The following is a 132,741-nucleotide window of genomic DNA, read 5'->3' on the forward strand; positions in this document are numbered from 1 at the left end:
GGAAACAATGGAAACAGTGAGAGACTTTATCTTGTTGTTGTTCAGTCACTCAGTCATGTCCAACTCTTTGTGACCCCATGGACTGCAGCTCGCCAGGCTTCCCTGTCCTTCACCAACTCCCAGAGCTTGTTCAAACTCAGGTCCATTGAGTCAGTGATGCCATCCAACCATCTCATCATCTACTGTCCCCTTCTCCTGCCTTCTATCTTTTGCAGCATCACGGTCTTTTCCAATGAATCGGCTTTTCACATCAGGTGGCCAAAGTACTGGAGCTTCAACTTCAGCATCAGTCCTTCCAATGAATATTCAGGACTGATTTCCTTTAGGATGGACTGGTTTGACCTTGCTGTCCAAGGGACTCTCTAGAGTCTTCTCCAACATCACATTTTGAAAGCATCAATTCTTCAGTGCTCAGCCTTCTTTATGGTCCAACTCTCACATCCATATATGACCACTGGAAAAACCATAGCCTGGACTAGATGGACCTTTGTTGGCAAAGTAATGTCTCTGCTTTTTAATATTCTGTCTAGTTTGCTCATAACTTTTCTTCCGAGGAGTAAGCATCTTTCTATATCATGGCTGCAGTCACCATCTGCAGTGATTTTGGAGCCCCCCAAAATAGTCTGCCTCTGTTTCCACTGTTTCCCCATCTATTTGCCATGAAGTGGTAGGACTGGATGCCATGATCTTTTTTTTTTTTTCTGAATGTTGAACTTTAAGCCAACTGTTATACTCTCCTGTTTCACTTTCATCAAGAGGCTCTTTAGTTCTTCTTCACTTTCTGCCATAAGGGTGGTGTTATCTGCATATTTGAGATTATTGATATTTCTCCCGGCAATCTTGATTCCAGCGTGTGTTTCTTCCAGTCCAGCATTTCTCATGATGTACTCTGCATATAAGTTAAATAAGCAGGGTGACAATATACAGCCTTGATGTACTCCTTTTCCTGTTTGGAACCAGTCTGTTGTTCCATGTCCAGTTCTAACTGTTGCTTCCTGACCTGCATATAGGTTTCTCAAGAGGCAGGTCAGGTGGTCTGGTATTCCCATCTCTTTCAGAATTTTCCACATTTATTGTGATCTACAGTCAAAGGCTTTGGCATAGTCAATAAAGCAGAAATAAATGTTTTTCTGGAACTCTCTAGCTTTTTTGATGATCCAGCAGATGTTGGCAATTTGATCTCTGGTTCCTCTGCCTTTTCTAAAACCAGCTTGAACATCTGGAAGTTCATGGTTCATGTATTGCTGAAGCCTGGCTTGGAGAATTTTGAGCATTACTGTCCTAGCGTGTGAGATGGCTGCAATTGTGTGGTAGTTTGAGCATTCTTTTGCATTGTCTTTCTTAGGGATTGGAATGAAAACTATATCTTGGGGAGCTCCAAAATCAGTGCAGATGGTGTCTGTAGCCATGAAATTAAAAGATGCTTACTCCTTGGAAGAAAAGTTATGACCAACCTAGTCTGCATATTAAAAAGCAGAGACATTGCTTTGCCAACAAAGACCTGTCTATCAAAGCTATGGTTTTTACAGTAATCATGTATAGGTGTTAGATTTGGACTATAAAGTATTCTGAGCACCAAAGAATTGATGCTTTTGAACTGTGGTATTGGAGAAGATTCTTGACAGTCCCGTGGACTGCAAGGAGATCCAAGCAGTCAATCCTGAAGGAAATCAGTGTCAGACAAGACTGAGAGACTGAACTTAACTGAACTGGACATGGCCCTACCCATTAGAGCAAGACCCAGTATCCCCCTCAGTTAGTCTCTCCCATCAGGACATTTCCATAAGCCTCTTATTCTCCATCAGAGGAAAGAGAGAATGAAAACCACAGTCACAGAAAACTAACCAATCTGATCACATGAATCACAGCCTTGTCAAACTCAATGAAACTATGAGCCATGCCATGTAGGGCCACTCAAGGCAGATATATCATGGTGGAGAGTTCTAAAAAACGTGGTCCACTGGAGAAGGGAATGGCAAACCACTTCAATATTCTTGCCTTGAGAACCCCATGAACAGTATGACAAGGCAAAAAGATAGGACACTGAAAGATGAACTTCCCAGGTTGGTAGGTGCCCAATATGATACTGGAAATCAGTTGAGAAATAACTCCAGAAAGAATGAAGAGACAGAGCCAAGGCAAAAACAGCACCCAGCTGCAGATGTGACTGGTGATAGAAGCAATGTCCAATTCTGTAAATAGCAGTATTGCATAGGAATCTGGAATGTTAGGTCCATGAATCAAGGCAAATTGGAAGTGGTCAAACAGGAGATGGCAAGAGTGAACGTGGACATTTTAGGAATCACCAAACTAAAATGGACTGGAATGGGGGATATTAAGTCAAATGACCATTATACTGTGGGCAAGAATCCCTTAGAAGAATTGGAGTAGCCATCATAATCAACAAATTGGCCTTGGATTACAAAATGAAGCAGGTCAAAGGGTAATCAGTGTTTTGCCAAGAGAATGCACTGGTCATAGCAAACACCCTCTTCCAACAACAAAAGAGAAGACTCTACACACGGACATCACCAGATGGTCAATACTGAAATCAGATTGATTATATTCTTTGCAGTCAAGCGGAAAGAGCGAGGATGAGAAAGAGAACTGATGACTTCTGATTTCTTAGGTCCAGGCACTGAGATCTTTGGATCTGCTCTGGTTCCTATGTCCCAGATCCCCAGAATCCTTCCAAATAGTCTCCCCTTTCTTTGAAGCCAGTTGGAGTTGGGCTCCTCTCACTTGTGTTTCAGAATTGGTTCCAGATCCTTCCCGAACATTATGCACCTCCCAGACCCAAACAAAGGCACCCATTTGTTTCAGGACCATTAAGAGTGAAACCTTTTATTCTTTACTGAGAATAGGGTTTGCAGAGCACCAAATGCAGTTCACCAGCATCCTGGGCAGGAGTGTCCTAAGTGTAAGCCAGTGTGTGTTAGGAGTGGCCTGATTGATTCCTGAACCAGTCCAAGATTTACACTGCCTGTGCCAGGCCAATCCTGTCATTTCCTCGATCAAAAACTGAGAAATACAGCCTCAGGAAGACTTCACCAAGGACCCAGGTCTCTGAGATGTTATCTTGCTCTGTGCCTCCTCTAAAGGTGGTAAAGCAGTGGCCTTGAGAATCCTGGGGGAGTCAGAGACACACATCAGTCAGCCTGAGCCCTTTCCTGCAAATGCCTTCAATATCCAGACTCAGCACAGTTCTTGGTTTTATTTCACTCTTTTGCTTACTATCAGGTGATTTTCTCGGCATCTGGGGATTTGAGGGTTCATCCCACATGAGAAAGGGCCAAGGTATGTGGCTGCCATATGGCAGGGTGTAGAGGATGGGAAGATAGAAAATTTGGGATTATCAGAAACAAAGCAATATACAAAGAAATGATAAACAGCAAAGTCCTACTGTAGAGCGCAAAAAACCATATTCAATAAACAGTAGTGAAAAAGAATAAAAAAGAATATATATTTCTGTATGTGTACAACTGAGTCAGTTTGCTGTGCAGCAGAACTTAAGGCAACACTGAAGATCAGCCATCAGTTCAGTTCAGTTCAGTCACTTAGTCGTGTCCCACTGTTTGCGACCCCATGAACCGCCATACTTCAATACAATTTTTTTGAAAATGAGTGTCCCATAGTTCTCCTCACACTCCCTGTTTCTTTCCTTCTGACTCCTGCTCTTTGTTTTTTTCTGCAGAGAATGCTGGTTCTTCTCCTGCATCCCCAGAACCTGTTCTTTATTAAAAAAAATTTTTTTACTTTTATATTCAAGTATAGGTAATAACAATATTCTGAGTTTCAGGTGGACAGTAAAGTGACTCAGTCAAACATATACATGTATCCTTGTCCCAAAGATTCCCCTCCCATCCAGGCTGCCACATAACATTGAGCAGAATTCCCTGTGCTGTATTCAGTAGCTCACTGTTTGTTAGCCATTTTAAATACATTCATAGAGGTGCTTACAATTCATTCTTTAAGACTTAGCTCAGGCCCTCTGGGAAGCCTGCTTGGATCCACACTCACCCTCTTTGGCCACTCCAGGAATGGTTGGGTGACTTACTCTGGTGCTTCACCCCCACCTATCAGTCTGAAGCCCTCATCACTCTAATAAGTGCCCAGTGCCCCTTAGCAAAGCACCTTGGGGTGCCATTTGCATGAAATCCAGTGTAGATTTGCCTAGAACCAAGTGGGCTTCCTTGTAGCTCCATGAGGTGGGGGGTTAGAATTACTGAAATTCCGGATCTGCCTCAAAGCCTTCTGTGAGCCCTTCAGAGCCTGTTCTGAACTCCCTTGGGAGCTGTCAAGAAGCCTCCACCCTATGCTGCAACTGAGCCATCACAGGGTCCCCTTATGTGCTCTAGCATTCAAACTCTCCACCAAGGGGTCGGGTACCCATGTCATTTATCATTCAAACAAGGAGAACACGGAGAGGGAAGGGAGACTGTTAATCCCTAGGGTGGAACAGCACACTGGGACTGTCCTCAGCCATCCCCATGCCACATGGCCTATTTTCAGGGACTGCTAGAGCTGACTTTCCATGTTTATGCATCTGAGAGCTCTGAATTGAAGCTCTTTGAGGACTGAGGACCTTAGTGTTCCCATCTCCTTGTGACTCCCACCATGCTAGCATTGGGTGGTGTCTCCACATTTATTTCAGGAAGATTGATGTCCCAGACGGCCCTTTACTCTCAAGTGGTTTATTTAGTGGGAGGCTCTGGCCCAGCCACAGGGCTCAGCAGCACCTGCAATGGTGAGACTAGACCTGCAGATGGTGTCCTCCTCCCAGCAACAGCCCAAATAAAGGTTCCTACAAGTTTCAGTTTGAGAATCAACCCTCAGGACTGTCCCCTCACCTTGAAGATGTAGGCACGAGCTGGTACTGGGTAGTTGATGCCATTGATGGTGAAGATAAGAGAGGGCAGGATATTGATGGCAAAACATGAAATATAGTACTGTTAGAGAGAGAGGGAAAGAGGTTGGCCCTGGAGATCCTTGTTGTGAATGGAGACTGGGAGTGACCCTTTGGCAGGACCCTTCACCTTGAAACCATGGGGCGTGGCACGGATGAGCCTCTGGATGTTAATAACCAGACTTGTTGGACCTTGGATCAGTGATGTCCCGGTGTCCAAAACAGCATGGCATCCTCCAGAACAAGCAATAACCTTTCGTTTCATGGAAATGCTGCCAGACAGTGGGACAAAGTGGACATGAAGGTAACTCTGAGTCTCCCCAGGGCTGCCCCCTGCCCGACTGTCTCCTGAATATCCCTTCGTCTCTTTCCCCGACTCTTCCTTTTCTCTGGACATGGCAACTTTCTTGACACCCTTAAGTGCAGCACTTGAATACACCAGGCTCTTTTGTACCTTGACACAAGGTGGTCTTCCTTCTTAGAAGACCCCCCTTTCCCTTTCTAGGTAACTTCTCATCCTTTAGATTTCTGCTTAATTGTCATGATTTCAGGGAAGTCTTTCCCATGGTGTATATCAGTCTCTTATCTTGGTTCGTCTCTGTAGACCCTTCCTCATGTCTAGCATGTACCAAAGTGATAATTCAATGTGTGTGTGAGTCACTTCATGTACATTTGCCTTTTTAGGTGTGAGGGCAAGTTTATTCTCATCAGACCCCCAAAGTGCCTGGCACACAGTGGAGGCACAATGCTTGTCTGTTGAATGAGTAATGAACACTGTGAAAATAATGAATGAGGAACAATCAGAGAGCTATATCCGGTGTCAAACAAAAATGGGTCAAACACACAGTGAAGATGGAAGTTCCCAGGGGCAGCAGATTCTCATAGGGATGGGGAAGACCGGCTGCCCTGGGAGAGGGTGTCTCCCAGCACTGCTCACTCACCCAGCTCAGACACTGAGGCCTTGGCCAGGCGATACCTGAGTAGCCCATGGAAACTCCAAAGGACAGAGCCACTTTTTTTCTGAGGGTATTACACAGAATCCCATCAATTATTGCCCCTTGTTCTCAAGACATTTCTGGATCCCTCCTTCCTGATTCTCTCAGTTACAGCATCTGCTGCACTGTGTGTCCGGGGTAGGCAATAGGTAGCTATGATCATGTAGGGTGTATTTTATTATGAGTCGCTTTCAGGTGTCAAGACTGTGGCCAACCTCTCTCCACTGCTGGCTAGCTCCTCCTTAAGGAGATCAGTTTTCCCCGTTTATTCAGGACTTTCCCTGTTTTTAAACCGACATTTATACCTACTGAGACTTCCTCAGTCCTGTGTAAACATGAATAGTTGGTCATCTTATCACAGCTCTGTTCAGGCTGAGAAAATTCTCCCTGATTCTCTTTTCACCACAGCGTAGGGTCCTCTGACAGTGATCCCTATCTCACACTCAGCGGTGCAGTCCTCCCCTAGCTGCACAGGCCTCTCTGGATCCTGTTTAGGACCCTGGTCAGAGCCCTGGTCAGGAGGTGTGGGGCGATTATGAACCCATGGGTGGTTTGTGTATCTATGTGTTTGTATGTGTCACTGTGTGTTTGCTTCTGTGTCTCTGTGTGCCTATGCATGTTTAAGTGTGTCTGTGTGTTTAATTGGCTTGCTTATGTTTTTATGTGCCAGCTTGTATGTTTGTATGTGCCTGCTTGTGTGTTTGCATGTGTCTGTGTGTCTGTCTGTGTCATTGTGGGTGGTGTATATGTCTGTTGACTATGTGTCTGTGAGTGCATTTGTGTGTGTCTGCTTGTGTCTGGATACAGATGTGGGAGCATTACTTGGGGTGACCCTCAGAGGGAGAAGGCTTACCGGTCCATGTTTACACGCCAGTGACCTGCTTGGGTCAATGGTACCCACTTGAGCTCTCCCATGTAGTAGGCTTTGTCCACACCACCAAACATCACCACACTGTCCTTCCCCCTGCATCTGTAGAGAGAAGAGAGAAGGGGATCCTTGGAGGACAGTAACAACAGCCCTGTCAGGGCTGTGCTTATCCACCTATCAAGGCCCTAATAATGTCCCCATTTACAGATACAGAAATCGAGACTAGGAGCGATTGAGAATTGGACCGAGGTCAGTCATGGGCTAATGAGTGGCACAGAAGAGGTTAGGAACTGGGCCACCTGGCCGCTCTCCACCCATTCAGTCTTCTGAAGAGGCCCTGGACCTCCTGCAACATGAGTGGTCAAAGATATCCTCGGAGGACAGTGTACTGAAGGGTTTTGGCTTCTCTCTTGTGTCAGGCCAGGAAAACCAAGGCCTGAGAGTGCTAAAGGTGTGGGTTCAGGCTCACCCAAGGTTGGCTTCCCTGGCCTGTGACCTGTGCTATTCATGAGGCCCCACATCAACAGGGCCCACACCTCTGCTATTCCTGTCTTGAAATTCCCAATTCTTGTTGAAAAGGGGGTCCACACTTCTGTTTGGGTTCCACAATTTGGTTTTATACTAGCTTCTGCAAATTGCGTAGCTGGTGCTGGGCACTGAGTGAAATGTTAGAGAGGAAGGAAAGATTTCCACTGTCCCTCTCTTTCCTTCCATTTCAAATTCATCTGGAAATCCTGTTGCATTTTCTTCCAACTCATATCCTGACACCTTCCATTAGTCTTCCTCTCCCCTCCCCACCTACACCAAGCTGCCACTCTTGAGCCCAGGAGCAGAGTTGTGTTTCAATAAAATGTTATTTATAAAAGCCTGTGCTGAAGCCAGGTGGGACCCTGGGGCCATAGTTTTCTAGATTATCTCTCAGGATACTTCTGTATCAAGTGTTCGATAATTTTCTTGCCACTGAAGCATCTCAAGCTAATTTGGAGAGAGGGCTTGTCCAGCTCAGACTTACTTGCTCAAGTGGAAGGCAAAGACAGGCTCAGAAATGGCACCTTGTTTCTTCAGGTTGTCAAAGATGGGGATGGCTCCTATGGCGGACATGCGGGGGTAGTTCAAGCCCAAGATGCCATCAAAGGGTGCACTTTCAAACCCATATTCCTCCAGGCTTAAGCCAAATGGCTGGTCAGTGATAACAAGGTCCCCAATCTGTGGGAGAGAAGAGTATTCCCACTTAGAGATTTGTGAAGTGGGGCTGAGACTGGACTGGGTGCACTACCATTAGATCCTCAGGGAAGAACTGAGGCCCAGCTTTCTCTTCGGTGAACGTCAGATAGTTAGACTTAGCTGGGAGGGGAATTTGGGTTCCATTTGTGTGGGTAATAGATGTTAAAACATCTATTCCTCTGGGTGAGTCAAATTGGCCTCAAGCCTTCTACACAGGCAGGGCAAGAGTCAGGTCAGGACACAGTGGTGCCCCCTTGAGGACAAAATGAGTAGAGAGCAGGATAGCTTTCTCTTAGGCATAGCTGTGATCTGATGACAGAGGGAGACTGAATTAATTGTTATGGATTATGGATTCCACATCTGCCCAGGAAGACAGAAGTTCATTTTAGAATGTTGCTGACAGGGTTCTTATGAAACTACCACCTGGGAAATACACTTTTGGGGATATGTGTGTGTTTGTGCTACTGTGTATGAGAGAAAGACAGTAAGAGATAGAGGGGAACTACCCAGGTACTTTGGGGGAGACAGGCTATAGGTTTTATTAGACTCTCAAAGGCCCCATATATTGAGAACACACTTATCAGGCCCCCTTACATCTCTGGCCTCCTGCTTATCCACCCTGGATATCTGAAGTGCTTGTCTGCACCCAGGGTCCCCAGATTGGTTTTATCCTTTCCCCAAACAACCACCACCAGCTTTGGTTCTGACAAGCCAGCCCAGCTCTACCACTTATCACATGTGTGACCTCAGCAAGCCCTTGCTGTCTGCACCTCAGCTTCCTCATCTGTTTCGTTAGCTAATCAACACATCTGCTGTGTGGGGTTGTTGCAGGATTAAGCCAGTTATTACCTGAAAGTGTCCAGGACAGTCTGAGAATATAAACGTCAGTGCTTTTTTCCCCTCTACTTGCACCCAGCAAAATGAAACTTGTGCTGCTCATGGGCAGAGGAGCTGCAAGTCCACAGCCCAAGGCACTCTCTGAGTTAACTAATCTGGGAGTTTGTATGATGTCACCATGGGTGCTGTCTCCCCAGGGAAAGGACACTGTGGGTAGGATGACCAATCCCTAGGGCAGTTAAGGGAGGTCAGGTTCTGCCAGCTGGTCCTGTATCTGTTTTGTAAGCAGCAGTCACTCCATAGTCAGTCCTGACTCAACTTCTGTTTATACATTACCCGAATGGTGTCATAAGCAAGTAATCCCTTGATTATCCCAGATCCATAGATTATGTTGAAGGTCTCTTGGGTAGGCCGGTAGGTGGAAGACTCGTTATACTTGAAGGTATTGTGTTTATCTGCACACAGAAGAGATGATTGTTAGGCAGGTGTCAAGGGTGTAGAAGAGGGTGGCAGGGTAAGTGAAAGAAGGTAGGTTGGGGTGTGTCTGTACTCACAACAGGCTGGACTGGTGCAAAAGATGGAAGACACCCAAAAGTCAGATGAGCCTGTGTCAAAGACAACCCGGAATTCCTGAGGGGGTGTTCCAATGGTGATATTATCAACATAGATGAGCTATAGGGTCCGGGAGGAGTGTGTTAGTGTATATTTGGTTCCCTTTGATTCTCACACTGCTGCCTCCCTCTGTGTGTCACATGTCTCCCGAGATCACTTTCCAACCACCGTGGAGCTCACAGCCTTTGCTCACAGAGGTGCCTGCATTTGATATTTTTTCCTGTGCTATGCGGTATGCAGGTTATTGACTCTACAACCAGGCATTGAAGCAGCACCTCCTGCATTGGAAGCCCAGAGTCATAAGCACTGGGCCTCCAGGGAAGTCCTGGTGCCTTCATTTGAGAAGATCTCTAGTCTCCTCTTCGAACTCAACCTGAGCTCCTCCTTCTCCAGGAGGTCCCCCGTGATCAACCCCAGCCATTCCCTCTAAACTCAGACCATGTCCAATCAATACCACACAGGTAACCCTGTCATTTGACGTGTATTTACTCTTTGCCTATCTCTCAGGCTGGCATGAGCAGTCTGGAAGACAAAATGTGCCCTTTTTTCTAATCTAATAACAATAACCACAGTCTTAGATTCTTATGGCCTTACACAGATTAGGGGTTCAGTAACATTTACTGCTGTGGTTCTTGCATCTGTGGATGTTGAACTCCTGTGCCTGAGGATTCACACTTGCTCTGCAGTTGGCTTTATCTTTTGAACAGAGATGGCTCACCCTTCATCTGTAACTGAGTGGCTCACTTAGTTTAGAAGGAGCAATCTCCCTCAAACTAAAGACACATTTTTGACACAAAAATGGATGTTTACCTGCCACATGGTCATTGCTGGTCCCAGTCACCACATACGAAGAGTTGAGGATGAGAATGCCTCCTCTCATGGGTGGGGTCCCTGTTTCTCAGTGTTTCTGCCTCCTGCAGGAGCCCCAGCCCCAACATCCCACCTGCCACCTCCAGAAGAACCCCAGTGCTAAGCCACACCCCAGGGCGCATGTGGAGCACCATCCCCCCAACACACTCACATCAAGGAAGTTCCTCATGGGTAGAAAAGTTATATTTGAGTTACCAGTAGAAATCTGGGACAGTCTATAAGCGTGTTCCTTCAGGAAAATGTTCAGCAAGTTGTTTTCACTGAGAGTTTCTCCCATGGTCTTCATTTTTGTTAGAGGTATTCTTTCACCAAAATTGGGGGGAAGAACAAAGAAGCAACAATTAGCTGTCTCTGTTAAGGTATAAATATCATTGTAATGGCACTGTGTATTTTCCAATCATTTTTTCTGAGTGTCACATTATTATCAGAATTTTATGCATGTACCATGACAAAGACACACAGTTGAATACAGGTTCTGTTCCATAATCTTGGGTAAGCCATATGACCATGTGGTGTCTCAGTCTCTGCCATTCCACTCTATCCTTCTCAAGGTGCTCAGGAAGGGAGGTGGAAGGGGAATTCTTATCCTCTTTTTACAGGGGAGGAATTTGAAATGCAGGAAAATTGTGAGTTGGCTGTGGTTACACTGCTTGTCAGATGTAAAACAATGTTTAAGCAGCTCTATCCTTCACCATGTTGAAATAGAAGAGAGGGTTGAAAAAAGAATCCAGGAGATAGGGAACAAAATAAGGAAATTAAGAGGCTCAAGAAGGAAGGACAAGTCAAAAAAAAAAATTAAAAGGAAAGAAAACAACACAGAGAGATTTGCACTCACAGAGGCTTCCAAAGAGATGGAGACATAATGAGAGAGATAAAGAGATGCAGTCATAGACATATACACTGAAGCAGAGAGAGAACAGAGAGGACATGTTGAATAAAATGTTATTCCACAGGACCACATCTACATCTGCACTGGCTGTGCACTGAACAATTCCAAGGAGTTACATTTTCAACAGGTCACAACATAACTGGACCCCAAGAGTTGTGCAACCATGCAAATCTATGCCAAGACCCTGGGACCCAAAGTTCCTATAGCAAGGTACTTATCAGTCAGTAAGAATTGAACTTTAAGACTGTTAGGGAAATATTCCTTTCTTTTCTAATCCCGATGGGTGGAAGAATAATTAGACAAAAAGAAAAATCCCAGAAAGGAAAATGATGTGGCTCACAGTCCCCATACTTACATGACTATGCACTCTGAGAGGGCCACCAGCCCGAGGAGCACAAGCCACTTCATGCTTCTTTCCTGGCTCCACGTACTCAGGGAAGCTTTAGTTATTTAGCATGCAGTGGTGACTAGGAGCTTCTAGTTATATGTGCTCTAACCTGCCCTAATTGTCCCCTTTAGGGCACTAATGGATCTGATAAAAACACAAATCTCTTGATAAGATTTTTATTTTCATCATTGTCCTTAGGGAATGGTTTTAGAAAATTCTCAGAATACAGAGAATTCTACTGTGATCTCTTCTTTGTCACTTGCCTGGAAAACCAAACTGATCTGCATGGACATCTAAGAGTATGGGAAACTTGCCAACGTGAAGAAAAAACTGCTAAGAACATCAAAAAAATGAATATTAGGGGCCATGCTATCATTCATAATCTTGTGTGGTCTCTCTAGCCACTTCATGAGGTGTGGTTTGTGGTCCTCAGTTGCAGAGGAGATTGCTAGGAGGATAAGTTGTCAAATGGCAAAGTGAAGACTTCAGGGACAGCCCAGGGACAAACAGCTGGCTTTAGGTAGTGGGTCTAATGGCCGAGATCAGGGGCACCTATGATGCCAGTCTGCATCAAAGATTTAGGGCAGAGCAGTACTTCAATTGCATGGTTTCAGTATTGGAAGAAATGTTATATGCATCCACAAGATATTTTATATCATCCAACAAATGTACAAGGAAGAACTGTATGCTGGGTTCTGAGTTAGAGGCTTCAAAGTCAAAGTTGATCAAGACAAAAGTAGTGTTTATCTTATGCAAACTAGCACTCTAGTTCTCACAAACTCATGGCCCCAGGAGGCAAGAGAAATGATACTAGGATTAGGTGGCCATGTTGGACCCTGGGCAGTACAGGCCTTACCACTGGGAGCAAGCAGCCTTTCCTCCACTTCAATCATGCTGGAAAGCAGGACAGTTGGCCATGTTTTCAAGAAAAGTCAGAAGTTTGGATATTTATGTACAATCTACTGATTTTAATGTTAGCCACTGATTCCCGTGCCCTGCCCCCCCCCACCTGCTCCCTGGAAGAATACAGTGGGAATGTAACCTCCACAATGGTGTGCTGAGTTCAGCCTTCATTCTATGCAGGTTTTATTATAGGCCTAGAGGTGGGAGTGCAGTTGGGATGGAGAGGGATTTAATTCAAGTTAAGTGATTTAAAAAGAGACTGAATGCATACTAAACATGTTAGTTTTCTTTCTATTTACAAAGAAAGATCATTGGGGGCATATAAACTGATGAATGTAACTGCTGAAGATAAATAGATATATTTCTGATAAAATTTCCCAGTAGGGTCTATAAGGTGAAAAACTTTGTCTGCCAAAACAAACATCTTACCAACCAAAGAAGACAAAACTGTTGCAGCCCAGGTAAAGGTGATCATGTTTTATGACTCCTTCCAGGATTTCCAGGGCCTATTCTTGCGTGATACCTATCCAGGACTGTCCCATGGGTAAAAAAGGAACCTCTCCTTGTCACTAGGTGTGTATAGATGGGGCAGTGTGTCTTAACCCTCATTTTTTCACATTGTTTAAATTCAGTTTTGGTGGTTAAATCCCCACAGGCGGAGTATGACATCATCTGACAAATAACACACATATATGCCCTTTGAACTGTGGTGTTGGAGAAGACTCTTGAGAGTCCCTTGGACTGCATGGAGATCAAGCCAGTCAACCCTAAAGGAAACCAGTCCTGAATATATATTGGAAGGACTGATGCTGAAGCTGAAGCTTCAATACTTTGGCCACCTGTTGGGAAGAACTGACTCATTGGAAAAGACCTTGATGCTGGAAAAGACCAAAGGCAGGAGGAGAAGGGGATGACAGAGGATGAGATGGTTGGATGGCACCACCGACCACTGACCAATGGACATGAGTTTGAGTGAGCTCTGTGAGTTGATGATGGACAGGGAAGCCTGGCATGCTGCAGTCCATGGGGTCGCAAAAGTCAGACACAGCTGAGCAACTGAACTGAACTGAACTGAACTGAACTTGCCTTTTAACTCAGCAATTCTACACTGGGGATGTATCCAAATACTACACTGGTGAAAACAGAAAAAGCTGTGTGAACAAACCATCTACTGCATATTGTTCTTAAAAGTAAAATATCAGCAAGGTACCAGAAGTGACCATCCACAGGGACATGTGGAATAAGGAACAGGGCATCCCAACACCTGGGTATAATGTGGATGGAGGGAGGAGTGGGTTGGGTGACTTCTTCGGAGTGCACTGTTTATTTAGTTTTTAAAAGAAGACAGTTTAAAAAGGTTCTTATAGTTTGTTTCTTCCATATACACATATATGTCTATTTTCACTTAGAATGAGTAGGAAAATTAGCAAAAAACTACTAAAATGTAATTTATGGGTGAGGGACAGGGAAGTGAGTTTTTTTTTGTTTTATACTTTGATATCCAATGATGCAAATATGTTACCAAATCAAGAAATAGATAATCACAACCATCAAATTGAGGACAAAGCCTAATAAGTATAATGGTATCAGGTTGGTGACTAGCTGCATATAACAAAACATTACTTAAATGGCCTTAAAACTCAGAATTATGACTCTATATTCAGAGTGGAATATCTTCTAAGGACAAACAAAAATACTGCCCATTCAAAAAAAAACCAAAGAAAACCAAAAGAAAAAAAAGGAAAGGAATCTGAAACTGTATTTGACAACTTATTGTTGCTGATATTGCTTCTATTATTGTGACAGTATCATATGTATGTTACAAGTTAAAGCAAGTCAGTAATTAAAGCTAATGTTCTGAAGTAAGACTTTCAGTAGTTAGAGAAAAGAGGTTCACACATAACATAAAGAAGCTTATGTAAAACCCTGCTGTCTTAAATCTTGAACTGAAATCATAAGTTTGTACCAACTGATTATATTCCTTTTTTTTTTAAAGGAATATCTCTACTTCCTGCTCTGACCACTGTAAAGCCTAGAAACAACAACTGATAACAGTGACTATCCTGAGGTCTAACATGTAGCCTCTAAATGCATTCCCACCAGACAATCCATGGATTCTTAAAGAGATGGCTGATTTCAGGACTGGGTCAAGAAATGCACCAAATTATTTTGGGAATCTTGAAGGACCAGAAAGTTGAGGGACTTTAAAGACCAGTGGGACCTCGACAGAAAGCTTAGGAATTCATTTAGCATAAATTCCAATCGATTGAAATAAATTAAATGTATATATGTCAGAAATTTCAAATGGTAATGTTGTTGTTCAGTTGCCCAGTCATGTCGAGATCTCTCTGACCCCATGAACTGCAGCACGCCAGACTTCCCTGTCCCTCACCATCTCCTAGAGTGTGCCCAAGTTCATGCCCATTGCATTGGTGATGCCGTCCAGCCCTCTCATCCCCTGACCCCTTCTTCTCCTTCTGCCCTCAATATTTCCTAGCATCAGGGACTATTCCAATGAATCAGTCTCCAACACAGGTGACCAAAATATTGGAGATTCAACTTCAGCATCATTCCTTCCAATGAATATTCAGGGTTGATTTCCCTTAAGATTGACTGGTTTGATCCCCTTGCTGTCCAAGGGACTCTCAGGATTCTTTATCAGCATCACAGTAAAAAGTCATCAGTTGTTTGACAGTCTGCTTTCTTTATGGTCCTGCTCTCACAACTGTATGTCGCCAGTGGAAAAACCATAACCTTGACTATATGGACCTTTGTCAGCAGAGTGATGTCTCTGCTTTTCAACACACTGTTTATGTTTGTCATAGCTTTCCTGGCAAGAAGCAACCATCTTCTGATTTCATGGTTTAAGTTACTATCCACAATGCTTTTAGAGGCTAAGATGAAGAAATCTGTCACTGCTTCCACATTTTCCCTTCTATTTGCCATGAAGTAATCGGGGTAGACCCCATGACCTTAGTTTTTTAATATTTAGTTTTAAGCTGGCCAAAGGTGTCCAGATGTTAATAGACAACATCTAATTTGTCACTGTGACAGATTGCTAGGGCACCAACTCACCATTCTGAGCACTAAGAAAGGAAAATAATCATCAATATTGAAGCTGTTTTTGTATCTATGAAACATATTTCATGTAACTACAAACAGTAAAAGGAATATTATTTAGATTAAAGAATTTCAGGAATTAAATTCAAAGGAGTAATAGAAACAGGAAAGCACTATTTTGAAACGTTCTCATGAAATAATTCTAGGCAAAGGTCTACAATAGATGCTGAAACTGTAAGTGAACTATAGAAGGGGATGTTCATAATGGATTCATGAGGTTGGCAACATCTTAACCCACTGCATTCCAACATCTACCAAAGTGAGGCAGCAGGAAAATATGAGCCTCTTGAAGCAGTATCATAAGAGATATATATCTGCATATGAAATATTCCAATAAAAATTTTTGAGCTCAAGTATAGATTAGGCTGTGAAAGTGCTGCACTCAATATGCCAGCAAATTTGGAAAACTCAGCAGTGGCCACAGGACTAGAAAAGGTCACTTTTAATCCAACCCCAAAGAAAGCCAATGCCAAAGAATGCTCAAACTACTGCACAACTGCACTCATCTCACACGCTAGTAAAGTAATGCTGAAAATTCTCCAAGCCAGGCTTCAGCAATACATGAACTGTGAACTTCCAGATGTTCAAGCTGGTTTTAGAAAAGGGAGAGGAACCAGAGATCAAATTGCCAACATCTGCTGGATCATGGAAAAAGCAAGAGAGTTCCAGAAAAATATCTATTTCTGCTTTATTGACTATGCCAAAGCCTTTGACTGTGGATCACAATAAATGTGGAAAATTCTGAAAGAAATGGGAATACCAGACCACCTGACCTGCCTCTTGAGAAACCTATATGCAGGTCAGGAAGCAACAGTTAGAACTGGACATGGAACAACAGACTGGTTCCAAATAGGAAAAGGAGTACGTCAAGGCTGCATATTGTCACTCTGCTTATGTAACTTATATGCAGAGTACATCATGAGAAACACGGGGCTGGAAGCAGCACAAGCTGGAATCAAGATTGCTGGGAGAAATCTCAGTAACATCAGATATGCAGATGACAGCACCCTTATGGCAGAAAGTGAAGAGGAACTAAAGAGCCTCTTGATGAACGTGAAAGAGGAGAGTGAAAAATTAGGCTTAAACCTGAACATTCAGAAAACTAAGATCATGGCATCTGGTCCCACTTCATGTGAAATGGATGGGGAAACAGGGGAAACAGTGTCAGACTTTATTTTTGGGGCTCCAAAGTCACTGCAGATGGTGACTGCAGCCATGAAATTAAAAGACGCTTACTCCTTGGAAGCAAAGTCATGACCAGCCTAGGTAGCATATTGAAAAGCAGAGACATTACTTTGCCAACAAAGGTCCATCTAGTCAAGGCTACGGTTTTTCCAGTGGTCATGTATGAATGTAAGAGTTGGACTGTGAAGAAAGCTGAGCGCCAAAAAATTGATGCTTTGAACTGTGGTGTTGGAGAAGACTCTTGAGAGTCCCTTTGACTGGAAGGAGATCCAACCAGTCAATCCTGAAGGAAATCAGTCCTGAATATTCATTGGGAGGTCTGATGCTGAAACTGAAACTCCAATGCATTTGGCCACCTAATGCGAAAAACCAACTCATTGGAAATGACCCTGATACTGGGAAGGATTGAAGGCAGGAGGAAAAGGGGAAGACAGAGGATGAGATGGTTGGATAGCATCACTGATGCGATGGACAGGAGTTTGAGTGAAGTAGATCAGTCCTGGGTGTTTATTGGAAGGACGGATGCTGAAGCTGAAACCCCATTACTTTGGCTACCTGATGTGAACAGCTGACTCATTAGAAAAGACCCTGATGCTGGGAGGGATTGGGGGTGGGAGAAGGGGATGACAAAGGATGAGATGGCTGGATGGCATCACTGACTCGATGGACAGGAGTTTGATGAACTTCGGGAGTTGGTGATCGACAGGGAGGCCTGGAGTGCTGAGATTCATAGCGTTGCAAAGAATTGGACACAACTGAGTGACTGAACTGAATTGAACTGACTGATAGATCAGACATCCCAGAGTGTGAAGTCAAGTGGGCCTTAGGAAATATCACTATGAACAAAGATAATGGAGGTAATGGAATCCCAGCTGAGCTATTTCAAATCCTAAAAGATGATGCTGTAAAAGTGCTTCACTCAATATGCCAGCAAATTTGGAAAACTTAGCAGTGGCTACAGGACTAGAAAGGTCAGTTTTGATTCCAGTCCCAAAGAAAGGCACTGCAAAGAATCTTCAAACTATTGCACAATTGCTCATTTCACACGTTAGCAAAGTAATGCTCAAAATTCTCTAAGCTAGGCTTCAACAGCACATTAAATGAGAAATTCCAGATGTCCAAGCTGGACCTAGAAAAGGCAGAGGAACCAGATATCCAATTGCCAACATTTATTGGATCATAGAAAAAGCAAGAGAATTCTGGAAAAATACCCACTTCTTCACTGACTACACTAAACTTTTGAACATGTGTATCACAACAAACAGGAAAATTCTTAAAGAGAATGGAATAACAGACCTACTTATCTGCCCCTGAAAAACCTGTAGGCAGGTCAAGTAACAGTTACAGTTGGATGTGGAACAATGGATTGATTCCAAATAGGAAAGGAGTACATCAAAGCAGTATATTGTCACCCTGCTTATTTAACTTATATGCAGAATACAACAGAATATGCTGGGCTGGATGAAGAAAAAGGTGGCATCAAGACTTCAGGGAATAATATCAGTAAGCTCAGATATGCAGATGACATCACTCTTATGGCAGAAAGTGAAGAGGAACTAAAGAGCCGTTTGATGAAGGTGAAAGCAGAGAGTGAAAACGATGGCTTAAAACTCAGCATTCAAAAAGCTAAGAACATGGCATCTGGTCCCATCAGTTCATGGTTAATAGATGGGGAAGAGATGGAAACAGTGACAGACTTTCTTTTCTTGGGCTCCAAAATCACTGCAGATGGTGACTGCATCCATGCAATTAAAAGACACTTGCTCCTTGGAAGAAAAGTTATGATAAACCTCCTGTGGTCATGTATGGATGTGAGAGTTGGACTGTGAAGAAGGCTGAGCGCTGAAGAATTGATGCTTTTGAATTGTGGTGTTGGAGAAGACTCTTGAGAGTCCCTTGGACTGCAAGCAGATCCAACCAGTCCATTCTGAAGGAGATCAATCCTGGGATTTCTTTGGAAGGAATGATGCTAAAGCTGAAGCTCCAGTACTTTGGCCACCTCATGAGAAGAGTTGACTCATTGGAAAAGACTCTGATGCTGGGAGGGATTGGGGGCAGGAGGAGAAGGGGATGACCGAGGATGAGATGGCTGGATGGCATCACTGACTCGATGGAGGTGAGTCTGAATGAACTCCAGGAGTTGGTGATGGACAGGGAGGCCTGGCGTGCTGCGATTCTTGGGGTCGCAAAGAGTCAGACACGACTGAGAGAATGAACTGAACTGAACTGAACTGAGATAGCATATTAAAAGGCAGAGACATTACTTTGCCACAAAGGTCTGCATAGTTAAAGCTATGGTTTTTCCTGTAGTCATGTATGCACGTGAGAGTTGTACCATAAAGAAGGCTGAGCACCAATGAATTGGTGCTTTTGAACTGTGGTGTTGGAGAAGACTCTTGAGAGTCCCTTTGACTGGAAGGAGATTCAACCAGTCAATCCTGAAGGAAATCAGTCCTGAATATTCATTCATCAGTCCTGAAGGACTGACTGATGCTGAAGCTGAAGCTTCAATACTTTGGCCACCTCATGTGAAGAAATGACTCATCTGAAAAGATTCTGATGCCAGGAAAGATTGAATTTGGGAGGAGAAGGGGACAGCCGAGGATAAGATGGTTGGATGGCATCACCAACTCAATGGGCATGAGTTTGAGTAAACTCCAGGGGTTGGTGATGGACAGGGAGGCCTGGTGTGCTGCTGTCCATGGGGTAACAAAGAGTTACAAATGACTGAGTGACTGAACTCAACTGAAATGAACTGAATGTGTCCTGCTTGAGGACAGTTTCTCCTTCCTGATTCTGACTAATCTTGCTATCTTGCTGCTGCTGCTGCTGCTGCTCAGTCGCTTCAGTCGTGTCCGACTCTGTGCAACCCCATAGATGGCAGTCCACAAGGCTCCCCCATCCCTGGGATTCTCCAGGCAAGAATACTGGAGTGGGTTGCCATTTCCTTCTCCAATGCATGAAAGTGAAAAGTGAATATGAAGTCTCTCAGTCGTGTCCAACTCTTAGCGACCCCAAGGACTGCAGCCTACCAGGCTCCTCCGTACATGGGATTTTCCAGGCAAGAGGATTGGAGTGGGGTGCCATTGCCTTCTCCGCTTACTATCTTAGAATGTATATTATGGGAGTGGGTCTGGTAGGATCTTTCTATTGTTAAGTTCTAGTCCTATTATCCTAAAATGTAAATTGTGGGAGTGGGTCTGGTAAAATTTTTACAACCTTGATATATTCTTTTATCTAATCACTAAATTAAAAAAGTATATAATTCCCTTGCTGAAGACTAGTGAGGGGGGCACTCTCTGTCCCCCTTTATATGTCTGTGTCAGAAACTTTCCCTGTCTCTTACTTATTTTAAAAAACTCTTACACAAAAGCTCTTGAATGATCAAGCCTGATTCCTGGTCCTAAAGCTAAATCTTCTTCAGAGATCATGAATCTGACATCGTTCACCATAAGCTATCAATATGAGATGTTTATTTTCTTTGGAACAAAATACCGTATTTTGTACATAATAGTATTTTCCCACAAATACTCATTATGTATAATTTGTGAAATGGTCATCTCTTCCCTAAAATACTTCAGGAAAAATGAATAAAATGTAAAAACAGGAAATTAAATGAGGGTCTGTCTTGATTTAAAAGCAGATTTGCATAGCTGCAATGGATTGAATTGTGTCCACCCCCAAATTCTGATCCTTAAATCTTGACGTGATGGTATTAGGAGGTATTGCCTTTAGGAGGTACTAAGTTGACATGGGGTTTAAATGGTGGGGCCCCCATGATGGGATTAGCCTCTACCTCTTTTTCTCTCTTCTCCCTCTTCCTCCTCCCCCTCCCACATCACATGTGAGAACATAGTAAGAAGAGAACTGATGCAAATCAAGAATATCTTCACAAGGAACCCAACTGCCCACCACTTTGATCTTGCATAGTCTCCAGTCTATGACAGTCTGTGGGACTAAGAGTAGCTTTGTAGTTATTGATGCCAAATGATGAAATACAGGGTTCATGACACTATTTTTTCTTGTATTTGTTATCTTTAAAACTATTTTGTAATAAGAAATTTACAAAGTGTCCATTTTGAAGTTTCTGTCTTTAGTGATACATTGTGGGGCTCAAGGTAGCAGATTCAGGCAGGCCCCCATATGAGACAGTAGTTGGAGACACACATGCTCATTATTCCAGGTCTTCTCCTGTCATCTGAAGACTGCCCACCACACCTAACAACTCTACCCCCACCACTATCTGCATCTCTACTCCCGTGCTAAGCTGCTTAGTTATCCAGCTGGAAATCTTAATGATTCAGGACAGGGTCGGGAGAAAGAAGGAATGTGGTCATTATTAGAAAGAATTAACCGGACCACCCCCTCCCTGGTTTTCTCTTCTTTAGTGCTATCTGCAGGTGATAGACATGGAGAAAGCAATGGCAACCCACTCCAGTATTCTTTCCTGGAGAATCCCATGGGCAGAGGATCCTGGTAGGCTATAATCCATGGAGTTGCTAAGAGTCGGACACGACTGAGAGACTTCACTTTCACTTTTCACGTTCATGCATTGGAGAAGGAAATGGCAACCCACTCCAGTATTCTTGCCTGGAGAATCCCAGGGACAGAGGAGCCTGTTGGGCTGCCGTCTATGGGGTCGCACAGAGTCAGACATGACTGACTCTACTTAGCAGCAGTAGTAGCAGGTGATAGGCAGGGCCTAGGTAGGGAGGAAGTCAAAGTGGGGCTGTGGGGATAGATTGAAGAGAAGGGTGGAGGAGTTCACAACCTAGTCACCAAGAGGTGGGCAGGTTGCTCAGGACATATGAAGGAAGAAGCATTGGGAAAAGAATGGTTCCTATCAAAGGGCAAGACCTACCTGGGTCTTCTGGTTAAACTTGCTGGAGGATACTTCCTTCCTGCTTGAATTCCTGCTCCAGACATGGAGGGGATAGAGCTGTACTCACTGCTAATGAGTCACATGGAGAGGGACAGCCTCCCCAAGGGGCCCTTTGATTCCACTCTAACTGTGGGCATCATCCCCAGCCAGTCAGCAACATGGCAGGTCATCCAAAAGAAGACCTATTCAAAAAAATATTTAAAATACTATGAAATTTATCCAAGAATATTCTTGTTTCTTGTTTCCATAATTCTTTTAGGGGAGCTGATTCATCAGCCTAATGTGAGTTTCTGCTGAAATCTACAGCCTTCCCATTTGATAACTTCTGACTTATAACTGCTTGATTTCATCCCACAGAACCCAAGTGGCAGAAAATTCCAGGGGGCAAGGCCTCTAACGTTCTCCATGTCACAGCAGCTGTGTCCAAGTGGTCTTCCACTTCCTGTTCTGAGCTCAGGATCCATGGATATCACCAAGCAGTCACGGCCCCTTGCATACCAGATGCAGCCTCAGCACCCTCGGTGACATGCACCTCTCAGCCACTTGCTCACTGATTGACATTGAACTTCAGTCTGGAGCAAGTGTTCTGAAGCAAGTCCAGTCTCCCTCATTCAAGAGCTGGGAAACCAAACCCTGGGGTGTATGACTCACCCTAATGCTCTAGGTGGGATGGGGAAGTGCTGGGACCCAGGTCCTCTGGTTCTCAGGGTGGGAGAGAGAGCTCCAGGAAGGGAAATATCATCAATTGTATCCACTGCTGGGCCATTCTTAGAGGTCTGCAGGCACTAGAGTGAAAGTTCCTTTTCCCTTGACCCACAAATCTGGCTCTGATTCTATCATCAGACATGCCTTCTTGTAGAAGCAGGAAAGCAATACTTGGAGCTGGTTCTGCTGGGTTCCAGGCACAGTGGGGGCAGCCCCAGCTGGAGCGGCCTGTGGGGGCTGTCACGCAGGTGGTGCCTGACTCACTCACAGCTCAGCAGCCCCAGAGCTCTGGCTCCTCATTCACACAACACAGACCCTTGGGAAACTGGGTCAAATCAACCTGGGTTCACACCAAGTAACATTTTCTTCTCAGATTTCTGGCAGCTTAGATGCAGTGTCTTCCTCCTTCCTCAGGGAACCTTTGGCTGAGTGAGATTCAGGGCGCTGCAACTAACCTGGATTTAAGGGATGTATTCCCTCTTTGATGCTGAAAAAAGACCTTGGCGGTTTGAAGGCTTTGAGAAGGGATGAACCAGTCATGTTCTTTGAGGACTTTGATTTATAGATCTGATTGGGCAAAAAGAGACAAAACACAAGGCTGGGCTTTGCTGGGTCTGCTGATTGTGAGTTATATACCAGCCACCAGGCTTCAGGGTCAGTTGCTAATGTAAGTCATGGGCCACCTTTAGAGAAGGAGTAGAGGAAAGAGATTTTGGGCAGAGAGCAGTGTGGTCAGGGGGCCACAGGATCACACAGGGTAAGATGAGACAAGAGCGATTCCCTGTTTCTTGGCTCTATCAGTTCCCTGGAATTCCACCCCTGAGGACAAGCACACGTAGATAGTCACTGGTGGTGACCCTGGCACCTGATTCCCCTGGTGATAACCAGTTTGTGTACACAATCCTGAGTCCAGCAGCCCTGTGACAGCCTCAGTCTCCCTTCTGGGGAGGATGAGATGGTGCATTGCTGGTAACTCACAAGTGAAGTATGTAATGAGGTGCTGGTGGGTGAGCTGTGACCATCTTCTAAGTGTGGAAGGAAGATTGTAGGTGGAAGGGTAGTCATTTATTAAGCTTGGTTACCTTGGGGTTTTGCAGTGGCTATTTCCTGCATCTAGAATGTTCTTCTCCTGGCTTTCTGCATGGCTGGCTCCTTCTCAACATTTAGCATCATCTCAAATGAGTCTCTCTCACGCTTACCTTCCCTGGCCACTCCACTCTCACAAGCACAGAGCCTGATCCATTAAAGAGTCCATAGACACTGACTGCACTTCCCTCCTTCAAGAACAGAATTATAATTAGCAAAGTGTAAGGTAGGAGAGGGATAAATTGAGAGTTTGAGATTAATATAATCACACCACTACATATAAAATAGATAATCAACAAGGACGTACTATATAGCACAGAAATTCTACTCAATATTCTATAACAGGTATGGGAAAAGAATCTAAAAAAGAATGGATGCATGTGTATGTAGAATGGAATTAATTCCCCATACAATTAATACTAACACAATACAGTAAATCAACTATAGCCTTATATAAATTAAAGCCACTTAAAAAAAAAAAAGATTACATCTAGAGACCTGTGGGGCTTTTTAGACTCACAGGTTTCCAGATATGATGCTGCAAAGGGTAGAGTGGGTGTAGAAATCTTGACATTATCCGAGATTGCATTTTTCTGAGCTTTGGTATCCTTTTGCTTAGAGTGTCGTCTTTGATTTGTCTTTAGAGGATCTAATACAATGGCCTGTAGACATGAGCTAGGTGTTAGTTGAAGAATGAAAGGTAGGTGTTGGAGGGAGTATGAAATATCAGCTCCCTAGCCTTGGCTTGGGGCACAACTTACGTTTCAGAGTTCCTTTTGGGAACAGGCTGCAGCTTCCCTCTCCAAGACTAGCAAGGAATCAGACCAGGGGTGGTTTCATCCTTTCTCCTGTCCTCCTTCCCCTGTGACCTCACTGGTTTATTTTGCAGAAATTTTAAAAAAAGTTTTGGCTGCACTGGTTCTTCACTGTTCAAGTCCTCTCTATCAGCAGTGAGCAGGAGCTACCCTGTAGTTGCTGTGCTTGGGTGTTTCATTCCGGTGTTTTCTCATGTTGCACATCACAGATACTAGGGCACACAGGCTCAGTAATTGTGGCCCACTGGCTTAATTTGCCTGTGGCATCTGGAATCTTCCCCAACCAGATCTCCAATGGATATTCCAAGCACCCAGCAGATAGACTCCTAACCACTGGATTCAAAGGAAAATCCTTCTGAGAGGGACTTCGAAATAAATCACTTTTACATGAAACTTGGCACCATGCCCTATTTTTGAGGAGACTGATAGAGTGTTGTCCCCTACTGCAAGCAACCTCCTGAGATCAGGACTGATTCAGGTTCCCCTCCCAAGTGTTCCTACAGCATCTTGAAGCTGTCCCCACCACGTGGCTTTGTTCTTACTTGAGTTTCTGAAACCTACACTAGACCACAGTTTCCAGAGGGCTGGGATGTCACTTGACTCACTTGTAAGTATACGTCAATAGATCTTGTCTCATTATACCAGACTCTAATGTCAAAACAAGGCTAACACAAAGATCAGTTGTTCTATTATGAGTGCTAGGCTACAGGTTCAACTTCTGTAATCAGATCCTAAATAACATTGTTTTAAATACAATTAAATACAATTTCATCTCTTGTTCTTATAATAATAGTCCAGGTCACTCCACAGTGATGAAAACCCACTTCTTTCTTGTTGCATCTTCCACCTGTGATACTTACCTCTAGTCTAACATAGCTTCTCCAGATCCTGTCATTACATCTGTCTTCCAGCTGTGGGACAGGCAATACTTCTATTTGGATGTGACGTATCACTTCTACTCTAATTCCACTGGCCAAAGTAACTTCCATGGTCATGGCAAACCTGGGGGTGGTGGGTACACAGAAGCGCAGGGGAATGTGATCCTACTGCAAAACATTCATGATGAATAACAAGGGACACTACCCTTCATTCATGTCCTTGTGCTTTGTTCTTCTTTGGTTCTCTCTACCATGCTCTCAGCCTGTTTTAGCCTGTAGATACGCATACAGATATGACTATAAGAGAGGATATGGCCTAGACTGAACAAATACAGAGAAAACAAGAAAGAAAAGAAAAAGATAAAGATTAAAAATTCAAAATCTATAAGAAAGCATGTTTGAAATCATAAGTTTGCATTTATAAAACTTAGGTATGACTGTGGTTTATGAATCAATTTATAAAATAAAGATAAAACAAATTTAAAAAATAAATATATTCACTAAACCCAACAAAATAACAAGGCTATACCATATTAACCACATAGCAGTATCAAGATTAAGTTTGGATGCACATTCCAGAAACCTAAAACACCATAATTTTAACAAGATAAACTTGATTTTTCTTCTTCTGAAAGAAATCTGGAGGGGGGCCATCCAAAGCTTGAGTGGAATCCATCTCCAACATTATCTGGTGGTCCAATACAACTGCAGGTGTTCCAGCCATCATAAGTGAAATCCAGACAGCAATTTGGCAGATGGTGGGGAGGGGAAGAGACTCATCTCTTAGCTGAATCAGCTCCTTGAAAGCAGTCTTCCAAGAAATCCCTCTTACAGGTCCGCTATATTCCAAAGTCACCAGTCATGACCAAGGGCACAGGGGGGTAGGAAATGCAGTCTTTTAACTACTGGGAGCATTGCCACATTACAAAATACACTTGGTTTTGAAAAAGGAGTGGAGACTAGAGAATTTTGTAGGCAGATCTTAGCCCCTGGCTCAAAGAGAAAAACATTTCTGGATGGATCAGACTGAATTGCTGCACACAGTTTTGGAGCCAGGAAAAAGGAGAAGCAGTGAGAAACAGATAGATGGATATGACTTGTGTTCCAGAAAAAAAAAAATGACAGTAGAGATCTGATCAGATCAGATCAGATCAGATCAGAGTACTGATCTCTGGTCAGTAGAGGTCTTCTAAGGACTGAAGTGAGAATTATATATACAACATGACCATTTGTTTTGAAAACTGCTTTTCCAATTCTGGTTCCAAATCTCTATCAATACCCCAGCTTCTTAAATATCTCGTCTTTGTTACCTCACATTCTGATCTACCTGTCTCACCTTCCTTACTTCTGTTCACATCACTTCTCTATTCAGCCCATCATTATAACAAGATCCAGTACTGAGGAGCTTAACCAAAACTTCTTGGAGTGGGTAGAAATATGATGATTAGTATCACTTTAATATTTTTTGTTCTTGATCAAGGTCCTTTGAAGCACTAAGATGGCTAGAATAGGGAGATCTCGTGTTTGCTCTAAAATTCCAACCAAGAATGTGGCATCCTTGGACCTGGAGGTGATGTGTTCACATTTTTACCCACATGTCTTAGCAGGAGAGTAAGTTCCCTGTATATGAACAGGTTCCATTTCAAATGGCATTCAAAAATCCCAATTTCTTCATAAGTCCAGAAAACTTATTTAGGGATCCAACTAACACAACTGGCTATATAGCACTGTAGCTGAACAGCTTTATGATACTTTTCACACAAATAATAGACAAGAAACAAACACACAGCAGTGGAGAAACAGACATAGAGGATAGACTATGGACATGGGGAGATGGCAGGAGGGAGTGAGATGTATGGAAAGAGTAACATGGAAACTTGTATTACCGTATGTAAAATAGATAGCCAAGAGGTATTTGCTGTATGGCTCAGGAAACTAAAAAAGGGGCTCTGTATCAGTCTAGAGGGTGTGGGGTGGGGTAGGAGATGGAAGGGAGGTTCAAAAGGGAGAGGATATATATATAGATAGATATAGATATACATACCTATGGCTGATTCATGTTGCGGTTTGACAGAAAACAACAAAATTCTGTAAAGCAATTATCCTTCAATAAAAAAATAAATGAAAAGAAACAAAACAAGCAATGAAAGAAACATTTTTTTATCTTTCAGTACCTTGAAGAATACTGTTGTAGTATCATCTACATTACCACTGCATTTAAGCTTCCTTTCAGATATTGTTCAGTTCAGTTCAGTTCAGTTCAGACACTCAGCTATGTTCAAGTCTTTGCAAGCCCATGGACTACAGCATGCTAGGCTTCCCTGCCCATCACCAACTCCTGGAGCCTATTCAAACTCATGTTCATTGCGTCGGTGATGCCATCCAACCATCTCATCCTCTGTCTTCCCCTTTTCCTCCTGCCTTCAATTCTTCCCAGCATCAGGGTCATTTCCAATGAGATGGTTTTTTTGCATTAGGTGGCCAAATGCATTGGAGTTTCAGCTTCAGCATCAGACCTTCCAATGAATATTCAGGACTGATTTCCTTCAGGATTGACTGGTTGGATCTCCTTGCAGTCCAAGGGACTCTCAAGAGTCTTCTCCAACACCACAGTTCAAAAGCATCAATTTTTTGGCACTCAGCTTTCTTTGTAGTCCAACTCTTACATCCATATATGACTACTGGAAAAACCATAGCTTTGACTAAATGGACCTTTGTTGGTAAAGTAGTGTCTCTGCTTTATAATATGCTGTCTAGGTTTGTCATGACTTTTCTTCCAAGGAGCAAGTGTCTTCTAATTTCATGGCTGCAGTTACCATCTGCAGTGATTTTAGAGCCCCCCAGAATAAAGTCTTTCATTGTTTCCATTGTTTCCCCATCTATTTGCCATGAAATGATGGGACCAAATGCCATGATCTTAGTTTTCTGAATATTGATCTTCAAGCCAACTGTTTCACTCTCCTCTTTCACTTTCATTCAAGAGGCTCTTTAGTTTTTCTTCACTTTCTGCCACAAGAATGGTGTCATCTGCATATATGAGGTTATTGATATTTCTCCTGGTGGTCTTTATTCCAGTTTGTGCTTCATTCACCTGGCATTTCACATGATGTACTCTGCACATAAGTTAAATAAGCAGTTTGAAAATATACAGCCTTGATGTACTCCTTTTCCTATTTGCAACCAGTCTGTTCCATGTCCAGTTCTAATCTTGACCTGCAAACAGATTTTTCAGGAGGCAAGTCAGATGGTCTGGTATGCCCATCTCTTTCAGAATTTTCCACAGTTTGTTGTGATCCACACAGTCAAAGGCTTTGGGGTAGTCAATAAAGTAAAATTAGATGTTTTTCTAGAACTCTCTTGCTTTTTCAGTGATCCAATGGATGTTGGCAATTTGATCTCTGGTTCCTCTGGGTTTTCTAAATCCAACTTGAACATCTGGAATTCATGGTTCACGTACTGTTGAACCATGGCTTGGAGAGTTTTGAATATTACTTTGCTAGCATGTGAGATGAGAGCAGTTGTGTGGTAGCTTGAACATTCTTTGCCATTGCCTTTCTTTGGGATTGGAATGAAAACTGACCTTTCCAGTCCTGTGGCCACTGCTGAGTTTTCCAGATTGGCTGGCATATTGAATGCAGCACTTTCACAGAATCTTCTTTTATGACTTGAAAGAGCTCAGCTGAAACCTTATCACCTGGACTAGCTTTGTTCATAGTAATGTTTCCTAAGGCCCACTTCACTTCACATTCCAGGATGTCTGGCTCTAGGTGAGTGATCACACCATTGTGGTTATCTGGATCATGAAGATCTTTTTGTACAGTTCTTCTGTGTATTCTTGCCACCTCTTCTTAATATCTTCTGCTTTTGTTAGGTCCATACCATTTCTGTCCTTTATTGTGCCCATGTTTGCATGAAATGATCCCTTGGTAGCTCTAGTATTCTTGAAGAGATCTCTTAGTGCAGGCTTGAATTAAAGATACTGTACTACTCCATACAGTTGTGTACACTAAAGTACACAAGAACACTATCACTTGTCAGAGATGTAACCAAAATAATGTATGCCAGACCTGTGAACAAACTGATGTGATTGGGTATGCAAATGCACTTTTACATCTTTGAAAGTTTTCAGCTTGAAAGTGTATAAATAACAGACTTGCTATACAGGTATTCTGTGAATGTGTATGGAGTAAGTGAATAAAAGAAAAGAGTTAGTAGCTGCCTTCTCTTTTTGCATGTATTATGACCACTCTAAATATGAATGCCATTGGATATAATCAAGGCCTGGTGCTTGGGGACATTGCTGCAAGTGACAGAGAACCAGTGTCCCAGGAGATGGGACAAGACCCAGGATTGGCTGAAAAGACCAGAAGTACAAAATAAGAAGAAACAAGTTTTCACAGGTTTATGTGAAAGATTTAGCAAATACCATCCCGATTTGTGTGTAGTGATTGATCTATGGTTTAGAAGAGTAGCCCCTGTGGCTTAGGATGAGCCAGATAGGAAAGGAGAGAAGAGACTGAACCATGAAAATAAAACATGTATCCCAGGTCAAATATGTCTAGTATTGAATAGATTTAAGCTCTGTCGATTTATTTGCTCCCTCCTGGGCAGAATTAGAGTAGTAAAAGAGGGAAGGCCATCACTTTATTCCTCTTTTTGTCTAGTGAACACTGATTTCTAAGGTAATTTCTTTATAAACAGAGGATGTACTTTGTATGATTGAAGTTTTCTAACTTACTGTTCCATATAAACTTTGGGGCTTTTCTGTGCCCAGGCACATGGGGCCCTGGGGCCCGGCAAGCTCTGTTTCTTCTGTAGAGTGCCATGTATTGGGATCTGCTGTCATCTGGGGCCTGAGTTATATGTTCAATCTGGGTTCACATCTGAGGGGTTAACTCTAGTCAGGTTTAATTCTATCATCATGGTGTTTCTTTTCAATATGTCCTGTTTTCTTCCCATTTCTCTTTTTATCCCTGACTTCTTTGTGACTGAGTAGTTTTTACAATTCCCTTTATTAACTATAACTCTTATTTTAAACAGTAGGTTTAAGATTCATGGTATGTACCTTTAACGTCCACAGTCTATCATCAAGTGATCTTTTGTACCTTTACATGTAGAATAAGAACCTAATCATACTATACTCTCATTTCCTCTATCCTGTACTTTTTGCTATTGTTGTTAAACATTTCATTTCTACATCCAGTATAAATTACACAATACATTGTTACTATCCTTGTTGTACACAGTCAATTATTTTCTAAAGCAATTAATTAGAAAGGAAGCTATTTTATTTAAAATTCATTTATTTATCATTTCTATGACAGTTGGCCATCTCATGTGAAGAGTTGAATCATTGGAAAAGACTCTGATGCTGGGAGGGATTGGGGGGCAGGAGGAGAAGGGGACGACAGAGGATGAGATGGCTGGATGGCATCACTGACTCAAGGGACGTGAGTTTGAATGAACTCCGGGAGTTGGTGATGGACAGGGAGGCTTGGCGTGCTGCAGTTCATGGGGTCGCAAAGAGTTGGACACGACTGAGTGATTGAACTGATGACAGTGTTGGGTCTTAGTGTGGCATGCAGGATCTTCCTTGTGGTAGGGACTCTCTATTTGAGGAGGGTAAGCTTAGTACTTGCAGCATGTAAATTCTTTTTGAGACATGCAAGCTTAATTACTCAGTGGCCCATGGGACCTTAGTTCTCTGGCAAAGGAACAAACCAGCATCCCCTGCATTGCAAAGCAGATTCTTAATCACTGGACCACTGGGGAAGTCTGTTTATTTACCTTTTAATATACATTACATGTTTATCATTTGGGGTACTGTTCATTCCTCCTGTAGATCCAGATTTCCACTGCCTTTAAAATTCCTTCTGACTTGAGGCCTTTTAAAAAACACTTCTTGTTACATTGGCCTGTTGGTGGTGATGCAGTCTTATAGTTGTATGTCTGAGAAAGTATTCTATCTTGTTTTTGATATGTATTTTCCTTGGGTATAGAATTCTGAGTCAATTATATTTCTCTCAGCATTTTAAGATGTGGTACCAGCATCTTCTGGCTAACATTGTTTCATATGCTTAATCTGCTGTCATTCTTATTTTTGTTTTTGTCTCTTTTTCCTTCTGGCTACATTTCTCTGGTTGATTGTTTTAAACGATGAATTATGATGTGTCTTTTTGAAGTTGTACTTGAGTTGAGTTTCTATGTTTATGGGTCTAAGTTTTCATCATTTATGGAAAATTTTCAGCCAGTAATTTTGCAGTTCTTTTCTCTATTCTCCTGTCTTTTACTTCCTGTAACATATATTCCAGTTACATATATTTTGGTATTCTTAAAGTTGTTTCAAAGCTCTCTGATGCACAATTATTTTTTCCCCACAGTCCTTCCTTTACTATTTTACATTTATCTATTTAATATGCTCAATATTCTTTACCTAATGAATATAAGGATTACAATTGAAGTAAGATTTTAATGTCTTTCCCTGCTAATTCTGTAAACTATATTTTTAAGTGTGTTTCTACTAATTGATTTTCCCCTCATTCTTAATATTCTCTTGCTTCTTTGCACATCTGGAATTTAAAAATTTGCACATCTTTTAAAATTTACTTATTTATCTTAATAAGTAATAAATGGAATTCTAGCTGAGCTATTTCAGGGAAGCTATCCTACTTCCTTGGCACCTCAGTGGCTAAAGAATCCAGCTGCAATGCAGGACACCTGGGTTTGACTGCTGGGTTGGGAAGATCATCTGAAAAAGGGAATGGCTACCCACTCTAGTATTCTGGCCTGGAGTATTCCTTGGACAGTATAGTTCATGGGATCACAAAGAGTCAGACACAACTGAGAGACTTTCAATTCAGTTCACTTACTGTTCAATATGCCAGCAAGCCTGGAAAACTCAGTAGTGGCCACTGGACTTGAAAAGGTCAGTTTTCATTCCAAATCAAAGAAAGGTAGGGCCAAACAATGTTTAAACTGCTGCACAATTTCACTCATCTCACAAACTAGCAAAGTAATATTCAAAATTCTCCAAACTAGGGTACAAACAATACATGAACCGAGAATGTCCAGATGTTAAAGTCAGATTTAGAAAAGGCAAAGGAACCAGGCATCAAAATGCCAACATCATTGGATATAGTAAAAACAAGAAAATTCCTGAAAAACATCTACTTCTTCATTGACTACACTAAAGCCATTGATTGTGTGGATCACAACAAACTCTGCAAAATTTTTAAGGAGATGGGAATACCAGACCATCTGACCTGCCTCCTGAGAAACCTATATGCAGGTCAAGAAGCAACAATTAGAACCGGACTGGTTCCAAATTGGGAAACAGTATGTCAAAGCTGTATTTTGTCACCCTTTTTATTTAACTTATATGCAGAGTACATCAGAGGAGATGCCCAGCTGGATGAAGCACAAGCTGGAATCAAGATGACTGGGAGAAATATCAATGACTTCAGACATGCAGATGACACAAGCCTTATAGCAGAAATTGAAGAAGAGCTAAAGAGCCTCTTGAAAGTGAAAGAGGAGAGTGAAAAAGTTGCCTTAAAACTCAGCATTCAAAAACCTTAGATCACATCATCTAGTCCCACCACTTCATAGCAAATAGGTGGGGAAACAATGGAAACAGTGAAAGACTTTATTTTGGGGGGGGCACCAAAATCACTGCACATAGTGATTGCAGCCATGAAATTAAAAGACTCTTGCTCCTTGGAAGAAAAGCTATGACAAAAATAGACAGCATAAAATTAGCAGACATTACTATGCTGACAAAGGTCCATCTAGTCAAAGCTATCACTTTTCTGGTAGTCATGGATGGTTGTGAGAATTGGTCCATAATGAAAGCTCAGTGCCAAAGAAATGATGCTTTTGAACTGTGGTGCTGGAAAAGATGCTTGAGAGTCCTTTTGCCTGCAAGGAGGTCTAACCAGTCAATCTTAAAGGAAATCAGTCCCCAATATTCATTCTAAGGACTGATGATGAAGCTCCAATAATTTTGCCATCTGATGAGAAGAACTAACTCGTTTGAAAAGTCCCTGATACTTGGAAAGATTGAAGGTAGGAGGAGAAGGAGACAACAGAGGACGAGATGACTGGATATGATCACTGACTCCATGGACATGAGTCTGAGCAAACCCCAGGAGTTGGTATGAACGTGGAAGCTTGACCTGCCCCAGTCCAAGGAATTGCAAAAAGTCGGACACAATGGAGTGACTAAACTAAACTGAATTTGTCTTAATTAGAGAACAATTAATTTACAATATTATCATGGAATTAGGACAAATAATTTCACAGTTTGTATAGAAATTTTAAATTGGATGTTGAATGTTATAAATTTTACCCTGTCTGATGCTGGATATTTTAAAATTTTGATAAGTATTCTGGCACTGTTTTGGGCCACTGTTAATTTTGTGGAAACAACTGTACTTTTGAAGGCTTTCCTATTAGTTTTGTTAGCTGAGATGAGACCCGCTTTTAGACTGGGTTTAATTTTCCCCACTTGCAAGACAATACTGTTTTCAGTCCCCTACTGATGTCCTGTGAATTGAATAATTTCCATTCTGGTGGGTGGGGACACAATTAGACTTGGCTCAATTTGAAACTCAATGATTGTTCCTTCTAATTATGATCAATACTCTCAACTGAAAACTGGAGGGCTCTCTCCTTCAGACTTCCACAGTTCTCTGTGTGTAGCTGTCTCCTGTGAACTCTAGAGTTCCAGCTCTTTCTTTCCCAACTTGGGGAGACTACTTGGATCTGCCTGCATTCCCCCTCCCTGTGCCACGTGTTGCAAACTCAGTCTAGAGTTGGGACAATTGTAGAGCTCATCTTGCTTGCTCCACCCTCTCAGGAATTCATTCTCAGCTGCTTAATGTTTGATGTACAAAAAACTGCTGTTTCACTTATTTTGTCTAGTTGGGAATTGTTTGAGGCAGGAAAATAAATGTGGTCTTTGCTTCTCTCTCTCTGCCAAAATGGAGGCTGCACTCACTGAGCACCTTGTGCATGCTAGGCACTGACCTCCATGAAGGGGTGCAGACATGATGGGGAACATACGTTGGATCCTTGGGGAGCCCCAGTCTTGCTGAGGTAACATGCTGATTCCTACATAATAATTGCTATGTGGTATGTACAGAGGACCATCAGGGAGCAGGAAGAAGTCTTTGGAGAAGGAGAAAGGAACAACTCCTGGACAGTTGACAGTAATGGGTTGGCAGGCCTTTTCAAGCTAGAGAAGCTGTAGGGAAGAAATTCTAAGCCAGGTGGAGGGAATGGTAAGAGCAAAGGCAAGGCGGCAGTGCCGGGAGCTTCCAGAGAACAAGATCCCAGCTCTATTAAACTTTATCGATGCCCAATATTGTCAGGTGATAGAAACATGAGTTTTGTTTTGGAAGTGGTAGAGCAATATTCAATGCAAGGACTGATGCTGAAGATGAAGCTCCAATACTTAGGCCACCTGATATGAAGAGTCAGCTCATTGGACTTTGATGCTGGGAAATATTGTGTAAAGGAAGAGAAGGGGATGACATGATGAGATGGTGGGATGGTATCACTAACTTGATGGACATGAGTTTGAGGAAACTCTGGGAAATAGTGAAGGACAAGGAAGCCCGGCTTGCTGCAGTCCAAGTAATCACAAAGAGTCAGACTTGACTTAGCAATTGAAGAACAACAACAAGAACATAGGATCCAGAGAAGCTGGTGTCCTGGTGGGAAGGGAGAAAGATTTAGAAGCAAGTGGAGACTGCTGAGCACTGATGCAAGTCCTTCAATTGCAAGCTAAGGAGCACAAGATTTTGAATGTGTTACCAAACGTTTAAAAAAACTAAAAAGACTGTTTTCTGCAGGAGTAAGAGCTTTGACTGAGTTTGTTCTCTAGATTTTGTTGGGGGATGTGGAAAAGACCTGGAGTGGACTGAGTCTGCAGAAACCGGGTGACCAGCTGCTGGATGACTAGGCTCATGGTAGACATTCTGCACTGGGTGGAAAACAAATCCAGAGAAAAGTCTCCCTTCTGGAGTGTACATGCCAATGTATGAAGTTGTTGCGGCAGATCACTTAAATGGTATTTTGAGGCAAGTGAGAAATGCATGATGGGTGGTTTACTTTGGTCAATTCCTGTGTACAGTTAGATGACTGAAAGTCTGGTTACATCATTTCTTCATTAAACAGAAAGCGTAGGAAGATTTATAAGGCAACTGCATATGTTTTAGACATGAGGGACCAAATGGGGCAGTTCCATTTAAGAGACTGAGATTGGACTGTGCAGGTTGCCAGAGTAACAGTTCTTGTGCTACGCTAGAGATGTGGGAAACTGTCAAGAGACCAAAAGCCTTTATAACTCTCTTTGTAGTGTGATTTCAGGTTAAAAATATTTGGCAAGAAAAGGCTGACTGGTAAGGCTGAGGAAGGGAATAATCTGAGCCAGTGTTTTAGCTTCTGTTGGAGCACCAAAACAGAAACATCAGCTCAGTCAGAGTTCTGTGTCATGGCTCAGAAATAGATGTTATTTTGCTTGACTCAATATTTAGTTTTGGGGGTTTCAGCCAGAACCTCTAAACAAAAGATTGCCCCATCCCAGGAGGCAGAATAATTCATATTTAATTCAGAGTCAGGAACTCAGAAAGCCTCTCTGGACCACTTGCATGCACACATGCAGTCTAAAAGGTGAAATTATCATCATGGTGCCCATTTTCTAGATGAGGAAACTGAAGTTAAGGGACTTGATCAAGGTTACACAGCTAAGCATGTGAGAAGTCAAGCACAAACCCAGTACTCAAATTGTGTGTTTTTGCTCTGTACCCACTGCGGGTGGAGAGAGGTGATCTAGCACTAACTGTTTAGGCAGAATCAAGAAATATTCAGGTTTAAATTGAAGAAAGTAAAGAAAACCACTACAACATTCACGTATGACCTCAGTTCAGTTTAGTTCAGTCACTCAGTCATTGCTGACTTTTTGCGACCGCATGAATTGCAGCACGCCAGGCCTCCCTGTCCATCACCAACTCCCAGAGTTCACTCAGACTCATGTCCATCGAGTCAGTGATGCCATCCAGCCATTTTATCCTCTGTCGTCCCCTTCTTCTCCTGCCCCCAATCCCTACCATTATCAGAGTCTTTTCCAATGAGTCAACTCTTCGCATGAAGTGGGCAAAGTACTGGAGTTTCAGCTTTGGCATCATTCCTTCCAAAGAAATCCCAGGGCTGATCTCCTTCAGAATGGACTGGTTGGATCTCCTTGCAGTCCAAGGGACTCTCAAGAATCTCCTAACCCCTTACAATTATAGACTGGAGGTGACAAATAGATTGAAGGGATTAGATCTGGTAGGCAGAGTGCCTGAAGACCTATGGGTGGAAGTTTGTAACACTGTACAGGAGGTGGTGACCACAACCATTCCCAAGAAAAAGAAATGGGAGAAGTCAAAGTGGTTGTCTGAGGAGGGCTTAAAAACAGCTTAGAAAAGAAGAGAAGCCAAAGTCAAATGAGAAAGGGAAAGATATAACCAATGGAGTGCAGACATCCAGAGGATAGGAATGAGAGACAAGAAAATCTAGAAATAGAGCAAAGCAATGGAATTGTGAAGACTAGAGATCTCTTCAAGAAAACTGGAGATACCACGGTAACATTTCATGTAATGATGGACACAAAGGACAGAAAAGGCAAGGACCTAGAAGAAGCAGGATATATTAAGACAAGGCAGCAAAAATACACAGAAGAACTACACAAAAAGGTCTTAATGATCCAGATAGGCATGATGCTGGGGTCACTCATGTAAAGCAAGACATCCTGGAGTATGAAATCAAGTGGCCTTTAGGAAGCATTACTCAGAACAAGTTAGTGGAGGTGATAGAATTCCAGCTGAGCTGTTAAAAGTCCTAAGAGATGATGCTGTAAATGTGCTTCACTCAATATGTTAGCAAATTTGGAAAACTTAGCAGTGGCCACAGCCCTGGAAAAGGTCAGCTTTATTCCAATCCCTAAGAACAGTGACTCCATAGAGTTTTCAAACTATCGAACAATCGCGCTCATCTCACTTGCTAGGAGGTAATGCTCAAAATTCTTCAAGCTAAGCTTCAACAGTACATGAACGGAGAGATTACAGGTGCATAAGCTGGAATTAGAAAAGGTGGAGGAACCAGAGATCAAATTGCCAACATCCATTGGATCATACAGAGAGTAAGGGAATTCCAGAAAAACATCTACATCTGCTTCACTGACTATGCTAAAGCCTTTCACTGTGTGGACGACAACCAACTGTGGAATATTCTTAAGGAAGTGGGAGTCCCAGATCACTTACCTGTTTCCTGAAAAATCTGTATGCAGTTCAAAAAGTGACAGAACCAGATATGGAACAGCAGCTGAATGATTCAAAATTGGGGAAGGAGCACAACAAGGTTTTTTGTCAGTCTGTAGTTTAACCTATATGTAGGACATATCTCCAAAAATATTAGAGATACCAAGGGAACATTCATGCAATCATTGGCACAATAAAGGACAGAAATGGTATGGACTTAACAGAAGCAAAAGATATTAAGAAGAGGTGGCATGAATACACATAAAAGCTATGCAAAAAAAGATGACCCAGATAATCACAATAGTGCGATCACTCACCTAGCCCCAGACATCCTGTAATGTGAACTCAAAGGGCCTTAGGAAACATCACTACAAGCAAAGCTAGTGGAGGTGATAGAATTCCAGTTGAGCTACTTCAGATCCTAAAAGATGATGTTGTTAAAGTGCTGCACTCAATACGGCAGCAAATTTGGAAAACTCAGCAGTGGCTACAGGACTAGAAAAGGTCAGTTTCATTCCAATCCCAATGAAGGGAAATGTGAAAGAATTTCCCTCTCAATTTCACTCATTTCACACACTAGCAAAGTCATACTCAAAATTCGCCAAGGGCAGTGTGAAAGAACTATCCTATCAATTTCATTCATCTCATATGCTAGCAAAGTAATACTCAAAATTCTCCAAGCTAAGCTTCAACAGTACACAAACTATGAACTTTCAGAAGTTCAAGCTGGATTTAGAAAAGGCAGAGGAACCAGATATCAAATTGCCAACATCCATTGCATCATAGAAAAAGCAAGAGCATTCCAGAAAAACATCTTCTTCTGCTTTATTGATTGAGCCAAAGCCTTTGACTGTGTAGATCAAAAAAGAACTGGAAAATTCTTCAAGAGGTGGGAATACCAAACCACCTTACCAGCCTCCTGAGAAATCTGTATGCAGGTCAAGAAGCAACAGTTAGAACCAGACATGGAAAAACAGACTGGTTCCAAATCGGGAAAGGAGTACATCAAGGCTGTATATTGTCACCCTGCTTATTTAACTAATATGCAGAGTACATCATGTGAAATGCCAGGCTGGATGAAGCACAAGCTGGAATCAAGGTTGCCGGAGAAATATCAATAACCTCAGATACGCAGATGACACCACCCTTATGGCAGAAAGTGAAGAGGAAATAAAAAGCCTCTTGAAGAAAGTGAAAGAAGAGAGTGAAAAAGCTGACTGAATACTCTACATTCAGAAAACTGAGTTCATGGCATCTGGTCCCATCACTTCATGGCAAATAGATGGGGAAACAGTGGAAACAGTGGCAGACTTTATTTTCTTGGGTTCCAGAATTACTGCAGATGGGTACAGCACCCATGAAATTAGAAGACACTTACTCCTTGAAAGAAAAGCTATGACCAACCTAGACAGCATATTAAAAAGCAGAGACATTACATTGCTGACAAAGGTCTGTATAGTCAAAACTATGGTTTTTACAGTAATCATGTATGAATGTGAGAGATGGACTATAAAAAAGGCTGAGCACTGAAAAATTGATGCTTTTGAACTGTGGTGTTAGAGAAGACTCTTGAGAGTCCCTTGGATTGCAAAGAGACCAACTAGTCATTCCTAATGTAATCAATCCTGAATATTCATTGGAAGGACTGATGTTGATGCTGAAACTCCAATATTTTGGCCACATGATGGGAATAACCGATTCATTGGAAAAGACCCTGGTGCTGGGAAAGAGTGAAGGCAGGAGGAGAACGGGATGACAGAGGATGAGATGGTTGGATAGCATCAGCGACTTGATGGACATGAGTTTTAGTAGGTTCAGGGAGTTGGTGATGGACAGGCTGCAGTTCATGGGGTTGCAAAGAGTCAGACAGAAATGAGTCACTGAACTGAACTGAGGACACATCATTCAAAGTGCTGGGCTGGATAATCCCAAGCTGGAATCAAGATTGCTGGGGGAAATAACAACAGCAGATATGAAGATGTTACCACCCTAATGGCAGAAATGGAAGAGGAACTAAAGAGCCTCTTGATGAGGGTGAAAGAGAAAAGGAAAAAGCTGCCTTAAAAACTCAACATTCAAAAAACTAAGATCATGGCACTCAGCCCCAGCATTTAATGGCAAGTAGATGGAAGAAAAGTGGAAACAGTGGCAGATTTTATTTTCTTGGGCTCCAAAATCACAATGAGCCTTGAGCACAGCCATGAAATTAAAAGACACTTGCTCCTTCGAAGTAAAGCTATGACAAACCTGGACAATGTATTAAAAAGCAGAGATATCACTTGGCTGACAAAGATCTGTAGTGTCATAGCCATGGCTTTTTCCAGTAGTCTTGTACAGATGTGAGATTATAGAATGCGGAGCACCTAAGAATTGGTGTTTTTGAATAGTGGTGCTGGAGAAGATTCTTGAGAGTCCCTTATAGAGCAAGGAAATGAAACCAGTCAATCCTAAAGGTAATCAATCTTTGACCCCTGCTGTCCCAGATGAGGCCTCTGTCGAGGGTGTCCAGGTGGGAAGAACTGATGCTTCCACTCCAAAAGTGCCTAACCATGGCAGCTCCAACCAAATGGTTTGTAGCACCACTCCTGGAGGAAGCTCAGAAAGGCTGAAGCCTCTGTGTACCCTGGGTGCCCCAATATATGAGTTGCATTCTCCCCAGCAGAGTTGGAGGCCAAGGAAGGGGCATTTGAGCCCTGCAGGAGGAGGATGACTCAGGGATCCACAGGAGCCATCACTTGCTAAGTGGGACTGGACAGGACACAGCAAGCATGTGTGGCAGAGAGCTGGTGACTGGGGTGTGGGGACAAAAACAAATCCTTTCAGTATGATGGACTCACACAGAACCCCGGGAGCAGAATCCCACTGCCAGTGTTCACCTGAGATGGGATGATTAGAATATTTTCATTATCCCTTATAATTCCTCGGAATGAGGAGGTGGTGGAGTTGGTGGTGGAAGACTCATAAACTCTTACATAGTCTAGACCATCCTCCAGCCATTATCTTTGAGGCTACAACTACCCAGCTCCAGTCATGTGGTTCTGCAGGAAATTGACAATCATGTTTGCTGCTGAGTTAGGGCCACATGACCATGTAAAGCCACTCATAGGACTCCATGGCACTGCCAAGATGGTTGGTCTCCAGTTGGACATGTGATCTGAGGTGGGCCATTCAGAGCACTCCCTAGAATCCTGATGTCTCTGAGCTTCTTTTTTTATGGGTTAGACTTCAGGATATAAAACCCTAGTGCAGGTAGCTCTGGAGTTCCTCACTAGGTGTAGAAGCCTTAGGGAAGAAAGCTGTCAGGCTAAGACAAAGAAGAGAGAGGAGAAACAGCAAGGATGAAAAAGAGAAAACTGATGACTTCTGATTTCTTGGGTCCAGTCACTGAGATCTTTTGATCTGCTCTGGTTCCTATGTCCCAGATCCCCAGAATCCAGCCAATAAGTTCCCCCTTCCCTTGAATCCAGTTGGAGTTGGGCTCCTCTCAATTGTGCCTCAGACTTGGCACCAGATCCTTCTTGATCATTATGTACCTCCCAGACACAAACAGGCACCCATTTGTTTTAGCACCATTAAGAGTGAAACCTTTTATTCTTTACTGAGAATAGGATTTGCAGATCACCAGATGCAGTTCACTAGCATCCCTGGGCAAGAGTGCCCTAAGTTTTTGCCAGTGTGTGTTTGGAGCAGCCTGATTGATTCCTCAACCAGTCCAAGCATTTACGCTGCCTCAGCCAGGCCAATCCTGTTATTTCCTCGATCATAAACTGAGAAATACAGCCTCAGGAAGGCGTCACCCAGGACCCAGGTCTCTCTGTGTTTAAAAACTTCTGTGCCTCCTTTAAAGGTGGTAAAGCAGCCGCCGTGAGAATCCTAGGGGAGTTAGAGACACATAGCAGTCAGCCTGAGCCCTTACATGCGACTCCCCTCCGATATCCAGACTCAGCACACTTCTTTGTTTTATTTCCCTCTTTTGGTAAGTATCAGGTGATTTTCTCAGCATCTGGGGATGTGATAGTTCATCCAAAACAAAAAGGGCCAAAACATGTGATTGCCAGAAGGAAGGGTATGGGTGAGGGGAGGACAGGGAGTAGGGGATTATCAGATGCAAAGTAATATACAGAGGAATGATAAACAACAAAGTCCTACTGAGAGCACATGGAAATATATTCAATATCTAGTGATAAACTGTAATGAAAAAGAATAAGAAAAATAATATATATTTTTGTATGTGTATAACTGAGTCAGTTTGCCATGCAGCAGAACTTAAGGCAACATTGAAGATTAGTCATACTTCAATACAAATTTTTTAGAAAAAAACAAGAGTGTCCCATAGCTCTCTTCACACTCTCTTGTTTCTTTCCTACTGACTTCTGATTCTTGTTTTCCTTGCAGAGATTGCCGGATCTTCTTCATCCCCACAACCTGCTCTTTATTAAAAACCTTCATTTTTGTATTTGAGTGTAGATGTTAACAATATTTTGAGTTTCAGGTGGATGATGAAGTGACTCAGTCATACATATACGTGTATCCATGTCCCAAAGATACCCCTCCCATCCCAGCTGCCACCTAACATTGAGCAGATTTCCCTGTGCTATACAGTAGCTCATTGTTGGTTATGCATGTTAAATACATTAGTAGCAGTTCTCACTACACGTTCTTTAAGTCTTCACTCAGGCCCTCTGGGAAAACTCCTTGGAGCCACACTAACCTTCTTTGGTCACTCCAGGAATGGCTGGGTGATTCACTCTCATGCTCCACCCCCACCGGCTAGTCTATAGCCCTCATCACCCTTAGTAAATCCCCATTGCCCCTTTGCAGAGCACCTTTGGTGCCATTTGCATGAAATCTAGTGTAGATTTGCCTAGAGACAAGCAGGCCCCCTTATTGTGCTATGAGTCTGCAGGGTTAGAATTACTGAAATTCCCTCTCTTCCTCAAAGCCTTCTTTGAGCCCATCAGCCTGCTCTGAACTCCCACAGGGAGCTGACATGAAGCCTCCCCACTGTGTCAGGGCTGTACAGTCACTGTACAGACCCTTTAGTCACCTTAGCATCCAACTTACCCACAGAGGGCTTAGGTATCCCAACTCACAAAGGGGGCACATGGGCATAGCAACAGAAAGATGTAGCTGAGACTAGGGTATCCAAACAAGGAAAACTTCAAGAAGGGAAGGGAGACTGTTAATTCCTATAGTGGGACAGCACACTGGGACTGTCCCCAGCCATTCTCCTTGTCACATGACTTATTCAGGGACTGGTAGAGCTGACTTTCTGTGTTCATGCATCTGAGGGCTCTGACTGAACTGAAGTTCTCCGAGGCTGAGGTCCTTAGTGTTCCCCTCTTCTTGTGATTCATACCAGGCCAGCATGGGATGGTGTCTCCACATCTATTTCAGGAATATCAGTGCCCCAGACTGACCTTTACTCTCACGTGGTTGGTTTTGTGGGAGGCACTGGCCCAGGTACAGGGGCTCAGGAGCATCTGCCATGGTGTGACATGGCCTGCAGAGGGTGCCTTCCTCCCTGAACCAGCTCAAGAGTTTCTGCAAGTTCCTATTTGAGAACCAACCCTCAAGGCTGTCCTCTCACCTTGAGGATGTAGTCTTGAGCTGGCAGTGTGTAGTTGATGCCGTTGATGGTGAAGATAATAGAGGGCAGGGTATTGATGGTAGAACAGGAAACGTAGTGCTATTAGAGAGAGAGGGAGAGAGGTTGGCCCTGGAGATCCTTGTTGTGTGTGGAGACTGAGAGTGACCCTGTGGCATGACCCTTCACCTTGGGACCCAGGGCCGTGGCGCCGATGAGCCTCTGAATGTTAGTGACCAGTCTTGTTGGGCCGTTGATCAGTGATGTCCCTGTGTCCACGAGGGCCTCACAACTGCTAGAACAACCAATAAGCTTTCCATTCATGGAGATGCTGGAGACAGTGGAACAAAAAGAGCATCAAGGTAACTCTGAGTCTCCGCAGAGCTGCCCCCATCCCGACTTTCTCCTGAACAGCCCTTCAGAGATGTCAAGGCAACATCTCTCTCCCTGACTCTTTTACTTTGCTCTCTACATGACACCTTCCTTGACATCCTTGAATGCAATATTTGAATACACCAGGCTCTTTTGTACCTTGACACAGCTGGCCTTCCTTCCTAGAAGACCCCCCTCTCCTTTGACTAGCAAATTTCTTCTCTTCCAGATTCCAGCTTAACTGTCATGGTTTCAGTGAAGTCTTTTCCTCGGTGTACATCAGTCTCCTGTCTTGGTCATTCTCTGTAGACCCTTCCTCATGTCTAGCATGTACCAAAGTGACAATTCACTATGTCCGTGAGGCATTTCTTGTACATTTGCCTTCTCAGATGTGAAGGTAAGTTTTTTTCTCATCACATCCCTAAAGTGCCTGGCCCAGAGTGGATGCACAATGCTTGTCCGTTGAATGAGTGAATGAAGACTGTGAAAATAATGAATGAGGACCATCCACAGAACTGTATCTAGTGTTGAACAAAAATGGGTCAAATACACAGTGAAGATGGAGGTTCCCTGCAACAGCACATTCTCATGGGGTGGAGGAGACCAGCTGCCCTGGGAGAGGGTATCTCCAGCACTGCTCACTCACCCAGCTCAGACACTGATGCCCTGGCCAGGTGATACCTGAGTAGCCCAGGGGACCTCCAAAGGACACGCCAGCATTTGTCTGAGGATACTACACAGAATCCCATCAATTATTGCCCCTTGTTCTCAAGCCATTCCTAGATCCCACCTTCCTGTTCTCCCAGTTACAGCAGCTTCTCCACTGTGTGCTTAGGATAAACAATAGGTAGTTAGGTTAAGTGGGGTGTCTTATTATGAGTCGCTTTCAGATCTCAAGACTGTGGCCAACCTCTCTCCACTGCTGCCTAGCTTCTCCCTAAGGAAACCAGTTTTCTCCCATTTGTTCAGGATGTTCCCTATGTTTAAATTGACATTTATATGAACTGAGAGCTTCCTCAGTCCTGTGTAAACATGGACAGTTGGTCATCTTATCACAGCTCTATTCAAGCTGAGGAAATTCTCCCTGATTCTCTTTTCACCACACTGTAGGGTCCGCTAACCATGTTCCCCACCTCACACTCAGGGGTGAAACCCTCCCCCAGCTGCTCAGGCCTTTATGAACCCTGTTAAGGACCCTGGAGAGAGCCCTGGTCAGGAGGCCTGGGGCAATTATGAATCCATGGGTGGTTTTTGTATCTGTGTGTTTCTGTGTTTGTGTGTGTATTTGTATGTGGCTCTGTGTGTTTGCTTGTGTGTCCATCTGCCTATGCAATGTATGTCTCTGTGTGTGTTTGTATGTATCTGCTTGTGTGTTTATATGTGCCCGCCTTTGTGTTTGTGTGTGTCTGTGTGTCTGTATGTGTCACTGTGGATGGTGTATATGTCTGGTGTATGTCTGTGAGTGCATTTGTGTGTGTCTGCTTTGGGTCCATGTACTGATGTGGGAGCATCACTTGGGGTAACCCTCAGAGGGAGAAGCTTACTGGTCTATGTTTATACGCCAGTCACCCTCTCGGGACAATGGTATCCAGTTGAGCTCTCCCTTGTAGTAGGCTTTGTCCACGCCACCCAACATCAGCACACTGCTGTTCACCCTCTGTCTGTAGAAAGAAGGAAGAGGGTGATTCTTGGACAATAGTAACAACTGCACTGTCAGGACTGTGCTTGTCCACCCATCAAGGCCCTGATAATGTCCCTACTTACAGATGCAGAAATTGAGGCTATGAGCGATTGTGAACTGGACCAAGGTCAGTTACTGGCTAATAAGTGGCACAGAGGAGGTAGACGCTGGGCCACCTTCCCTGGGCTCCACCTACCCAAGCTTCTGAAGAGTTCTGGACCTTCTGTGACCTGAGTGCTCAGAGATACCCTCAGAAGACAGTGTGTTGAAGGTTTTGGCTTCCCCTTGTCTCAGGCCAGAAAAATCAAGGCCTGAAAGTGCTAAAGGTGTGAGTTCAGGCTCACCCAGGTTTGGCACCACTAGCCTGTGACCTGTGCTGCCCATAGGGCCCCACACTCAGTAGGGGACTCAACTTCTGCTCTCCCTGGCTTCAAATCCCAATACTTGTTGAAAAAGGATTCCCACACTTTCATTTTGAGTCCCACATTTCTGTTTTGCACTGGCTCCTGCAAATTGTGTAGCTGATCTGGGCTCCCAGTGAAATGTTAGTGAGGAAGGAAAGATTTCCACCATCCCTCTCTTTCCATCCATTTCCAAATCATCAGTAAATCTTGTTGCCTTTTCTTCCAACTCACATCCTGATACCTTGCATTAGTCTTCATCTCCACTCACCCCCTACTCCAAACCACTGCTCTTGAAGCCAGGAGCATGATTGTGTTCCAATAAAAGTTTATTTATAAGGGCCAGTAATGATGCAAGGTGGGGCCCTGGGGCCATAGTTTTCCTGGGTTAGATTATCTCTCAAGATATTTCTTTATCAAGTGTTCTATAATTTTCTTGCAACTGAAGCATCTTAAGCTAATTTGGAGAGAGGGCTTGTCCAGCTCAGACTTACTTGCTCAAGTAGAAGGCAAAGATCGGCTCAGAAATGGCACCTTGTTTCTTCAGGTTGTCAAAGATGGGGATGGCTCCTATGACGGAGTTGTTGGGGTAGTTCAAGCCCAAGACGCCATCAAAGGGTAATGCACCAAATCCATACTCCTCCAGGCTTAGACCAAATGGCTGGTTAGTACTTACAAGGTTCCCAATCTGAGGGAGAGAAGAGTGTTCCCACTTACAGATTTGTGAAGTAGGGCTAGGACTGGGCTGGGGTGCCTTGCCATTAAATCCTCAGAGAAGAACTGAGGCTGGGCTGTGTTTTTGGTAGACCTCAGATGGTTAGACCAAGCTAAGGAGAATTTGGATTCCCTTTGTGAGGGGTTGTGGATTTTAAAACATCTGCCCCTCTGAAAAAAACATCATCTGCTTGAGTCAAATTGGCTTCAAGTCTTCTGTACAGTTGGGGCAAAAAAAGTCAGGACAGGACCTAATGGTGCCCCGTTCGGGACAATATGAGTAGAGAGCAGAACAGTCTTCTCTTTGTCATCACTATGACCTCATGACAGAAATGGACTGAATTTACTATAATATACTGTGGATTCTGCATCTGCCCAGGAAGACAGAAGCCAAAAATACAATGTTGCTTGCAGGGTTCTATGAAGATACTGCCTGGGAAATACACTTTTGGGGACATGTGTGTGTTTGTGTGAGTGTTTATGAGAGAAAGAGAATAAAAGAGAGAGAAAAACTACTCAGGTACTTTGAGAGAGGGAGGTCATAAGTTTTATTAGACTCTCAAAGGTTCCCCAAGAGTGAGAACTCATTTATCAGGCCCCTCTGACATCTCTGTACTGCTTCTTTCCATCTTGGATATCGGAAAGACTTGACTGCCACCAGGGTCCCCAGATCAGTTTGATTCTGCCCCCAAATACCCCACGGAAACTTAAGTCCTGAAAAGCCAGCCCAGCTCCACTGCTTACCACATGTGTGACCTCTGCAAGGCCCTTGCTGTCTGCACCTCAATTACCTCATCTGTATTATGAGCTAATCAAAGTACCTGCTGTGTAGGGTTGTTGCAGGATTAAACCAGTTACTACCCGAAAGTGCTTGGAACATTCTGAGAATTTAAAAGTGGGTGCTTCCCCCACTCTTCTTGCTCCCAGCAAAATGAACCTTGAACTGCTCATGGGCAGAGGGGCTGTAAGTCCACATCCCAAGGTACTCTCTGGGTTAGCTAATCTGGGAGTTTGTATGTCACCATGGGTGCTGTCATCCCAGGCACAGGACGCTGTGGGTAGGATGGCCAATCACTAGGGGAGTTAGTGTAGGATGGGTCCTACCAGCTGGTCCTGCATCTTTTTTGTAGCTCTGGTCACTTCATTCCCAGTCCCGACTCAGCTTCTGTTTACACGTTACCCGAATGGTGTCATAAACAAGATGTCCCTTTATTCTCCCAGATCCATAGATGATTTCAAAGGGCTTGGTCGTATGCTGGTAGGTGGAAGACTCCTGATAGTTGAAGGTAATGCGTGAATCTGCAGACACAAGAGATGAGTGTCAGAGAGTGACACTGTCAGAAGAGTCAGAAACACTGTCAGATGAGTGTCAGGTGCCAATGATGAAAAGGGGGGGTGTCAGACAAGTAAAAGATGGGTGGGTTGGGAGGTGTCTGTACTCACAACAGGTGAGACTGGCGCAAAAGATGGAGGGCACCCACAAGTCAGATGAGCCCGTGTCAAACACAACCTGGAATTGCTGAGGGGGTGTTCCAATGGTGATGTTACCCATATAGGCCATCTATGGGGACCAGGAAGGGTGGGTTAGTGTAGATCTGGCTCCCCTCAATTTCCACACTGCTGCCTCCCTCTGGGTGTCACATGTCTCCTGAGATCACTCTCCAACCACCATGAAGTTCACAATCTTTCTCAGAGAGGTGCCTGCATTTGATATTTTTTTCCTGCACTACACAGCATGAAGGATATTAAATCTATGACCAGGCATTGAAGAAGTACCTCCTGCATTCAAAGCCCAGAGTCATGACCATTGGGCCTCAAGGGAAGTCCTGGCGCCTCCATTTGAGAAGCTTTCTAGTCTCTCCAAACCCACCCTGAGCACCTCCATCTACAGGAGGACTTCTTTGATCAACACGACTCACTCCCTCTAAATTCAAACCACATCCAATCAATACCACACAGGTGACCCTTTCATTTGACATGTATTTACTCTTTGCCTCGCTCCCAGGCTGGCCTGGGCATTCTTGGAAGCAGAATGAGCCCTTTTTTCCTAATCTAATAAAAATAATCACAGTTAGATTCTTATGTTATTACACAGAATAGGGGTTTGGTAAATTTTTACTGCTGTGGTTCTTGCACCTGTGGAAGTTGAATTCCTCTGCCTGGGGATTCACAATTACTTTGCAGTTGGCTTTACCTTTTGATCAGAGATGGTCTCCCTTTATCTGTAACTGAGTGCCTCACTTAGTTCAGAAAACAATCTCCCTCAAACTAATGATACATTTCTGACACAGAAATGGAGGTTTACCTGCCACAAAAATGGATGTTTACCTGCCACCTGGTCATTGCAGGGCCTAGTCACCACAGGCCAAGAATGGAGGACGAGAATGCCTTCTCCTCTGGGAATGGGGTCCCTGTTTCCCAGTGTCCCTGCCTTCTGCCCCTGACCCAGCCGCAACATCTGATCTGCCACCTACGGATGAGCCCTAGTGCTAGGCCACACCACCAGGGGGCGCGGGGGAGCACCATCCTCCCAATAGACTTACATCCAGGAAGTTCCTCATGGGTACAGAAACTATTTTTGAGTTAGGAGTAGAAATCTGGGGCAGTGTATAAGCGTATTCCTTCAGGAAATTGTTCAGCAAGCTTTTTTCACTGAGGGTTTCTCGCATGATGTTCACTTTCATTAGAGGTATTCTTTCACCGATCATTGTGGAAAGAAAACAAAGGAGAAGCAACATTTAGCTGTATCTGTTAAGGTGTAAATGTCATCGTAACGGCACTGTGTATTTCCCAATCATTTTTATAAAAGTGTCACATTATTATCAGAATTTTATGCATATACCATGGGAAATATAGATTTGAAAATAGGTTCTGTTCTGTAATCTTGGGTAAACCATATGACCATGTGGGGTCTCAGTCTCTCCCTTGGTAAAAAGGTGGAATGTAATAATTCCCACCCCCCAGATAGAATATTTGGGGGATAGGTGAAGTGATGGATATAAGGTATCTGATAAATAGGAAGTCTCAACAGTGACAGTCATTAGCATTGCTGTTGCCATCCCACTGTATCCTTCTCATAGAAGTTCAGGGAAGGAGGTAGAAGTGGGATTCCTGTCCTCTTTCACAAGGGAAGAATTTGAAATGCAAGAGGTTTGTGAGTTGGCTGTGGTCACACTGCTTGTCAGATATAAACAGTGTATAAGTAGCTATTCCACTCGTTCTCCAAGTTGAAATAGAAGAGAGAGTTGAAAGAAGAATCTAGGAGATAAGGAACAAGTTAGGGAAATTCAGAGGCTTGAGAAGGAAGGATGAGTCAAATGAAATTTAAAAGAAAGGAAAACAACACAGAGAGAAATACACTCACAGAGACTTCAAAAGAGATAAATGACAGTGATACAGAGATGCAAACATAGACATATATACTGAAGTAGAGAGAGAACAAAGAGGACATGTTGAATAAAATGTAGAAAAAGTGCTATTCCACAGGACCACAACTACATCTGCATTGACTGTGCACTGAACAATTGCAAACAGTTATATTTTCAATAGATCATGAGATAACTGGACCCCAAGAGTAGTACAACCATGCAAATCTACACCAAGACCCTTGTTACCTTCCTATAGCAAGGTACTTTTCAATAAGTAAGAAGTGAACTTTAAGACTGTCAGGGAAATATTCAATTCTCTTCTAAATCTGATGGGTAGAAGAATAATCAGATGAAAGGAAAAATCCGAGAAAGGAAGATGATGCTGCTTACAGTCCCCATACTTACTTGACTAGGCACTCTGAGAGGGCCACCAGCCCGAGGAGCACAAGCCACTTCATACTTCTTTCCTGGCTCCAGGTACTCAAAGAAGTTTGGGTTCCTAGCATGTAGTGGTGACCAGGAGCTCCTAGTTATATATGCTCTGACCTGCACTAATTTTCCCCTTTAGGCCACTAAAAGATCTGAAAAAACACAAATCTCAAGATAAAATCTTTACCTCCATCAGTGTCCTTGCCGAGTGGACTTTGAAGCTTCTCAGAATACAGAGAATTGAACTGTAATCTCTTCTTTGAAGCTTGACTGGAAAATCAAACTGATCTGCATGGACATCTACAAAGATGGAGAACCTTGTCTACTTGGAGAAAAAACTGCTAAGAACATCATGAAAATGGATACTAGTGGCCATGCTTGACATTCGTGGTTTCATGTCATCTTCCTAGCCACTTCATGAGATATGCATTGCTGTCCTCTTTGGAGAAGAGATTGCTAGGAGGATAAGTTGTCAAATGGCAAAGTGAAGACTTCAGGGACAGCCCAGGGACATACAACTGGCTTTAGTTAGTGGGTCTAATGGCAGACATCAGGGGCACCCATGATGCCAGGCTGCATCAAAGATTTAGGGCAGAGCAGTATTTCAATTGCATGGTTTCAGTATTGGAAGAAATGTCATATGCATCCACAAGATATTTTATATCATCCAAAAAACGTACAAGGAAGAACTGTGTGCTAGGTTCTGGGTTAAAGGCTTCAAAGTCAAAGTTGATCAAGACAAAAGTAGTCTTTATCTTAAGAGGGCTAGCAGTCTAGCTCTCAAAAACTCTTGGCCCCAGGAGGCAAGAGAAATAGAAATAGGACTAGGTTGCCATGTTGGACCCTGGGCAGCACAGGCCTTACCACTGGGAGCAGCCTTTCCTCCACTTCAACCATGTGATTGTGGAATTGTGATATTACCCTTGTTGGAATACAACCAGGTTGTATACTTATGTACAATATACTGATTTTAATATTAGCAACTAATTTTTTTTCCCGGAAAAAACAGTGGGCATGAAATCTCCACAGCAATGTGCTAGAATCAGCCTTCAGTCTCTGCAGGTTTTTATTTCTGGCCTAGAGTTGGGAGTTCCCTGGGGAAAGAAAGTATGTAATTCAAGTTGGATGATTTCCAAAGGGACTGAATGCATACTAAACATGTTTGTTTCCTTTCTATTTATAAAAAAAGATCATTGGGAACATACAAACCAGCAAATTTAACTGCTGAAGATAAATGGAGATATTTTGGATATAATTTTCCCATAGGGTCTATGCCATGAAAGATTTTGTCTGCCAAACGAAACATACAAAAAATAATTTTGAAATGTCTTACCAATCAAAGAACACAAAACAACTGTGGCAGCCAAAGTAAATACAATCATGTTTAATGACTCATCCAGGATTTTCAGGGCTTATTCTGGCATGAGATCTATCCATGCCTGACCCTTGAATACAACAGGAGCCTCTTCTAGTTGCCAAATGTGTATAGATGGGGCACTGTGTCTTATTCCTCATTTTTGCATATTGTTTAAATTCAGTTTTGGTGGTGAAATTCCAACAAGGGTAATATCACATCACTGACAAATGACAAATGTGTATGCCCCTTGAATGATGGTGTTGGAGAAGACTCTTGAGAGTCCGTTGGACCTCTAGGGGATCCAACCAGTCCATCCTAAAGGAAATCCAGTCCAGAATATTCACTGGAAGGACTGATGCTGAAGCTGAAGCTCCAATGTTTGCCCACCTGATGGGAAGAACTGACTCATTGGAAAAGACCCTGATGTTAGAAAAGATTGAAGGCAGGAGGAGAATAGGAAGACAGATGATAAGACGGTTGGATGGCATCACCATCTTGGTGGACACGAGCTTGAGCAAGCGCTGGGAGTTGGTGATGGATAGGGAAGCCTGGCATGCTGCAGTTGATGGGGTTGGAAAGAGTCGGACAGGACTGAGTGAAATAGAGGAGAAAGAATAATAAATCTAATTGTATCAAGTTGGTGACTAGCTGCACGTAACAACACATTAATTAAGTGGCTTTAAAATTCAAATTATGACTACATTCAGAGTGGAATATCTTCTAATGACCATCAAAAATACTGCCCATCCAAAAGAAAACCAAAGAAAATGAAAAGAAAACAAATCTGAAACTATGTTCAACAACCTGCTGTTCCGATTTTGTTTCTGTTATTGTAACAGAATCATATGTCTCTTAACAGGTAAAAGCAAGTCAATAATTAAAACTAATATTGTTCTGAAGTATCACTTTCATTGGTTAGAAAAAGAGGTTCACACATAACATAAAGAAGTTAATTAAAACCCTACTGTCTTAAATCTTGAACTGAAAGCATAATTTTGTACCAACTAATTATATTCCTTTTTATTTCATTTTTTAGGGTAAATGTACTTCTTACTCTGACCACTGTAGAGCTTAGAAGCAATGACAACTTGATAACAGTGACTATTCTGAGGTCTAACATGTAGCTTCTAAATGTATTTCCCAACAGACAATCCATGGATTCTTAAAGAGATGGCTGATTTCAGGACTGGGTCAAGAAATGCACAAAATAATCTTGGGAATCTTGAAGAACCAGAAACCTGAGGGACTTCAAAGACCAGTGGGGACTGGACAGAAATTTTAGGAATCCAAATGAAAAAGCCAAATATCTACCAGTTTGTTGGGCAGGATGATGTTTCTGCTTCTCAACACACTGTTTATGTTTCTCATAGCTTTTCTGCCAAGAAGCAAAACACTTCTGATTTCATGGCTGCAGGCAGCATCCACAGTGGTTTTAGAGGCTAAGATGAAGAAATATGTCACTGCTTCCACATTTTTTCCATTTGCCATGAAGGATGGGGCTGGATCCCATGATATAGTTTTTTAATATTTAATTTTAAGCTGGCCAAATGTGTCCAAATGTTAATAGGCAACATCTAATTTGTCACTGTGACAGATTACTAGGGCACCAACTCACCATTCTGAGCACCGAGAAAGGAAAATAATCATCAATATTTATGCTATTTTTGTTTCTATTAAGCATAGGTCATGTAACTACAAACAGTTCCAGGAAAACAAACTAGACTGTCCCTTCTGGGGGTGATGAGAGAGTGATATAATGAGCAGCTAATATGATGAGCAGCTATAATACAGATGAAGCCTCACTGGCCTGCAGCTCAACTCCTGCTGTGAAGATCTGGTTCCTAATAGATCAAGGACTGGTACTGGATCTGGCCCACTGTGCTGGTATTGTGGACTCCTGCTCTAAACCCAATAGTGGGACATTCTATAAGACAAACCACCCTGCTTCCTCCCAGATTCTGAACATATAAATGGCATTAAAATTGGGAGAGAAACAGTTATTTACTCTTAAGACAAACATCCAAGTGCAAGATATGAGTACATTCTTTTAATAAACTGTGAAAAGACATCTGCTTTTTGAGAATCAGGGAAATTTGCACAGGGACTGGATATTAGATGTTAATTTTATTGGGAACAGAAGAGCATTTTTTTTTCACATCATATCAATTTACCCAAAATACTCATTATGTAGATTTTGTGAAATGTTCATCTCTTCGCTAAATCTTCAGGAAAAATGAATAGAGTAAAAAAGATAATTAAATTTGGGTCTGTCTTGATTTAAAAACAGATTGGCATAGCTGCTATGGATTGAAAAGTGTCTACCCTTGACTTCCAATGTGATGGTAGTAGGAAGTAGGGCCTTTGGGAGGTATATAATTTGACATGGGGTTTTGATTGTGGTCCCTCATGATGGGATTAGCCTCTCCCTCTTTTTCTTTCTTATTCTCCCTCTTCCTCCTTCCCTTCCTCCATCACATGTGAGAACATAGCAAGAAGAGAAAGACCTGATGCAAGTCAAGAATGTCTTCACCGGGAACTCAATTGTCCACCACTTCAAGGTTGCCGGAAGAAATATCAATAACCTCAGATATGCAGATGACACCACCCTTATGGCAGAAAGTGAAGAGGAACTAAAAAGCTAAAAAGCTCTTGATGAAAGTGAAAGAGGAGAGTTAAAAAAGTTGGCTTAAAGCTCAACATTCAGAAAACGAAGATCATGGCATTTAGTCCCATCACATCATGGGAGATAGATGGGGAAACAGTGGAAACAGTGTCAGAGTTTATTTTGGGGGCTCCAAAATCACTGCAGATGGTGACTGCAGCCATGAAATTGAAAGACACTTACTCCTTGGAAGGAAAGTTATGACCAACCTAGATAGCATATTCAAAAGCAGAGACATTACTATGCCAACAAAGGTCCGTCTAGTCAAGGCTATGGTTTTTCCAGTGGTCGTGTATGGATGTGAGAGTTGGACTGTGAATAAAGCTGAGCCCTGAAGAATTGATGCATTTGAACTGTGGTGTTGGAGAAGACTCTTGAGAGTCCCTTGGACTGCAAGGAGGTCCAACCTCTCCATTCTAAAGGAGATCAGTGCTGGGTGTTGCTTGGAAAGACTGTTGCTAAAACTGAAACTCCAATACTTTGGCCACCTCATGCGAAGAGTTGACTCATTGGAAAAGGCCCTGATGCTGGGAGGGATTGGGGGCAGGAGGAGAAGGGGACGACAGAGGATGAGACTGGGTGGCATCACTGACTCGATGGACGTGAGTTTGAGTGAACTCCGGGAGTTGGTGATGGACAGGGAGGCCTGACGTGCTGTGATTCATTGGGTCACAAAGTCTGACACGACTGAGCGACCGAACTGACTGACTGACTGGAAGCAGAAGGAATGCAGACATTTTTAGAAAGAATGAACTGGGCAGACCTCTCCTTGGTTTTCCCTTCTTTAGTGCCATCTGCAGGTGAGGGAGGGACCGGGTAGAGAGGAAGCCACAAGTGGGACTGCAGGGATATTTGCAAGAGAAGGGAGGAGGAATTCAGAACCCAGTAAAGAGGAGGTGAGCATCTTGCTCAGGACCCAGGAGGGAATGAAGAAACACTGGGAAAAGAATAATGCCTACCTGAGGGCCAGACCTACCTGAGTCTTCCATTTAAACTTGGAGGTCACATCCTTCCTGCTGGAATTCCTGCTCCAGATGTGGAGGGGTGAGAGCTGTACTCACCCCTAATGAGTCACAGGGAGATGGACAGCCTCCCCTAGGAGCCCTTTGATTCCATTCTAATTGTGGGCATCATCCCAGGCCAGAGAGCTAATGTCAGGTCATCCAAAGGATGACCTACTTTAAATAGTATTTAAAATACTACAAAATTTGTCTAGGAGTCCTGGCATATCTTGTTCCCAGAGTTTCTTAGGAGAGATGATTCATCAGCCTAATTTGGGTTTCTGCTGAGGAATCTAAAAACTTTCTCATTGGTAACTTCTGACTTATAACTACTCGATCTCATCCCACAGAACCCAAGTGGTGGAACGTTCCAGTGGGCAATTGCTCTAAGGTCTTCAGTGTCACAGCACTGTGTGCCATGTGGTCTACTACTTCCAGTTCTGAGCCCAAGATCCATGGACATCACCCGGCACTTTTTGCCCCCTGCCACCAGAGGCAGCCTCAGCAACCTCAGAAACACACACCTCTGAGCCACTTGTCCACTGATTGGCATTGAGCTTCAGTCTGGAACAAGTGTTCTGGACCAAGTCCAGTCTCCCTCATCCAATATATGGCAAGCTGAACTCTGGGCTGTATGACTCACCTTAAAGCTGCGGGTAGATTAGTGAAGACTTGGGACCCAGGAACTCTGGTTCTCAAGCTAGGAGACTTCAAGGAAAGGAAAGATGAGAGAAAGCTCTATTGTATCCATGTTGCAAAACTTCTTAGATATCTGCAGGCACTAGAGTGGAAGTTCCTTTCCCATTGCCCCTCAAGTCTGGTTCTGATTTTATCATCAGACCTGCTTTCTTGTAGCAGCAGGAAAGCAATACTGCAGGCTGTTTATTCTGGGTTCCAGGAACAGCCGGGGAGCCCCAGCTGTACTGACCCCAGGAGGCAGTCGTGCAGGTAGTGAATGACTCACTCCCAAGCCAGCATCCCCAAAGCTCCCACTCCTCATTCACACAACACAGAAACTAGGTTGACTGGATATCATGGACCTGTATCACTGTGAGAAGCATTCTCTTCTCAGCCTCTGGCAACTTAGATACAGTGTCTTGCTCTTTCCTCAGGGAACCCCTGGCTGAGGGGTCTGAGACTAGCCTGGATGCAATGGATGTGTTCCCTCTTTAATGCTTAAAATAGGCCTTGGAGTTTCAAAGGCTTTGAGAGGGTTATAAACACATTTAAGTTCTTTAGGGACTTTGCTTTATGAATTTGGTTGGAGAAAAAGGACAGAAACTCAGGACAAGGCTGGACATGTCTGGGTCCCAGCTGATTGTGAGTTGAGTTCCAAACACCAGGCTTCAGAGTCAGGCGCTGATGTTATTCACAAGCCACCTTTGAAGAAGCAATAGAGGAAAGAGATTTTGAGCAGAGAGCAGTGTGGTCAAAGGGCCATGGGAATCACATGGGGTGAGATGAAACAAGAGTGATTACTTGTTTCTTTGCTCTATCAGTTCCTTGGAGTTTCTACCCCTGAGGACAAGTACATAGTGATAGTCAGAGGCATTGGTGGTGCCCCTGCACCTGATTCTCCAGGTGATAACCAGTTTGTGTACACATTCCTGATACCAAAGCCTATTAAGCCTTGTGATAGCCCCAGGTCTCCCTTCTTGGGAAGGCTGACATGGCTCATTGCTGCTAACTCACAACTGAAGTATGTGATGAGGTCATGTTGGCTGACCTGTAGACCAAGTTCCAAGCATGGAAGGAAGGTTGGCAGTGGAAGGGTAGCCATTTATTAAGCTTGGTTACCTTGGTCCTTAGCAGTTCTACTTCTCACATCTAGAATGTTTTTTTCCAAGCTTTTTGCATGGCTGGGTCCTTCTCAACATTTAGCATCATTTCAAATAAGTCTCTCTCAGGCTAGTTTTCCCTGGCCACTGCACTCTCACAAGCACAGACCCTGATCCAAAAAGTGCCTATAGACACTTCCCTCCATCAATACCATAATTATAGTTACCAAAGTGGAGAGGTGGGAGAGGGATAAATTGAGAGTTTGAGATTAATATCTGTATACTACTTTAGTTAATAGATAATCAACAAAGGCCTACTTTACAGTACAGGAATTCTGTTCAATAATTTGTAATAACTTGTATGGGAAAAGAACCTAAGAAAGAATGGATACATGTTTATGTATAAGGGAATTAATTTCCCATACAACTAATATTAATACAATCATGTAAATAAACTGTTCATATATAAATTAAAAGCTATATTTAGGGCAGCGGTCCTAAGATCTCAGAGGAATAGGACGGGTAGGCTACTTTGTCCCCCACATATTTATCAAAAGAACATTTGAATGCTGAGCAAATTCCACAAAACCACTTCTGAATGCTGGTAGAGGACAGCAGACACCCAGAAAGGCAGCCCATTGCTTTTGAAAGGAGATAGGACAAAATATAAAAGATAAAAAGAGAGGCAAAAGTGTTAGGGACAGAGATCGGTCCTAGGGTGGGGGTGGGGAGTCATAAAAAAGGAGAGGTATCCAAACACCAGGAAATCCTCTCACTGGCGGGACTGTGGGGTAGTTTTGGAATCTCAGTGGGCATCATAATCAGGAGGTAAAATAAGTAAATAAAACCACAGATTATGTGCCTAATGGGAACTCCCTGCAGAGAAGTAGCCCAGACACTTGGGTCCGACATCAGCAAACAGGGGCTGAACAGGGAGGCAGGGGCTGCATTGTTTATGGTAACGACCAGGCCTGAATGCCCTGAGGGCAATCTGAGGGAGCTAATGTGAGATAGCAACTCAAACTGTGGGATAGCCAGAGAGAGAGAGAGAGAGAGAGAAAAAAAAAAAAAAAAAAAAAAAGAGAGAGAGAGAGAGAGAACTTTCTGGTGTAAAGCCCTAACCTAAGGCACTGCCAGGCCCACTCACAGAACAAAGGACTGAAGGAATACAATAAGAGAGCTAGCCGGCTGCAGAACAGCCCATCCCCTGTCGGAGGCAGGGAGGCAGGCAGGCGACAGCCAGAGCTGGAAAGGGGCAATCTTGGCCCCAGAGACGGCATCCTCTACCAAACTGCAAGCAGGCTCCCAGTTGCTAACCAAGTCTTCCTGGGATCCTGGACTATTGGCATCTGCCTGGAGGTTTGTTGCCAGAGATCACCTCCCCAAAAGAGACACAGTCACACGTGAAATGGCGCTCCTGCTGTGCAGCCAGGAAACCAAGAAGCTGGGAAAGGGGAGGTGATAAGATGCACTGCACCTGGAGAGTGTGTGCATGCCAAGCACCTGGTCACCTGAGCTGTTTGGACCTGGGACGGGTACGAAAAGCAGGCCCAATTGAGTCTGCACCTATGTGGAGTACCCGAGAACATGAATCTGAGTGGCGTAGACCAGGGAAATGCATGCAACACAGGGCCCGCTTTAGACAGTTCCCCTGCAGAGCAACCTGGAGACTGAGCAGTGTAAACTGGGAAACCACATGCACCGTGAGTGGGGGCAAACTCAACATGGCCGAGACACTGCGAGCACTCCCCACTCATGCCAGTGATATTTGTTTGCAGTGTTCCTTCCTCCCACAGCACGACTGAACAAGTGAGCCTAAATAAGTGATCACCTTCTCTCCCTTGTGTCAGGGTGGAAATTAGACACTGAAGAGACTTGCAAATAGAAGAAGCCAAAATAAACAGAGGGAACTGCTTTGGAAGTGACAGGTGCAACAGATTAAAACCCTGTAGTTAGCACCAACTACATTGGAAGGGACCTATAGATCTTGAGAAGTATAGCTGAAACAAGGAACTATGTGAAATTGAACTGACCCCACACTGCCTGCAACAGCTCCAGAGAAATTCCTAGATATATTTTTACTATTATCATTTAAATTTTTTTCTTATTTTTTTTTTAATTTTTAAGTCCTCTATTACTCCTTTAATTTTCATTTTTATAACCTACTATTACCTTGAAAAAAAAAAGACCCCATTTTTAAAACAAACTTCCTATATATTCTTTATAATTTTTGTGATTTTGTTTTCTTTTTTTTTTAATATTGTACTTTTGAGAGTCTAACCTCTACTCTAGATTTTCTTTTATTTTTTTTTTATTTTTACTATAATCATTTTTTTATTTTTTAAGTTCTTTATTACTCCTTTAATTTTCATTTTTATAACCTACTATTACACTGCAAAAAAGACCCTATTTTTAAATACTCTAGATTTTTAATCATTGTTTTTTGGTATTTGTAATCAATTTTGTACCTTTAAGAATCAAATCTTCAGTGCACATTTTTACTTAGGAGTGTGATTACTGGCTTGATTGCCCTCTCCCCCTTTTGAATCTCCTTTTTCTCCCCTAGGTCACCTCTATCTCTTCCCTCCCCCTTCCCTTCTCTAAACAAATCTGTGAATTTCTTTGGGTATTTTGGACTGTGCAGAACATTTAGGGAACTGATTACTGGCTAGATCTGTCTCTCTCCTTTTGACACCCCCTCTTCTCCTCCTGGTCTCCTCCATCTCCTTCCTCTCCCTTCTCTTCTCTATGTAACTCTGTGAACCTCTCTGGGTGTCAAGGCTGTGGAGAGCACATAGGGATTTGATTACTGGCTAGATTATTCTTTCTTTTTTGATTCCCCCTTTTCTCCTCCTGGTCACCTCTATCTACCTCCTCCCTCTTTTCTTCTCCATGTAACTCAGTGAATTTTTCTGGGTGTCCCTCAGTGTGGAGAATCCTTTATCCATTAACCTAGATGTTTTATCATCAGTGCTGTATGGATGGAGAAGTCTTGAGGTTACTGTAAGAATAAGACTGAAAACCAGAGGCATGAGGCCTAAGTCCAAAGCCTGACAACAACAGAGAACTCTTGACTACAGGGAACATTAAAGGATAAGAGCTCATCCAAAAGCCTCCATACCTACACTGAAACCAAGCTCCACCCAAGAGCCAACAAGTTCCAGAGCAAGACAGGAACATAGGCCTGAGCTTTAATATATAGGCTTTCCAAAGTCACACCAAACCCACAGACATCTCAAAACTCACTACTGGACACTCCTGTGCACAACAGAGGGAAGAAATCCAGCTCCACCCACCAGAACACTGATGCAAGCTTCCCTAATCAGGAAAACTTGACAAGCCACTTGTCCAACTCCACCCTCAGGAAAGAACCTCCACAATAAAAAGAAAGTACAAACTGCCAGAATACATAAAGACCACCCCAAGCACAGCAATCTAAACAAGATGAAAAGGCAGAGAAATATTCAGCAGGTAAAGGAACATGATAAATACCCACCAAAACAAACAAAGGAGGAGGAGATAGGGAGTCTACCTGAAAAAGAATTCAGAATATTGATAGTAAAAATGATCCAAAATCTTGAAAACAAAATGGAGTTACAGATAAATAGCCTGGAGACAAGGATTGCGAAGATGCAAGAAATGATAAACAAGCACTTAGAAGAAACAAAAAGAGTCAATTAATAATGAATAATGCAGTAAATGAGATCAAAAACACTCTGGAGGGAACCAACAGTAGAATAACTGAGGCAGAAGATAGGATAAGTGCAGTAGAAGATAGAATGTTAGCAGAGAGAAAAAAAGAAAAAAGAATTAAAAGAAATGAGGACAACCTCAGGGACCTCTGGGGCAATGTCAAACACCCTAACATTCTCATCATAGGAGTCCAAGAAGAAGAAGACAAAACGAAAGGCCATGGGAAAATACTTGAGATAATAGTTGAAAACTTCCCTAAAATGGGGAAAGAAATAATCACACAAGTCTAGGAAACCCAGAGAGTCCCAAACAGGATAAACCCAAGGCAAAACACCCCAAGACACATATTAATCAAATTAACAAAGATCAAACACAAAGAACAAGTATTAAAAGCAGCAAGGGAAAAACAACAAATAACATACAAGGGGATTCCCATGAGGATAGCAGCTGGTCTCTCAGTAGAAACTCTTCATGCCAGAAGGGAATGGCAGAACATACTAAAAGTGATGAAAGAGAAAAAGCCTTCAACCCAGATTACTGTACCCAGCAAGGATCTCATTCAAATATGAAGGAAAAATCAAAAGCTTTACAGACAAGCAAAAGCTGAGACAATTCAGCACCACCAAACCAGATCTTCGGCAAAAGCTAAAGGATCTTCTCTAGACAGGAAACATAGAAAAACTGTATAAACTCAAACCCAAAACAATGGGATTATACTTATTAATAATTACCTAAAATGTAAATAGGTTGAATGCCCCAACCAAAAGACAAAGACTGGCTGAATGGATACATAAACAAGACCCCTATATATGCTGTCTACAAGAGACCCTCCTCAAAACAAGGGACACATACAGACTGAAAGTGAAGGGCTGGAAAAATATTTTCATACAAATGGAGACCAAAAGAAAGCAGGAGTAGCAAAACTCATATCAGATAAAACAGATTTTGAAATAAAGGCTGTGAAAAGAGACAAAGAAGAATACTACATAATGATCAAAGGATCAACCTAAGAAGAAGATATAATAATTATATATGCATCCCAAATAGGAGCACCATAATATGTAAGGCAAATGCTAACAAGTATGAAAGGGGAAGTTAGCAATAACACAATAATAGTGGGAGACTTTAATACCCCACTCACACCTATGGATAGATCAACTAAACAGAAAATTAGCAAGGAAACACAAACTTTAAATGATACAATGGATCAGTTAGACCTAATTGATATCTAATAGGACATTTCACACCAAAACAATGAATTTCACCTTTTTCTCAAGTACACATGGAAGCTTCTTCAGGATAGATCACATCCTGGGCATAAATCTAGCCTTGGTAAATTCAAAAATTTGAAATCATTCCTGAGCATCTTTTCTGACCAAAATGCAGTAAGATTAGATGCCAACACAGGGAAAATAACTATTAAAAATGCCAACATATGGAAGCTGAACAACACGCTGCCGAATAACCAAGAAATCACAGAAGAAATAAAAATGGAAATCAAAATATACATGGAAACGAATGAAAATGAAAACACAACAACCCAAAACTTGTGGGACACAGTAAAAGTAGTGCTAAGGGGAAGGTTCATAGCAAAACAGGCTTACCTCAAGAAAGAAGGAAAAAGTCAAATAAATGACATAACTCTACACCTAAAGCAACTGGAAAAGGAAGAAATGAAGAGCCCAGGGTTAGTAGAAGAAAAGAAATAATAAAAATTAGGGCAGTAATAAATGCAAAAGAAACAAAGGAGACCATAGCAAAAATCAACAAAGCTAAAATCTGGTTCCTTGAGAAGATACATAAAATGGATAAACCATTAGCCAGACTCACCAAGAAAGAAAGGGCGAAGAGTAAAATCAGCAAAATTAGAAATGAAAAGGGAGAAATCGCAACAGACAACAGAGAGATACAAAGGACCATAAGAGACTAGTATCAGCAACTATATGCCAATAAAATGGACAACTTGGAAGAAATGGACAAATTCCTAGAAGAGCATAACTTTCCAAAATTTAACCAGGAAGAAATAGAAGATCTTAACAGACCCATCACAAGCACGGAAATTGAAACTGTAATCAGAAATCTTCCAGCAAACAAAAGCTTTGGACCAGACAGCTTCACAGCTGAATTCTACCAAAAATTTAGAGAAGAGTTAATACCTATCTTACTCAAACTCTTCCAGAAAATTGCAGAGGAAGGTAAACTTCGAAATTCATTCTACATGGCCACCATCACCCTAATACCAAAACCAGACAAAGATGTCACAAAAAAGAAAACTACAGGCTAATATCACTGTTGTACATAGATACAAAAATCCTCAACAAAATTCTAGCAAACAGAATCCAACAACATATTAGAAAGATCATACATCATGACCAAGCGGGTTTTATCCCAGGAATGCAAGGATTCTTTAATATCTGCAAATCAATCAATGTGATACACCACATTAACAAATTGAAAGATAAAATGATATGATTATCTCAGAAGATGCAGAGAAAGCCTTTGACAAAATTCAACATCCATTTATGATAAACACCCTACAGAAAACAGGAATAGAAGGAACATACCTCAATATAATAAAAGCTATATATGACAAACCCACAGCAAACATTATCCTCAATGGTGAATAATTGAAAGCATTTTCCCTAAAGTCAGGAACAAGTCAAGAGTACCCACTTTCACCACTACTATTTAACATAGTTTTGGAAGTTTTAGCCATAGCAATCAGAGCAGAAAAAGAAATAAAAGGAATCCAGATTGGAAAAGAAGAAGTAAAACTCTCACTGTTTGCAGATGACATGATCCTCTACATAGAAAACCCTAAAGACTCCACCAGAAAATTACTAGAGCTAATCAATGAATATAGTAAAGTTGCAGGATATAAAATTAACACACAGAAATCCCTTGCATTCCTATAGACTAACAATGAGAAAACAGAAAGGGAAATTAGGGAAACAATCCCATTCACCATTGCAACGAAAAGAATAAAATACTTAGGGATACATCTACCTAAAGAAACAAAAGACCTATATATAGAAAACTATAAAACACTGATGAAAAATCAAAGAGGACACGAATAGATGGAGAAATATACCATGTTCGACTGGAAGAATCAATATAGTGAAAATGAGTATACTACCCAAAGCAATCTATAGATTCAATGCAATCCCTATCAAGCTACCAACGGTATTTTTCACAGAACTAGAACAAATAATTTCATAATTTGTATGGAAATACAAAAAACCTTGAATAGCCAAAGCAATCTTGAGAAAGAACAATGGAACAGGACGAATCAACTTGTCTGACTTCAGGCTTTACTACAAAGCCACAGTCATCAAGACAGTATGGTACTGGCACAAAGCAAAATAGAAAGCCCAGAGATAAATCCACACACCTATGGAAACCTTATCTTCGACAAAGGAGGCAAGAATATACAATGGAGAAAAGACAATCTCTTTAACAAGTGGTGCTGGGAAAACTCGTCAACCACCTGTAAAAGAATGAAACTAGAACAGTTTCTAACAGCATACACAAAAATAAACTCAAAATGGATTAAAAATCTAAACATAAGACCAGAAACTATAAAACTCCTAGGGGAAAACATAGGCAAAACACTCTCCGACATAAATCACAGCAGGATCCTGTATGACCCAACTCCTAGAGTAATGGAAACAAAAGCAAAAATAAATAAATGGGACCTAATTAAACTTAAAGGCTTTTGCACAATGAAGGAAGTTATAAGCAAAGTGAACAGACAGCCTTCAGAATGGGAGAAAATAACAGCAAACGAAGCAACTGGCAAAGAATTAATCTCAAAAGTATAAAAGCAATTTCTGCAGCTCAATTCCAGAAAAATAAATGACAGAATCAAAAAGTGGGCCAAAGAACTAAACAGACATTTCTCCAAAGAAGACATACAGATGGATAACAAACACATGAAAAGATGGTCAACATCACTCATTATCAGAGAAATGCAAATCAACACCATAATGAGGTACCATCTCATGCCAGTCAGAATGCTGCTGCTGCTAAGTTGCTTCAGTCATGTCTGACTCTGTGCGACCCCATAGACAGCAGCCCACCAGGCTCCCCTGTCTCTGGGATTCTCCAGGCAAGAACCCTGGAGTGGGTTGCCATTTCCTTCTCCAGCCAGTCAGAATGGCTGCTATCCAAAAGTCTACAAACAATAAATGCTGGAAAGGGTGTGGAGAAAAGGTAACCCTCTTACACTGTTGGTGGGAATGCAAACTAGTACAGCCACTATGGAAAATAGTGTGGAGATTCCTTAAAAAACTGGAAATAGAATTGCCTTATGACCCAGCAATCCCACTGCTGGGCATACACACTGAGGAAATCAGAATTGGAAGAGACATGTGTACCCCAATATTCACTGAAGCACTGTTTATAATAGCCAGGACATGCAAGCAACTTAGATGTCCATTGTCAGATGAATGGATAAGTAAGCTGTGGTACATATACACAATGGAATATTACTCAGCCATTAAAAAGAATACATTTGAATCAGTTCTAATGAGGTGGATGAAACTGGAGCCTATTATACAGAGTGAAGTAAGCCAGAAAGAAAAACACCAATACAGTATACTGCCGGGGGCCACCACGGGAGACCCCACCCATGACAAGGTCATGTGGAAGAGAACTGTTAAGCAAGGCTTCAGCACTCATCAGGCTCCCTAGGCTTCTTGAGCATCTACCCCCAAAACCAGAATCTGTCTGTTTTACTACTTCATGACTTTCACCAGCTCCTCTGACATTAACAGGGGGCTAACCCTGATCACCTTTCTCTGGAGAAAATTAACTTAGGGCTATAGCTAATAAGTCTCCTGGACATGAGAGGAATATTTCCAATCAAAACCCCTCTATTAGCATTATAGCTTGCTTGGCAGGTATATCTAGACTCTTGCAGCTACGCATATGATTATTTACATCCTCCCAACTGTGAGAGGCATGGAAAGCCTAAAACATAGAGCCTTTCAAAGAGTTAAAATATATTAGAGTGGTGTTAATGTAGGATTCAATTATTTGCCAATGCTTGTTGCTAAGTTCCCATATCTCTTATCCATTCTGCACCTGGGGGTGCATTAGTTAACATAGTTGGAATGTAAGAAAAACAAGTGTAGCCTTGAATTTAACCACATCAGTTTCAGATAATTGGTTCTTTCTTGTAACTCACTGCACCTTTACTCCGTGAGAAATGTAACTTGTTTAATACTTTCTGAGGCTGACATAGATTAGAAATATAAGAAAAAACATTTCAAGGGAAAATAAGTTTTCTGGTTGAGAAGCCTTTATCAAAAGAGGGTTATAAAATGTTCATAGGCCTCCAAGGCCAGGAAATGTACACAACATTGTTTATGGGAAAGGTTTGCAGAAAAAAATCCCGGTTTTGATAAAGACAAAACAGATGTAATGTTTGGGCTGACTCTGTATGACTTTGCATCTTTCATTTCCCTCTATGTATAAGACAAGGTATAAAAAGTACCTTTAAAAAATAAAGCTATTGGGCCTTGCTTATTAAAGTAGCTTGGTCTCCTCGTGTCAATCATTTCCTCCCTCTCTCTCTCTCTCCCTCCGTTTTTTTTTTTTTTTTTTTAGGCTGATTCCGTGGAGCATGGAGGCTCCCTGCGTTCACTTATCTGCCCAGGTTTCTAAGACCTGAACGGGAAGACGTTCTGCATCTTCACTCCCTCGGGAGACCGGGAAGGCACTTGTGGCCTCCGTGAACAGGGCAAACTTCTTGTCCTGAAGATTTATTGGCTTTCTATATTAACCAAGGAATATCAGCCTCTGTCTCTCCTCTATTTTCTTATCTATAATATTCTTTCCTTATCTGTCTCTAAATCATCCACTGATGCCGTTTTTCCTTCAGGTTCCCCTGGATCCTGCGGGGGCTGGACCCCAGCAGTATACTAAGACATATATATGGAATTTAGAAAGATGGTAATGATAACCCTGTATGCGAGATAGCAAAAGAGACACAGATGTATAGAACAGTCTTTTGGAATCTGTGGGAGAAGACGAGGGTGGGATGATCTGAGAGAATAGCATTGAAACATGTATATTATCATATATGAAACAGATCACCAGTCCAGGTTCAATGCATGAGACAGGGTGCTCAGGGCTGGTGCACTGGGATGGCCCTGAGAAATGGGATAGGGAGGGAGGTGGGAGGGGGTTCAGGATGGGGAAAAGATGCACACCCATGGGTGATTCATGTAAATGTATGGCAAAAAACAACTACAATATTTTAAAGTAATTAGTCTCCAATTAAAATAAATAAAAAAAAATCTAAATTAAAAAAAAAAACGGTTATGTCTAGAGACCAATGGGGTTCTTTAGATTCACGCGATTCCAGATATTTTGCTGGAGATGGCAGAGTGGGTGCAAAAATCTTTACATTATCTGAGATTGCATTTTCCTGAGCTTTGTTGTCCTTTTGCTTCTCGTGTCACCTATGATTTGTCTTTGGAGGATCTAATACAAGGGCTTGGAGACACCAGCTGGGTGTTAGTTGAAGGATAAGAGGGAGGTGGTAGTGGGAGAGTGAAATCCCAGCTCCGTAGCCTTGGGTTGGGGCATGTTTGAGGCACAACTTACGTCCCAAGTTCCCTGTGAAAACAGGCTGTAGCTTCCCTCTCCATGACGTGCATGAAATCAGACCCATACTGGTTTCATCCATTTTCATGTCCTGCTTTCCCTGAGACCTCATTGGTTTCTCTGGGAGATTTTTTTTTTTTTAAATTTGGCTGTATTAGGTCTTCATTGCTGCTCAGGACTTCTCTATTTGCAGTGAGGATGGGCTATTCTGTAATGGCAGTGCACTGGCTTTTCAATCCTGTGCTTCTCTTGATGCAGATCACAGGCTTTAGGGCACTCAGGCTCAGTAGTTGTGGCTCACCAGCTTAGTTGCCCTGGGGCATTTGCAATCTTCCCAAACCAGGTCTCAAATACATATCTTAAGCACTGGATCAAAAAGGAAAAACCTCTGGGAAAAAAATTTGAAATAAATCACTTTTACATGAAACTTAGCACCATGGCCTATTTATGAAGAGACTGACATAAGATTATCCCCTAATTCAGGCAACCTCCAGTTATCAGGACTGATTTAGATTCCCGTCCCAAGTGTTTCTACAGCATCTTGAAGCTGTCCATGCCATGTGGCTTTGTATTTGCTTTGTAATTTCTGAAACCCAAACTAGACCACAGCTTCCAGAGGGCATGGCTATCACTTGACTCACTTGTAAGTATACATCAGTAGATCTTTTCTCATTATACCAGACTCTAATGTCAAAACAAGGCTAATACAAAGATCAGTTGTTCTATTATGAGTGCTAGGTTACAGGTTCAACTACTGTAATCAAACTCTAAATAAAATTGTCTTAAATAAAATAAAATTTCAATTCACTTTCATATAATGTTAGTGCAGGTCTCTCCCCAGAGATGGAGACCCGCTTCTTATCACATCTTCCACCTCTGCTACTTCAGTTCAGTTCAGTTCATTTCAGTCGCTCAATTGTGTCCGACTCTTTGTGTACCTCTGGTTTAATATGGCTGCTCCAGCTCCTGTCATTACATCTGCATTCCAGTTAGTGGGAGAGAAAATAATACTTCCATTTGGAAGTGACATATCAGTTCAGTTCAGTTCAGTCGCTCAGTCGTGTCCGATTCCTTGCGACCCCATGAATCACAGCACACCAGGCCTCCCTGTCCATCACCAACTCCCAGAGTTCACTCAGACTCGCATCCATTGAGTCAGTGATGCCATCCAGCCATCTCATCCTCTGTTGACACCTTCTCCTCCTGCCCCCAATCCCTCCCAGCATCAGAGTCTTTTCCAATGAGTCAACTCTTCACATGAGGTGGCCAAAGTACTGGAGTTTCAGCTTTAGCATCATTCCTTCCAAAGTAATTCCAGGGCTGATCTCCTTCAGAATGGACTGGTTGGATCTCCTTGCAGTCCAAGGGACTCTCAAGAGTCTTCTCCAACCACAGTTCAAAAGCATCAATTCTTCGGCACTCAGCTTTATTCACAGTCCAACTCTCACATCCATACATGACCACAGGAAAAACCATAGCCTTGACTAGACGGAACTTAGTCGGCAAAGTAATGTCTCTGCTTTTGAATATACTATCCAGGTTGGTCATCACTTTTCTTCCAAGGAGCAAGCGTCTTTTAATTTCACGGCTGCAGTCACCATCTGCAGTGATTTTGGAGCCCCCCAAAATAAAGTCTGACACTGTTTCCACTGTTTCCCCATCTATTCCCCATGAAGTGATGGGACCAGATGCCATGATCTTCGTTTTCTGAATGTTGAGCTTTAAGCCAACTTTTTTGCTCTCCTCTTTCACTTTCATCAAGAGGCTTTTTAGCTCCTCTTCACTTTCTGCCATAAGGGTGGTGTCATCTGCATATCTGAGGTTATTGATAATTCTCCTGGCAATCTTGATTCCAGCTTGTGTTTCTTCCAGTCCAGCATTTCTCATGATGTACTCTGCATAGAAGTTAAATAAGCAGGGTGACAATATATAGCCTTGACGTACTCCTTTTCCTATTTGGAACCAGTCTGTTGTTCCATGTCCAGTTCTAACTGTTGCTTCCTGACCTGCATACAGATTTCTCAAGAGGCAAGTCAGGTGGTCTGGTATTCCCATCTCTTTCAGAATTTTCCATAGTTGATTGTGATCCACACAGTCAAAGGCTTTGGCGTAGTCAATAAAGCAGAAATAGATGTTTTTCTGGAACTCTCTTGCTTTTTCCATGATCCAACGGATGTTGGCATTTTGACCTCTGGTTCCTCTGCCTTTTCTAAAACCAGCTTGAACATCAGGGAGTTCACGGTGCACATATTGCTGAAGCCTGGCTTGGAGAATTTTGAACATTACTTTACTAGCATGTGACATGCATGCAATTATGTGGTAGTTTGAGCATTCTTTGACATTGCTTTTCTTTGGGATTGGAATGAAAACTGATCTTTTCCAGTCCTGTGGCCACTGCTGAGTTTTCCAAATTTGCTGGCACATTGAGTGCAGCACTTTCACAGCATCATCTTTCAGGATTTGAAACAGCTCAACTGGAATTCCATCAGTTCCATTATCTTTGTTCATAGTGATGCTTTCTGAGGCCCAGTTGACTTCACATTCCAGGATGTCTGAGTCTAGGTGAGTGATCACAACCATAATGATTATCTGGGTCATGAAGATCTTTTTGTACAGTTCTTCTGTGTATTCTTGCCACCTCTTCTTAATATCTTCTGCTTCATATCACCTCTACTCAAATTCCACTGGCTGAAGTATGGTCATGGTAAACCTGGAGGGTGGTGGGCACACAGAAGGGCAGGGGAATGTGATCCTACTGAAGAACATTCATGATGAGTAACAAGGGCCACCACCTTTCATTCATATCCCTGTAATTCATTCTTCTTTGGTTCTCCCCACTCAGCTCTCAGCCTGTTTTGGCCTGCTGATATGGATATGGATGGGGTTATAAGAGAGGACATGGCCCAGGCTGTACAAATATGGAAAAAAACAAGAAAGGAAAGAAGATAAGAAAGTATAAAAATTCAAAATCTATAGAAAGCATGCTTTACTCATAATTTTGCAGTTATACAATTTAGATATCAGTTCAGTTCAGTCGCTCAGTCATGTCTGACTCTTTGTGACCCCATGAATCACAGCACGCCAGGCCTCCCTGTCCATCACCAACTCCCGGAGTTCACTCAGACTCACGTCCATTGAGTCCGTGATGCCATCCAGCCATCTCATCCTCAGTCGTCCCCTTCTCCTCCTGCCCCCAATCCCTCCCCAGCATCAGAGTCTTTTCCAATGAGTCAACTCTTCGCATGAGGTGGCCAAAGTACTGGAGTTTCAGCTTTAGCATCATTCCTTCCAAAGAAATCTCAGGGTTGATCTCCAGAATGGACTGGTTGAATCTTCTTGCAATCCAAGGGACTCTCAAGAGTCTTCTCCAACACCATACCTATGGTTTATAAATCAATTTATAAAATAAAAAATAAGAGAAATGTAAAATATAAATATATTCACTACACTCAACAAAATAATAAAGCTATACCATATTAATCACATAATAGTATCAGGATTAAGTTTGGATGCACATTGCTAAAATCTAAGACAACCATAACTTTAGCAAGATAAAGTTGATTTTTCTCTCCCACTGAAACGAAGCTGGAGGTGGGCCAGCCAGAACTTGGGTGGTATCCATCTTCAAGGTTACACAATTTTCCAATACAACTGCAGGAGTTACAGCCATCACAACTAAAATCTAGCAATAGTTAGGGAGAAGAGGGGAAAGGAAAGAGTCTCTTAGCTAAATCAGCTCCTTGAAAGCAGTCTTCCAAGAAATCCCTCTTGAGATGTACTTGCATGTCAAAGTCACCAGTCATGACTAAGAACATGGGTGGGTAGGAAATGCAGTCCTGTGGCTACTGTGCTCATGGTATATAACCAACTATTTTCAATTTTGAAAGAGAAGCAGAGAATAGATCATTTTGTAGGCAGCCTGCAGTGCCTGCCTTAAAGAACAGACCTTTTCTGAATGGTTTAGGTTGAACGGCTGGGCACAGTGTGGGAGCCAGGAGGAAGGAATAGCAATGAGAAACAGCTAGATGGCTCTGAACTGTGCTCCAGAAAAAAGAGGCAGACTGGTCAGTAGTTCAGACTAAGGACTGAAGTGAGGATTACACATACCACATGACCCAGTTTAGTTTGACAACTGATTTTCCAACTCAGGTCCCAAATTTCTTTCAATTCTTCAGCTTCTAAATACCTTGTCTTTGTTACCTCACATCCTGACCTACCTGTCTCACCTTCCTTATTTCTCTTCATATCACTTCTCCATCCAGTCAGCAGCATTACAAGATCCAGTATTGGGGAGTTAGCAACACTTTCTAGAAGTGGGTAGAAACACAATGACTATTTCTACTTTAATATTTCTTTGTCCTGATCAAGGTTGTTTGAAAGGACTGACTGAGATGGCTAGAATTATGGAGATCTCACGTTTCCTCTAAAATCCCGGCCAAAAATATGACTTCCTTGGACCTGGAGGGGATGCATTCACTTTTGGATCCACAAGTCTTAGCAGAACAGTAAGTCCCCTTGTATATGAACAAGAAAAATTTCAAAAGGGTGTTCAAAAGTCTTAAGTACATAAGTCCTAAATTCATAAGTCCAGCAAAGTTACTTAGGTAGCCAGCTAAGACAATTGGATATATATATATTACTGTAGTTTAATAGCTTTATGATATTTTTTCACACAAATAATACATAAAACAAATACAAATAATAAAAGAAACATTTTTAATCTTGCAGTACCTGGATAGGGCATGGCAACCCACTCCAGTATTCTTGTCTGGAGAATCCCCATGGCAAGAGGAGCCTGGCTGACTACACTCCATGTATTGCCAAAGTTGGACACAGCTGAGCAACTAAGCACACTTATAAAAATAGAATAGTAGTGCCATCTATATTACCACTGCATTTATGCTTCCTTCCAGACAGTATAGGCTTGAAATAAAAATACTGCACTATTGTACTCCATACAGTTCTGTACAGTAAAGTACACAAAAGCATACCCAATTGTCTGGGATGAGCCCAAGACAATGTGTGTCAGATCTGTGAACTAACTGATGTGATTGCACATGCAAATGCACTTTTACATGTGTAAAAGTTTTCAACTTGAAGGTTTGTATGTAACAGATTTGCTACACAGGTGTTCAGTGAATGTATGTAGTGAATGAACAAGAGAGGAGAGTAAGGAGCTGGTTGTTCTTTCCCATTTTGCATGTTTTATGGCCACTCTGCATAGGAATTCCATTCAGCATAATTGAGGCCCAGTGTATGGGAACATGGCTGCAAGTGAGAGAGGACCAGGATCCCAGGAGTTGGGACAACAGCCATGGTTGGTTGAAAAGAGCCAGAAGTACAAAAGAGGAGGAAACAATTTTTCACTGCTGTATGTGAAAGACTCGGCAAATATAATCCAGATTTGTTTGTTATGATTGAACTGTGTTTTTACCAATTGGTTTTTCTCTCATTTTGGATATTTTCTTGCTTCTTTGCACATCTGGAATTAAAAAAAAATTATATATCTTAATTAGATATATTTACTTTTTTATTTAGATATAATTACTTTATATATAATTTAGATATAATTTAGATATAATTACTTTATAATATTGTGAAGGAACTAGGACAAATACTTTCAAAATTTATATGGAAATTTAAAATTGGATTTGACTGTAGTCATTTTTACCCTTTGGATGCTGAATGTTTTTTATTTATTATAAATTGTTCCTGGCAGTGTTTGCAAACACCGTTAATTTCTTGGAAACTGTTGTACTTTTTGAAGGCTTGTTGTTCAGTTTTTTAAGCTTAGATGAGACTAGCCTTTAGACAAGGTTTATTATTCCCCACTAGCAAGGCAATATTGTCTTTAAGGCCCTACTGATGTCATGGTAATTATGAATAATTTCCACTCTGATGGGTGAGGACACAATTAGACTTGGCTCAATTTGAGGCTCAAGGATTGTTCCCTATAATTCTGACCAGTACTATCAACTCTCCACTGAAAACTGGAGGGATATCATCTGTATCTTCCCACAGTTCTATCTGTGTAACTTTCTCTTGTGAACTCTTAACTATCTAGAGTCTCAAATCTCTCTTCTTGGGGAGACTGTTTGTCTCTGCCTAGATACCGACTCCTTGTATGTGTTGGAAACTATTTCTAGAATTGGGGCAATTGTAGAACTCACCTTGCTTGCTCCCGGCTACTCCCCAGGAATCCGTTCTCTGCTGCCAGATGTTTGATGTAAAAAACTACTCTTTCATTTATCTTGTCTATTTTGTAGTTGTTTGAGACAGAAGGATAAATGTGTCCTTTGCTCTTCTATGTCTACCAATGGAGGTACCCCTGCAATCAGAACTCACTGAATGCCTTGTGAAAGCTAGGCACTGACTTCTGTATATGGGTGCAAACTTGACTGGGGATAGGTGTTGGGGCCTTGGGGAGCCTCGTCTTGCTGGAGAAACATGCCAATTACAAATAGTATTTGCTATGTGGTATGTTCAGTTCAGTTCAGTTCAGTCGCTCAGTCACGTCTGACTCTTTGCAAACCCATGGAATGCATCACGCCAGGCCTTCCTATCCTTCACCAACTCCTGAAGCCAGCTCAAACTCATGTCCATCAAGTCGGTGATGCCACCCAACCATCTCATCCTCTATCATCCTCTTCTCCTCCTGCCTTCAATCTTTCAAAGGAACAGGGTCTTTTTTTAATGAGTCAGTTCTTCACATCAGTTGGCCAAAGTATTGGATCTTCAGGTTCAGCATCAGTCCTTCCAATGAATATTCAGGATTGATTTCCTTTAGGATTGACTGGTTGGATCTCCTTGCAGTCCAAGGGACTTTCAAGAGTCTTGTCCAACACCACAGTTCAAAACCATCAATTCTTCATTGCTCACCATTCTTTATGGTGCAACAGTCACATCTGTCGGGGTCCAGCCCTGGTGGATCCAGGGAAATTTGAAGCGTGGACAGCATAAGCGAGGAGAAACTTATTTATTTATTAATATAGAAATATAAGATTAGATTTGGAAGAATTAGTGTAGTAGGAAAATTAAGTGGAGAAAAGAGGCTGAATAACTTGGTTTACATGGAAAACCAATAAAGTTCCAGACAAGGAACTTGCACCATCTACGTTGGGCCACCGGCACCCGTTTGAATATTGGAGAGTGCCCCGCCTTGGGCTCTCTCTCTTACGGATCTTAGAAGCCAGGACAAGTAAGTAGACATGGTGAACCTCCACGCCCCAGATGGGAATTGAGCCTGAAATTAAACAGGAGACACGGGGGAAACCCGTCCAGCGACTGGCCCTGGCCTCTATTGTCCAGAAAGGCCTTTTATACCTTTTTGATTGTACATAGAGATCAATGGGTAATACAAAATTATGCAGCGTTAGCAGCCCAGACTCTTATAAAAAACCAGGCTTTTCTCTCTGCATACCTAGTTGTATACACAAGTCTTAGGTGATTTACATCATCTTCTGTCCAAAAGGGCCAATTAACATTTTAAAGCCTTTTTTCTGATAAGGGTTTGTCAACCAGAAGACTTATTTGTGTTGATCTTCCCAAAGTCTGGTGCCACTCTCAGAAAGCACTAAATAAAGTTACATTCTTACATAGCAAAGATACAGCGACTTATAACAAGTAAAAGGAGTACAGTGATTTATAACAAAAGAAAAGTAATTAACTCAAAAGTCTAGTGTTGCTAACATCAAAACTACTATATATCTTTTTCCATATCCCGTTTACATTGATTAACATCCTCCCAGGTGCCTAAAAGATAAAGAATATGGAAGCCTGGCAGCAATCATTGAGTCAACAGTGAAAACCCATCACCAATATGATTTTTAGCTCTTTAGAAAAGGCTCTGTATCTTTAAGATGCTTTTAAGCTTTGTGCCTCTTGAGGTTGGGGGGCTGTAAGCAATTCATAAGCAGTAAGAGTCCGGGGGAACCTGTTAGGCAAGCTAGAGAGCTATCAGAGGGGGTTTAACAAAAACATCCCTTTCAAATGCAGCAGACTAAAGCCCTGTTGACTTTTTGCAGAGTGTGTCAGAGAGTGGAAAAGCAGAGTACAAAGGCCGGCAGATTTTTGTTTTTTTGGGTACATGCTCTAGAAATACCAGGGGGAAACCCTGAGATCTGACTCGCCTTGCGTCATCAGATCTCTGCCGCATGACCTTGTCACGGGTGGGATTCCTCATGCTGGCTCCCAGCACACATCCATACATGACAATTGGAAAAATCATAGCTTTGATTATACTGAGCATTTTCAGCAAAGTAATGTCTCTGCTTATGATACAGGATGCTTGGGGCTGGTGCATGAGGATGATCCAGAGGGATGGTATGAGGAGGGAGGTGGGAGGGGGGTTCAGGATGGGGAACATGTGTACACCCGTGGCGGAATCATGTTGATGTATGGCAACACCAATAAAATATTGTAAAGCAATTAGCCTCCAATTAAAATAAATAAATTTATATTTAAAAAATGCTACTAGGTTTGTCAGAGTTTTTCTTCAAACGAGCAAGCATCTTTTAATTTCATGGCTGCAGTCACCATCTGCAGTGATTTTGAAGCCCCCCAAAATAAAGTCTCTCACTGTTTCCATTGTTTCCCCGTGTATTTGCCATGAAGTGATGGGACCAAATGCCATGATCTTCATTTTCTGTATGTGCAGTTTAAGGCAGATGTTTCACTCTCCTCTTTCACTTTCATCAAGAGGGTCTTTAGTTTGTCTTCACTTTCTGTCATAAGGGTGGTGTCATCTGCATATCTGAGGTTATTGACATGTCTCCTGGCAATCTTGATTCCAGTTTGTGCTTCATCCAGTTGGGCATTTCTCATGATGTACTCAGCATATAAGTTTAATAAGCACGGTGACATTATACAACCTTGAGATATGCCTTTCCTGATTTGGAACCAGTCTATTGTTCCATGTTCAGTTCTAACTGTTGCTTCTTGACCTGCATACAGATTTCTCAGAAGGCAGATAAGTTGGTCTGGTATTTCCACAGTTTCCCACAGTTTGTTATGATCAACACGGTGAGGCTTTTGCATGGTCAGCAAAGCAGAAGTAGGTGTTTGGAATTCTTTTGCTTTTTCTATGATCCAACGGAAGATGGAAATTTGTTCTCTGGTTCCTCTGCCTTTTCTAAATCTAGCTTGAACATATGGAATTTCACAGCTCATGTACTGTTGAAGACTTGCTTGGAGAAATTACTTCAGTAGCAGGTGAGATGAGTGCAACTGTGTGGGAGTTGAACATTCTTTGAAATTGCCTTTCTTTGGGATTGCAATGAAAACGACCTTTCCCGTCCTGTGGCCACTGCTGAGTTTTTCACATTTGCTAGCACATTGAGTGCAGCACTTAAAAAAATGTTTATTTTTATTTTATTTTACTTTACAATACTGTATTGGTTTTGCCATACATTGACATGAATCCGCCATGGGTGTATACAAGCTCCCAATCCTGAATCCCCCTCCTGCCTCCCACCCCATATAATCTCTCTGGATCATCCCTGTGCACCAGCCCCAAGCATCCTGTATCCTGTATCGAACATAGACTGGTGCTTCGTTTCTTACATGATAGTATACATGTTTCAATGCCATTCTCCCAGATCATCCCACCCTCTCCCTCTCCCTCAGAGTCCAAAAGTCCATTCTATACATCTGTGTCTCTTTTGCTGTCTCACATACAGGGTCATCATTACCATCTTTCTAAATTCCATATATGTGTCAGTATACTGTATTGTGTTTTTTTTTCTGGCTTACTTCTCTCTGTATAATTGGCTCCAGTTTTATCCATCTCATTAGAACTGATTCAAATGTATTCTTTTTAATGGCTGAGTAATACTCCATTGTGTATATGTACCACAGCTTTCTTATCCATTCATCTGCTGATGGACATCTAGGTTGTTTCCATGTGCTGGCTATTATAAACAGTGCTGAGTGCAGCACTTTAACAGCATCATCTTTTAGGATTTGAAATAGCTCAACTGCAATTCCATCACCTCCACTAGCTTTGCTCATAGTAATGCTTCTGAAGGCCTACTTGATTTGCATTTTAGGATGTCAAGCTCTAGGTGAGTGATCACACCATCGTGGTTATCTGGGTAAGTAATATCTTTTTTGTACAGTTCTTCTATGTATTTTTTCAACCTCTTCTTATTATCTTTTGCTTCTGTTAGGTCCATATAATTTTTGTCCTGTATTGTGCCCATCTTTGCATGAAATAGTCCCCCCCATTTGCAATTTTCTTGAAGAGATCTCTGGTCTTTCCCTTTGCATTGTTTTCCTCTATTTCTTTGTACTGATCACTTAGGAAGAATTTTTTTTTTCTTGTAATCCCTCCTTGCTATTCTGTGGAACTCTGCATTCAGATGGGTATGTCTTTCTTTTCTCCTTTGCCTTTTGCTTCCCTTCTTTTCTGAGTTATTTGTAAGGCCTCCTCAGACAACCATTTTGCCTTTTTGCATTTCTCTTTCTTGGGGATGGTCTTGATGTGGTAAGTACAGATCAAAAAATGAAGATCATTGCATCCAGTTCCATTATTTCATGGTAAATACCTGCAGAAACAATGAAATCAGAGAGAGACTTTATATTGCTAGGCTCCAAAGTCACTGCAGACAGTGACTGCAGCTGTGGGAAAAAAAAAAAGATGCTTGGTCCTTGGAAGAAAAGCTATGAAAAACCTTGACAGCATACTAAAAAGCAGAGACATTACTTTACCAGCAAAGATCTGTACAATCAAAGCTATGATTTTGAGAGAAGTCGTGACTGGATGTTAGAGCTGGACCATAAAGAAAGCTGAGCACCAAAGAATTAATGCTTTTGAACTGTGGTGAGACTCTTGAGAGTCCCTTGGACTGCAAGGAGATCCAACCAGTCCATCCTAGAGGAAACCAGTCCTGAATATTCATTGGAAGGACTGATGCTGAAGCTAACCTCCAATACTTTGGCTACCTGATGGGTAGAACTGACTCATTAGAAAAGACCCTGATGCTGGGAAAGATTAAAGGTAGGAGGCAAAGCAGAAGACAGAAGATGAAATTGTTGGGTGGCATCACCGACTTGATAAACATGAGTTTGAGCAAGCTCTGGGAGTTGGTGATGGACAGGGAGCCCTGCATGCTTCACCCCATGATATAGGAAAGAGTTGGACATTACTGAGAAATAGATGGGGAAACAGTGGAAACAGTGTCAGACTTTATTTTTTCGGGCTCCAAAATCACTGCAGATGGTGACTGAGGCCATGAAATTAAAAGACGCTTACTCCTTGGAAGAAAAGTTATGACAAACCTAGATAGTATATTCAAAAGCAGAGACATTACTTTGCCAACAAAGGTCTGTCTAGTCAAGGCTATAGTTTTTCCTGTGGTCATGTATGGATGTGAGAGTTGGACTGTGAAGAAAGCTGAGCGCCGAAGAATTGATGCTTTTGAACTGTGGTGTTGGAGAAGACTCTTGAGAGTCCCTTGGACTGCAAGGAGATCCAACCAGTCCATTCTGAAGGAGATCGGCCCTTGGTGTTCTTTGGAGGGAATGATGCTAAAGCTGAAACTCTAGTACTTTGGCCACCTCATGCGAAGAGTTGACTCATTGGAAAAGACTCTGATGCTGGGAGGGATTGGGGGCAGGAGGAGAAGGGGACAACAGAGGATGAGATGGCTGGATGGCATCACGGACTCGATGGACGTGAGTTTGAATGAACTCTGGGAGATGGTGATGGACAGGGAGGCCTGGCGTGCTGCGATTCATGGGGTCAAAAAGAGTCGGACACGACTGAGTGACGGAACTGAACTGAACTGAGAGACTGAACTGAATTGATGTATAGAAGACAATCAGGGAGCAGGCAGAAGTCTTTGGGGATGGAAGGGACAATTCCTGGATAGCCGACAATGATGAGTCGGCAGGTGGTTCCAAGCTGGAGAAGCTGTAGGGAAGCAATTCTATGCCAGGTGGAGAGAATGGTAAGAGAACGGCAGGGTGGCAGTGCTGGGATTTCCCAGAAGACAAGATCCCCGTTCAGTTAAACTTTATCAATGCTCAATTTTGTTGGGTGATTGGAAACATGAGTTTTGTTTTGGAATTGGTAGAGCAATATTCAATGGAAGGACTGATGCTGAAGATGAAGCTCCAACACTTAGGCCATCTGATGTGAAGACCCAGCTCACTGGAAGAGACACTGATGCTGGGAAATACTGTGGGCAGAAGGAGAGGGATCAAAAGGATGAGATGGTGAGATGGCATCACTGACTCAATGGACATGAGTTTGAGGAAACTCCACGAAATAGTGAAAGTAAGAGAAGCCTGTTTTGCTGCCATACATGTAATCACAAAGAGTCAGACATGACTTAGCAACTGAACAATACCAATGAGGACACAGGGTCCAGTGAAGCCTCTGGCACTGGTGGGAGTAGAGAAAGATTTAGGTGGAAGTGGAGGCTTCCCATTCTCTGGTGCAGGTCCTTGAAACGAAGGCAAGGAGCACAAGATTTTGAATGTGTTAACAAACATTGTTTTCTAAACAAAACAAAACAAAACACTGTTTTCTGCAGGGATGAGAACTTTAACTGAGTTTGTTCTCTAGATTTTACTGAGGGATGTGAAAGGGATATGGAATGGGCTGACTCTGTAAAAATCAGGTGACCAGCTGCTGGAGGTCCAGGCTCATGGTAGACATTCTGCACTAGGTGGAATACAAATTCAGAGATAAAGTGTCCCAACTGGAGTGTACATGCCAATGTATCAGATTGTTGCAGCAGATCACTTCAATATTGTTTTGAAGTAAGTGAGAAATGCACGATGGGTGATATGCTTTTGTCAAATCCTGTGGGTAGTTAGATGACTAAATATCTGATTCCTTTAATGCATGGTTGGAATCATGCTTGGGAAAGAAAACTAGATCAGGTCCACACATATTTCATCGTTAAACAGCAAGCATAGCAATGTTTCTAAGGCCACTGTAGGTATTTTAAACATGAGAAGCCATATGTGGACAGTTTTATTTAACAGGCTGAGATTGGACTGTACAGGTTGCCATAGTTGTTGCTATGACAAGTAAGTATAACAACTACTTCTTGCTATGCTGGAGATGTGGGAAACTGACAAGAGACCAAAAGCCTTACAACTCTCCTTGCAGTGTGATTTCAGGCTAGAAGTAGTTGGCAAGGAAAGGCTGACTGGTAAGGCTGAGGAAGGGAGTAATTTGAGCCAGTAATCATTAGCTGTTTTGGGACCCCAGAAAATAGAAACATTGGCTTATTCAGAGTTCTGTGTCATGGTTCAGAAATAGATGTCATTTGGCTTGAATCAATATTTAGCCTTGGGGATGGCAGCCATAACGTCTAAAGAGAAGATTTCCTTCTCCCCAGGTGGGAGAATAATTCATATTTTTTCCAGACTCAGAAACAAAGAAAGCCCTCTCAGGGTCACTTACTCTTTGCAGGCATGCATGCAATCTACAGGTTGGAATTATCATCATGGTGCCCATTTTCCAGATGAGAAAACTGAGGTTAAGGGACTTGATCAAGGTGACACAGTTAAGCAAGTGAAAAGCCAAGCAGAAACCCAGGGTAACAGTCCTCAAATTGTGTGTTTTTGCTCCACACACACTGGGTGTGATGGGTGGTAATCTGGCACTAATGCTTAGGCAGAAGCAAGCAATATTCAGGGTTAAATTGAAGAAAGTAAGGAAAACCACTAGAATATTCAGCTATGACCTAAATCAAATCCTGTATGATTATATAGTGGAAATTAAAAATAGATTCGAGGGATTAGGTCTGGTAGCCTGAAGAACTATGGATGGAGGTTTGTAACATTGTATGGGAGGTGGTCACCAAAACCATCCCCAAGAAAAAGAAATGCGAGAAGACAATGTGGTTGCCTGAGGAGGCCCTAAAAACAGCTGAGAAAATAAGAGAAGTGAAAGGCAAAGGAGAAAGGTAAAGATATACCCAGTAGAATGCAGATTTCTAGAGAATAGCAAGGAGAGATAAGAAAGTCATCGTAAGTGAACAGTGCAAGAATTAAAGGAAATAATAGAATTGTAAAGAGTCTAGATCTCTTCAGGAAAATTGGAGGTACCATAGGAACACTTTATGCAAATATGGGCACAATAAAGGACAGAAAAATCAAAGACAAACAAAAGCAGATGAGATTAAGAAACCAATACAGAATTGTAAAGTAAAATAAAAAATAAATTAAAAAAAAAAAGAAGAGGTGACAAGAATGCACAGAAGAACTATACAAAAATGGTCATAATGACTGGGATAGGAATGATGCTGGGGTCACTCATGTAAAGCCAGATATACTGGAGTATGAAGTCAAGGGTGCCTTAGGAAGCATCACCACAAACAAAGCGAGTGGAGGGGATCAAATTTCAGCTGAGCTGTTTAAAAATCCTAACGAAGGTGCTATAAAAGTGCTGCATTCAATATGTCACCAAATTTGGAAAACTCAGCAGTGGCTACAGTGCTGGAAAAGGTCAGTTTTCATTCCAATCCAAAGAAAGGCAATTCCAAAGAATGTTCAACCTATCATGCAATTGTGCTCATCTCACTTGCTAGCAAGGTAATGCTCAAAATCCTTCAAGCTAAGCTTCAACAGTACATGAAGTGAGAACTTCCAAATGTACAAACTAGCTTGAAGAGCCAGAGATAAAATTGCCAACATCCATTGGATCATAGAGAAAGCAAGGGAATTCCAGAAACACATCTACATCTGCTTCACTGACTATGCTAAAGCCTTTCACTGTGTGGACCACAACAAACTGTGGAATATTCTTAAGGAAATTCAAGTACCAGATCACCTTACCTGTCTCCTGAAAGTCTCTATGTAGGTCAAAAAGTGGCAGTTAGAATCAGACATGGAACAAATGAAAGATTTAAATTTGGGAAAGGAGCATGAAAAGGTATACATTGTCACTCTGGTTATTGAACTTGTATGTAGGATACATCATTCAATATGCTTGCATCAATCCCAAGATGCAATCAAGTTTGCTGGGAAAAATATCAACATCCACAGATATGAAGATGACACACCCTAATGGCACAAAGCAAAGAAGAACTAAACAGCCTCGAGATGAGGAGAGGAGATGAAAAAACTAGCTTAAACTCAACATTCAAAAAACTATTCACAAACAGACACTCAACATTCAGGGCATCCAGTCCTACCGCTTCATGGCATATAGATGAGGGAAAAGTGGAAACAGTGGCAGATTTTATTTTCTTGGGCTCCAAAATCACTATGGACCTTGACTGCAGCCACGAAATAAATTTATATTAAAAAAAGACACTTTCTCCTTGGAAGGAAGAAAGGCTATGAAAAACCTGCACAGTGTATTAAATTAAAAAGCAGAGACTCATTTTGCTACAGAGGTCTGTATGAAAGCTATGATTTTTCCAGTAATCATGTACAGATGTGTGATCTGGACCATAAGAAAGGGTGAATGCCAAAAAATGAAGCTTTTGAACTGTGGTGATTGACAAGATTCTTGAGAGTCCCTTATACAACGAGGAGATCAAACCAGTCAATCGAAAGGAAATCACCCTTTGACCCCTGTCTCAGCTGAGGCATCTACTGAGGGCCTCCAGGTGGAAAGAACGGATGCTTCCACTGCAAAAGAGCCTAACCATGGCAGCTCCAAGCAAATAGTTTGTAGCTCCTCCCCAGGAGGAAGCTCTGAAAGGCTGAAGGCTCTGTGTACGCTCGGTTCCTGATACAAGCCTTTCATTCTCCCTAGAAGAATTTGAGGCCAAGGAAGGGACATTCTGGGCCCTGGAGGAGGTGGATGGCTCAGGGATCCACTGAGGCCACCACTTAAGTAGGACAGGAAAGGACAGAGCAGGGATATGTGGCAGAGAGCTGGTGACTGGGGTTTGGGAACAAGAGGGAACCAGCTCTGCATGAAGTACCTCACCCAAACTGCCCTGGAGGAGAGGCCCAGTGATAAGTTCATCTGAGACTGGACGAAAAGAGTCTATTTCATTACCCCTTATAATTCCTCTGACTGAGGAGGTGGTGGAGTTGGTGGGTCATCCCAAATTCTTCCATGGCCTATACCATCTGTCAGTCGCTATCCTTGGGGCTGCCTCTCCCCAGCTTCAGTCATGTAGTGCTGGAGGAAATTGACAATCATGTGTGCTGCTGGGTCAGGCCAATGACCATGTAAAGTCAATCATAGGACCCCATTTCCCTGCCAGGGTGGCTGATCTAGGACTGCCCATGTGAACTGAGTTGGGTCATTCAGAGAACACCCTTGAACTCTGATGGCTCCAAGCTTCTTTCCTTACTAGGAGATGCCTTCGGGATATAAAACACAAGGCAGGTAGCTAACTCCCATATTAGGCATAGAAGTCTTAAGGAAGAAATTTGTCAAGCTAAGACCTTCAAAGAAGAGGAAAGGGAAAGAAGACTTCTGATTTCTTGGTTCCAGTCATTGAGATTTTTGTATTTGCTCTGATTCTTGTGTCCTGGATTCCCAAAATCATTTCAATGAGTCTCCACTTTCTGTAAATCCAGTTGGAGTGGTCTCCTCTCATATGTGATTCAGACTTTTTTCTAGATCCTTCCCGATCATTGTACACCTCCCAGACTCAAACAGAGGTACCCATTTGTTTCAGCACCATTAAGAGTGAAACTCTTTATTCTTTATTGAGAATAGGGTGTGCAGACCACCAAATACAGTTCACCAGCATCCTGGGCAGGAGTGCCCTAAGTGTGAGTGAGTGTTTGCTCAGAGCAGCCTCACTGATACCTGAACCACTCCAGGCATTTACACTGCCTGTGCCAGGCCAATCCTGTCATTTCCTCGATCATACACCGAGAAATACAGCCTCAGGAATACGTCACCCAGGATCCAGGTCTCTGTAGATGTACTCACTGTGTTCTCTTTAAAGGTGGTATAGCAGTGGCCTCTAGAATCCTGGGGGAGTCAGAGACACACACCAGTCAGCCTGAGCTCTTACCTGGGACTTCTCCAATACCCAGACCCAGTAAAATTCTTCATTTTATTTCCCTCTTTTGGTAAGTATCATGGGGTTTTCTCAGCAGCAGGGGATATGAGAGTTCATCCCAAACCAAAAAGGTCCAAGACATGAGGTTGCCATGAGGAAGGCTGTGGGGGAGGGGAGGACTGGTTGTTGGGGAAACAGAGGAATGATAAACAACAAAGTCCTATTGTAGAGAGTAAGGAACTATATTCAATATTCAGTGATAAACCACATGAAAATGAATAAGAAAAATAATATATATTTTATATGTGTATAACTGAGTCACTTTGCTGTGCAGCAGAACTTAATGCAACACTGAAGATCAGCCACACTTCAATATAATTTTTAGAAAAGAGCAAGAGTGTCCATAGTTCTCCTCAATCCCTGTTTTTTTCCTTTTGACTTCTGCTCCTTGTTTTCTCTGCAGAGAATGCCGGTTCTCCTCCTGCATCTCCACAATCCGTACTTTATTAAAAATTTTTATTTTGTATTGGAGTATAGCTGATTAACAATATTTTGAGTTTCAGGTGGACAGTAAAGGGACTCAACCATATGTATCCATGTATCCTGGTCCCAAAGATACCCCTCCCATCCAGGCTGTCATATAACTGAGCAGAGTTCCCTGTGCTACACAGTAACTCATTGTAGTTTATCCATCTTAAATATAGCAGTGCCCACAACACGTTCTTGAAGACTTAACTCAGCAACTCTGCGAAGCCTCCTTTGGCCCACACTCACCCTCTTTGGCCACTCCAGGGTTGGTTGGGTAACTTACTCTGGTTCTCCATCCCCACTGGTCAGTCGTAGCCCTCATTACCCCTAGTAAGTCCCCAGTGCCCCAGTGCAGAGCACCTTGGAATGCCATTTGCATGGAATCCAGGGCAGTTTTGCCTAGAACCAAACAACCCTCTGTATGGCTCCATGAGTTTGTGGTTTTAGAATGCCTGAAATTCGCTCTCTTCCTCAAAGCCTTCTTTGAGCCCATCAGCCAGCTCTCAGCTTCCACAGGGAGCTGACATGAAGCCTCCACCCTGTGCCAGGGCTGAGCAGTCCCTGTGCACCCTTTAACATCTTAGCATCCAACCTCCCACAGAGGGGTAGGTTACCCCAACTCACAAAGGAGGCACCCGGCCAGAGCAAGGGGAAGATGGCACTAGGGTGAACATGTAATTAATCATCCAAACCAGGATGGGACATCACACTGGGACTGTCCCAGCCATTCTCATTGTTACATGGCCTATTTCAGGGACTGCTAGAGCCGACTTTCCATGTTCATTGATCTGAGGGTTCAGATTGAACTGAAGGTCTTTGAGGACTGAGGACCTGAGTGTTCCCCTCTCCTTGTGATTCCCACCATGCCAGCATGGTGTGGCATCTCCATATTTATTTAAGGATGATCAGTGTCCCAGATGGCCCTTTACTTTCAAGTGCTTCATCTTGTGGCAGGCTCTGGCCCAGCCACAGGGGCTCAGGGGCTCAGCAGCATCTGCAATGGTGTGACATGGCCTGCAGAGGGCGCCCTCCTCCCAGCAGCAGTCCAAGGGTTCCTGCAAGTTCCTATTTTCAGACCAACCCTCAGGGTTGTCTCCTCACCTTGTGGATGTAGGCTCGAGCTGGCACTGGGTAGTTGATGCCGTTGATGGTGAAGATAATAGAGGGCAGGGTATAGACGGCAAAACATGAAATGTAGTGCTGTTAGAGAGAGAGGGAGAGAGGTTGGCCCTGGAGATCCTTGTTTGTGTGGAGACAGGGAATGATGCTGGGGCATGACCCTTCACCTCGGAACCCCGTGGTGTGGCACTGATGAGCTTCTGGATGCTATTGACCAGTCTTCTTGGGCCAAGGATCAATGATGTCCCGGTGTCCACAACGGCCTCACAGCCACCAGAACAAGCAATAACCTTTCTTTTCATGGAGATGCTGAGAGACAGTGGAAAAAGCGGGCATCAAGGTAAGTCTGAGTCTCCCCAGAGCTGGCCCCTTCCTGACTGTCTCCTAAACAGCCCTTTGTCTCTTGCTTTCTTTTCCTTTGCTCTCAACACAGCACCTTTCTTGACATCCTTGAATTCAGTACTTGAATACACCAGGATCTTTTGCACCTTGACACAAACTAGTCTTCCTTCCTAGAAGAGTCCCCTCCCCTTTGACTAGAAAATTTCTTCTCATCTTCCAGATTCCAGCTTAATTGTATTGTTTTCAGGGAAGTCTTTCCCTCGGTGTTTATCAGTCTCCTGTCTTGGTCACTTTCTGTAGACCCTTCCTCATGTCTAGCATGTACCAAAATGACAGTTCACTATGTGGGTGAGTCATTTCTTGTACATCTGCCTTCTTAGATGTGAGGGCAAGTTTTATTCTCATTGCCTCCCTAAAGTGCCTGGCACACAGTGGATGCACAATGTTTCTGTGTTGAATGAGTGAATGAAGACTGTGAAAATAATGAATGAGAACCATCCAGAGAGCTGTATCTGGTGGGGAACAAACAATGGGTCAACCGCAGAGTGAAGATGGAGATTCACAGGGGCAGCAGATTCTCATAGTAGGGGGAGAGAGGGACTCCTCTGGGAGAAGGTGTCTCCCAGCACTGTTCCTACAACCAGCTCAGACCCTGAGACCCTGGCCAGGAAATACACGACTAGCCCACAGAAACTCCAAAGGACAGGTCAGCTTTTGTCTGAGGGTATCACACAGAATACTATCAAGTATGCCTCTTGTCCTCAGGTCAGTCCTGGATCCCACCTCCCTAATTCTCTGTTATGGCCCCTGTCCCACTGTGTTCCCAGGTATGTGGGGTGTCTTTTTAATTAGTTGCTTTCATGTCGTAAGACTGCAGCCAACCTCTCTCCAATGCTGGGTAGCTGTTCCCTAAGGAGACCAGTTTCCCCCATTTTCTCAGGGCTTTCCCTGTTTTTAAACAGACATTTATCTGTACTGAGAACTTCCTTGGTCCCAGGTAGCCCTGGACAGCTGATCATCTTATAACTGTGTCCAGGCTAGTGAAATTCTCCCTGATCCTCTGTTCACCACACTGTAGAGTCCTCTAACCATGCTCCCCACCTCAAAGGGCAGTGGGTGCAGCCCTCTCCCAGCTGCACAGACCTCTCCGGACCCTTTTAGGACCCTGGTCAGAAGGCCTGCGGTGATTATGAACCCATGGATTGTTTGTGTATCTATGTGTTTGTATGTGTCTCTGTGTGTGTTTGTGTCTCTGACTAGCTATGCATATTTTTATGTGTCTCTGTGTATGTTTATATGTGTCTGCTTCTGTGTTTCCATGTGTCTCTGTGTCTGTCTGTGTTGCTGTGGGTGGTGTACATGTCTGTGTGATTGTGTGTTTTAGAATGCATTTGTGTGTGTGTGCTTGTGTCCATGTACAATAGGGGGAGCACCACTGGGCTGACCCTCAGAGGGAGAGGCTTACCGGTCCATGTGTACACTCCAGTCGCCTGCGTGGATCAGTGGTACCCAGTTGAGCTCTCCCTTGTAATAGTGGTGGTCCACCCCACCAAACATCACCACACTGCCCTTCGCCCTGCATGTGTAGAGAGAAGAGGGGGCAGGGATTCTTGGAGGACAGTAATGACAGCACTGTCCGAGAGCTGTGCTTGTCTACCCATCAAGGCCTTGTCTACCCAATAATGTCCCCATTTACTGATGCAGAAATTGAGGCTAGGAGTGATTGAGATCCAGACTGAGGTCGGTTACTGGCTAATGAGTGGCACAGAGGAGGTTAGAAGCTGAATCATCTGGCTAGGCTCCACCCACTATGTCTTCTGAAGAGACCCTGGACCTCCTGTTACATGAATGTTCAGATACATTCAAAGGACAGGGTGCTGAAGCATTTTTACTTTCCCCTTGTCCAGCTTGTCATTTTTCGGGAAAATCAAGGCCTGGGAACGCTAAGTGTGTGGGTTCAGGTCACCCAGAGTTGGCTCTGCTAGCCTGTGAACTCTACTGTCCAAACGGCCCCACACTCAGAAGGGACCCCACCTCTGCTCTCCTGTCTTGAAATCCCTAATATTTCTTGAACAAGGGGTCCCATGCTTTTGTTTTGTGTCCCACACTTTCATTTTTCACAGGCTCCTGCAAATTGGGTAGCTGGTCCTGGGCTCCCAGTGAAATGCTAATGAAGAAGGAAAGATATCCATCAGCCTTCTCCTTCCTTCCTTATCAAATTCATAAGCAAATCCTATTGCCTTAACTTCCAACAGTTTTCCTGTTGCCTTCCATTAGCCATCCCCCTCAATCATCCCCTTAGACCAAGTTACTGGTCTTGAGCCCAGGAGCAGGGTTGTGTTTCAATAAAGCTTTATTCATAAAAGCCAGCGGTGAATCCAGGTAGGGCCCTGGGGCCATAGTTATCCTGGGTTTGATTATCTCTCAGGATACCTCTTTATCAAGAGTTCTATAATTTTCATGGAACTGAAAGCATGTTACAGCTAATTTGGAGAAAAGGATTGTCCGTCTCAGACTTACTTGCCCAAGTAGAAGGCAAAAACAGGCTCAGAAAAGGCACCTTGATTCCTCAGGTTGTCAAAGATGGGTATGGTTCTTATGAAGGACATGTCAGGGTAGTTCAAGCCCAAGACGCCATCAAAAGGTACATGCTCAAACCCGTATTCCGCCACGCTTAGTCCGAATTCCTGATCAGTACTTAGAAGGTCCCCAATCTGTGGGAGAGAAGAGTGTTCCCACTTACAGATACATGAAGTGGGGCTAGGACTGGGCTGGCTGGGGTGCATTGCCGTTAGATCCTCAGAGAATAATTGAGTCTGTTCTGTGTCTTTGGTGGACCTCAGATGGTTAGACCAAACTGGAAGGGAAATTTGGGTTCCATTTGTGAGAGGCTGTGGATTTTAAAACATCTGCCCCTCTGAAAAACACCACCTGAGTGAATCAAATTGGCCTCATGGCTTCTGTACAGGTGTGGCAACCAAGAGTCAGGCCAGGACCGATTGGTGCCGCCTTGTGGAGAAAATGAGTCTAGAGCAAGGTAGCCTTCTCTTTGGCATTACTATGACCTAATGACAGGAATGGACTTCATTCTCTGTAAGGTACTGTGGATTCTGCATCTGTCCAGGAAGACAGAAGCTGAAAACACAATCTTGCTTGCAGGGTTCTATGAAATTACTGCCTGGGGAATCCACTTTTGGGGATATGTGTGTATTTGTGTGAGTGTGTATAAGAGAGAAAGAGAGAGAGGGGAACTACTCAAGTACTTTCGGGGAGGCAGGCCATAGGTTTATTAGACTCTTAAGGGTCCCCTAGAGTGAGAACTCATTTATCAGGCCCCCTGATATCTGAGGCCTCCAATTTCCCACTCTGGATACCTGATCCCTTGACTGCCCCTAGGGTCCCCAGATCAATTTGTCCTGTCCCAATCACCCCACAGCAACTTCAGTCCTGAAAAGCCAGCCCAGCTCCACCACTTACCACATGTGTGACCTCAACAAGGCCCTTGCTGTCTGCACCTCAGTTTCCTGATGTCTCATGAGCTAATAAGACCACCTGCTGTGTGGGGTTATTGCAGGATTAAACCAGTTGTTACCTTAAAGTGCCTGGAACAGTGTCTCAGAATATAAAAGTGGGTGCTTTTCCCCTCACTTCTAGCTCGCAGAAAAATGAACCTTCAACTGCTCATGGGCAGAGGAGATGCATGTCCACACCTCAAGCCACTCTCTGGGTTAGCTAATCTGTTTGCTCGTGTGTCACCATGGGCACTGCCTCCCCAGGGACAGGATCCTGTGGGTAGGATGGCCAATATCTATGGGAGTTAGGCTAGGAATGGTTCTGCCAGATGGTCCTGCATCTGTTTTGCAAACAGTGGTCACTTCATAGCCAGTCCTGACTCAGCTTCTGTTTACACGTTACCTGAACAGTGTCATAAGCAAGAAATCCCTTCATGCTCCCAGATCCATAGGTGATGCTGAAGGTCTTTTGGGTAGGCCGGAAGGTGGAAGACTCAAGATGTCTGAACCTAACGTGTGTAGCTGCAGACACAAGAGATGAGTGTCATCAGATGCCAAGGGTGGAAACACGGTGGCAGGGCAAGTGAAGGATGGTCCAGGTATAGGGTGTCTATACTCACAACAGGCTGAACTGCGGCAAAAGACGGAAGGCACCCACAACTCAGATGAGCCTGTGTCAAAGACAACCTGGAATTCCTGAGGGGGTGTTCCAATGGTGATTTTACCCACATAGACCATCTACAGGGAAAAGGAGGGAGTGGGTTATTGCTCAACTGGCTACTCTCTATTCCCACACCGTTGCCTCCCTCTGGGTGTCATATCTCTTGGGATTACTTTTGAATCACTGTGCAGCTCAAAGCCTTTGATCACAGTAGTGCTTGCATTTGATTTTTTTTCCCCCTGTGGTACATGGTATGCAGGATATTGACTCTATGACCAGGTGTTGAAGTGGTACCTCCTGCATTGGAAGCACAGAGGCATAACCCCTGAGCTGCCAGGACCACTGGACACCCAGGAGAGTCCTGGTGTCAAACCCAGCCTCAGCATCCCCTTCTCCAGGACGTCCTTCTTGATTAACATCAGCCACTCTCTCTAAACTCAGGCGACATCCAATCAACACCACACAGATGACCCTTTCATGACATGTATTTACTCTTTGCCTATCTCTCAGGCTGGCATGGGCATTCTTGAAGACAAAATAAGCCCCCGTTTTAATCTAAATACAGTAAACACAGTGTGATTCTTATGGCCTTACATGACATACAGGTTCAGTAACTTTTTACTGCTGCGGTTCTTGCATCTGTGGAAACTGAATTCTTCTGCCTGAGGATTCACAATTGCTTGGCAGTTGGTTGGTTCTACCTTTTGATCAGTGATGGTTCACTCTTCATCTGTGACTGAGTGGCTCACTTAGTTCAGAAGGAACAATCTCCCTCAAACTAATGACACATCTTTGACACAGAAATGGATGTTTACCTGCCACCTGGTCATTGCCGGGCCCTGTCACCAAGACCAAGAGTTGAGGATGAGAGTGCCTTCTTCTCTGGGTGGGGTCTCTGTTTCCCAGGGTTTCTGCCTCCTGTAGGAGTCCCAACCCCAACATCCCACTTGGCCTCTCCAGATGAGCCCCAGTGCTAGGCTAGAGCACCAGGGGGCGCTGTGGAGCACCACCCCCAATACACTCACATCCATGATGTTCCTCAGGGGATGAATAGTTATATTTGAGCCACGAGAAGAAATCTGGGACAGTCTGTAAGCATGTTCCTTCAGGAAATTGTTCAGCATGCTTTTTTCACTGAGGGTTTTTCTCATGGTCTTCACTTTTGTTAGAGGTATTCTTTCATTGAGTATTTGACAAAGAAAACAAAGAAGCTACAATTAGCTGTCAGTGTTAAGGTATATTGTCATTGTAATGGCCCTGTGTATTTTCCAATCATTTTTATGAGTCACCTTATTATCAGAATTTTATGCATATACTATGGTAAACACATAGGTTTGAATACAGGTTCTTTTCTGCAGTCTTGGGTAAGCCATATGACCATGTGGGATCTCAGTCTCTCCCTAGGTAAAATGGTGGAATGTAACAATCCAAACCCTCCAAATAGAATATTTTGGGGATAAGTGAAGTGATGATATAAGGTACCTGATAAATAGGAAGTCTCAACAATGACAGCCATTAGCATTGCTGTTGCCATCCCATGTGTCCTTCTCATAGAAGCTCAGGGAAGGAGGTAGAAGGGGAACTCTTATCCTATTTTACAACGGAGCAGTTTGAAATGCAAGAGGTTTCTGAGTTGGCTTGGGTCACACTGCTTGTCAGATATGAAACAGTGTATATAAAACAGTGTATCTATCTCCAAGTTGAAAGAGAATTGAGACTTCAAAGAAGAATCAAGGAGATAGGGAAAAAGTTAGGAAAGTTTAGGGGCTCGAGAAGGAAGGATGAGTCAAATGAAAAATTAAAAGAAAACAACACACAGAGAAATACACTCACAGACACTTCCAAAGAGATGGAGAGATAAATGACAGTGATACAGAGATGCAGACATAGACATATACATACTGAAGTGTATGGGGAGAAAAGAAGACATGTTGAATAAAATGTAGAAAAGTGCTATTCCACAGGACCACATTGACATCTGCATAGACTGTGCACTGAACAGTTGCAAGGAGTTCTATTTTCAATAGATCATGAGATGAATGCACCCCAAGAGTTGTGCAACCATGCAAATCTACACCAAGACCCTTGGGATCCACAGTTCCTATAGCAAGTTACTTATCAATAAGTAAGAGTTTAACATTAAGACTGTCAGGGATATATTCCATTCCCTTTTAAACCTGATGGGTGGAAGAATAGTCAGATGAAAAGAAAAATTCGAGAAAGGAATATGATGTGGATTACAGTCCCCATACTTACATGACTATGCACTCTGAGAAGGTCACCAGCCCGAGAAGCACAAGCCACTTCATACTTCTTCCCTAGCTCCAAGTACTCAGGGAAGTTCAGGTTCTTAGCATGTAGTGGTGACCAGAAGCCCCTAGTTGTATATGCTCTGACATGCCTTGTTTTCCCCTTTAGGTCACTAAAAGTTCTGAAAAAACACAAATCTCAAGATAAAATCTTTACCTCCATCAGTGTCCTTGGTGAGTGGACTTTGAAGCTTCTCAGAATACAGAGAATTGAACTGTAATCTCTTCCTTGAATCTTGGCTGGAAAATCAAACTGATCTGCATGGACATTTACAAAGATGGAGAACCTTGAATACTTGGAGGAAAAAATGCTAAGAACATCATGAAAATGGATACTAGGGGCCATGCTCGACATTCTTGGTTTCATGTCATCTTTCTAGCCACTTCATGAGATATGCATTGCTGTCTTTGTTGGAGAGGAAACTGCTAGGAAGATAAGTTGTCAAATGGCAAAGTGAAGACTTCAGGGACAGCCCAGGGACATACACTGGCTTTAGTTAGTGGGTCTAATGGCAGACATCAGGGACACCTATGATGCCAGTCTGCATCAAAGATCTAGAGCAGAGCAGTACTTCAATTGCATGGTTTCAGTATTGGAAGAAATGTCATATGCATCCACAAGATATTTTATATCATCCAAAAAACATACAAGGAAGAACTGTGTTCTGGGTTCTGGGTTAAAGGCTTCAAAGTCAAAGTTGATCAAGACAAAAGTAGTCTTTATCTTAAGAGGGCTAGCAGTCTAGCTCTCAAAAACTCTTGGCCCCAGGAGGCAAGAGAAATGGTAATAGGACTAGGTTGCCATGTTGGACCCTGGGCAGCACAGGCCTTACCACTGGGAGCAGCCTTTCCTTCACTTCACCCATGCTGGAAAGCAGGGCAGTTGGCCATGTTTTCAAGAGAAGTCAGAAGTTTGGATATTTATGTACAGTCTACTGATTTTAATGTTCAGTTCAGTTCAGTTGCTCAGTTGTGTTCGACTCTTTGTGACCCCATGAATCGCAGCATGCCAGGCCTCCCTGTCCATCACCAACTCCCAGAGTTCACTCAGAGTCACGTCCATTGAGTCCGTGATGCCATCCAGCCATCTCATCTTCTGTCGTCCCCTTCTCCTCCTGCCCCCAATCCCTCCCAGCATCACAGTCTTTCCCAATGAGTCAACTCTTCGCATGAGGTGGCCAAAGTACTGGAGTTTCAGTTTTAGCATCATTCCTTCCAAAGTAATCCCAGGGGTGATCTCCTTCAGAATGGACTGGTTGGACCTCCTTGCAATCCAAGGGACTCTCAAGAGTCTTCTTCAACACCACAGTTCAAAAGCATCAATTCTTCGGCGCTCAGCCTTCTTCACAGTCCAACTCTCACATTCATACATGACCACAGGAAAAACCATAGCCTTGACTAGATGGACCTTTGTGGGCAAAGTAATGTCTCTGCTTTTGAATATACTATCTAGGTTGGTCATAACTTTTCTTCCAAGGAGTAAGCGTCTTTTAATTTCATGGCTGCAAACACCATCTGCAGTGATTTTGGAGCCCCCCCAAATAAAGTCTGACACTGTTTCTACTGTTTCTCCATCTATTTCCCATGAAGTGATGGGACCTAATGTCATGATCTTCGATTTCTGAATGTTGAGCTTTAAGCCAACTTTTTCGCTCTCCTCTTTCACTTTCATCAAGAGGCTTTTTAGCTCCTCTTCACTTTCTGCCATAAGGGTGGTATCATCTGCATATCTCAGGTTATTGATATTTCTTCCAGCAATCTTGATTCTAGCTTGTGTTTCTTCCAGTCCATCGTTTCTCATGATGTACTCTGCATAGAAGTTAAATAAGCAAGGTGACAATATACAGCCTTGACGTACTCCTTTTCCTATTTGGAACCAGTCTGTTCCATGTCCAGTTCTAACTCTTGCTTCCTGGGGCACTTGCAATCTTCTCAAACCAGGTCTCAAATCCATATCTTAAGCACTGAATCAAAAAGGAAAACACTCTTGAAGGAATTTGAAACACATCACTTTTACATGAAACTTGGCACCATGGCCTATTTTTGAGGAGACTGATAGAGTGTTGTCCCCTACTGCAAGCAACCTCCTGAGATCAGGAGTAATTTAGGTTCCCCTCCCAAGTGTTCCTACAGCATCTTGAAGCTGTCCCTGCCATGTGGTTTTGATCTTGCTTGAGTTTCTGAAATCCACACTAGACCACAGCTTCCAGAGGGCAGGCCTGTCACTTGACTCACTTGTAAGTATAGATCAGTAGATCTTGTCTCATTATACCAGACTCTAATGTCAAGACAAGGCTAACACAAAGATCAGTTATTCTATTATGAGTGTTAGGTTACAGGTACAATGACTGTAATCAAACCCTAAATAACATTGTCTTAAATACAAGACAATTTCAATTCACTCTCATACAATGTTAGTGCAGGTCTCTCCACAGAGATGGGGACCCACTTCTTTCTTGACACATCTTCCACCTCTTCTACTTACCTCTGGTCTGATATGGCTGCTCCAGTCATTACATGTGCATTCCAGCTAGTGGGACAGAAAATAATACTTCCATTTGGAAGTGACATATCACCTCTACTCAAATTCGACTCTCCAAAGTATCTTCCATGGTCATGGCAAACCTGGGGGTGGTGGGTCCACAGAAAGGCAGGGGAATGTGATCCTACTACAGAACATTCATGATGAGTACCAAGAGCCACCGCCCTTCATTCATGTCCCTGCAATTCATTGTTCTTTGGTTCTCCCCACACAGCTCTCAGTCTGTTTTGGGCTGCAGATATGGATATGGATGAGGCTATAAGAGAGGAAATGGCCCAGGCTGTACAAATATGTAGAAAACAAGAAAGGAAAGAAGATAAGAAAATATAAAAATGCAAAATCTATAGAAAAGCCTGCTTGTAGTCATAATTTTGCATTTGTACAATTTATGTATACTTGTGGTTTATGAATCAATTTATAAAGTAAAAAATAAGACAAATGTAAAATATAAATATATTCACTAAACCCAACAAAATAATAAAGTGAAAGTGAAGTCGCTCAGTCGTGTCTGACTCTTTGCGACCCTATGGACTGTAGCCTACCAAGCTCCTCTGTCCATGGGATTTTCCAGGCAATAATAATGGAGTGGATTGCCATTTCCTTCTCCAGAGGATCTTCTTGACCCAGGGATCGAACCCGGGTTTCCCGCATTGTAGACAGATGCTTTACCATCTGAGCCACCAGGGAAGTTAACAAAATAATAAGGCTAGATCATATTAAACACATAATAGTATCATGATTAAGTTTGGATGCACATTGCAAGAAAGTAAAACAACCAAAACTTTAGCAAGATAAACTTGACTTTTCTCCCCCACTGATACAAAGCTGGAGGTGGGCCAGCCAGAACTTGGGTGGTGTCCATCTCCAGGGTTACATGGTTGTTCAATACAACTTCAGGAATTCCAACCATCACAACTAAAATCCAGACAACAGTTAGGATGTAGGTGGGGAAGGGAAGAGTCTCATCTCTCTGCTTGCATCTCAAAGTCACCAGTCATGACTAAGAGCACAGGTGGGTAGGAAATGCAGTCCTGTAGCTACTGGGCTCATGGCTATATAACAAACTATTTTCAGTTTTGAAAGAGAAGCAGAGAATAGATCATTTTTTAGGTAGCCAGCAGTGTCTGCCTTAAAGAACAAACCTTTTCTGAATGGATTAGGCTGAACAGCTGGACCAGTGTGGGAGCCAGGAGGAAGGAGCAGCAATGAGAAACAGCTAAATGGCTCTGAACTGTGTTCCAGAAAAAAGAGGCAGACTGGTCAGTAGAGATCTTCTAAGGACTGAAATGAAGATTACACATACCACATGACCCAATTTGTTTTGAAAACTGATTTTCCAGCTCAGGTCCCAAATCTCTCTCAATCTTCAGCTTCTAAATACCTTGCCTTTGTTACCTCACATTCTGACCTACCTGTCTCACCTTCCTTATTTCTCTTTACATTACTTCTCCATCTAGTTCACCACCATTACAAAATCCAGTATTGAGAACTTTTCAACACTTTCTAGAAGTGGGTAGAAACACAGTGACTCTTTCTACTTTAGTATTTGTTTGTCCTGATCAAGGTTGTTTGAAAAGACTGAGATGGCTAGAATTATAGAGATCTCACGTTTCCTCTAAAATCCCAACCAGGAATGTGATTTCCTTGGACCTGGAGGGGATGTGTTCACTTTTGGATCCACAGGTCTTAGCAGAACAGTAAGTCCCCTTGTATATGAACAAGTTACATTTCAAAAGGGCGTTCAAAAATCCCAATTTCTTCATAAGTCCAGCAAAGTTACTTAGGTAGCCAACTAAGACAGTTGGCTATATATTGCTGTAGATTAATAGCTTTATGACACTTTTCACACAAATAATACATAAAAAACAAACACAAACAATAAAAGAATCATTTTTAATCTTGTAGTACCTTGATAGGGAATGGCAACCTACCCCACTATGTTTGTTTGGAGAATCACCATGGAAATAGGAGCCTGGCAGACTGCAGTCCATATGTTTCAAAAGTCAGATACAGCTGAGCAACTAAGAACACCTTTAAAAATAGAACAGCAGTACTGTCTACATTATCACTGCGTTTATACTTTCTTTCAGACAGCGAAGGCTTGAACTAAAAGTCCTGCACTATTGTACTCCATACTGTTCTGTATAGTAAAGTACACAAAATCACACCCACTTGTTTGGATGTGCCCACAACAATGTGTGTCAGATCTGTGAACTAACTGATGTGAATGCACTTGCAAATACACTTTTACATGTTTGACAGTTTTAAACTTGAATGTTTATATGTAATAAACATGCTACACAGGTTTTCAGTGAATGTATATAGTGAAGGAACAAGAGAGGAGAGTAAGGAGCTGCCTTTTCTTTCCCTTTTTGCATGTATTATGGCCACTCTGAATAGGAATTTCATTGGATGTAATTGAGGCCTGTTGTATGGGAACATGGCTGCAAATGACAGAGGACCAGGATCCCAGGAGGTAGAACAATAGCCGTGGTTGGTTGAAAACAGCCAAGAGTGCAAAATAGGAGGAAACAAGTTTTCACTGGTTTATGTGAAAGACTCAGCAAATATCCGGATTTCTGTGTAGTGATTGAGCAGTGGATTAGAGGAGCAGTCCCTGTTGCCCAGGATGAGCAAGATAGGAGAAGAGAGAGGAGACTGAACCATGAAAATTAAATGTATTCCAGGTCAAGTATGTCTAGTATTGAAGGGATGTAAGTCCTGTCAATTTATCTGCTCCATTCTGAGAAGAACTAGAGTTGTAAAAGAGGGAAGGTCCACACTATGCTAGCACCTTCTTCTTCTTCTGTCCATTGAACATTGATTTCTAATGCCATTTCTTTATAAACAGAGGATGCACTTTGTATGATTGAAGTCTTCTAATTTACTGTTCCATGTAAACTTTTGGTGCTGTTCTGTGCCCAGGCACATGGGGCCCTGGGGCCTTGCAGGCTCTGTTTCTGCTCAGAGTGCAGTGTATGGGGATCTGCTGTCGTCTGGGCCCTGGGTTATATCTTCAGTCTGGGTTCCCATCTGACGGGTTAACTCTAGTTGCGTTTAATTTTATCATCTTGCTCTTTATCTTCAGTTTGTCCCATGTTCTTTCTTTCCATTTCTCTTTTTATGCCTGATTTCTTTGTGACTGAGTAGTTTTTATGATTCCCTTTTATATCCTTTGCCACTTCATTAACTGTAACTGTTTTTTTTTTAAAAATTTTACTTTATTTTACTTTACAATGCTGTATTGGTTTTGTTATTCATCAACATGAATCCACCACGGGTGCACACGTGTTCCCAATTGTGAACCCCCCTCCCACCTCCTTCCCCATACCATCTCTCTGGGTCATCCCCAAGCATCCTGTTTCCTGCATCTAACCTAGACTGGCAATTCATTTCTTATATGATATTATACATGTTTCAATGCCATTCTCCCAAATCATCCTACCCTCTCCCTCTCCCACAGAGTCCAAAAGACTTTCTATACATCTGTGTCTCTTTTGCTGTCTCGCATACAGGGTTATCGTTACCATTTTTCTAAATTCCATATATATGTGTTAGTATACTGTATTGGTGTTTTTCTTTCTGGCTTACTTCACTCTGTATAATAGGCTCTAGTTTCATCTACCTCATTATAACTGATTCACATGTATTCTTTTTAATGGCTGAGTACTACTCCATTGTGTATATGTACCACAGCTTTTTCATCCATTCATCTGATGATGGACATCTAGGTTGCTTCCATGTCCTGGCTATTATAAACAGTGCTGCGATGAACATTGGTGTACATGTGTCTCTTTCAATTCTGGTTTCCTCGGTGTGTATGCCCAGCAGTGGGATTGCTGGGTCATAAGGCAGTTCTATTTCCAGTTTTTTAAGCAATATCCACACTGTTCTCCATAGTGGCTATACTAGTTTGCATTCCCACCAATAGTGTAAGAGGGTTCCCTTTTCTCCTCACCCTCTCCAGCATTTATTGCTTGTAGGCTTTTGGATTGCAGCCATTCTGACTAGTGTGAAATGTTTTTAAAGTAGTTTTAAGATCCATGGTATGCATCTTTAACTTGCCAGCCTATCATTATTAATTATGATAATCATTAAATTATTTATTTATTTATTATTTCTTTGTCTGTACTGGGTCTTAGCATGGCATGCAGGATCTTTCTTGTGGTAGGGACTCTCTATTTAAGGATGGCAAGCTCAGTATTTGCAGCGTGTAAACTCTATTTGAGACATGCAGGCTTAGTTGCTCATTGACATGTGGGATCTTAGTTATCTGGGAAAGGAACAAACCTTTGCCATTTGCAAATAATTTGCATTGCAAAGTAGATCCTTAACCACTGGACCACCAAGGAAGTATTTATCTTTTAATACATATTACATATGTGTCATTTTGGGTACTGTTCATTCCCCTTGTAGATCCAGATTTTCACTTCGTCTTAAATTCCTTCTGACTTGAGACCTTTTAAAAATCATTTATTACATTGGTCTGTTGGTGGTGATGCAGTCTTGTAGTTGTTGTATGTCTGAGAAGGTCTTTTATCTTGTTTTTGATATGTATTTTTCTTAGGTATAGAATTCTGAGTCAATTATATTTCTCTCAGCATTTTAAGATGTGGTGCCATTGTCCTCTGGCTAATATTGTTTCATATGCCTAATCTGCTGTCATCTCCATTTTTTGTTCTACTGTGTTTGTTTTTCCTTCTGGTTACATTTCTCTGGTTGATTGTCTTAAACCATGAATTATGATGTGCCTTTGTATAGTTGTCATATTTCTTGTTCTTGAGTTAATTGAGCTTTTGTGTTAATGGGTTTAAAGCTTTCATCATATCTGGAAATTTTTCAGCCAGTAATTATGAAGTTCTTTTCTCTATTCTCTTTTCTTTCACTTCCTGTGGGATTCCGTTTACATATATTTTAGCACTCTTAAAGTTACTTCAAATCTCTGTGATGCACAAATAATTTTTTCCCACAGTCTTTCCATTTCTATTTTACATGTCTCTATTTAACATACTCAATATTCTTCAGCTTCATTAATATAAGGGTTATTGATGTAGTAAGTTGGTGATGGACAGGGAGGCCTGGCGTGCTGCGATTCATGATGTTGCAAGGAGTCAGACATGACTGAATGACTGAACTGAACTGAAGCATTTTAATGCCCTTCCCTGCTAATTATGTAATATATATTTTACTTGTGTTTTTACTAATTGATTTTTCCTTTATTATGGATATTTTCTTGCTTCCTTACACATCTGGATTTTTTGCTTTTTAAATTTATTTATTTATCTTTATCAGAGGATATTTACTTTACAATATTGAGATGAAAGTAGGACAAATACTTTCATAATTTATATGGAAATTTTATTTTTTTTATATTTATGTTTATTTTATTTATTTTTTTACTTTACAATATTGTATTGGTTTTGCCAAACATCAGTATGAATCAAATTTTAAATTGGATTGTGGATGTGGTCACTTACCTTTAGATGCTGGATATCTTTAAATTTTTATAATTTATTCCTTTCATTGTTTGCAAACACTGTTAATTTCTTGGAAATAATTTGATTTTTTGAAGGCATGCTGTTCATTTTTTTAAGCTGAGATGAAACCAGCCTTTAGACCAGGTTTACGATTTCCCACTAGCAAGGCAATATTGTCTTCAGGGCCTTATTGGTCTCACTGGAACTATGGTAATTTCCAAGCTGGTGGGTGGGGACACAATTAGACTTGGTGGAATTTGAGACTCAAGGATTGTTCCCTATAATTCTGACCAGTACTATCAACTCTCTGCTTAAAACTGGAGGGGTACCACATGTACTTTCCCACAGTTCTGTGTATGTAGCTCTCTCCTGTGAGCTCTAACTATATAGAGTCACAAATCTCTCTTCTTGGGGAGACTATCTCTGCCTAGATATCCCTTCCATGTATGTGTTGGAAACTAATTCTAGAGTTGAGGCAATTGTAGAACTCACCTTGCTTGCTCCCCTCCTCAGGAATCCATTCTCTGCTGTCAGATGTTTGATGTAAAAGAATGCTCTTTCTTTAGTCTTTTCTACTTTGGAGTTGTTTGAGACAGGAGGATAATTGTGTCCTTTGCTCCTCTGTGTCTACCAAAATGGAGGTCCCCCTGCAATCAGAACTCACTGAATGCCTTGTGAATGCTAGGCACTGACTTCTGTGCATGGGTGCAGACTTGACTGGGGATAAGTATTGGGGCCTTAGGGAGCCCCAATCTTGCTGGAGAAACATGCCAATTACAAATAGCATTTGCTATGTGGTATATTCAATTCAGTTCATTCTCTCAGTCATGTCCCACTCTTCACAACCCCATGGACTGCAGCATGCCAGGGCTTGCTGTTCTTCACGAACTCCTGGAGTTTAGGCAAACTCATGTCCATCAAGTCGGTGATGCCATCCAACCATCTCATCTTCTGTTGTCCTTTTCTCCTCCTGCCTTAAATATTTCCCAGTAACAGGGTCTTTTCTAATGAGTCAGTTCTTCACATCAGGTGGCCAAAATATTGGAGGTTCAATTTTAGCATCGGTCCTTCCAATGAATATTCAGGACTGATTTCCTTCAGGATTGACTGGTTTGATTTCCTTGTACTTGAAGGGACTCTCAAGAGTCTTGTCCAACACCACAGTTCAAAGCCATCAATCCTTCATTGCTCACCATTCTTTATGGTGTAACTGTCACATCCATACATGACAACTGGAAAAATCATAGCTTTGACTATACTGAACTTTTTCAGCAAAGTAATGTCTCTGTTTTTTAAAAAAATTATATAGATTTGTCACAGCTTTTCTTGAAATGAGCAAGCATCTTTTAATATCATGACTGAAGTCATTATCTGCAGTGATTTTGGAGCCCCTTCAAATAAAGTCTCTCACTGTTTCCATTGTTTCCCCATGCATTTGCCATGAACTGATGGGACCAAATGCCATGATCTTCATTTTCTGAATGTGGAGTTTAAGCCAGATGTTTCACTCCCCTCTTTCACTTTCATCAAGAGGCTCTTTAGCTCCTGTTCAATTTATGTCATTAGGGTAGTGTTTTCAGCATATCTAAGGTTTTGTGTGTATTGATATTACACACAGAAATCTTGATTCCAGCTTGTGCTTCATCCAGTTGGGCATTTGGCATGATGTACTCTGCATATAATTTAAATAAGTGAGGTGACAGTATACAGCCTTTACCTACTCCTTTCCTGATTTGGAACCAGTCCATTGTTTCATGTTCAGTTCTAAATGTTGCTTCTTGACCTGCATACAGATTTCTCAGAAGGCAGGTAAGATGGTCTGGTATTTCCATCTATGTAAGTTTTATACACTTTGTTGTGATCCACACAGTCAAAGGCTTTTGCATGGTCAATAAAGCAGAAGTAGGTGTTTTTCTAGAATTCTCTTGCTTTTTCTATCATCCAACGAATATTGGCAATTTGATCTCTGGTACCTCTGCCTTTTCTAGATTCAGCTTGAACATATGGAATTTCATAGTTCATGTACTGTTGAAGACTTGTTTGGGGAGATTACTTTGGTAGCATGTGAGATGAGTGCAACTGTGTGGTAGTCGAACATCGTTTGAAATCACCTTTCTTGGGAATTGCAATGAAAACGACCTTTCTTGTCCTGTGGCCACTGCTGAGTTTTCCAAATTTGCTAGCATATTGAGTGCAGCACTTTAACAGCATCATCTTTTAGAATCTGATATAGCTCTATTGCAATGCCATCACCTCCACTAGCTTTGCTCATAGTGGTGCTTCTGAAGGCCCATTTGACTTCGCATTTCAGGATGTCTAGGTCTAGGTGACTGATCACACCATCGTGGTTATCTGGGTCATTAATATCATTTTTGTGCAGTTCTCCTATGTATTCTTTCAACCTCTTCTTAATAGATTCTGCTTCTGTTAGCTCCATACCATTTCCCTCTTTTATTGCACCCATCTTTGCCTGAAACATTCCCTCCCTATCTCTGATTTCCTTGAAAAGATCTCTGGTCTTTACCATTCTAATGTTTTCCTATATTTCTTTGCACTGATCATTTAGGAAGGCTTAAAATGTATTCTTGCTATTCTTTGGAACTCTGCATTCAGATGGGTATGTCTTTCTCTTCTCCTTTGCCTTTTGCTTCTCTTCTTTTCTAAGTTATTTGTAAGTCCTCCTCAGACAACCATTTTGGTTTTTTGCATTTCTTTTTCTTGGGGATGGTCTTGATGTGGAATGTACGGATCAAAAAACAAAGATCATGGAATCCAGTTCCATCATTTCATGGAAAATACCTGGAGAAACAATGAAAACAGTGACAGACTTTATTTCTCTGGGCTCCAAAATTACTGCAGATAGTGACTGCAGTTGTGGAAAAAAGAGAAAAACAACACACTAACTCCTTGGAAGAAAAGCTATGAAAAACCTGACAGCATACTAAAAAGCAGAGACATTATTTTACCAGCAAAATCTGTAGAGTCATAGCTATGGTTTTACCAGAAGTCATGAGTGGATGTGAGAGTTGGACCATAAAGAAAGCTGAGCAGCAAAGAATTGATGCTTTTGAAGTGTGGTGTTGGACAAGACTCTTGAGAGTCCCTTGGACTGCAAGGATATCCAACCAGTCCATCCTAAAGGAAATCAGTCCTGAATATTCATTGGAAGGACCAATGCTGAAGCTGAACCTCTAATACTTTGGCCACCTGATGGGAAGAACTGACTCATTAGAAAAGACCCTGATGCAGGGAAAGATTAAAGGCAGGAGGGAAAGGGGAAGACAGAAAATGAGATTGCTGGGTGGTATCATTAACTTGATGAACATAAGTTTGAGCAAGCTCCGGGAGTTGGTGATGAACAGGGAAACCTGGCATGCTGCACCCCATGATACAGCAAAGAGTTGGACATGACTAAGAGACTGAACTGAACTGATGTACAAGGACATTAGGGTGTAGGCAGAAGCCTCGGGATCCAGTCAAGCCTGTGGCTCTGGTTGGAGTGCTGAAAGATTTAGGTGGAAGGGGAGGCTTCCCATCCTCTGGTGCAGCTCCTTGAATCCAAGGCACACGATTTTGAATGTGTTAACAAATATTGTTTTCCATAAAACAACAACAACAACAAAAACAAAAAAAAACTGTTTTCTGCAGGAGTGAGAACTTTGACTGAGTCTGTTCTCTAGATTTTACTGAACAATGTGGAAGGAATATGGAGTGGGCTGAATCTGCAAAAATTAAGTGACCAGCTGCTGGATGGCCAGGATTATGGTAGACATTCTACACTAGACGGAAAACAAATCCAGAGAAAAAGGTCTCTTCTGGAGTGTACATGTCAATGTATCACATTGTTTCAGAAGATCACTTCAATCATGTTTTGGGGCAAGCAAGAAATGCAAGATGGGTGGTTTGCTTTTGTCAATTCCTGTGGGTAGTTAGATGACTGAATGTCTGGTTACTTAATTGCATGGTCGGAATTATGCTTGGGAAAGAAAACAAGATGAGGCCCACACATATTTCATCATTAAACAGCAAGCATAGGAAGGTTTCTAAGGCAACTGTAGGTAATTTAAACATGAGGGGCCAAAGGGGACAGATTCATTTAACAGGCTGAGATTGGACTGTACAGGTTGCCATAGCTGTTGCTATGACAAGTAAGTATAACAACTACTTCTTGCTATGCTGGAGATGTGGGAAACTGACAAGAGACTACGAGCCTTTACAACTTTCCTTGCAGTGTGATTTCAGGGGAGAAGTAGTTGATAAGGAAAGGCTGACTGGTAAGGCTGAGGAAGGCTGTAATCTGAGCCTGTAATCATTTGCTCTTGTGGGAGCCCAGAAAACAGAAGCATCGGCTCAGTCAGAGTTCTGTGTCAGGGTTCAGAAATAGATGTCATTCGGCTTGAATCAATATTTAGCCTTTGGGATGGCAGCCATAACCTCTAAACAGAAGATTTCCTTTTCCCCAGGTGGTAGAATAAATCATATTTGTTCCAGACTCAGGAACCCAGAAAGCTCTCTTGGGCCACTTGCTCTTTGCAGTCACACATGCAATCTTGAAGGTGAAAAATCATCATGGTGCCCATTTTCCAGATGAGAAAACTGAGGTTAAGGGACTTGATCAAGGTCACACAGCTAAGCATGTGAAAATCCAAGCACAAACACAGGGTAACAGTCCTCAAATTGTGTGATTTTGCTCCATACCCATTGGAAGTGGTGGGTGGTCATCTGGCATTATTGCTTAGGCAGAAGCAAGCAATGTTTAGGCTTCAACTGAAGAAAGTAAGGAAAATCAGTAGACCATTAAGCCATGACCTAAATCAAATCCCTTATGATTATATAGTGGGGATGAAAAATAGATTCAAGGGATTAGGTCTGGAAGGCTGAAGAACTATCGATGGAGGTTTGTTACATTGTACAGGAGGTGGTCACCAAAACCATCCCCAAGAAAAACAAATGTGAGAAGAAAAAAGGGTTGCCTGAGGAGGCCTTAAAAACAGCTGAGAAAATAAGAGAAGGGAAAGGCAAAGGAGAAAGGTAAAGATATACCCAATGGAATGCAAAATTCCAGAGAATAGCAAGGAGGGATAAGAAAGTCTTTGTAAGTCAACACTGCAAGAATTACAGGAAAACAGTAGAATTGTAAAGAGCATAGATCTCTTCAAGAAAATTGGAGCTACTAGAGGAACACTTCATGCTTAGATGGGCACAATAAAGGACATAAAGTCAAAGATCTAACAAAAGCAGATGAGATTAAGAAGATGTGGCAAGAGTGCACAGAAGAACTATACAAAATGGTCATAATGACCAGGATAGGCATGATGCTGGGATCACTCACATAAAGCCAGATATACTGGAGCATGAAGTCAAATGGGCATTAGGAAGCATCACTACAAGAAAAGCTAAGGAAGGTGATGGAATTCCAGCTGAGCTGTTTAAAATTCTAAAGAATGTGGCTGTAAAACTGCTGCATTCAATATGTCATCAAATTTGGAAAACTAATCAGTGGCCACAGTGCTGGAAAATGTCAGTTTTCATTTCAGTGCAAAAGAAAGGCAATTCCAAAGGATGTTCAACCTATCATGCCACTGTGCTCATCTCACTTGCTAGCAAGGTAATGTTCAATGTCCTTCAAGCTAAGTTTCAACAGTACATGAACTGAGAATTTCCAGATATACAAACTGGTTTGAGGAACCAGAGATCAAATTGCCAACATCCATTGGATCATAGCAAAAGCAAGGGAATCCCAGAAAAACATTTCCGTCTGCTCATTGACTATGCTAAAGACTTTCACTGTGTGGACCACAACAAACTGTGGAAAACTCTTAAGGAAATGGGAGTATCAGATCATCTTACCTGTTTCCTGAATAGTCTGTATGTAGCTCAAAATACGGCAGTTAGAATCAGACACGAAACAACTGAATGATTTAAAATTGGGAAGGGAGAATGAGAAGGTATACATTGTCACTTTTGTTATTTAACTTATATGTAGGATACATCTTTCAATATGCTGGTCTGGATAAATCGCAAGCTGGAATCAAGATTGCTGAGAGAAGTATCAACACCCACAGATATAAAGATGACACTGCCCTAACAGCAGAAAGCAAAGAAGAACTAAAGAGCCTCTTGATGAGGAGAGGAGATGAAAAAACTAGCTTACACTCAACGTTCAAAAAACTATTCATAAAAAGATACTCAACATTCATGGCATCCAGTCCCACCACTTCATGGCATATAGATGAGGGAAAAGTGGAAACTGTGCGAAGATTTTATTTTCTTGGGCTCCAAAATCATTATGGACCTTGACAGCAGCCACAGAATTAAAAGACACTTGCTCCTTGGAAGGAAGAAAGGCTATGAAAAACCTGCACAGTGCATTAAAAAGCAGAGACTCACTTTGCCACAGAGGTCTGTAGTGTCAAAGCTATGATTTTTCCAGTTATCATGTACAGATGTGTGATCTGGACCATAAGAAAGGGTGGATGGCAAAAAATTGAGCTTTTGAACTGTGGTGCTTGAGAAGATTCTTGAGAGTCCCTTATGCAACAAGGAGATCAAACCAGTCATTCAGAAAGGAAATCAATGTCTGACTCCTGCTGTCTCAGCTGAGGCATCTACTGAGAGCCTCCAGGTGGAAGGAACGGATGCTTCCACTGCAAAAGTGCCTAACCATGGCAGCTCCAAGCAAATAATTTGTAGCTCCACCCCTGAAGGAAGCTCAGAAAGGCTGAAGGCTCTGTGTACCCTGGGTGCCCCGATATCTGTGTTGCATTCTCCCCAGCAGCATTAGAGGCCAAGGAAGGGCATTCTGGGCCCTGGAGGTGGGTGATGGCTCAGGGATCCACTGGGGCCACCACTTACCAGGTAGGACTGGAAAGGACAGAGCAGGCATATGTGGCAGAGAGCTGGTGCCTGGTGTGTGGAACAAGTAGTAATGAGCTTTGCATGAAGTACCTCACCCAAACACCCCTGGAGGACAAGCCTAGTGATAAGATCATCTGAGATGGGATGAAGAGAGTCTATTTCATTACCCCTTATAATTCCTCTGAATGAGGAGGTGGTGGAGTTGGTGGGCCATCACAAACTCTTCTATGGCCTAGACCATCACCCAGTTGCTATCCTTGGGGCTGCCTCTCCCCAGCTTCAGTCATGTAGTTCTGGAGGAAATTGACAATCATATGTGCTGCTGGGTCAGGGCCACAAGACCATGTAGAGCCAATCATAGGACCCCATGTTCCTGCAAAGATGACTGATCTGTGGCTGTACATGTGATCTAAGGTGGGTCATTCAGGGAACACCCTTGAACTCTGATGTCTGTAATCTTTTCTTTCCTTATTGGAGATGCCTTCAGGATATAAAACCCTAGGGCAGGTAGCTTGGACTCCCTCACTAGGTGTAGAAGCCTTAAGGAAGAAAGTTGTCAGGCTAAGACCGTCAAAGAAGAGGGAATGAAATAATGAGGGTGTGAAATTGAGAACTGATAACTTCTGATTTCTTGGGTCCAGACACAGAGATCTTTATATTTGCTCTGATTCTTGTGTTCTGGATTCCCAGAATCATTTCAATGAGTCTCCCCTTTCCTTGAGGCCAATTTGAGTAGTCTCCTCTCAAATGTGATTCAGACTTTGTTCTAGATCCTTCCCAATCTTAGTACACCTCCCAGACTCAAACAGAGGCACCCATTTGTTTCAGCACCATTAAGAGTGAAACCCTTTATTCTTTCATGAGAATAGGGTGTGCAGACCACCAAATACATTTCACCAGCATCCTGGGCAGGAGTGCCCTAAGTGTGAGTAAGTGTTTGCTCAGAGTGGCCTTACTGATTCCTGAACCACATCAAGCATTTACACTGCCCATGCCAGGCCAATCCTGTCATTTCCTCAGTCAAAGACAGAAATACAGCCTCAGGAAGATGTCACACAGGATCCAGTTCTCTGTAGATGTCCTCACTGTGTTCTCTTTAAAGGTGGTATAGCAGTGGCCTCTAGAATCCTGTAGGAGTCAGAGACACACACCAGTCAGCCTGAGCTCTTACCTGGGACTTCTCCAATACCCAGACCCAGCACAATTCTTCATTTTATTTCCCTCTTTTGGTAAGTATCATGGGGTTTTCTCAGCAGCAGGGGATATGAGAGTTCATCCAAAACCAAAAAGGGCCAAGACATGCAGTTTCCTTGAGGAAGAGTGTGGGGGAGGAAAGGACTGGGAGTTGTGGATACAGAAGAGTGACAAACAACAAAGTCCTACTGTAGAGCATAATGAAGTATATTAAGTATCCAGTCATAAACCACATGAAAAGAATAAAAAAATAGTATATAATTTTTATGTTTAAAACTGAGTCACTTTGCTGTGCAGCAAAACTTAACGCAACACTGAAGATTAGCCACAGTTCAATAAAATTTTTAGAAAAGAATGAGTGTCCATAATTCTCCTCACTCCCTGTTTCCTTCCTTCTGACTCCTGCTCCTTGTTTTCTCTGCAGAGAATGCCTGTTTGCCTCCTGTGTCCCCACAATCCACAATTTAAAACAAAACAAAACAAAACAAAACAAAACTTTATTTTGTATTGGAGTATAGCTGATTAACAATATTCTGAGTTTCAGGTGGACAGTAAAGGGACTCACCCATACGTATGCATGTATCCTGGTCCCCAAAATATCCCTCCCATTCAGGCTGTCATATAATTGAGCAGAGTTCCCTGTGCTACACAGTAACTCGTTGTTGGTTATCCATCTTAAATAGAGTAGTGCCCACAGCCCGTTCTTGAAGACTTAACTTAGGAACTCTGGGAAGCCTCCTTCAATCCGCACTCACCCTCTTTGGCCACTCAAGGCTTGGTTTGGTAACATACTCTGGTTCCCCATCCCCATCGGTCAGTTCTAGCCCTCATCACCATGAGTAAGTCCCTCAACTCAGAGCACCTTGGGATGCCATTTGCCTAGAATCCAGTGAAGTTTGCTTAGAACCAAACAACCTTCCATATGGCTCAATGAGTTTGTGATTTTACAACTCCTGAAATTCCCTCCCTTCCTCAAAGCCTTCTTTGAATTCATCAGCCTGTTACAAACCCCCGCAGGGAGCTGACATGAAGCCTCCACCCTGTGCTGGGGCTGAGCAGTCACTGTGCATCCTTTATTCACCTTAGTGTCCAACCTCCCCACAGAGGGGTCGGTACCCTAAATCACAAAGGGGGCACCTGGTAGAGCAAGGCGAAACAGCAGCCGAGAACTAAGCTGACCATGTAATTTATCATCCAAACCAGGAAAACTGCGAGAAGGGAAGGGAGACTGTTAATCCCTATGGTGGGATATTACACTTGGACTGTCCCCAGCCATTCTCCTTGTAACGTGGCCTATTTCAGGGGCTGCTAGAGCTGACTTTCCATGTTCATCCATCTGAGGGTTCAGATTGAACTGAAGCTCTTGGAACACTGAAGACTTGAGTGTTCCCCTCTCCTTGTGACTCCCACCATGCCAGCATGGCGTGGTGTCTCCACATTTATTTCAGGATGATTAGTGTCCCAGATAGCCCTTTACTCTCAAGTGTTTTTTTTTTTTTTTTTTTTTTCTGGCAGGCACTGGCCCAGCCACAGGGCTCAGCAGCATCTGCAACAGTGAGAGATGGCCTGCAGAGGGCGGCCTTCTCCCAGCAGCAGGCCGAGGGTTATTTCAAGTTCCTATTTGAGAACCACCCCTCAGGGTTCTCTCCTCACCTTGAGGATGTAGGCTTGAGCTGGGACTGGGTAATTGATACCATTGATGGTGAAGATAATAGAGGGCAGGGTATTGACGGCAAAACATGAAATGTAGTGCTGTTAGAGAGAGAAGGAGAGAGGTTGGCCCTGGAGATCCTTCTTGTGCGTGGATATTGGGAGTGACCCTGGAGCATGACCCTTCACCTTGCAACCCCATAGCTGGAGCTTCTGTATGTTATTGAACAGTCTTCTTGGGCCAAGGTCAGTGATGTCCCGGTGTCCACAGGGCCTTGCAGCCACCAGAACAAGCAATAACCTTTCTTTTCATGGAGATGCTGAGAGACAGTGTGACAGAGAGGGCATCAAGGTTACTCTGAGTCTCCCCAGAGGTGCCCCCTTCCCGACTGTCTCCTAAACAGCCCTTTGTCTCTTGCCCTCTTTTCCTTTGCTCCCAATACAGCACCTTCCTTTCCATCCTTGAATGCAGTACTTGAATACACCAGGATCTTTTGCACCTTGACACAAGCTGGTCATCCTTCCTAGAGGAGCCCCCACCCCTTTGACTAGCAAATTTCTTCTCATCTTCCAGATTCCAGCTTAGTTGTCATGGTTTCAGGGAAGTCTTTCCCCCAGTGTTTGTCAGTCTCCTTTCTTGACAGTTTCTGTAGACCCTTCCTCATGTCTGCTGGTGCTGCTAAGTCACTTCAGTTGTGTCCGACTCTGTGCGACCCCATAGACGGCAGCCCACCAGGCTCCCCCGTCCCTGGGATTCTCCAGGCAAGAACACTGGATTGGGTTGCCATTTCCTTCTCCAATGCATGAAAGTGAAAAGTGAAAGTGAAGTCGCTCAGTCGTGTCCAACCCTCAGCAACCCCATGGACTGCAGCTCACCAGGCTCCTCTGCCATGGGATTTTCCAGGCAAGAGTACTCTCTAGCATGTACCAAAGTCACAATTCACTATGTGTGTGTGTCATTTCCTGTGCATCTACCTTCTTAGATGTGAGGGCGAGTTTTATTCACATTGCCTCCTTAAAGTGCCTGGCACACAGTGGATGCCCAATGCTTGTGTGTTTAGTGAGTGAATGAAGACTGTGAAAATAATGAATGAGAACCATCCAGAGAGTTGTATCTGGTGGGGAACAAATAACAGGTCAACCACAGAGTGAACATGGAGATTCCCAGGGGCAGCAGATTCTCATAGTTGGGGGAGAGAGGGGTGCCTCTGGGAGAGGGTGTCTCCCAGCACTGTTCCTACAACCAGCTCAGACCCTGAGACCCTGGTCAGGAAATACATGACTAGCCCACAGAAACCCCAAAGGACAGGTCAGCTTTTCTCTGAGGGTATCACACAGAATCCTATCAATTATTGCCTCTTGTCCTCAGGTCATTCCTGGATCCCACCTTCCTGATTCTCTGTTATAGCCCCTGCCCTACTGTGTGCCCAGGTACGTGGGGTGTCTTTTTTATTAGTTGCTTTCATGTCTTAAGACTTCAGCAAATTTCTCTACAGTGCTGAGTAGTTGCTCCCTTAGGAGACCAGTTCTACCCATTTGCTCAGGACTTTCCATGTTTTTAAATTCATATTTATCTGTACTGAGAACTTCCCAAGTAGCCCTGGACAGTTGGTCATCTTATGACTATGTTCAGGCTGGAGAAATTCTCCCTGGTCCTCTGTTCACCACACTGTAGAGTCCTCTAATCATGCTCCACGCCTCACAGGGCAGTGGGTGCAGCCCTCTCCCAGCTGCACAGACCTCTCCAGACCCTTTTAGGACCCTGGTCAGAGCCCTGGTCAGAAGGCCTGGGGTAATTATGAAACCATGAGTTGTTTGCAATCTATGTGCTTGTGTGTTTGTTTGTATATGTGTTTGTATGTGTGTTCATATGTGTCTCTGTGTGTGCTTTTGTGTCTCTGACTAGCTATGCATGTTTATGTGTCTCTGTGCATGTTTATATGTGTCTGCTTGTGTGTTTTCATGTGTCTGTGTGTTTGTCTGTGTCGTTGTAGGTGGTGTATATGTCTGTGTGACTGTGTGTCTGAGAATGCATTTGTGTGTGTCTGCCTGTGTCCATGTACAGTAGCGGGAGCATCACTTGGGCTGACCATCAGAGGGAGAGGCTTACCAGTCCATGTGTACACTCCAGTTACCCGCTTCAATAAATGGTACCCAGTTGAGCACTCCCTGGTAGCAGGATTTATCCACCCCACCAAATATCACCACACTGCCTTTCGCCTTGCATGTGTATAGAGAAGAGCCAGGGGGTGGCGGTGGGGGAATCCTTGGAGGACAGTAACAACAGCACTGTCTTAGAGCTGTGCTGGTCCACCCATCACGGCCCTAATAAGGTCCCCATGTACAGATGAAGAAATCGAGTCTAGGAGCGATTGAGATCCAGACTGAGGTTGGTTACTGGCTAATGAGTGGCACAGAGGAGGTTAGAAGCTGAGTCACCTGGCTGGGCTCCACCCACTCTGTCTTCTGAAGACGCGTGGATCTCCTGTGACCTGAGTGCTCAGATACACTCAGAGGACATGGTGCTGAAGCATAATGGCTTTCTCCTTGTCCAGCTTGTCATTTTTCAGGAAGTCAAAGCCTGGGAGTTCTAAGGGTGTGGGTTCACGTCACCCAGAGTTGGCTCCGCTGGCCTGTGACCTCTACTGTTCAAATGGCCCTGCACTCAGAAGGGACCCCACCTCTGCTCTCCTGTCTTGAAATGCCTAATATTTCTTGAACAAGGGGTCCCACACGTTTGTTTTGTGTCCCACATTTTTATTTTTCACTGGCTCCTGCAAGTTGGTAGGTGGTCCTGGGCTCCCAGTGGAATGCCAATGAGGAAGGAAAGATATCCACCATCCTTCTCCTTCCTTCCTTATCAAATTCATAAGCAAATCCTATTGCATTTTCCTCCAACTTGTTTCCTGTTGCCTTCTATTAGCCTTCCTCCTCACTCACTCCCCTATACCAAGTTACTGGTCTTGAGACCAGGAGCAGGGTTGTGTTCCAATGAAACATTATTTATTAATGCCGGTGGTGAAGCCAGGTACGGCCCTTAGGCTATATTTATCCTGAGTTAGATTATCTCTCAGGATACTTCTTTATCAAGTGTTCTATAATTTTCATGCAACTGAAAGCATCTTACAGCTAATATGGAGAAAGGGATTGTCCATCTCAGACTTACTTGCTCAAGTAGAAGGCAAAAACAGGCTCAGAAATGGCACCTTGATTCTTCAGGTTGTCAAAGATGGGGATAGCTCCAAAGACGGATATGTTGGGGTAGTTCAAGACCAAGATGCCATCAAAAGGTGCACCCTCACACACGTATTCTACAACGCTTAGACTGCACAGCTGGTCAGTACTTACAAGGTCCCCAATCTGTGGGAGAGAAGAGTGTTCCCACTTACAGATACGTGAAGTGGAGCTTGGACTGGACTGGCATGCATTGCCATTAGATCCTCAGAGAAGAATTGAGGCTGTTCTGTGTCTTTGGTGGATCTCAGACGGTTAGACCAAGCTGGGAGGGGAATTTGGGTTCCATTTGAGAGAGGCTGTGAATTTTAAAACAGCTGCCCCTCTGAAAAACACCACCTGAGTGAATCAAATTGGCCTTATGGCTTCTGTACAGGTAGGGCAACCAAGCGTCAGGCCAGGACCCATTCATGCCCCCTTGTGGAGAAAATGAGTCGAGAGCAAGATAGCCTTCTCTTTGGCATCACTATGTATGACCTAATAACAGGAATGGACTGCATTCTCTGTAATGTACTGGGAATTCTGCATCTGTCCAGGAAGACAGAATCCAAAAACTCAATCTTGCTTGCAGGGATCTATGAAATTACTGCCTGAGAAATTCACTTTTGGGGATATGTGTGTATTTGTGTGAGTGTGTATGAGAGAGAAAGAGAGAGATGGGAACTACTCAAGTACTTTGGGGAGGCAGGCTATAGGTTTTATTAGACTCTCAAAGGCACCCTAGAGTGAGAACTCATTTATCAGGCTCCCTGACATGTCTGGCCTCCAGTTTCCCATTCTGAATACTTGAAGCTCTTGACTGTCCCTAGGGTCCCTAGATCAGTTTTATAATGTCCCTAAACACCCCACAGCAACTTCAGTCCTGAAAAGCCAGCCCAGTTCCACTGTTTACTACATGTGTGACCTCAGCAAGGCTCTTGCTGTCTGTACCTCAGTTTCCTCATATGTCTCATGAGCTAATCAGACCACCTAATGTGTGGGGTTGTTGCAGGATTAAACCAGTTATTACCTGAAAGTGCTTGGCACAGTCTGTGAATATAAAAGTAGGTGCTTCCCCCCCCCTTTTCGCTTCTAGCAAAATAAACCTTGAACTTCTCATGGGCAGAGGAGCTGCAAGTCCACACTTCAAGTCACTCTCTGGGTTAGCTAATCTGTTTGCTCATGTGTCACCATGGGCACTGCCTCCCCAGGGACAGGATCCTGTGGGTAAGATGGCCAATATCTATGGGAGGTAGGCTAGGATGGGTCCTGCCAGATGGTCCTGAATCTGTTTTGTAAGCAGGGGTCACTCCATAGCCAGTCCTGATTCAGCTTCTGTTAACACATTACCCGAACAGTGTCATAAGCAAGAAATCCCTTCATGTTCCCAGATCCATAGGCGATGCTGAAGGTATTTTGGGTAGGCGGGAAGGTGGAAGACTTGTAATGTCTGAACCAACTTGTGTAATGGCAGACACAAGAGATGAGTGTCATCAGGTGCCAAGGGTGGAAAACAGGGCTGCAGGGCACAGGCTGAACAGGGGCAAAAGAGGGAGGGCACACACAAGTCAGGTAAGCCTGTGTCAAAGACAACCTGGAATTTCTGAGGGGTGTTCCAATGGTGATGTTACCCTCGTAGAGCATCTACAGGGAGAAAGAGGGAGTGGATTAGTGCAGAACTGGCTACCCTCTCTTCCCACACTGCTGCCTCCCTCTGGGTGTGAAATATCTCTTGAGATCACTTTCTAACCACTGTGCAGCTCAAAGCCTTTGATCACAGAGGTGCTTGCATTTGATATTTTTTCCTGTGCTACATTGTATGCAGGATATTGATTCTATGACCCGGTGTTGAAGTGGTACCTCCTGCATTGGAAGCCCAGAGGCATAACCACTGGACCTCCAGGAAGCTGGACACCCAGGGAAGTGCTGGTCCCTTCATTTGAGAAGCTCTGTAGTTTCTTCAAACCCAGCCTTATCCAGGAGGTCCTTCTTGATCAACCCCAGCCACTTCCTCCAAACTCAGACCACATCCAATCAACACCACACAGGTGACTTTTTCATTTGACATGTGTTTAGTTTTTGCCTATCCCTCAGGTTGGCATGGGCATTATTGAAGGCAAAATAAGCCCTTTTTCTAATCTAAGAACAGTAACCCCAGTGTTAGATTCTTATGGCCTTACACGGAATACAGGTTCAATAACTTTTTACTGTTGTGGTAGTTGCATCTGTGGAAACTGAATTCCTCTGTCTGGGGATTCACAATTGCTTTGCAGTTGGTTCTACCTTTTGATCAGAGATGGTTCACTCTTCATCTGTAACTGAGTGACTCCCTTAGTTCAGAAGGAACTGCTGCTGCTGCTGCTAAGTTGCTTCAGTCGTGTCTGAATCTATGCAACGCCATAGACAGCAGCCCATCAGGCTCCTCTGTCCCTGGGATTCTCTAGTTAAGAACACTGGAGTAGGTCACCATTGCCTTCTCCTCAGAAGGAACAATATCCATCAAACTAATGACATATCTTTGACACAGAAATGGAAGTTTACCTGCCACCTGGTAAGTTTTGGGCCCAGTCACCAAGACAAAGAGTTGAGGATGATAGTGCCTTCTCCTCTGGGTTGGGCATCTTTTGCTCAGTGTTTCTGCCTCCTGCAGGAGCCCCAGCCCCAACATCTCACCTGTCACCTCCAGATGAGCCCCAGTGCTAGGCTAGAGCACCAGGGGGCGCTGTGGAGCACCATCCACCCAAAACACTCACATCCATGATGTTGCTCAGGGGATGAATAGTTATAATTGAGCCACGAGAAGAAATCTGGGACAGTCTGTAAGCATGTTCCTTCAGGAAATTGTTCAGCATGTTTTTTTCACTTAGGGTTTTTCTCATGGTCTTCACTTTTGTTAGAGGTATTCTTTCATTGAACATTTGACAAAGAAAACAAAGAAGCTACAATTAGCTGTCAGTGTTAAGGTATAACTGTCATTGAAATGGCCCTGTGTATTTTCCAATCATTTTTATGAGTCACTTTATTATCAGAATTTTATGCATATACCATGACAAAGACATAGGTTTGAATAAAGATTCTGTTCTGTAATGTTGGATAAGCCATAAGACCATGTGGGGTCTCAGTATGTATGTATGGAATGTAATGATTCAAACCCTCCAAATAGGACATCTTGGGGATAGTGAAGTGATGGACATAAGGTGCCTGATAAATAGAAAGTCTCAACAATGACAGCCACTAGCATTGCGGTTGCCTCCCCAATGTATACTTCTCATAGAAGCTCAGGGAAGGAGGTAGAAGGGGGATTCCTGTCCTCTTTTACAAGGGAGGAATTTAAAATGCAAGAGGTTTGAAAGTGAAAGTGGAGAGTGAAAAAGTAGGCCTAAAGCTCAACATTCAAAAAATGAAGATCATGGCATCTTGTCCTATCACTTCATGGGAAATAGATGGGGAAACAGTGGAAACAGTGTTAGACTTTATTTTGGGGGGCTCCAAAATCACTGCAGATGGTGAGTGCAGCCATGAAATTAAAAGACGCTTACTCCTTGGAAGAAAAGTTATGACCAACCTAGATAGCATATTCAAAAGCAGAGACATTACTTTGCCATCTAGTCAAGGCTATGGTTTTTTCTGTGGTCATGTATGGATGTGAGAGTTGGACTGTGAAGAATGCAGAGCACTGAAGAACTGATGCTTTTGAACTGTGGTGTTGGAGAAGATTCGTCCTTTGGACTGCAAGGAGATCCAACCAGGCAATTCTGAAGGAGATCAGCCCTGGAATTTCTTTGGAAGGAATGATGCTAAAGCTGAAACTCCAGTACTTTGGCCACCACATGCGAAGAGTTGACTCAATGGAAAAGACTCTGATGCTGGGAGAGATTGGGGGCAGGAGGAGAAGGGGACGATAGAGGATGAGATGGCTGGATGGCATCACTGACTCGATGGACGTGAGTCTGAGTGAACTCTGGGATTTGGTGATGGGCAGGGAGGCCTGGCGTGCTGCGATTCATGGGATCGCAGAGTTGGACACGACTGAGCGCCTGAACTGAACTGAACTTGTGAGATGGCTGTGGTCACACTGCTTGTCAGATATAAAACAGTGTATAAGTAACTCTCCCAATCCTTCCCAAGTTGAAAGAAAAGAGATAGCTGAAGAAAGAATCCAGGGGATAGGGAACAAGTTAGGGAAATGTAGAGGCTTGAGAAGGAAGGATGAGTCAAATAAAAATTAAAGGAAAAAAACAGAGAGAGAAATGCACTCAGAGACTTCCAAAGAGATGGAGAGATAAATGATAGTGATACAGAGATGCAGACATAGACATATACACACTGAAGTAGAGAGGGAACAAAGAGGACATGCTAAATAAAATGTAAAAAAATGCTTTTCCACAGGACCATACCTTCATCTGCACTGTCTGTGCACTGAAAATTGCAAGGAGTTCCAATTTCAATAGGTCATGACATGACTGGAACCCAAGAGTTGTGCAGCTATGCAAAGCTACACCAAGACCCTTGGGACCCACAGTTCCTATAGCAAGGTACTTATCAATAAGTAAGGGTTGAACTTTAAGATTGTGAGGGAAATATTCCATTCCCTTCTAAACCAGATGAATAGAATAATCAGGTGAAAAGAAAAATCACAGAAATGAATATGATGTGGCTTACAGTCCCCATACTTACATGACTCTGCAATCTGAGAAGGCCACCAGATCAAAGAGCACAACTTCATGCTTCTTTCCTGGCTCCAAGTACTCAGGGAAGTTCAGGTTCTTATCATGTAGTGGTGACCGGGAGCCCCTAGTTATTTATGCTCTGACATGCCCTAGTTTAGTCCTTTAGGCCACTAATAGGTCTGAAAAAAGCACAAAGATCTTGATAAAATCTTTACCTCCATCAATGTCCTTGGCGAGTGGACTTTGAAGCTTCTCAGAATACAGAGAATTGAACTGTAACCTCTTCCTTGAAGCTTGGCTGGAAAATCAAACTGATCTGCATGGACATCTACAAAGATGGAGAACCTTGCCTACTTGGAGAAAAAAACTGCTAAGACCATCATGAAAATGGATACTAGGGGCCATGCTCGACATTCTTGGTTTCATGTCATCTTTCTAGCCACTTCATGAGATATGCATTGCTGTCTTTGTTGGAGAGGAGATTGCTAGGAGGTAAAGTTGTCAAATAGTAAAGTGAAGACTTCATGGACAGCCCAGGGACAAACAACTGGCTTTATTTAATGAGTCTAATGGCAGACATCAGGGACACCTATGATGCCAGTCTGCATCAAAGATTTAGGGCAGATCAGTACTTCAATTGCATGGTTTCAGTATTGGAAGAAATGTCATACGCATCCGCAAGATATTTTATATCATCCAAAAAACATACAAGGAATAATTGTGTGCTAGGTTCTGGGTTAAAGGCTTCAAAGTCAAAGTTGATCAAGACAAAAGTAGTCTTTATTTTAAGATAGCTAGCAGTCTAGTTCTCACAAACTCTTGGCCCCAGGAGGCAAGAGAAATGATACTAGGACTAGGTTGCCATGTTGGACCCTGGGCAGCACAGGCCTTACCACTGGGAGCAGCCTTTCCTTCACTTCACCCATGCTGGAAAGCAGGCCAGTTGGCCATGTTTTCAAGAGAATCCAAAGTTTGGATATTTATGTACAATCTACTGATTTTAATGTTAGCAACTAATTTTTTTCCCCCCAAAGAACAGTGGGAATGAAAACTCCACAGCGATGTGCTGGAATCAGCCTTCAGTTTCTGCAGGTTTTATTTCTTGCCTAGAGTTGGGAGTGTAGTGGGGACAGAGAGGAATTTAATTCATGTCGGTTGATTTACAAAGAGACTGAATGCATACTGAACATGCGTGCTTCCTTTCTATTTATAAAGAAAGATCACCGGGGACATACAAACCAACGAATTTAACTGCTGAAGATAAATGGATATACTTCTGATATAATTTCCCCATAGGGTCTAGGCCATGATAAATTTTGTCTGCCAAACCAAACATACAAAAAAATAATTGTGAAATATCTTCCCAATCAAAGAAGACAAAACAAATGTGGCAGCCAAGTAAAGACAATCATGTTTAATGACTCATCCAGGACTCCCAGGGCCTGTTTCTGCATGAGATCTATCAATGACTGTACCTTGAATACAACAGGAGCCTCTCCTAGTCACCAGATGTGTGTAGATCAGGCACTGCGTCTTAACACTCATTTTTGCACATTGTTTAAATTCAGTTTTGGTGGTTAAATCCCAATAGGGGGAATATGATGTCACTGACAAATGACACACATATATACCCTTTGAAATATGGTGTTGGAGAAGACTCTTGAGAGTCCCTTGGACTGCAAGGAGATCCAACCAGTCCATCCTAAAAAAAAATCAGTCCTGAATATTCACTGGAAAAACTGATGCTGAAGTTGAAGCTCCAATTATTTGCCCACCTGATGGGAAGAACTGACTCGTTGGAAAAGACCCTGATGTTAGGAAAGATTGAAAGCAAGAAGAGAAGGGGAAGACAGGATGAGATAGTTGGATGGCATCACCAAATCGATGGACATGAGCTTGAGTAAGATTCGAGAGTTGGTGATGGATGGGAAAGCCTGGCATGCTGCAGTCCATGGCATTGCAAAGAGACGGACATGACTGAGGGACTGAATTGAACTGAACAAATTGAGAACAAAGACTGATAAATCTAATTGTGTCAAGTTGATGACTAGTTGCCCATAACAACACATTACTTAAGTAGCTTTAAAATTAAGAATTATGACTACATTCAGAGTGGAATATCTTCTAAGGAAAAACAAAAATACTGCCCAACCAAAACAAAACCAGAGAAAATCAAAGAAATACAGGAAAGAAATCTGAAACTATATTCAACAAATTATTGTTCCTCATATTGTTTCTGTTATTGTGACAGAATCATATATATGTTAACATGAAAAACAAGACAATAATTAAAACTAATGTTCTGAAGTAAGCCTTTCAGTGGCTAGAAAAAGAGGTTCACTAATAATATGAAGAACTTTAATTAAAACCCTGCTATCTTAAATCTTGAACTGAAAGCATAAGTTTGTACCAAATAATTATATTCCTTTTTATTTTATTTTTTAAGGGAAATGTGTCCTTCCTGCTCTGACAAAAGGAAAGCCTACAACAATGACAACTTGATAACAGTGACTATTCTGAGGTCTAACATGGAGCTTCTAAATACATTTCCCATCAGACGATGCATGGATTCTTAAAGAGATGGCTGATTTCTGGACTGGGTAAAGAAATGCAGAAAATAATCTTGGGAATTTTGAAGGACCAGAAAGCTGAGGGACTTCAAAGACCAATGGGGACTGGACAGAAATTTTAGGAATCCAAATGAAAAGGCCAAACATCTATCAGTTTGTTGGGCAGAATGATGTTTCTGCTTCTCAATACACTGTTTATATTTCTCATAGCTTTCCTGCCAAGAAGCAAATACCTTCTGATTTCATGGATGCAGTCACCATCCACAGTGGTTTTAGAGGCTAAGATGAAGAAATCTGTCAGTGCTTCCACCTTTTCTCCTTCTATTTGCCACGAAGGATGGGCTGGATCCCATGATCTTAGTTTTTTAATATTTAATTTTGGTGTCCAAATGTTAATAAGCAACATCTAACGTCACTGTGATAGATTGCTAGGGCACCAACTCACCATTCTGATCACTGAGAAAGGAAAATAATCATCAATATTTATGCTATTTTTGTTTCTATTAAGCATAGGTTATGTAACTACAAACAGTTCCAGAAAAACGAGCTAGACTGTCTCTTCTGGGCGTGATGAGAGAGTGGTAGGGAGCAGCTATAATACAGATGAAGGCTCACTCACTGGCCTGCAGCTCACCTCCTGCTGTGGAAGTCTGGTTCCTAATAGACCAAGGACTGGTACTGGTCCTGACCCACTGTGCTGGTATTGTGGACTCCTGCTCTAAAACCAATAGTGGATTGCTTTGGGTAGTATACTCATTTTCACTATTGATTCTTCTGATCCATGAACATGGTATATTTCTCCATCTATTAGTGTCCTCTTTGATTTCTTTCACCAGTGTTTTACAGTTTTCTGTATATAGGTCTTTAGTTTCTTTAGGTAGATATATTCCTAAGTATTTTATTCTTTTCGTTGCAATGGTGAATGGAATTGTTTCCCTAATTTCTTTTTCTACTTTCTCATTATTAGTGTATAGGAATGCAAAGGATTTCTCTGTGTTGATTTTATATCCTGCAACTTTACTATATTCATTGATTAGCTCTAGTAATTTTCTGGTGGAGTCTTTAGGGTTTTCTATGTAGAGGATCATGTCATCTGCAAACAGTGAGAGTTTTATTTCTTGTTTTCCAATTTGGATTCCTTTTATTTCTTTTTCTGCTCTGATTGCTGTGGCCAAAACTTCCAGAACTATGTTGAATAGTAGTGGTGAAAGTGGGCACCCTTGTCTTGTTCCTGACTTTAGGGGAAATGCTTTCAATTTTTCACCATGAAAGATAATGTTTGCTGTGGGTTTGTCATATATAGTGTTTATTATGTTGAGGTATGTTCCTTCTATTCCTGCTTTCTGGAGAGTTTTTATCATAAATGGATGTTGAATTTTGTCAAAGGCCTTCTCTGCATCTATTGAGATAATCATGTGGCTTTTATATGCAATCCCTATCAAGCTACCAGTGATATTTTTCACAGAACTAGAACAAATAATTTCAAGATTTGTATGGAAATACAAAAAAGCTCGAATAGCCAAAGCAATCTTGAGAAAGAAGAATGGAACTGGAGGAATCAACTTGCCTGACTTCAGGCTCTACTACAAAGCCACAGTCATCAAGACAGTATGGTACTGGCACAAAGACAGACATATAGATCAATGGAACAAAATAGAAAGCCCAAAGATAAATCCACACACATATGGACACCTTATCTTTGACAAAGGAGGCAAGAATATACAATGGAGTAAAGACAATCTCTTTAACAAGTGGTGCTGGGAAAAATGGTCAACCACTTGTAAATAATGAAACTAGATCACTTTCAAACACCACACACAAAAATAAACTCAAAATGGATTAAAGATCTAAATGTAAGACCAGAAACTATAAAACTCCTAGAGGAGAACATAGGCAAAACACTCTCCGACATAAATCACAGCAGGATCCTCTATGATCCACCCCTCAGAATTCTGGAAATAAAAGCAAAAATAAACAAATGGGATCTAATTAAAATTAAAAGCTTCTGCACAACAAAGGAAACTATAAGCAAGGTGAAAAGACAGCCTTCTGAATAGGAGAAAATAATAGCAAATGAAGCAACTGACAAACAACTAATCTCAAAAATATACAACCAACTTATGAAGCTCAATTCCAGAAAAATAAACGACCCAATCAAAAAATGGGCCAAAGAACTAAATATACATTTCTCCAAAGAAGACATATGGATGGCTAACAAACACATGAAAAGATGCTCAACATCACTCACTATCAGAGAAATGCAAATCAAAACTACAATGAGGTACCACTTCACACCAGTCAGAATGTCTGCGATCCAAAATTCTGCAAGCAATAAATGTTGGAGAGGGTGTGAAGAAAAGGGAACCCTCTTACACTGTTGGTGGGAATGCAAACTAGTACAGCCACTATGGAGAACAGTGTGGATATTCCTTAAAAAGTTGCAAATAGAACTGCCTTATGACCCAGGAATTCCACTGCTGGGCATACACACAGAGGAAACCAGAATTGAAAGAGACACATGTACCCAATGTTCATCGCAGCACTGTTTATAATAGCCAGGACATGGAAACAACCTAGATGTCCATCAGCAGATGAATGGATAAGAAAGCTGTGGTACATATACACAATGGAGTATTACTCAGCCTTTAAAAAGAATACATGTGAATCATTTCTAATGAGATGGATGAAACTGGAACCGATTATACAGAGTGAAGTAAGCCAGAAAGAAAAACACCAATACAGTATACTAACACATATATATGGAATTTAGAAAGATGGCAACGATGACCCTGTATGTGAGACGGCAAAAGAGACACAGATGTGTAGAGCAGACTTATGGACTCTGAGGGAGAGGGAGAGGGTGGGATGATTTGGGTGAATGACATTGAAACATGTATACTATCATATAAGAAACGAATCGTCAGTCTATGTCCGATGCAGGATACAGGATGCTTGGGGCTGGTGCACGGGGATGACCCAGAGAGATGTAATGGGGAGGGAGGTGGGAGGGGGGGTTCATGTTTGGGAACGCATGTACACCCATGGTGGATTCATGTCAATGTGTGGCAAAACCAATACAGTATTGTAAAGTAAAATAAAGTAAAAAAAAAAAAAGAAAAAACAATAGCGGGACATTCTGTAAGACAAACCACCCTGCTTACCCCCAGTTTCTGAACAAATAAATGGCATTAAAATTGGGAGAGGAACAGTTATTTCATCTTAAAGGAGAACAACCAAGTGAAAACATATGACTGCACTCTCTCAATAAACTGTGAAAAGACATCTGCTTTTTGAGAATAAGGGAAATTTGCACATGGACTGGATATTAAATGTTAATTTTATTGGGAACAAAGAAAATTTTTCTTAACATCCCATTCAGTTCAGTTCAGATCAGTCTCAGTCGTGTCCGACTCTTTGGACCCCATGAATTGCAAGATGCCAGGCCTCCCTGTCCATCACCAACTCCTGGAGTTCACTCAAACTCACGTCCATCGAGTCAGTGATGCCATCCAGCCATCTCATCCTCTGTCGTCCCCTTCTCCTCCTGCCCCTAGTCCGTCCCAGCATCAGAGTCTTTTCCAATGAGTCAACTCTTTGCATGAGGTGGCCAAAGTACTGGAGTTTCAGCTTTAGCATCATTCCTTTGAAAGAACACCCAGGGATGATCTCCTTCAGAATGGACTGGTTGGATCTGCTTGCAGTCCAAGGGACTCTCAAGAGTCTTCTCCAACACCACAGTTCAAAATCATCAATTCTTCGGCACTCAGCTTTCTTCACAGTCCAACTCTCACATCCATACATGACCACTGGAAAAACCATAGCCTTGACTAGGTGGACCTTTGTTGGCAAAGTAATGTCTTTGCTTTTCAATATGCTATCTAGGTTGGTCATAATTTTTCTTCCAAGAAGTAAGAGTCTTTTAATTTCATGACTGCAATCACCATCTGCAGTGATTTTGGAGCACCCACAAATAAAGTCTGACACTGTTTCCACTATTTCCCCATCTATTTCCCATGAAGTGATGGAACCAGATGCCATCCCATTATTTTACCCCAAATACTCATTATGTACATTTTGTGAAATGTTCATCTCGTCCTTAAAATACTTATTGAAAAAATGAATAAGAAGTAAAAGAGAGAATGAAATGAGTGTCTGTCTTGATTTAAGAACAGATCTGTGTAGCTGCTATGGATTGAATTGTGTCCACCCTTGACTCCCAATGTGATGGTATTAGATAGTAGGGCCTTTGGGAGGTAACCAGGTTGACATGCGGTTTTGATGGTGGTCCCTCATGATGGGATTAGCCTCTCCCTATTTTTCTCTTATTCTCCCTCTTCCTCCTTCCCTTCAACCAACATATGTGAGAAGATAGCAAGAAGAGAAAGATTGATGCAAGTCAAGAATGTCTTCACCAGGAACACACTTGGCCATCACCTTGATGTTGCATAGTCTCCAGTCTATGACAACTTGTGGGACTAAGAGGTTAGTTTTGTAGTTTTTGATGCCAAATGATAAAATATAGGGCTTATGACACTCTTCTTTATTATTTATGTTATGTTTGAAATCGTTTTGTAGTAAGAAGTTTATACAAAGTCCATTTTGATGTTGCTGTCTTAGAGATACCCTGAGGAGCCCAAGATAGCAGATTCTGGCAGGTCCCCAGTGAATGAGTGGTTGGAGGACAACATGCTCCTTACTCCAAATCATTTCTTGTCATCTGAAAACCGTCCCCCACACCTGAGAACCTTACCCCCCGCCACCATCTGCATGTCCATTGCCCTGCTAAGCTGAGTCATCTAGCTGGAGATGTTGATGATTAAGGACAAGGTCTGGAAGCAGAAGGAATGCGGACATTTTTAGAAAGAATGAACTGGGAAGACCCGTCCTTGGTTTTCCCTTCTTTAGGGCCATCTGCAGGTGAGGGAGTGCCTGGGTAGAGAGGAAGCCACAAATGGTACTGCATGGATATTTGCAAGAGAAGGGAGGAGGAATTCAGAACCCAGGAACCAGGAAGTGGGCAGCTTGCACAGGACCCAGGAGGGAAGGAAGAAGCACTGGGAAAAGAATAGTGCCTACCTGAGGGCCAGACCTACCTGAGTCTTCCATTTAAAGTTGGAGGTCACATCCTTCCTGCTGGAATTCCTGCTCCAGATGTGGATGGGAGAGAGCTGTATTCACTCCTACTGAGTCACAGGGCAGCCTCCCCCAGAGCCCTTTGATTCCACTCTAACTGTGGGTATCATCCCAAGCCAGAGACCAAATGGCAGGTCATCCAAAAGATGACCTACTTTAAATAGTATTTAAAATACTACAAAATTTGTCTAAGAGTCCTGGTATATCTAGTTCCCAAGTTTTTTAGCAGAGATGATTGATCAGCCTAATTTGGGTTTCTGCTGAGGAATCTACAAACTTCCCCATGGATAACTTCTGACTTTTAAGTACCCGATCTCATCCTGCAGAACCCAAATGATGCTATGTTCCAGTGGGCAGGACCTCCAAGGTCCTCAGTGTCACAGCAGCTTTGTGCCAATTGGTCTACCATTCCCAGTTCTGATCCCTGGACCCATGAACATCACCAGACAGTTACAGCCCCAGGCCCACCAGAGGCATCCTCAGCATCCTCAGCAACACACACCTCAGAGCCACTTGTCCACTGATTGGCACTGAGCTTCAGTCTGGAACAAGTGTTCTGGAGCAAGTCCAGTCTCCTTCATCCAAGAGTTGGGAAACTGAACTCTGGGGTGTATGCTGCTGCTGCTGCTGCTAAGTTGCTTCAGTCGTGTCCAACACTGTGACTCCATAGACGGCAGCCCACCATGCTCCCCAGTCCCTTGGATTCTCCAGGCAAGAAAACTGGAGTGGGTTGCCATTTCTTTCTCCAATGCATGAAAGTGAAAAGTGAAAGTGAAGTCACTCAGTCACGTCCGACTCTTAGCGACCCCAGGAACTGCAGCCTATCAGGCTCCTCTATCCATGGGATTTTCCAGGCAAGAGTACAGAAGTGTGGTGCCATTGCCTTCTCCCTGGGGTGTATGACTCACTCTAAAGCTGCAGGTAAGTTAGTGAAGACTTGGGACCCAGGAACTCTGGTTCTCAGACCAGGAGACTTCTAGGAAGGGAAAAATGAGAGAAAGCTCAATTGCATCCACTGCTGGGCAGCTCACAGGTTTCTGTAGGCACCAGAGTGGAATTTCCTTTCCCGTTGCCCCTCAACTCTGGTTCTGATTTTATTAGCAGACATGCCTTCTTGTAGTAGCCAGAAAGCAATACTGCAGGCTCTTTCTTTGGGTTCCAGGCACAGTGGGGGAGCCCCAGCTGTAGTGACCCTAGGAGGCAGTTGTGCAGGTGGTGACTGACTCACTCCCAACTCAGAATCCCAGGAGCTCCCAATCCTCATTCAGACAACACAGACCCTTGGGTGACTGGGTAACATGAACCTGCATTCACAGTGAGAAGGATTCTCTTCTTAGCCTTCTGGCAACTTAGATAAGGGTTTTATGTTTCCTCAGGGAACCCCTGGCTGAGGAAAGCTGAGGTCTGAGACTAGCCTGGCTCAGAGGATGTGTTCCCTCTTTGATGCTAAAAATAGACCTTGGAGATTCAAAGGCCTTGAGAGAATTACAATCACTCTTATGATTTTTAGAGACTTTGCTTTATGAATCTGGTTGGAGAAAACAGACATAAACTTGGGACAAGGCTGGACATCTCTGGGTCCCAGCTGATTGTGAGTTGAGTTCCAGCCTCCAGGCTTCACAGTCAGGTGCTTATGTAATTCACAAGCCACCTTTGAGGAAGCAAAAGAGGAAAGAGTTTTTGGGCAGAGAGCAGTGTGGTCAAAGGGCAGTGGCAATCACACGGGGCAAGATGAAACAAGAGTCATTACTTGTTTCTTTGCTCTCTCAGTTCCTTGGCGTTTCTACTGAGAACAAGCACATCGAGATAGCCAGAGGCATTGGTGGTGCCCCTGGATAGCCCCAGGTTCTCCCTTCTTGGGAAGGCTGACATGGCTCATCGCTGCTAACTCACAACTGAAGCATGGGATAAGGCCATGGTGGTTGATCTGTAGTACAAGCTCCAAGCATGGGAGGAAGATTGGCAATGGAACAGTAGCCATTCATTAAACTTGGTTACCTTGGTCCTTAGCAGGGGCTACTTTCAACATTTAGAATGTTTTTCTCACAGATTTTGCATGGCCAAATCCTTCTCAACATTTAGCATCATCTCAAATGAATTTCTGTCAGGCTTGTTTCCCTGGCCACTGCACTCTCACAAGCACAGACCCTCATCCAGAAAGTGCCTAGACACTTCCCTCCATCAAATCAATAATTATAGTTACCAATGTGGAAAGGTGGGATAAGGATAAATAGAGAGTTTGATATTAATATATGTTTACTACTTTATTTAATAGATAAACAACAAAGACCTACTGTACAGCACAGGAATTCTGCTCAATAGTCTATAATATCCTGTATAGGAAAATAATCTAGGAAAGAATGGATACATGTCTATGTATATGGGAATTAATTTCTCATACAGCTCATATTAACACAATGCTGTAAATCAACTATATTCCTATATAAATTAAAAGCTGATTAAAAAAATGCTTACATGTAGACATCCATGGAGTTCTTTAGACTCGCAGGACTTCAGATATGATGCTGGATATGGCAGAACGGGGGGTGCAGAAATACAGACATTATCTGAGGTTACATTTTCCTGAGCTTTGGTATCTTTTGCTTCTAGAAGCACCTTTGTTTTGTCTTTGGAGGATCTAATACAAGGGCTTGGAGACACCAGCTGGGTGTTAGTTGAAGGATGAGAGGGAGGCACTGGTGGGAGAGTGAAAGCGCAGCTCCCAGCCTTGGGTTGAAGCACGTTTGAGGCACAACTTATGTCCCAATTTCCCTGTGAAAACAGGCTGTAGCTTCCTTCTCCACGACTTGCATGAAAACAGACCCAGACTGGTTTCATCCTTTTTCATGTCCTGCTTCCCATGAGACCTCACTGGTTTCTCTGGGAGAATTTGTTTAAAAAAATTTTTTGTCCAATTAATTAAAATAAATAAATTTATATTAAAAATAATTTTGGCTGTACTAGGTCTTCATTGCTGCTTAGGACTTCTTTATTTGCAGAGAGCAGGGGCTACTCTGTAATGGCAGTGCACTGGCTTTTCAATCCTGTGCTTCTCTTGATGTAGACAACAGGCTCTAGGGCACTTTGGGCTCAGTAGTTTTGGCCCACTGGCCTAGTTGCCCTGGGGCATTTGCAATCTTTCCAAAGCAGGTCTCAAACGCATATCTTAAGCACTGGATCAAAAGGGAAAACACCCCGGAAGGAATTTGAAATAAACCACTTTTACATGAAACTTGGCACCATGGCCTATTTATGAGGAGACTGAGAGAGGATTGTCCCTGCTTCAAGCAACCTCCTGAGATCAGGACTGATTGAGGTTCCCCTCCCAAGCATTCCTACAGGATGTTGAAGCTGTCCTGCCATGTGGCTTTGTTCTTGCTTCATTTTCTGAATCCCACACTACAGCATAGCTTCCAGAGGGCAGGGCTGTCACTTGACTCACTTGTAAGTATATGTCAGTAGATTTTGTCTCATTCAGACCCTAATGTCAAGACAGGGCTAACACAAAGATCAGTTATTCTATTATGAGTGTTAGGTTACAGGTTCAACGACTGTAATAAAACCCTAAATAACATTGTATTAAATACAACACAATTTCAATTCTCTTTCATATAATGTTAGTGCAGGTCTCGCCACAGAGATGAGGGCCCACTTTTTTCTTGTCACATCTTCCCCCTGTGCTACTTACCTCTGGTCTAACATGGCTGCGCCAGTTCCTGTCATTACATGTGCATTCCAGCTAGTGGGACAGAAAATAATACTTCCATTTGGAAGTGACATATCATCTCTACTCAAATTCCACTGGCTCAAGTATCTTCCATGGTCATGGCAAACCTGGAGGTGGTGGGCACACAAAAGGGCAGGGGAATGTGATCCTACTGAAGAACGTTCATGATGAGTAACAAGGGCTACCACCCTTCATTCATGTCCCTTTAATTCATTCTACTTTGGTTCCCTTCACACAGCTCTGTCTTTTTTAGCCTGCAGATATGGATATGGGTGAGGTTATAAGAGAGGACATGGCCCAGGCTGTACAAATATGGAGGAAACAAGAAAGGAAAGAAGATAAGAAAGTTAAAATGCAAAATCTAAAGGAAAGCATGTTTATAATAATAATTTTGCATTTATACAATTTAGGTATAATGGTTGATGAATCAGTTTATAAAATAAAAATTTAGAGAAATGTAAAATATAAATATATTCACCAAACCCAACAGAATAATAAGGCTATATCATATTAAACACATAGTAGTATCAGGATTAAGTTTGGATACACATTGCTAAAAGCTAAAACAGCAATAACTTTAGCAAGATAAACTTGATTTTTCTCTACCACTGAAACAAAGCTTTAGATGGGCCAGCCAGAGCTTGGGTGGTATAAATCTCCAAGATTACATGATGGTCCAATACAACTGCAGGAATTCCAGCCATCACAACTAAAATCCAGACAACAGTTAGGAAGAAAGTAGGGAAGGGAATAGTCCCGTCTGTCAGCTAAATCAACTCCTTGAAAGCAGTCTTCCAAGAAATCCCTCTTACAGTTCTGCTTACATCTCTAAGTCACCAGTCATGACTAAGAGCACGGGTGGGCAGGAAATGCAGTTCTGTAGCTATTGGGCTTATGGCTATATAACAAACTATTTTCAGTTTTGAAAGAGAAGGAAGTTTTGTAGGTAGCCCACAGCCCCTGCCTTAAAGAACAAACCTTTTCTGAATGGATTAGGCTGAATGCCTGGGCACAGTGTGGGAGTTAGGCGGAAGGAACAGCAATGAGAAACAGCTAGATGGATCTGAACTGTGCTCCAGAAAAAAGAGGCGGAGTAGTCAGTAGAGATCTTCTAAGGACTGAAGTGAGGATTATACATACCACATGACCCAATTTGGTTTGAAAACTGCATTTCCAACACAGGTCCCAAATCTCTCTCAATTCTTCAGCTTCTAAATACCTTTTCTTTGTTACCTCACATTCTGACCTACCTGTCTCACCTTCCTTATTTCTATTCACATCACTTATCCATCTAGTCCACCAACATTGCAAGATCTAGTACTGAGGAGTTAACAACACTTTCTAGACGTGGGTAGAAACACAATGACTATTTCTACTTTAGTGTTTGTTTGTCTTTATCAAGGTCTTCTGAAGGACTGAGATGGCTAAAATTATGGAGATCTCACGTTTGAGACCTTTTAAAAAACATTTCTTGTTACATTGGTCTGTTGGTGGTGATGCAATCTTGTTGTGTGTCTGAGAAAGTATTTTATCTTGTTTATGACATGTATTTTTCTTATGTATAGAAATCTGAGTCAAGTAGATTTCTCTCAGCATTTTAAGATGTGGTGCCAGTGTCCTCTGGCTAACATTGTTTCATATGCCTAATCTGCTGTCTTTCCCATTTTTTGTTCTACTTTGTTTTTCCTTCTAGTTACATTTCTCTGGTTGATTGTTTTTAATAATGAATTATCATGCACCTTTGAATAGTTGTCATATTTCTTGTCCTTGAATTAATTGAACTTCTGTGTTAATGGGTTTAAAGCTTTCATCATATCTGGGAATTTTTCAGCCAGTAATTATGAAGTTCTTTTCTCTATTCTCCTTCTTTCACTTCCTGTGGGATTCCATTTACATATATTTTAGTATTCTTAAAGTTGTTTCAAATCCCTGTGATGCACAATTAATTTTTTCCCACAGTCTTTTCATTCCTATTTTCCATGTCTCTATTTAACATACTCAATATTCTTCAGCTTCATGAATATAAGGATTATTGATGTAGTAAACATTTTAATGTCCTTCCCTGCTAATTATGTAATTTATATTTTAACTGTTTTTACTAATTGATTTTTACCTCATTATGAATATTTTCTTGCTTCTTTATACATCAGAAATATTTTTCTTTTTAAATTTATATATTTATCTTAATTAGAGGATAATTACTTTACAATATTGTGATTGACCTAGGACAAATATATTCACAATTCATATGGAAATTTTAAATTGGATATTGGATGTGGTAAATTTTCCCTTTGGATGCTGGATATTTTAAAATTTTTATAGATTATTTCTGGCACTGTTTGCAAACACTGTTAATATCTTGGAAACAATTGTATTTTTTGAAGGCTTGTTGTTCAGGTTTTTTTAGCTGATGTGAGACCAGCCTTTAGACCAGGTTACTATTCCCCACTAGTAAGGCAATATTGTCTTCAGGGCTATACTGATGTCATGGGAATTATGAGTAATTTCCATGTTGGTGGGTGGGGACATCATTAAACTTGGCTCAATTTGAGACTCAAGGATTGTTCCCTATAATTCTGACCCGTACTATAACTCTCTCCTGAGAACTGAAGGGGTGTACACTTGCACAGTTCTCTGTGTGTAGCTCTCTCCTGTGAACCCTAACTATCTAGAGTCTCAAATCTCTCTTCTTGAGGAGACTGTTTGTCTCTGCATATATAGCCCTTCCATGTATGTGTTGGAAATTATTTCTAGAGTTGGGGCAATTGTAGAACTCACCTTGCCTGCTCCCCACCTCAGGAATCCATACTCTGCTGCCTGACGTTTGATGTAAAAAACTGTTCTTTCATTTATCTCTTCTACTTTCAAGTTGTTTGAGACAAGAGGATAAAGGTGGCCTTTGCTCCTCTATGTCTACCAAAATGGACATCCCCCTGCAATCAGAACTCTCTGAATGCCTTGTGGATGCTAGGCACTGTGCATGGGTGCAGACTAACTAGGAATATGTGTTGGGGCCTTGGGGAGCCCTGGTTTATGGGAGAAACATGACATTACAACTAGCATTTGCTATGGGGTATGTTCAGTTCAGTTCAGTTCAGTTCAGTCGCTCAGTGATGTCCAACTCTTTGCAACCCCATGGACTGCAGCACGCCAGGCTTCCCTGTCCTTCACCAACTCCTGGA

General features: G+C 42.6%; 2 protein-coding genes and 2 pseudogenes across 2 annotated transcripts; all 4 read right to left on the reverse strand.

Annotated features, from left to right (window-relative positions):
- Positions 1–2,974: 2,974 nt before the first annotated feature.
- On the reverse strand, positions 2,975–11,630 carry LOC120874490 (pregnancy-associated glycoprotein 1-like). The gene is made up of 9 exons (XM_040255919.1): positions 11,557–11,630; positions 10,464–10,614; positions 9,385–9,502; positions 9,167–9,285; positions 7,782–7,975; positions 6,755–6,871; positions 5,037–5,178; positions 4,851–4,949; positions 2,975–3,127 (listed from the first exon to the last, which is right to left on the reverse strand). Exons 1-9 carry the CDS (start codon positions 11,607–11,609, stop codon positions 2,975–2,977), a joined length of 1,146 nt encoding a protein of 381 aa, XP_040111853.1. The 5' UTR covers positions 11,610–11,630.
- A 29,075-nt stretch (positions 11,631–40,705) lies between these two features.
- Positions 40,706–50,046, reverse strand: LOC120874068 (pregnancy-associated glycoprotein 1-like). The gene is made up of 10 exons (XM_040255192.1): positions 49,994–50,046; positions 48,764–48,914; positions 47,664–47,781; positions 47,401–47,519; positions 46,001–46,194; positions 44,969–45,085; positions 43,242–43,383; positions 43,056–43,154; positions 41,190–41,338; positions 40,706–40,769 (listed from the first exon to the last, which is right to left on the reverse strand). Exons 1-10 carry the CDS (start codon positions 50,044–50,046, stop codon positions 40,706–40,708), a joined length of 1,206 nt encoding a protein of 401 aa, XP_040111126.1.
- Positions 50,047–83,873: 33,827 nt separating this feature from the next.
- Positions 83,874–92,573, reverse strand: LOC120874491 (annotated as a pseudogene).
- Positions 92,574–108,382: 15,809 nt separating this feature from the next.
- On the reverse strand, positions 108,383–118,534 carry LOC120874069 (annotated as a pseudogene).
- Positions 118,535–132,741: the final 14,207 nt, after the last annotated feature.

Source organism: Oryx dammah, unplaced genomic scaffold (assembly GCF_014754425.2).
Source record: "Oryx dammah isolate SB20612 unplaced genomic scaffold, SCBI_Odam_1.1 HiC_scaffold_15, whole genome shotgun sequence".
NCBI lineage: Eukaryota > Metazoa > Chordata > Mammalia > Artiodactyla > Bovidae > Oryx > Oryx dammah.

Coding starts and splice junctions, on each gene's coding strand:
- LOC120874490 (XM_040255919.1), bottom strand. CDS start 11,609: ATGAAGTGGCTTGTGCTCCTCGGGCTGGTGGCCCTCTCAGAGTGCATA. Junction 10,615..11,556: donor CTCTCAGAGTGCATAGTCAT/GTAAGTATGGGG, acceptor TTTTGGTGAAAG/AATACCTCTAACAAAAATGA. Junction 7,976..9,166: donor TTGCTTATGACACCATTCGG/GTAATGTATAAA, acceptor TCTCTCCCACAG/ATTGGGGACCTTGTTATCAC.
- LOC120874068 (XM_040255192.1), bottom strand. CDS start 50,046: ATGAAGTGGCTTGTGCTCCTCGGGCTGGTGGCCCTCTCAGAGTGCCTA. Junction 46,195..47,400: donor TTGTTTATGACACCATTCGG/GTAACGTGTAAA, acceptor TCTCTCCCTCAG/ATTGGGAACCTTGTAAGTAC. Junction 41,339..43,055: donor CTCAAGACTACATCCTCAAG/GTGAGAGGACAG, acceptor TAACTCCCCTAG/GATTCTCACGGCGGCTGCTT.